The sequence below is a fragment of the Triticum urartu genome, chromosome 3A (assembly GCF_056163025.1).
Source record: "Triticum urartu cultivar PI428250 chromosome 3A, HENAU_Tu73, whole genome shotgun sequence".
Lineage (NCBI taxonomy): Eukaryota > Viridiplantae > Streptophyta > Magnoliopsida > Poales > Poaceae > Triticum > Triticum urartu.
Genome location: NC_141875.1, coordinates 19,885,064 through 20,026,894, shown reverse-complemented (window position 1 = coordinate 20,026,894; position 141,831 = coordinate 19,885,064). Strand labels below are relative to the sequence as shown.

The 141,831-nt window shown below is 46.2% G+C and overlaps 11 protein-coding genes, 1 long non-coding RNA gene and 7 pseudogenes across 12 annotated transcripts in view; 11 read left to right on the top strand and 8 right to left on the bottom strand.

The window, feature by feature from the left end:
• LOC147977972 (uncharacterized) overlaps positions 1-8,299 on the bottom strand; it is an 11,604-nt gene extending 3,305 nt beyond the window's left edge. The window contains exon 1 of the long non-coding RNA XR_015618005.1: positions 8,185-8,299. This is a non-coding gene — a long non-coding RNA (uncharacterized LOC147977972). The remainder of the gene's footprint in view (positions 1-8,184) is intronic.
• Positions 8,300-9,000: 701 nt separating this feature from the next.
• LOC147977971 (germin-like protein 1-3) lies at positions 9,001-10,046 on the top strand. The gene is made up of 2 exons (XM_087546061.1): positions 9,001-9,245; positions 9,337-10,046. Exons 1-2 carry the CDS (start codon positions 9,110-9,112, stop codon positions 9,876-9,878), a joined length of 678 nt encoding a protein of 225 aa, XP_087402187.1. The 5' UTR covers positions 9,001-9,109; the 3' UTR covers positions 9,879-10,046.
• A 33,898-nt stretch (positions 10,047-43,944) lies between these two features.
• LOC125542432 (chitinase CLP pseudogene) lies at positions 43,945-45,164 on the bottom strand (annotated as a pseudogene).
• A 7,321-nt stretch (positions 45,165-52,485) lies between these two features.
• LOC125542431 (chitinase CLP pseudogene) lies at positions 52,486-53,785 on the top strand (annotated as a pseudogene).
• Positions 53,786-59,655: 5,870 nt separating this feature from the next.
• On the top strand, positions 59,656-65,240 carry LOC125542429 (disease resistance protein RGA2-like). Its single transcript, XM_087546056.1, has 3 exons — positions 59,656-64,016; positions 64,096-64,436; positions 64,563-65,240. The coding sequence occupies exons 1-3, from the start codon at positions 60,165-60,167 to the stop codon at positions 64,576-64,578; spliced, it is 4,209 nt and encodes a 1,402-aa protein (XP_087402182.1). The 5' UTR covers positions 59,656-60,164; the 3' UTR covers positions 64,579-65,240.
• A 708-nt stretch (positions 65,241-65,948) lies between these two features.
• Positions 65,949-66,265, bottom strand: LOC147977970 (Bowman-Birk type wound-induced proteinase inhibitor WIP1 pseudogene; annotated as a pseudogene).
• Positions 66,266-73,189: 6,924 nt separating this feature from the next.
• LOC125542427 (wall-associated receptor kinase 1-like) lies at positions 73,190-76,501 on the top strand. The gene is made up of 2 exons (XM_087546058.1): positions 73,190-73,833; positions 75,154-76,501. Exons 1-2 carry the CDS (start codon positions 73,197-73,199, stop codon positions 76,080-76,082), a joined length of 1,566 nt encoding a protein of 521 aa, XP_087402184.1. The 5' UTR covers positions 73,190-73,196; the 3' UTR covers positions 76,083-76,501.
• Positions 76,502-77,995: 1,494 nt separating this feature from the next.
• Positions 77,996-78,685, bottom strand: LOC125542428 (polyubiquitin 11-like). The gene has a single exon (XM_048705471.2). The coding sequence runs from the start codon at positions 78,683-78,685 to the stop codon at positions 77,996-77,998; it is 690 nt and encodes a 229-aa protein (XP_048561428.1).
• Positions 78,686-79,048: 363 nt separating this feature from the next.
• On the top strand, positions 79,049-80,278 carry LOC147977969 (uncharacterized). Its single transcript, XM_087514607.1, has one exon. The coding sequence runs from the start codon at positions 79,049-79,051 to the stop codon at positions 80,276-80,278; it is 1,230 nt and encodes a 409-aa protein (XP_087370733.1).
• Positions 80,279-84,948: 4,670 nt separating this feature from the next.
• LOC147977968 (polyubiquitin 11-like) lies at positions 84,949-86,792 on the bottom strand (annotated as a pseudogene).
• Positions 86,793-88,283: 1,491 nt separating this feature from the next.
• Positions 88,284-89,157, top strand: LOC147977967 (uncharacterized). The gene is made up of 3 exons (XM_087514606.1): positions 88,284-88,570; positions 88,628-88,707; positions 88,739-89,157. Exons 1-3 carry the CDS (start codon positions 88,284-88,286, stop codon positions 89,155-89,157), a joined length of 786 nt encoding a protein of 261 aa, XP_087370732.1.
• Positions 89,158-93,086: 3,929 nt separating this feature from the next.
• LOC147977966 (polyubiquitin 11-like) lies at positions 93,087-93,819 on the bottom strand (annotated as a pseudogene).
• On the top strand, positions 93,818-95,529 carry LOC147977965 (uncharacterized). Its single transcript, XM_087514605.1, has 3 exons — positions 93,818-93,878; positions 94,064-94,827; positions 94,996-95,529. Exons 1-3 carry the CDS (start codon positions 93,818-93,820, stop codon positions 95,527-95,529), a joined length of 1,359 nt encoding a protein of 452 aa, XP_087370731.1.
• A 2,621-nt stretch (positions 95,530-98,150) lies between these two features.
• LOC147977964 (uncharacterized) lies at positions 98,151-98,706 on the bottom strand. The gene is made up of 2 exons (XM_087514604.1): positions 98,698-98,706; positions 98,151-98,456 (listed from the first exon to the last, which is right to left on the bottom strand). The coding sequence occupies exons 1-2, from the start codon at positions 98,704-98,706 to the stop codon at positions 98,151-98,153; spliced, it is 315 nt and encodes a 104-aa protein (XP_087370730.1).
• Positions 98,707-98,779: 73 nt separating this feature from the next.
• LOC147977963 (uncharacterized) lies at positions 98,780-100,093 on the top strand (annotated as a pseudogene).
• Positions 100,094-104,496: 4,403 nt separating this feature from the next.
• Positions 104,497-105,765, top strand: LOC147977962 (uncharacterized). The gene has a single exon (XM_087546059.1). It carries the CDS (start codon positions 104,497-104,499, stop codon positions 105,763-105,765), a length of 1,269 nt encoding a protein of 422 aa, XP_087402185.1.
• Positions 105,766-121,304: 15,539 nt separating this feature from the next.
• On the top strand, positions 121,305-122,275 carry LOC147977961 (uncharacterized; annotated as a pseudogene).
• A 3,503-nt stretch (positions 122,276-125,778) lies between these two features.
• On the top strand, positions 125,779-128,550 carry LOC125542426 (chloroplastic import inner membrane translocase subunit HP30-2). The gene is made up of 6 exons (XM_048705470.2): positions 125,779-126,136; positions 126,452-126,567; positions 126,828-126,954; positions 127,752-127,906; positions 128,001-128,063; positions 128,157-128,550. Exons 1-6 carry the CDS (start codon positions 125,840-125,842, stop codon positions 128,182-128,184), a joined length of 786 nt encoding a protein of 261 aa, XP_048561427.1. The 5' UTR covers positions 125,779-125,839; the 3' UTR covers positions 128,185-128,550.
• Positions 128,551-131,533: 2,983 nt separating this feature from the next.
• Positions 131,534-135,260, bottom strand: LOC147977960 (uncharacterized). Its single transcript, XM_087514603.1, has 5 exons — positions 134,433-135,260; positions 133,031-133,150; positions 132,607-132,769; positions 132,360-132,543; positions 131,534-131,987 (listed from the first exon to the last, which is right to left on the bottom strand). Exons 1-5 carry the CDS (start codon positions 135,258-135,260, stop codon positions 131,534-131,536), a joined length of 1,749 nt encoding a protein of 582 aa, XP_087370729.1.
• Between the last annotated feature and the right edge of the window lie 6,571 nt (positions 135,261-141,831).

The window sequence follows — 141,831 nt, the reverse complement described above, 5'->3', positions numbered from 1 at the left end:
AAAAAACCTATCAGACATAGTAAGGAAATTAAACGGTTATTGGTTGGGCCAAACCACTCCTCCGCCTTGTTCATGCGTGATCGTAAAATAAGTAATACTGGTAGTAATCCTATTACGGACTCCAACGAACCATTTCTCCAACCCTTAATCGTTTAGTAAAGTTGCCTGTTGAAAATAGTAATCTTGTTACTGCCTTGTATCATACTAGTCCTGCATTGAATCGGTATGGTAATCCAGTTACCATGCTGACACACACAAAATAATTCATAGTAACACGTGTATTGAGTATAGTAATCTTGTTATTGGCTATCATCAAAAAGTGTCACGCACCAATTCGTCACACACAAAAGTAATGGGACAAACCAGTTTTACTACCAATACGATTTACTATCGTACTATGGGTCAATCCCTTGTAAAACACATCCGCTTTGGTTACGTTGATAGATGCTCATTACGGTTGATTCCTGGGACGTCTTGGCCTGGATGGATTAACTAACTAGCACGTCGGTTGAAAGATGGGTCGGAGCGTAGAATAAAGAAAATGCGCTCAGGCTCACTTTAGCAACCCTATATATATATATATATATATATATATATATATATATATATATATATATATATATATATATATCAAAGACAAACTCGCCAAGCTTTATTTATATCAAAATGTTCTGTGGTACAAAAATAAGATCACCAGGGTGACCAAGCCAGACATGGTGGCCAAACCCTAGAGATAAAGCATGCTTGGCGAGGTTGTGAGCCTCGATATTCGAGCTCCTAGACTCATAGACTATACTGCAAGAAGGAAACAATGCCGCGTGCTCCATGATTTCATGTGTTATTGCTCCATACGCTGCCGAAGAGCCTTGCTTAATTCCGTCCACTACTGCCTTGCAATCCGTCGCTATATGTATATTATGGATATACAAGTCATCTGCCAAAGATAGAGCTTCACGGATTGCCATTGCCTCGAGCGTCTCAGGGTCTGCAATATGCCTGAATGTTATACACGAAGCTCCCAAAAACATACCTCCCGAGTCACGGCTCACAACAGCCACCGCGCTGTAGCTCCCGTCTCTCCTTACTGCCGCGTCAGTGTTGAATTTCATATAATTTGCTGGGGGCGGCACCCATGCTGACGATCGTATACTCTGCCTTGTCAATTGAACCATCCTGGTATTTGCTATCATATACAATCAGCAATGAACAAACTAATGAAGCTATGGGTAGACAGCGGGCTCTGGAAGATATCTTCGTGGATTACTTTCCGCCTCGCCTTCCAAATAGCCCATAGAGTCACAACCATCCTTGTGAATTCACCCAATATGATGATGACAATCTTGATGTGGACGATGAGGGCTTTGTTGTCAAGGGAAGAAGTGGAAATTATACCATCGCGGAGGATGTGTTGATATGCACCGCTTGGAAGAAAATCTCTCAAGATGCAAGCGTTGGAAGCGACAAAACGGTGAACACCTATTGGCAATGCATCAAGGAGTACTTCGATGAGCGCAACACAAGTGGTCACTTCCGTTCGAGCGACTCCCTACGCCAACGTTGGTCCACCATCAACGCCGAATGCCAAAAGTGGGTCGGTTGCTTGTCAAACGTTGCTCGCATGAACCCAAGTGGTTGCGGTGATAGTGACTTGGTAAATATTTCCTCTTCGTGCGTGCTTTGTCAAATATTTTCTCTTTGTTCCACATGTTGATGATGATGTGTTGCTTGTTTTATTGTAGAAAATGATTGCACAAGGATTGTTTCGAGATAGGAACATGAAAGGCAAGAAGAAGAAAAGGAAAGGAAAAGCTTTCACTTTTCATCATTGCTACAAAGAGCTCAAGGATGAGGAGAAGTGGAAAACTAGAGAGACTTTTGAATCGTCGAAGAAGAAGAGTGCGGTGCTTGAGGATGAAGAAGATGTCGCCATTGAGTTCACCGCTTGTTGAGAACGTCGACAAAGGCGGTGGTGAAGATGATGATCGTACCACAGTTCACAACGCCGGTGGTGTTGATGACCCGCATGAGTAATATTCATGTGTATTTCAATTTCTAGGGCGAAAAACTTTGATTGAGACGATGCTCTTTTGGTAGAGGGATTTGATACTATGATGGTGATGCACTTTTGATTGAAACTATGATGATGATGCACTTTATTTTCAAATTTTTGATGCTATTTCAATGCAAAACCGCGGCTGAACAGTGGCTGGCAGCAGCCGCGCGACCGTTTTCAGATTTTTACATCTTTGGTTCGGACCATCTATTGGAGTTGCTCTTTTGGACCATCAATTTGGACCATCTGTTGGAGTTGAGCGTTTTTCGGAGCTCCAAAATGCAGTAAACCTCTACAAGACTAACTCGTTAATTAAAGATGGTTAAGTTTCCTAACCATAGACATGTGTTGTCATTTGATGAACGGGATCACATCATTAGGAGAATGATGTGATATGATGGACAAGACCCATCCGTTAGCTTAGCATATTGATCGTTCAGTTTTATTGCTATTGCTTTCTTCATGTCAAATACACATTCCTTCGACTATGAGATTATGCAACTCCCGGATACCGGTGGAATACCTTGTGTGCTATCAAACGTCACAACGTAACTGGGTGATTATAAATATGCTCTACAGGTATCTCCGAAGGTGTTTGTTGGGTTGGCATAGATCGAGATTAGGATTTGTCACTCCGAGTATCGGAGAGGTATCTCTGGGCCCTCTCGGTAATGCACATCATAAGAAGCCTTGCAAGCAATGTGACTAATGAGTTAGTTGCGGGATGATGTATTACAGAACGAGTAAAGAGAATTTCCAGTAACGAGATTTAACTAGGTATGAATATACCGACGATCGAATCTCGGGCAAGTAACATACCGATGACAATGGGAATAACGTATGTTGTCCGTACGGTTCGACCGATAAAGGTCTTCGTAGAATATGTAGGAGTCAATATGAGCATCCAGGTTCCACTGTTGGTTATTGACCGGAGAGGTGTCTCGGTCATGTGTACATAGTTCTCGAACCCGTAGGGTCCGCACGCTTAACATTCGATGACGATTTTGTATTGTATGAGTTATGTGATTGGTGACCGAATGTTGTTCGGAGTCCCGGATGAGACCACGGACATGACGAGAAGTCTCGAAATGACCAAGAGGTAAATATTGATATATAGGATGATAGTATCGAACACCGGAAGTGTTTCGGAGGGTACCAGTACATATCGGACTACCGGAGGAGTTACCGGAACCCTCGGGGAGGTTAATGGGCCACATGGGCCAAACGGGAAGGGGCACACCAGCCCACAAGGGGCTGGCGCACCCCTCCTAGGCCGCCGGCCAAGTAGGAGAAGGAAATGGGGGAGTCGGCCTCCCCCTTCCTTTCCTCTCCCCTCTCTTCCCTTTTTCCTCCCCCTGTAAAAGGAAAGGGGGGGGGGGGATTGGACTAGGGCCCCAAGTAGGAGGGAATCCTACTTGGGGCGCCCCAAGGATGCTCCCCGCCCCCTCCCACCTATATATACGTGGGGAGGGGGCGCCTAGAAGACACACCAACAATTGTTAGCCGTGCATGGCGCCCCCTCCATAGTTTACGACTCCGGTCATATTCTCATAGTGCTTAGGCAAAGCCTTGCGTGGATCACATCACCATCACTGTCATCACGCTGTCGTGCTGACGGAACTCATCTACTTCCTCGACACTTTGCTGGATCAAGAGTTCGAGGGACGTCATCGAGCTGAACGTGTGCAGAACTCGGAGGTGGCGTACGTTCGGTGCTTGATCGGTCGGAACGAGAAGAAGTTCGACTACATCAACCACGTTGTCAAACACTTCAGCTTTCGGTCTACGAGGGTACGTGGACACACTCTTCCCCTCTCGTTGCTATGCATCTCCTAGATAGATCTTGCGTGAGCGTAGTATTTTTTTTAAAATTGCATGCTACGTTTCCCTACAGTGCCCGCGCCCCGTGCAGCTCCGCCTACGCCACCTCGCACCACACTTCAACAGGGAGTTACCAAATGGTTAAATTATAAAGAAATTTCAAAATTTGGTCTATTTTCTTCTACAGGTGAACCCCACAATGTACAGGAGGCACTCCATGATCCCAAGTGGTGCCAAGCCATGGAGGAGGAGTACTTGGCCCTTTAGAAAAATAAGACATGGCATCTTGTTCCACGTCAACAAGGTACAAACTTAATTGATTACAAGTGGGTGTTTCGTACTAAAAGGAAAGGGTCGATAGATTGCTACAAGACATGTTTTGTAGAAAAGGTTTCAAGCAAAGACGTGGTATCGGTTATGAGGATACTTTCAGTCCTGTTGTTAAAGCTGCCACTATTCGTCTTGTGCTCTCTATTGCTATATCGCGAGAATGGAGTCTCCAACAACTAGATGTGCAGAACACATTTCTTCATGATGTTCTGGGAGAGGAAGTCTACATGAAGCAACCACCAGGGTTTGAGGACAAAGATGTACCTTTTCAACAGCAGACTTGCAATGGCAACCCAAGTATATTGAATTTGAATGTCCAGTACGCAATGTGCCAGATATCACTACATGAGAGCTGTCCTACCGTCAATCCTTTTTTTTCAACTTGGGCAGCACATATGGTCATTTATGCAAAATAGTTAGTGAAGATAATTTTTGTTTCAGTGTTGACTGGTTCATTATGGCCTGTAACTAATAGTAATAAATACACAAGAGAATGCATTCTCATAATTAACAGGTAAGGCATGTTACTCATTGACAAACTGCTGATTGTGAAAACATATTTGACTTAGATAAGAAATACTCCCTCCGTTTCTAAATATAAGTCGTTTTAGAGATTCCAATATGAACTACATACGGAGCAAAATGAATGAATCTACACTCTAAAGTATGTCTATACGTCCGTATGTAGTTCATGTTGAAATATCTAAAAAGACTTATATTTAGAAACGGAGGGAGTAGTTTGATTGCATTACTACCCCCATATCTTTTTCAGTTGACATTGTTAGTTACTCTCTCCGTAACAAAATTTAAGACCTTTTCTATGCCCTAGGCAAAACCAAAAAATGTCTTAAATTTTGGTACAAAGGTTGTATTTGCTCCATTTCACATTGAAGCTAGCAACTTAATTTGTTTTCTTTTATCAGGTCTTTGCCTTTGTGACAGTTGAGTATGAAACTGCGAAGAATTCCCTGAACCAGGTATGCCAATATTTGTAGTTAATCTTGGTCTACATTTATCTACTACTCCCTCCGTAAAGAAATATAAGAACATTCAGATCACTACTTTAGTGATCCAAACGCTCCTATATTTATTTACAGAGGGAGTACTATCTATATTGTTCAAGAACATATAACTGTCTGTAATTAAGCACTGCTTCAGTATGGATCATTCCTATTGTCATCTTGGGAGTGAGGGAGCTGCTTAAAATAAGAGCAATATTTTCGTGGGGTGCATTTTAATCATCACTCAGAATATCTGCCTTTCTTTTGCCAAGAAGTTCTTGAAAACACCATCGTGTTGTTTCCAATAAGAATACAGTAGGGGGTGGTCGAACAATGCTTATATTCATTTCATTACAATTGACAGGTTTCATTATGGGACAACATAATACCTGAGAAAGACCAGAAAAATACCTGAAGAAGAAGAGCAAGAGCAGCAGCATAGGAGGAGGAAGCAGCAACATCAAAGGAGGAAGACAAAGAGCAAGAGCAGCAACAGAGGAGGAAGCAACAACAGAAGAGGAAGAGAAGTTGATGAACTTCCCCATTCAGCCATTTGGCTCTTAATAATGTGTACTGCCATTTGATAGTAGTTAGGATGGATCGTAATCTGTTTCGTAGCTAGGAGTGAAACTGTTTAATCGTGAGTGGTAAGGTCATCACTAGTGAGAAGTGGTGATAGCACCTAATGCAGGTCGCAACCAAACAACTAGTCCTGTGTGAGCCTGATGCGATGCAACCAACCAAACGTCGGGCCAAAATTTATTCCCTCATGCAGCTAATGTATACGCAAGCAACCAAACTATAAGTAGATGATGGTTTATAGGCTGTCTTTGCTCAGGCAGGCCCGATAGAAAAGTGTATGCAAACACGCAAAAATCAATGCGAGCAAGCAAACACATCCATAATGATTATTCGTTCGCGGGAACAAGAAGTACAAATTGGCACATCGGTACGTGATGCATGCAGTCACTACACCTTGTACGGTCGATATGGATGCAATGCAAGAGATCAAGCATGCTGGCGACTAGAGTACTACTGCACGCACCGACGCATGGTTTTTTTTTGAATTTTCACCGGGGCGGGGGGGGGGGGGGATTTCCCCACCTGAATTTATCATTTATCAGGGACCGAACACCCAAGTAAAGCGCTGTGCACAAGTACATTTTACACAAACCTCAAGAAGGAGGAGGGAGGGGGAAGGGCAGCATTAGAGGGTACAACACTCCAGCCATGCATCCGCCACATGCTTAAGAGCGGTGGGTAGTCGAATGCGCTAGAGCACGACGTCCTCTCTACAAGATTGTAGTAGATGGGAGAGCGAGGGCGGCAGGCCCTAGAAGACGACCGTGTTGCGGTGCTTCCAAAGCTGCCAACAACAGAGGAGCAGGAAAGTCGCACCTGCCGGGGGGGGGCACTGAGCTTGGGGGAGGCATGAGGTGGAGCAGCTTGACGGAGGAGACTGCGGGCGTGACCCCCACCGAGGCCCAAAACTGCTGAGCAAACGGGCAGGCGAAGACGAGATGATCCACAGACTCCAGCAGGGACGGGTAGATGGGGCAGCCCGCTCCAGCTGGCTCTAGGATGTGCTCCCGCAGGAGGACATCCCTCGTGTGGACCCGAGCCTGAACCAGCAGCCAAGCAAAGAAACGGACCCAGTTGGGGGCGTAGTTGGCCCAGGCGAAGTCGACGAACGGCGCTCTTACACCATCGAAGTGGCAGAGCTGGTAGACCCCAGCAAATGAGAGCGAGGCACCTTTGGCGCAGCCACGGCGCAGGGTCCGCTCATCGGGAGCCGTCCTCAGAACCAGCGCCTGGATGATGGGGAGAAGGACTCCTCGCTCGCGGGCACCGGCGTGGTACAGGCGCGGAACAAGCCCCCTGTCCAGGCCGAGTTGGATCACATGAGCCACCGAGACGTCCGGAAGGGTGACATGGGAGAAAAGAGAGCTCATCTGGACAGAAAGCGCCCTGCCGAGCAGCCAGGAATCGAGCCAGAAGGCCATTGTGCGGCCATCCCCGACGAAGACCGTCGTGATCGCTCTGTACAGAGGCACGAGTTTCACTAGGGAGGCCCAATGGATCCTGGAGAGCGAGGTGGCCGAGGCCGGGGTGAGCAGTGAGCGGCCCAGCTCACTCCAGACCCAGCACGCCCACGGGAGTGAAGACGGTGGAGGAGCTTCAACAGGAGACACCGGTTCTGGACCGGCATCGCGCGCACCCCCAAGCCACCCTCATCCTTGGCACGGACGACACGGTCCCAAGCGATAAGGCACTGCGCTCCCGAAGCCTTGTCCGCTCCAGACCACAGGAAGGAGCGCCGCAGGGCGTTGATTGCCCGGAGGACGAAGGGGGGGACCTCCATAGCCGCCATGGCGTATGTGGGGAGCGCGTCCAGTACAACATTGAGCAGCACTAGACGCCCCCCAAAGGACAGCAGCTGAGCACACCGGCCAGAGAGGTAGCGCTCAGCCTTGGCGATGATGAGCGGGAGGAAGTCATCCATGATGAGCTTGCGGTTGGAGAGCGGGAGGCCGAGGTAGATTTGGGGGAAACTCCCCATGGGGAACCCCAAGACTTGCACCATCTCATGAAGATCGCTCTCCAGGACGTGGATGGGCGCGACGGTGCTCTTGTGAAAGTTGATGACGAGTCCCGTCGCGGCCGCGAAGTCATCCAAGATGCCTTTGAGGCGCCGCACGGCGTCCAGCTCCGCCCGGATGATGATGATAGTATGATCCGCGTACTGGAGGACGAGCGGAGGGGCATCATCGATGAGAGGGTGACGCATTCCCCCACCCCCCTTGATCATTTGCTGGAGCACGCGTTGTTTCATTACTCAATGCCTGCGTCTACTTTAACCAGCTAGTTTCCAGATCTCGCGCCCCAATTATTTTCCTCCTTACACGTGCAAAATGAACGCATCACAATTTTGTAACTACTATATCAAAAAAAAAATCACAATAGGTAAAGATCAGTTACCTGAACTTTGTCTTTGGGTCGGTCGATTTTGTTTTGACAAGGAAGAAGGAAGCGCCGAGGGAGAGGAAGAGGAAGTGGGAGACACCAAGGCCGCTGACGCCGGGGAAGAAGCAACCCCACTATCTATCGTTAGGGTGGTGGGTGCAGGTTCATCGAAAAAGCCACCCCACCATCTATAGTTAGGGTGGCGGGTGCAGGTTCGCCGGGGATTTTGGGTGGTCGCCAGGTTTAGACGGATGGACAGGGACAACGGAAAGACCAGCGGTGGGGGGAGGTTGAGGGGAGGGCTGTGCGGCGAGGCGATGGCGGGAGCACCGCTGGCCTCGGGCGGGGGAGGACGGCGGTTAGGTCAGTGGTACGTGGGGCGGTCGAGAGGAAGAAGATGAACAAGAGGTTGGGCTGGAGGTTGAAGAAGCTAATCCGGCCATCCATCTCACATCCAAAGGACTAAAACAATCTGACCCAAAATATTTTTAAGGCGACCGTCATCTTGCGAGACCCTAACTATATACAGTACTACCAGCTTTGATCTTTCCTCCTCCAGCTCAGACCCCTCTCCTCCTCCAGCTCAGACCCTAACTGTTGGATAGCATGACACAAATGGTATGGTGGTTGACAATTTGACATCGCTATCCAACCATATCTTCAAGCTAAAGTGTTAGAGCATGCATGGATGCATCGTCCTCATAAAACCGCACAAGTATAGATGGTATGGTGGTTGAGAAATAACTTTGTCACATGTCTACGGATAAACTACCGATCGATCACGTCCGCCTTACGCTACACTGCGCTATAAATACGTGCGCTGCATGCTTTGCCTTCTCATCCAGTCATCCTCAGCTACTTCACCACACGGGAAACGAACTATAGCTAGCACCACACCAACCAGCCAGTTGTCAATTAAGCAGCCACTTGAGTCTTGACCATGGGGCCCAAGCAGCTCCCCGCCGTCCTCCTCGCCTCCTGCGCCACCCTCCTGGCCCTTGCCACGCCATTGCTTGCCGGCGACCCCGACACGCTCCAGGACTTCTGCGTCGCCGACTACAAATCCCTCAAAGGCCGTAAGTTGTGCTATCTCTTCCATCCATTCCCTCGTTCGCACAAGTATAGATCATGCCAACAAAGAAGTAATGCGTAAATGTATGCTTGCAGCATTGCGGTTGAACGGGTTCCCGTGCAAGAGGCCGGAGAACGTGACGGCGGGCGAGTTCTTCTCGGCCGCGCTGGCATTCCCGGGCAACACCTGCAACCCGGTCGGCTCCGCGGTGACGGCGGCGAACGTGGAGAAGCTCCCGGGGCTCAACACGCTGGGCGTCTCCATGTCCCGCGTGGACTACGCTCCGTGGGGAATGAACCCGCCGCACACCCACCCACGTGCCACCGAGATCATCTACGTGCTAGAGGGCTCCCTCGACGTCGGCTTCGTCACCACCGCCGGCAAACTCTTCGCCCGCACCGTCTGCAAGGGTGAGCTTTTCGTCTTCCCCCGCGGCCTCGTCCACTACCAGAAGAACAACGGCGGCGCGCCGGCCGCCGCAATCTCGGCCTTCAACAGTCAGCTTCCCGGCACGCAGTCCCTCGGCCTAGCGTTGTTCGCAGCCTCACCGCCGGTGCCCACCGACGTGCTGGCCAGGGCGCTCCAGGTCGACGGCGGCCTGGTGGAGGCCATCAGGTCCAAATTCCTGCCAAAGTAACCAGCATGCATGCATGTTGGTTGGGTCAGCTGTACGTGCATACGTGCTGCTAATAATAAAGGACCACGTAAAAGTGCAGTTTTAATTCATTCGCTTGATAATATGTTTTGTAGTACTATATTCTGATTCTTTTGTGTCAGTTCAGTGAAGGGCCTCGTCGGTGATTGATTTGTACGTGTCCATTATTGGTGAATGAATCTACCTGATTGCTTGAATTGTCGTTATATTGTTAGCGATGAACAATATATAGTCTATCTCCCTCTCTTTGCAGATCCATACCCAAGACTTTAGGTAGACTTGTGTTAGCAGAAAATTATAGATTTTCGATTATGGAAATACTTTTCATGATTTTTGTAGTATTTTTATTATTTTGTGAGGGTTGTAGTATTTTGATTTTTCTACTCTAAATCATTTTATACTCTCATCGCTCATTTTTGTTAGTTGTACTCCTTCCGTTCCAAATTACTCGTCGTGGTTTTAGTTCAAAAAACCACGACGAGTAATTTGGAACGGAGGGAGTATTAGTTTTTTCAGAAGTTAAAATTGTACTCTCTCCGTTTCTTTTTAGTCTGCATATAAGATTTGATCAAAGTTAAACTTTGTAAAATTTGACCAATTTTATAGTAAAAAATATCAACATCTATAATACTAAAGTTATATGGTATAAAAATTAATTTCATGATGCATCTAACAATATTGATTTCATATTGTGAATCTCGAATTTTTTCTATAAACTTATCAAAACTAACAATATTGATTTCATATGGTTTACCGTTTTCCCCCTAAGCTCTCGCGGCTAGGGTTTTACTCCTCGGCGGCGATCCAGTCGCCCCGATCTTCCACTTCAGCCACCTACGTCCTCGCCGGGCTTCGTCGTGCGGTGCCCCGGTGACTACGACACAATGGCTTCTCCTGAGGACGCCATCTCATCCACGAGCGGCGGTGCCTCGGCGGCCGCTAAACCTAACCTGGAAGATTTTTTCGACCAGCTAGATCTCAATGAAGAAGAGTTCAATGATGTTGAAATCGACGAGGACGATCCAGTGATCAAGGGAAGTGTTCGGTGGCTTGCCCTCGCAAGGGTGCATACCGAGAAGAGCTTCTCTCCCTCCGCCTTCTACAAGGACATGAGGGCGGCTTGGAACCCTGCGCAACTGGTGAGATTCCGGCCCGTTGGCCCCAATAGATTTGTGGTTCAAGCATCCTGCTTGGGAGATTGGGAACGCATCATGACGCAAGGGCCATGGATCTTTCGTAACATGGCGGTGTTGTTATGCCCGTACGATGGATTCAGCAGGGCTGAGGATGTCGTGTTTGATTATATGCCAATCTGGCTACAGATACACAAATTGCCTGACCCTTTTTGCAAAGAAAACATTGTAGAGAAATTTCTCAAGGGGGCAGGGGAAATTCTGAAGATGTGTTTGAACGGGAATACCCGTGGAGATTACGTAAGGGTGAGGGTTAATCATGATATCCAAAAGCCCCTTACGAAGTTTGTGAGCATAGTCTGAGCCAAGGAGAGGCAGGTTTACTTGGTGCGCTACGAGAAATTGGCTCGTTTTTGCAAGGCTTGCGGTCTGATCGGCCATGATCATAAAGAGTGCGGTCTGGGAATTCATGATGTAAAGAAGCTCAAGTATGGGGATTGGCTGTATGCCGATGGTCCGAACAGGTCCAGGACGGATCTGAACAATGGCAATGCGTCTAATCCACGGCAACAGGGGAGGCCGAGTAGCCCGGTAGGCACCCCAAAACCTTCAACGAAAGAACAAGACCCAGATACTAGGGACACATCTACAAGTCCTTTAAAGGATCACGTGGCTAGGATGGAGGTGGACCGGGATGCTAGGAAGAAGCTGAACATGGAGGATGACACAGTTGAGGCAAACAGGTCTGCCGGTTCTCTGAAACAGGTCCTTGCTATCACTGATGGTAGTGGGACGGATTTGGGCACACCTGCTTCGCCGACGAGTAGCACGTCAAGCAGCAAACGTGCAAGACTCGCCAAGGAGAATGACACCAACGAGATATCGGCGGCCTCCCTCGAGGAGGACCGCTGAACGCAATGAATATCCTATCGTGGAACTGCCGGGGGGGGGACCGCTGGACAGTTCGTGAGGTGTTGGCCCTCTCAAAAGCCAATAACCCCAAACTAGTCTTCCTTTGCGAGACTAGACAGGAGTCGTCGAGGATTGAGAAGTTATGTTGGAGGCTAGGCCTCAAGGGTTTCCATGGTGTCAGTAGTGATGGAAGAAGTGGTGGCTTGGCTCTCTTTTGGGATGAGTCGCTTGCTGTAACAATTCTGGATTCATGCAGTAGATACATTGATGTGAGCATTACAGAGGGGGGTACCGGTTTTCCTTGGAGAGGCACCTTTGTCTATGGCAAACCGAGAGTGGAGAATAGATATCGTATGTGGGATCATCTCTGTAGGCTTCGGGCTACTTCTACGGGACTGTGGTTGGTTTGTGGTGACTACAATGTAGCCCTGTGGCAACATGAGCATCTGTCCCGGTCCATGCGCTTTGAATCCCAAATGGCGTCGTTCAGGGATTGTCTTCAGGTGTGTGAACTGGAGGATCTCGGTTTTTGCGGCATCCCCTTTACATACAACAATGGCCAGGCACTAGACCGAAACGTCCAAGTTCGTTTGGATTGGGCGTGTGCGGATGAAGCTTGGCGTGACTTGTTTCCGGCTGCGAGGGTGCTCCACCTTGCAACGTTGTGCTCGGTTCACAGCCCCCTCTTGATTCAACTGGAAGGGGTGCAGGATAAATGACATAGGGCGTCGATGATGCGTTATGAAATAATGTGGGAACGTGATCCCACTTTGCCGGACACGATTGTTGGGAGTTGGAATAAGCATCGTCCACTCGGCAATCTTGGCTCGGTAGCAAAATCGTTGAAGGAGATGATGAAGGATCTGAAACAGTGGAGTAAAACACATTTTGGCAATGTCCTAAAAGATATCGAGTCTCTTCGATCACAGCTGGCTGAATTTCAGTTGTCTGGGGCTGACCGTGCTCTTATTAGATCTAAAATGAACCAGCTGGACGAGTTACTCTATAGGAAGGAGATGATGTGGCTCCAACGATCACGTATAACCTGGTTGAAGGAGGGCGATCGCAACACAAAATACTTGCATCGCCGGGCAGTATGGCGAGCTCGACGAAACCTTATTCAGCGGCTACAAAAAAATGATGGATGCAGCGTCCCAACGGACATGGAGTGGATGGCGCTCTCATATTTCAAGGAGATTTTTACAAAGGATCCCACCCTATCACCAGGGGAGGTGCTTGAGTGTATAGTCCCCGAGGTGACGAACGAGATGAATGAGTCTCTTTGTAAACCCTACTATGATATGGAAATTTCAGATGCCTTCTTTCAAATTGGCCCTTTAAAGGCCCCGGGATGTGATGGTCTCCCGGGAAGATTTTACCAGCGGAATTGGGCGACGTTGAAGAATGATATTGTGGCTGCGGTACAGGACTTCTTTATTACAGGCATTATGCCCGATGGAGTTAATGACACGGCGATCATTCTAGTTCCGAAGATTCCCCATCCAAAGGAACTAAAAGACTTCAGACCGATTAGCCTATGTAACGTGGTGTATAAAGTTGTTTCTAAATTCATGGTGAACAGATTACGGCCTCTCCTAGCCGATCTTATCTCGGAAAATCAAAGCGCTTTTATTCCAGGGAGGCTCATATCTGATAATTCCATCATTGCCTTCGAGTGTATCCATCATATCCAGGAAGCAAACAATAATTCGCCCGCCTTATGTGCCTATAAGCTTGATCTATCCAAGGCCTATGATCAGGTGGATTGGGAGTTCTTGGAGAAGGCGCTAGCTAAATGGGGCTTTTCTCAGACCTGGATTTCACGCGTAATGGCATGTGTATCTTCGGTGAAGTACTCGGTAAATTTTAATGGCAAGTTATTGGAGGCGTTCACCCCCTCCGAGGGGCTCCGTCAAGGTGATCCGCTATCCCCCTTTCTCTTCCTTTTTGTAGCTGATGCCCTTTCTGCTCTCATACAAAAGGCTACGAGGGAGGATGATCTCCAGGGGGTCAAAATCAGTAGAAGTGCACCAGACATTTCTCATATTCTGTTTGCGGACGACTCTCTCCTGTTTTTCCAAGCGACAGAGCAGCAGACAACTTTGGTAAAAGGTTTGTTGAACACGTATGCATCGGCGACGTGACAACTTATTAATCCGTCGAAGTGTTTCATCCTCTTCTCGAATCACTGCCAGCCTAATGTGATACAGGAAGTAAAGACTGTATTGGAGATTACTCAGGAGGTTTTTGAACCAAAATACTTGGGCTTGCCAGTCCTGAAGGAAGAATGCATATGGGTAGTTTTGAACTACTCAAGATCACTTGCGAAAGAGGCTTGTTGATTGGAGTGAGCAATATATGTCCTCGGGCAATAAGGAGATTCTAATCAAGGCCATTGCCCAGGCCATTCCTACGTATGTGATGAGCATTTTCAAGCTCCCAGCGTCGGTATGTGACGAGCTCACACGTATGATTCGCCAATACTGATGGGGCGTTGAGAAGGGGAAGAGGAAGATGGCATGGATGAGCTGGGACAAGTTGAGGCTTCCCAAGTCCATGGGGGGTATGGGCTTCCGTGACATGATATCCTTTAATCAAGATCTATTAGCTAAACAAGCATGGAGGCTTCTGGACTCCCTCGATAGCCTGTGCTCAAGATTGCTAAAGGCTAAGTATTACCCACATGGCCAGTTATTGGACACTGTTTTCCCTAACAGTGGTTCGGAGGTGTGGAAGGGAATTTTCACGGTCTTGAACTGGTTAAGAAAGGGGTAATTTGGCGTGTGGGAAATGGCACTTCAATACGTACATGGAGGGATCCGTGGATCCCGAGACCTGACTCCTTCCGGCCAATTACTCCTAAAAGGAACTGCAGACTAAATCGAGTGTCGGACTTCTTGGATGAAAATGGTGCTTGGAGAGCAGACAGGCTGAATGAGTTTTTCTGGCCTATGGATGTGGTTCATATTCTAAAGATCAGAACTTCTCCTCGCCGACGAGGTGATTTTCTGTCTTGGGTCCCGAAAAAAGCGGCCTATTCACGGTCAAAAGTGCTTACAGGCTGGCTTCTCAGGAACACAACGCTGTCTTCACCAATGGATCATCTAGCACTAATCCGGACGGGGATCGCTCCTTGTGGAATCTCGTCTGGAAATCTGTTGCCCCACAAAAATGAAGATCACCGCTTGGAGGATTGTTACCGGTACCCTGGCCACACAAAAGTGCAAACAATATAGACATATATCAACGAGATCGACGTGCGCTCTTTGTGGTGTGGAGGAGGAGAGCACGTACCATGCGCTGGTAGCATGTACGCATGCGAGAATCCTGTGGGTGAACATGCGGCGTCGATGGCCATTACCGGCAGATGACATGCTCCTTGATTCTGGAAAAGAATGGCTTATCTCCTTACTAAGCAAGTGCACTACAGATGTGAGGGATATACTAATTATGCTGCTGTGGAGGATTTGGCAGATGCGGAATGACTTGATGCATGGGAAAGAGAGTACGCCAGTCCTCGCTAGTGTTGAGTTCCTAGACAGTTACTACAAGTCGATCAAACTGGCTGGGAGGTACTCAACAGATGAGATTTTAAAAGGCAAGATGATTGTCCTAGAGGCTACACCCTCCGCGAGCGTTGTCCGGCCGTCCACATCTCCATGGCCGGCGCCCGCTGCTGGGACGGTAGCTCTCTCGGTTGACGGATCCTTCCAAAAGGATGACGGTACGGCGGCTGCTGGTATGGTGCTAAGAAACTCAGAAGGTGCAATCTTTTTTGCATCCAATCGTTTTATTTTCCACTGCAATGACTCGCTGGAGGTGGAACTGCATGCGATAATGCAAGGTATGTCACTTGCTATACAACATTCGGACCTTCCGGTGGTGGTGCAGTCGGATTCTTCGGAAGCGTTATCTAGTCTGTCTAATAATGCATTTTGTAGATCAGCTTATGGCCACCTTGTGTTAGAGATCAAGGACTTGTTAGGTACTAGGGAGTTTTTTCCTTTGAAGATTCACCGTTCTCAGAATAGAATTGTCGATTGACTCGCCCACTATAGCCGCACGGGGCATACTACTGCTGTGTGGTTGGGCTCGGTACCACCGTGTATTTAGGATTTGTGGCCTCAAGACTGTAACTCTATAATTTTGCAATAAAACTCCCTTTACTCCCGCAAAAAACACTAACATGATTTGACTTTGACCAAATCTTATTAGTATCTCACATGCACGTACGTACGTCCATCTTTGTTAATGCAGCCTGCTTGCCAATCAATACGCATCACGAGCTAATTGTACTCCTACACAGAGTACAGGGCCGGTCGATTTATTTATTAGTCGTCGGAAATGGTGGCTGGGACTAGCCATTTTCAGCTATGCACATATGTCTGGAAAGTAACCCAAAGTGTATTTCCCATCGGTTCCTTCCTTTTCTAACTGCCCCAGAGCGAAAGGAGGCGACCCACGTTCCTTGGTTCCGTCGCCGGTCAGGCCTGTGGTTCCCTCCCTCTTTGGCGGCTGCTCCGGCGACGGGAGAGTGGGGAACCCCGGATCTGAGTCCTGGTGTGTAGATAGTGACAGGCTCTAGCTTACTGTCAGACAAGAACTCAAGGGAATTCCGAAACTTCTCACATTAATTTCAGAGAAATTGAACTAGGGTTCTTACAAGAAAAGGAAAGTAGGCCAACCACTCCAGTGGCGGATAGGGTTCAACCCCAATTTACATTCGATGCCTCTCCTCGTGGGATCTGAGGTCTTTTTAAAGGAGGAAAAGTTTACTAAAGGTAAAACTGCCTGACAGCGACATGAAAAGGTACAGTAAGTACACGCGTTACAGTGATTTGCTCACAGCCGACGGATGGAGATCGGACGATGCTCAGACGACGGCTTAAGTGACTACACTCCAGCAATGTGATGAGGATCTGACGGTCTATGGCTGTTGTTTGATGATGAACAGGTACAGGATATTCAGATAGCAGAGGAGGGCCTAACAAAACCCCCTTGAGAAGATCAGACTTGTCCTCAAGGCTGGAAATCAAGGAAGATCTTCTGGATGAACGCCGAGTCCTCCCAGGTGGCTTCTTCAGGAGGTAGGTTGACCCATTTGACCAACCGTCTGACCACAGGAATGGAAATATCACCTTGGGTTTTGGTACGAGTTTTCGTTCTAGCACTTCTTCTGGGTACATGAGTACTTGGCCTTGATCATCAACTAGTGGCAATTTCTTAGTGGGAATGACATGGGAGCCTATGTGTTGTTTTAGCTGGCTCGCATGGAATGTGTTGTGTAACTTACACCCTTCACGGAGTAGCAGCTGATAGGCATGGTTGCCCACTTTCTTCAGAATTCTAAATGGCCCATAGTACTTGGAGTGTAGCTTGATATGTCTGTGAAGACTGAGAGAAGTGTGTCTATAGGTTGGATTTTTAAGTAGACCATGTCTCCCTCTTGGAATACTCTCTCCTTTCTCTTCTTATCAGCAAAGTGTTTCATCCTCTCTTGAGCTTTTTGCAGATTCTGTTTGATCACCTATTGTGCCAAGTTCTTGTTGAGCATCAGGTCAGGGTTGTCTTCACTCAGGAAATCAGGCAAGTTGGATTCACCGATCATTGGAGGTTTGAACCCATACAAAGCCTAGAAGGGTGTCATTTTCAATGAGGTATGGAAGGTAGTATTGTACCACCATTCAGCTAATGATAGCCAGGAATGCCACTTAGTGGGCTGCTGAAATGCCATGCATCTTAAATAAATTTTCAGGCATTGGTTCACTCTCTCAGTCTGTCCATCAGACTTTGGGTGATAGGAGGTGCTCATGTGGAGTTTAATTCCCAAGGTTTTGAAGAGCTTTTGCCATAGAGAACCGGTGAAAATTTTGTCTCTATTAGTCACAATCACACCGGGAAGGCCATGCAGTTTAAAGATATTGTCCGAGAACTTCCTGGCCACTTACTGCATAGTTATAGGGTGTTTCATGGAGAGGAAGTGGGCATATTTAGTAAATCTATCCACTACCACTAAGATCAAGTTCTTGTTTTCCGATACTGACAATCCCTCTACAAAGTCCATGCTAATGTGGCACCAAGCAAAATCTGGTATTGGTAGAGGTTGCAGCAGCCCATGGTAAGGAGTATTTTTAGATTTATTAATTTGACAGACAGGACATGCTTTGACAAAGGTGATAACATCTTGCTGCAGTCCGGACCAGTGGAACAAGAGGTGAATTCTTTGATAGGTGGCTCTTTCCCTAGAATGCCCCCTAGTTCAGACTTGTGAAATGTTTGAATTAAATCCTGTCGAAGAGCAGTGTTATTGCCAATGTCATTCTGTTCTTGTATCTGAGGATGCCATGTTTAAAAGTGTAGTGGGGATGGGCTTGATCATCCACAGCTAGTTCAGCTATAATATCCTTGTATTTAGGATCCATGGAGTAGGATTTGACCACTTCCGTAATCCAGAGGGGAACAACAGAGGTAGCAGTTAAAGAGCCCACAAACTGCCTTACTCGGGAAAGTGCATCAGCTGCCTTGTTCTCCCTGCCCTTCTTGTACTCAATGGTGTAGTGGTAGCCCAGGAGTTTGACTAGCAACTTATGTTGTATGCCCTGTGTGAGTTTTTGTTCATGGATGTACTTCAAACTCTCCTGATCTGTTCGGATGATTAAAGAGGAGCCAGCAAAGTAGTGTTTCCACTTTTTCAGCGCTTCCAGAATCGCCATAGTTTCTTTGTCGTAAGTGCTCAGGGTTTGTGCTTTTGGCCCCAAGGATTTGCTCATATAAGCGATCGGTCTGCCCTCTTGCATGAGGACTGCACCAAGTCCATAGCCACTGGCATCAGCTTCAAGTACAAAGGGCTTGGTGTAGTTGGGAAGGGCCAGGACAGAGGCATCTGTCAGTCTTTGTTTGAGTTCCTGGAATGCTTGTTCTTGGGCAGAAGACCATAGGAACGAGTCTTTCTTAAGAGCATCAAAGAGAGGTCTGCCAACAATGCCATATTCTTGGATGAATCTTCCATAGTAACCAGCTAGTCCAAGGAAACCTCTGAGTTTCGTGATGTTAGAGGGGGCAGGCCAATTTGTTACTGCAGAAATTTTAGTGGGGTCGGTGGCCACTCCTTCAGCTTGGATTATGTGGCCCAAGTACTCTACTTTAGTCTGTCCAAATGAGCATTTGGCCAAGTTAACCGTGAGCTGGTTTTCTCTGAGTACTCTAAATACTTCTTTTCAGATGTTCTTTGTGCTCCACTAGTGTTTCACTGAATACAAGGATGTCATCAAAGAATACTACCACAAATTTTCTGTTGTACTTGGCAAATAGGTAGTTCATGAGAGACTGGAAGGTAGCAGGGGCATTAGTGAGACCAAAAGGCATCACAATGTATTCATAGTGTCCCACGTGAGTGGAAAAGGCCGTTTTTGCCATATCTTCCGGTTTCATCCTTATCTGCTGATAACCACTCTTCAGGTCAATCTTGGAGAAGTATTTTTCTCCATGGAGTTCATCCAAGAGGTCCTCGATGACAGGGAAAGTGTATTTATTTTTTATTGTCATGGCATTTAATTTTTTGTAATCGTTGCACAGCCTCCAAGTTACATCTTTTTGCTTTACCAGAATGGCAGGAGAAGAATATGGACTAGAACTGTGTTGGATGATGTGTCTCATCAATAGGTTGTTGATAATATCTTCTAGAGCATCCTTCTGGTGGTGTGGGAGTCTGTACGCTCTTTGGTTGACAATCTTGGCATCGGGAGCTAGAGGAATTGAGTGATCACAAAACCTTGCAGGAGGGAGAGTTGTTGGTTCTTTGAAGAGGTCTTCATTTTCCTGAATAATGGTCTGAATTTCAGGTGGGCAAACTGTTTCTGCTGCCGTATTTTCATCAGAAACAAGAGAGACTAATAACAGGGCTCCACACTCTGGTGGGTCGAGCAGTCTAGTGAAATTTAGAACTTCAGGTAGGTTGTCAACGGAGGGTAGTGTTTCATCTTTGAAGGTAAACAATTGTCCATCTTGGCCAGTGATTTTCATTACCATAGAGATGAAGTTCATCTGCACCGGGCTGTATTTCTTCAACTAGTCAGTGCCTGGAATTATGTCATAGCCTTTGAGTTATAGGATTTTGAAGTCATCAGCAAATTCTTGTCCTTGGATGGTATAGGGGCAACTTTTGCATGTAAATTGTGTCCAAAGGACATCTCCATTTTCCACCTGGACCTTGAGTTTCTTAGTGGTTGTAGTAGGCACACCAATTTTGTCAGCTAAGTCAGTGTTGGGGAACGCAGTAATTTCAAAAATTTTCCTACGCACACGCAAGATCATGGTGATGCATAGCAACGAGAGGGGAGAGTATTGTCTACGTACCCACGCAGACCGACTGCGGAAGCGTTGACGCAACGTAGAGGAAGTAGTCGTACGTCTTCCCGATCCGACCGATCCAAGCACCGTTACTCCGGCACCTCCGAGTTCTTAGCACACGTACAGCTCGGTGACGATCCCCGGGCTCCGATCCAGCAAAGCGTCGGGGAAGAGTTCCGTCACCACGACGGCGTGGTGACGATCTTGATGCTCTACTGTCGCAGGGCTTCGCCTAAGCACCGCTACAATATGATCGAGGTGGAATATGGTGGCAGGGGGCACCGCACACGGCTAAGGAACGATCTCAAGGATCAACTTGTGTGTCTAGAGGTGCCCCTGCCTCTGTATATAAAGGAGCCAAGGGGAGGGGGCCGGCCGGCCAAGGAGGACGCGCCAAGGGAGTCCTACTCCCTCTAGGAGTAGGATTCCTCCCCCCAATCCTAGTTGGAGTAGGATTCGCTGACGGGGAAAGAGAGAGAGGGGGGCCGGCCACCTCTCCTTGTCCTACTAGGACTAGGGGAGGGGGGAGGTGCGCGGCCCATCTTGGGCTGCCCCTTCTCCTTTCCACTAAAGCCCACTAAGGCCCATACAGCTCCCGGGGGGTTCCGGTAACCTCCCGATTCTCCAGTAAAATCCCGATTTCACCCGGAACACTTCCGATATCCAAACATAGGCTTCCAATATATCAATCTTTATGTCTCGACCATTTCGAGACTCCTCGTCATGTCCGTGATCACATCCGGGACTCCGAACTAACTTCGGTACATCAAAATGCATAAACTCATAATAACTGTCATCGTAATGTTAAGCGTGCGGACCCTACGGTTCGAGAATAATGCAGACATGACTGAGACACATCTCCGGTCAATAACCAATAGCGGGACCTGGATGCCCATATTGGCTCCTACATATTCCACGAAGATATTTATCAGTCAGACCGCATAACAACATACGTTGTTCCCTTTGTCATCGGTATGTTACTTGCCCGAGATTCGATCGTCGGTATCCAATACCTAGTTCAATCTCGTTACCGGCAAGTTTCTTTACTCGTTCTGTAATACATCATCCCGCAACTAACTCATTAGTTGCAATGCTTGCAAGGCTTATGTGATGTGCATTACCGAGAGGGCCCAGAGATACCTCTCCGACAATCGGAGTGACAACTCCTATTCTCGAAATACGCCAACCCAACATCTACCATTGGAGACACCTGTAGAGCTCCTTTATAATCACCCATTTACGTTGTGACGTTTGGTAGCACACAAAGTGTTCCTATGGCAAACGGGAGTTGCATAATCTCATAGTCATAGGAACATGTATAAGTCATGAAGAAAGCAATAGCAACATACTAAACGATCGGGTGCTAAGCTAATGGAATGGGTCATGTCAATCAGATCATTCAACTAATGATGTGACCTCGTTAATCAAATAACAACTCTTTGTTCATGGTTAGGAAACATAACCATCTTTGATTAACGAGCTAGTCAAGTAGAGGCATACTAGTGACACTCTGTTTGTCTATGTATTCACACATGTATTATGTTTCCGGTTAATACAATTCTAGCATGAATAATAAACATTTATCATGATATATGGAAATAAATAATAACTTTATTATTGCCTCTAGGGCATATTTCCTTCAGTCTCCCACTTGCACTAGAGTCAATAATGTAGATTACACTGTAATGATTCTAACACCCATGGAGTCTTGGTGCTGATCATGTTTTGCTCGTGGAAGAGGCTCAGTCAACGGGTCTGCAACATTCAGATCCGTATGTACCTTGCAAATCTCTATGTCTCCCACCTGGACTAGATCCCGGATGGAATTGAAGCGTCTCTTGATGTGCTTGGTCCTTTTGTGAAATCTGGATTCCTTTGCCAAGGCAATTGCACCATTATTGTCACAAAAGATTTTCATTGGACCCGATGCACTAGGTATGACACCTAGATCGGATATGAACTCCTTCATCCAGACTCCTTCGTTCGCTGCTTCCGAAGCAGCTATGTACTCCGCTTCACATGTAGATCCCGCTACGACGCTTTGTTTAGAACTGCACCAACTGACAGCTCCACCGTTTAATGTAAACACGTATCCGGTTTGCGATTTAGAATCGTCCGGATCAGTGTCAAAGCTTGCATCAACGTAACCTTTTACGGTGAGCTCTTTGTCACCTCCATATACGAGAAACATATCCTTAGTCCTTTTCAGGTATTTCAGGATGTTCTTGACCGCTGTCCAGTGATCCACTCCTAGATTACTTTGGTACCTCCCTGCTAAACTTATAGCAAGGCACACATCAGGTCTGGTACACAACATTGCATACATGATAGAGCCTATGGCTGAAGCATAGGGAACAACTTTCATTTTCTCTCTATCTTCTGCAGTGGTCGGGCATTGAGTCTGACTCAACTTCACACCTTGTAACACAGGCAAGAACCCTTTCTTTGCTTGATCCATTTTGAACTTCTTCAAAATCTTGTCAAGGTATGTGCTTTGTGAAAGTCCAATTAAGCGTCTTGATATATCTCTATAGATCTTTATGCCTAATATGTAAGCAGCTTCACCGAGGTCTTTCATTGAAAAACTCTTATTCAAGTATCCCTTTATGCTATCCAGAAATTCTATATCATTTCCAATCAGTAATATGTCATCCACATATAATATCAGAAATGCTACAGAGCTCCCACTCACTTTCTTGTAAATACAGGCTTCTCCGAAAGTCTGTATAAAACCAAATGCTTTGATCACACTATCAAAGCGTTTATTCCAACTCCGAGAGGCTTGCACCAGTCCATAAATGGATCGCTGGAGCTTGCACACTTTGTTAGCTCCCTTTGGATCGACAAAACCTTCCGGTTGCATCATATACAACTCTTCTTCCAGAAATCCATTCAGGACTGCAGTTTTGACATCCATCTGCCAAATTTCATAATCATAAAATGCGGCAATCGCTAACATGATTCGGACAGACTTAAGCATCGCTACGGGTGAGAAGGTCTCATCGTAGTCAACCCCTTGAACTTGTCGAAAACCTTTTGTGACAAGTCGAGCTTTGTAGACAGTAACATTACCGTCAGCGTCAGTCTTCTTCTTGAAGATCCATTTATTCTCAATTGCTTGCCGATCATCGGGCAAGTCAACCAAAGTCCATACTTTGTTCTCATACATGGATCTCATCTCAGATTTCATGGCTTCAAGCCACTTTGCGGAATCTGGGCTCACCATCGCTTCTTCATAGTTCGTAGGTTCATCATGATCTAGTAGCATGACTTCCAGAACTGGATTACCGTACCACTCTGGCGCGGATCTCACTCTGGTTGATCTACGAGGTTCAGTAGTATCTTGTTCTGAAGTTTCATGATCATTATCATTAACTTCCTCACTAATTGGTATAGGTGTCGCAGAAACAGTTTTCTGTGATGTACTACTTTCCAATAAGGGAGCAGGTACAGTTACCTCGTCAAGTTCTACTTTCCTCCCACTCACTTCTTTCGAGAGAAACTCCTTCTCTAGAAAGGATCCATTCTTAGCAACAAATATCTTGCCTTCGGATCTGTGATAGAAGGTGTACCCAACAGTCTCCTTTGGGTATCCTATGAAGACACATTTCTCCGATTTGGGTTCGAGCTTATCAGGTTGAAGATTTTTCACATAAGCATCGCAGCCCCAAACTTTAAGAAACGACAATTTTGGTTTCTTGCCAAACCACAGTTCATAAGGCGTCGTCTCAACGGATTTTGATGGTGCCCTATTTAACGTGAATGCGGCCGTCTCTAAAGCATAACCCCAAAACGATAGCGGTAAATCAGTAAGAGACATCATAGATCGCACCATATCTAATAAAGTACGATTACGACGTTCGGACACACCATTACGCTGTGGTGTTCCGGGTGGCGTGAGTTGCGAAACTATTCCATAATTTTTCAAATGTACACCAAACTCGTAACTCAAATATTCTCCTCCACGATCAGATCGTAGAAACTTTATTTTCTTGTTACGATGATTTTCAACTTCACTCTGAAATTCTTTGAACTTTTCAAATGTTTCAGACTTATGTTTCATCAAGTAGATATACCCATATCTGCTTAAGTCATCTGTGAAGGTGAGAAAATAACGATATCCGCCACGAGCCTCAATATTCATCGGACCACATACATCGGTATGTATGATTTCCAACAAATCTGTTGCTCTCTCCATAGTACCGGAGAACGGTGTTTTAGTCATCTTGCCCATGAGGCACGGTTCGCAAGTACCAAGTGATTCATAACCAAGTGGTTCCAAAAGTCCATCAGTATGGAGTTTCTTCATGCGCTTTACACCGATATGACCTAAACGACAGTGCCATAAATAAGTTGCACTTTCATTATCAACTCTGCATCTTTTGGCTTCAACATTATGAATATGTGTATCACTACTATTGAGATTCATCAAAAAATAGACCACTCTTCAAAGGTGCATGACCATAAAAGATATTACTCATATAAATAGAACAACCATTATTCTCTGATTTAAATGAATAACCGTTTCGCATCAAACAAGATCCAGATATAATGTTCATGCTCAACGCTGGCACCAAATAACAATTATTTAGGTCTAATATTAATCCCGAAGGTAGATGTAGAGGTAGCGTGCCGACCGCGATCACATCGACTTTGGAACCGTTTCCCACGCGCATCGTCACCTCGTCCTTCGCCAGTGTTCGCTTAATCCGTAGTCCCTGTTTCGAGTTGCAAATATTAGCAACAGAACCAGTATCAAATACCCAGGTGCTACTGCGAGCTCTAGTAAGGTACACATCAATAACATGTATATCACATATACCTTTGTTCACCTTGCCATCCTTCTTATCCGCCAAATACTTGGGGCAGTTCCGCTTTCAGTGACCAGTCTGCTTGCAGTAGAAGCACTCAGTTTCAGGCTTAGGTCCAGACTTGGGTTTCTTCTCCTGAGCAGCAACTTGCTTGCCGTTCTTCTTGAAGTTCCCCTTCTTCTTCCCTTTGCCCTTTTTCTTGAAACTAGTGGTCTTGTTAACCATCAACACTTGATGCTCCTTCTTGATTTCTACCTCCGCAGCTTTCAGCATTGCGAAGAGCTCGGGAATAGTCTTGTTCATCCCTTGCATATTATAGTTCATCACGAAGCTCTTGTAGCTTGGTGGCAGTGATTGGAGAATTCTGTCAATGACGCAATCATCTGGAAGATTAACTCCCATCTGAATCAAGTGATTATTATACCCAGACATTTTGAGTATATGCTCACTGACAGAACTGTTCTCCTCCATCTTGCAGCTATAGAACTTATTGGAGACTTCATATCTCTCAATCCGGGCATTTGCTTGAAATATTAACTTCAACTCCTGGAACATCTCATATGCTCCATGACGTTCAAAACGTCGTTGAAGTCCCGATTCTAAGCCGTAAAGCATGGCACACTGAACTATCGAGTAGTCATCAGCTTTGCTCTGCCAGACGTTCATAACATCTGGTGTTGCTCCAGCAGCAGGCCTGGCACCCAGCGGTGCTTCCAGGACGTAATTCTTCTGAGCAGCAATGAGGATAATCCTCAAGTTACGGACCCAGTCCGTGTAATTGCTACCATCATCTTTCAACTTTGCTTTCTCAAGGAACGCATTAAAATTCAATGGAACAACAGCACGAGCCATCTATCTACAATCAAACATAAACAAGCAAGATACTATCAGGTACTAAGTTCATGATAAGTTTAAGTTCAATTAATCAAATTACTTAAGAACTCCCACTTAGATAGACATCCCTCTAATCCTCTAAGTGATCACGTGATCCAAATCAACTAATCCATAACCGATCATCACGTGAGATGGAGTAGTTTTCAATGGTGAACATCGTTATGTTGATCATATCTACTATATGATTCACGCTCGACCTTTCGGTCTCCGTGTTCCGAGGCCATATCTGCATATGCTAGGCTCGTCAAGTTTAACCTGAGTATTCTGTGTGTGCAAAACTGGCTTGCACCCGTTGTAGATGGACGTAGAGCTTATCACACCCGATCATCACGTGGTGTCTGGGCACGACGAATTTTGGCAACGGTGCATACTCAGGGAGAACACTTCTTGATAATTTAGTGAAAGATCATCTTATAATGCTACCATCAATCAAAGCAAGATAAGATGCATAAAAAGATAAACATCACATGCAATCAATATAAGTGATATGATATGGCCATCATCATCTTGTGCTTGTGATCTCCATCTCCGAAGCACCGTCATGATCACCATCGTCACCGGCGCGACACCTTGATCTCCATCATAGCATCGTTGTCGTCTCGCCAATCTTATGCTTCCACGACTATCGCTACCGCTTAGTGATAAAGTAAAGCATTACATCGCGATTGCATTGCATAGAATAAAGCGACAACCATATGGCTCCTGCCAGTTGCCGATAACTTGGTTACAAAACATGATCATCTCATACAATAAAATTTAGCATCATGTCTGACCATATCACATCACAACATGCCCTGCAAAAACAAGTTAGACGTCCTCTACTTTGTTGTTGCAAGTTTTACGTGGCTGCTACGGGCTTAAGGAAGAACCAATCTCACCTACGCATCAAAACCACAATGATAGTTTGTCAAATAGACTCCGTTTTAACCTTCGCAAGGACCGGGCGTAGCCACACTCGGTTCAACTAAAGTTGGAGAGACAGTCGCCCGCAAGCCACCTATGTGCAAAGCACGTCGGGGAAACCGGTCTCGCGTAAGCGTACGCGTAATGTTGGTCCGGGTCGTCTCGTCCAACAATACCGTCGAACCAAAGTATGACATGCTGGTAGGCAGTATGACTTATATCGCCCACAACTCACTTGTGTTCTACTCGTGCATATAACATCAAACCATAAAACCTAGGCTCGGATGCCACTGTTGGGGAACGCAGTAATTTCAAAAAAATTTCTACGCACACGCAAGATCATGGTGATGCATAGCAACGAGAGGGGAGAGTATTGTCTATGTACCCACGCAGACCGACTGCGGAAGCGTTGACGCAATGTAGAGGAAGTAGTCATACGTCTTCCCAATCCGACCGATCCAAGCACCGTTACTCCGGCACCTCCGAGTTCTTAGCACACGTACAGCTCGATGACGATCCCCGGGCTCCGATCCAGCAAAGCGTCGGGGAAGAGTTCCCTCAGCACGACGGCGTGGTGACGATCTTGATGTTCTACCGTCGCAGGGCTTCGCCTAAGCACCGCTACAATATGATCGAGGTGGAATATGGTGGCAGGGGGCACCGCACACGGCTAAGGAACGATCTCAAGGATCAACTTGTGTGTCTAGAGGTGCCCCCCTGCCTCTGTATATAAAGGAGCCAAGGGGAGGGGGCCGGCCGGGCAAGGAGGACGCGCCAAGGGAGTCCTACTCCCTCTGGGAGTAGGATTCCTCCCCCCAATCCTAGTTGGAGTAGGATTCGCTGAGGGGGAAAGAGAGAGAGGGGGGCCGGCCACCTCTCCTTGTCCTAATAGGACTAGGGGAGGGGGGAGGCGCGCGGCCCATCTTGGGCTGCCCCTTCTCCTTTCCACTAAAGCCCACTAAGGCCCATACAGCTTCCGAGGGGTTCCGGTAACCTCCCGGTACTCCGGTAAAATCCCGATTTCACCCGGAACACTTCCGATATCCAAACATAGGCTTTCAATATATCAATATTTATGTCTCGACCATTTCGAGACTCCTCGTCATGTCCGTGATCACATCCGGGACTCCGAACTAACTTCGGTACATCAAAATGCATAAACTCATAATAACTGTCATCGTAACGTTAAGCGTGCGGACCCTACGGTTCGAGAATAATGCAGACATGACTGAGACACATCTCCGGTCAATAACCAATAGCGGGACCTGGATGCCCATATTGGCTCCTACATATTCCACGAAGATCTTTATCGGTAAGACCGCATAACAACATACGTTGTTCCCTTTGTCATCGGTATGTTACTTGCCCGAGATTCGATCGTCGGTATCCAATACCTAGTTCAATCTCGTTACCGGCAAGTCTCTTTACTCGTTCTGTAATACATCATCCCGCAACTAACTCATTAGTTGCAATGCTTGCAAGGCTTATGTGATGTGCATTACCGAGAGGGCCCAGAGATACCTCTCCGACAATCGGTGTGACAACTCCTATTCTCGAAATACGCCAACCCAACATCTACCATTGGAGACACCTGTAGAGCTCCTTTATAATCACCCATTTACGTTGTGACATTTGGTAGCACACAAAGTGTTCCTCTGGCAAACGGGAGTTGCATAATCTCATAGTCATAGGAACATGTATAAGTCATGAAGAAAGCAATAGCAACATACTAAATGATCGGGTGCTAAGCTAATGGAATGGGTCATGTCAATCAGATCATTCAACTAATGATGTGACCTCGTTAATCAAATAACAACTCTTTGTTCATGGTTAGGAAACATAACCATCTTTGATTAACGAGCTAGTCAAGTAGAGGCATACTAGTGACACTCTGTTTGTCTATGTATTCACACATGTATTATGTTTCCGGTTAATACAATTCTAGCATGAATAATAAACATTTATCATGATATAAGGAAATAAATAATAACTTTATTATTGCCTCTAGGGCATATTTCCTTCAGTCAGGTGACATGAAGGTGGATGTGCTGCCACTGTCAATCAGTGTAGTTGCATGAACATATCCAATCTTCAGGGTGACAGTGAAGGTGTTGCTAGTTGCAGCAATACCCATGAGGGCATGCATAGATATCTTGAGCTCCTCTTCTCCTTGCTATGCTTGGAACTTAGCCAGATCTTCATCACTCTCAATGATGTAGACAATTTCAGGTTGCTCTTCAGTTTGTGCCTGAAGCGCTTGCACCTGATTCTGACTTAGTTTGCAAATCTGCCTGTGGCAGGTACCCATGGTTCTTTACATCTGAAACAGATGCCTTTTGTCTTGCTTGTTGGATGAGGACCTGGTTGGGGGGAAGATTAAGTGCAGGGACAACTATTGTTTTTGGTATGCCGAAGTTAACTTGTCTTCTAATAGAGAGTGGTGTGAAGGCAGGTTTCTTGATATTAGCTGCTTGTTCCAACCTTCTGGTCATCCACATTGCATCTTGCAAGTCTTTGGGCTTGTTGCATTGCAGATGTGCTTGTATGTAATCAGACAGCCCAGCAATAAAACTATTAGTATAGTAGTCATCTGGAAGGCCTGGGTTGTCTCTTCTCATGAGATTGAGGGATCTTTCAAACTGTTCAATATACTGTCCCACAGTTCAACTTTGAGATAGTGCATGAAATTGTTTAACATTGTCACAAACTGAGCTTTCTACAAATCGATCTCCAATGTATCTGCAGAATCTATGCCAGGGGAGGGTATTAGCATGGAAACCAGTGCCTCTCCACCACTGAACATCCGTGCCCTTGAGGTACGAGACTGCAAATTCTGTTCTCTGTTCCACGGGTGTTCTTGATGTGTCAAAGTACTGTTCAATGGTCTGAATCCAGTGTTCAGTATCGTCTCCAGAGAATTCAAGTATATTCAGCTTGGCTGGTTTAACACTGACGAATCCTCTCCTTGCATCATGTGGACTGGTGCTTCCGTTTCTTATGTGTTTGGTCCCCTGTTCACCTCCTTCTTCCTCACTTAGGTACACCTGATTGTCCTGCTTCTGGGGATGCACCACCAATTGTTGTTGCTGGCCATAATGAGGGTGCCTATATGGGTGTCTGACAGTGTTATCTACTGGGTTGTTCTTGGTTGTGCGGCCAGGGACAACAGTGGTCAACAAGCCATGTACTTTCAGAGCTACTTGATTAATGCTGCCCTGTCCGGGGGAAATGCCCACCTCTTTGTTGGCTGGCAGAACTTCTGGAGTACCTGGAGGTCCTTCGGTCACCAAGTGCTTACCCAGATTTGGTTGTTCAGAGAAGAACCTATGCTCTCGAATCTTTGATCTTTCGATATGGTGGGCTTTGGTGGCCAGGGCGTGGTCACCGCAGCGATGGTGGTGACCCGTTGTTCGTTCTTTTGTCCCCTGTCTCTTTTTTCGTCGCAGCGAGATGTGCTCTGCTCTCATCATGCAGTGTCTCAGGGTCGTGCGGTGGTGCTCCGACGGTCTACGACGGCCGTTGTTGCTGCCCGTACAGGAGCTCATGGCATTCAGATCTATTGGAGACTTTGCCAGAGACGGCTATTTCATCGGGGTGTTGGTCCTCAACCTCAAGACCAATGTTCAGAGACTCCCCGTCTGCTACGGAGATTCACCGGTGATCATGCATAGAGACGACGGCAGCGGCGCGTTGTCGACCCATTCCGGTGGATGGGGTGGTTCTGCGGCCCCTCAGGGACTTCGTTGTAACTTTTATCTTTGTGGGGTGCTACTTGTATCACTGGGTTTATTAATGGGAAAACTTTGTTTTTGCTACTCTAGTTTTTGCCAACTTTGCTTATGTCACTCTAGAATTTGACATTTCACTTTTGCCACTCTTAGCTTTTGACAATACATCACAAATGCCATTCCGTGGCAAAAATGATAATTTTTCATTTCACTTTTGCCACTCTTAGCTTTTGACATGTATCACAATTGTCACTTCGGAAATTTTGCTTTTGCCATGGAATGGCAAAAGTGCTATATTGTCGAAAGCTAAGAGTGGCGAAAGTGAAATGTCAAATTCTAGAGTGGCATAAATAAAGTGGGCAAAAACTAGAGTGGCAAAAACAAAGCTTTCCCTTTATTAATAGATCCGTGGCAGGATATATATAGCTTATTATTGATCAAGCAGTGAATATCACTTGGGTTGGACATCGTTGCACCGTAGAGGGGTGTGTTGGAGGTGTCGTGCCTGCTGCAACACTGCATGGTGCCCGGGGTTGTCCTGTGGGCTTATGTCACTCTGCCTGGCTTCACGCGGAGGCGATTCACATGTTATTATCAGCTTATAGGTAATATATTTACACCATAGATTTGCTTGCTCATTTTCAACTTAACTGTCGGATAAGTTGGGCATGGTGGAGAGCCCTGCCGGGGTGTATTTGTGCATGCCAAGTGGATAGGTAGCTCGATACGTAGTGTATTCTGGGCAAATCTACGACAGAGCAAGGATACAGTGAAGTTGTGAGATCTGGTTATCTGCCTGACACGGACTTCAAAGATCAGGTGAAATGAAATTGGCCAGTGGTCGGTCGCCTGCCTAGTTTCTTGGTGCCACAGTGCCTAGTTTCTTGATGCCACAGTGGTCAAGTGAACCGAAAAATGCAACATCCAGGGTTTTATCTCAGTTCGCAGCATCAAAGGATATGACATCGACCACTGGCATTCTACATAGACTTTTTTTTGGCACCAAAGAAATGCCATTTCCTCTAGCCACGGCTGCAATTGCGAAGATCCCCATGATCAGGATGGCCTAGAAAACCACGATCACCATCGGCTTGGTACTGCTCTTTTTTACATCGTTTACTAGTTGGCTAATTAAGAACCCAGGAGGCTCATTAGTCTAACTATCATCACACTTATTATGAAAACTGAACTTAGCTAGCTCTTGTGCTACATAATTTGCATCACGAAAACAATGCTTGAAGATGACCTTTCCTACCAACGTTGCCAAATCTATGCATTCCGCAAATATCGCCGCTGCTACATCCTGCTCTTCATTGTTGCTAGCAGCTACTAGTCTCTACGAGTCCCTAATTTGAATGTGCGTCAAGCAGTTGTCCCTCTCACAGTAGAGCAGCCAGTCGCCCGTTCTTCTCTTCATCTTTTCTTTGCACATAAGAGTCATTGCTCTTTGTCACAACTGTCCTCTGCATGAGCGGTCCCTTATGTATCCTTTCAGCGGATAGAGAACACTCTTGGCGACACTTGGAGAACAATGCAACTGCCACGCCTAGGAAGAAAACTCTAGAAGCAGGTAACGTGTCATTAACAGGCTCGAGTATTGACACGTACACCAGAGCATTAGCAGTGCACTGCCAAGCAAAGATGTATTCTTCCAAAAGGCCATGTAACATTAACTTGAACTCGATTCCCGCAACACGATGCACGCATGGTAGCGATAATAATTTTTTGATGAGCCTAGTTCATAATAAATTAAATGAGGTAGCCAATGATGAGCATAGTTGTATCACACATGTGAAGAAGGTCATTGTTGCATAAACCTAGGAGAATCAAAGAAGGTAAACGTTTACTGACGGCTGACCGGCCAAGTCTTTCGGCCGGTCACGCGTGACACGTTGGATCGAGGCAATCAAACGTTCCTAGCTTGCCCACTATCTGCTAAACTGCTTCACATGTGACGTGTTAGGATGGTGGGTCCCAGCCACCGATTCCCCCTCTCCTTTTCCTTCTCAACCGCCCAGCCTTATCCTTTCATCCTCTTCCTTTTCTTTCTCGTCTACCATGGACGGCATCTTAGCTCGCACCCTTTCCTCCTTGCGCGGTTCTTCAACCACAAATGATGTGGGCTGCAACGGGCGGTGCGGCGAGCTAAAAAGTAACCGCTGGATGCTCCAGAGGTGGCCGTGGTTTTTGCTGGACCGCGTCTGACGAGCTGCCATGGTCATTGCAGCGGTGACTTTTCTGCTGCAACCGGGCATCCAAGCGCTGGAACCGGTGCACCCCGCTGCTTCAACCGGTAAAAGGTCTTCGCACCGTGGGAGGTGAGCTACGGGCGTTTTTTTTCTGCAACCGGCCATCAATTTGCTGGAACCGACATCCGTTTTTGCTGCCATCGGCCAGCGATTTGCTGGAACCGACATCCGTTTTTGCTGCCATCGGCCAGCGATTTGCTGGAACCAGACGTGCCCTCACAACCGATGCGCGAATTTTGCTGGAACTAGCTTTCCTTTTTGCTACAATCTCTTTTTTGTTTGCTACAAGAGAACCAATTCGAGTCTCCCTGCCGAGTTATTTTGCTGGAATCAGTGGTTTTTTTGTTGGAACTAGCAACTTTTTTTTGCTACAATCAACCACTGAAGTTCTCTCTGTTGAGGTTAATTTTGCTAGAACTGATGTTTTTTTGCTGGAACCTTATAATGATTTTGCTTCAACCGACCACTGAAGATTTTTGTTATTTTTTTAGATTTTTTTGCTGGGCACAATGGTGCACGCCGACGACCATGGCGAGCAGAAGGACCGCAGCGAGACGGAGGTGGGGCTACGCTGGGGGTGCTGCAATCATGGCGCCTGCGAGCTGGATCTGGCTTTTTAGAGCTTCATCCTTGATGAATTGCGCCTGGAATCAATGGCGGCGGTTATGTAATCCCGGCGGCCATGGAGCTGGACCTCGCCAGAGCTCGTCGGGCACGGCTAGAACGGCAACGAGGAGGGGTGGTGGTGGTGTGCCCGTGGTGTGTGTGTGTGTGATCCCCTTGTTTTTCTATCGAGCAGTGGAAGAAAGAAGACGACACAGAGGGGCCAAATCCAACAGTTACAGATGAATTGATCGGGTGGCTGTGCGTTGACCGGCCCAAATTTGGGCCGGTCGACTGGCGCCCATCACTGCCCATCAAAGAAGGTTGAGGATGCCTTCGTTGGGCCACCTCTAAGGCTGCCCAGCTCACCATCATCTTCCTCCATAGATAGTTTCATATGCTAGGACGATTGGTAGCGCCCCGCGACCCTGGGCATTTGCCCGGGCTCGCTGGCTCCAAACAGCAGCAATCGACAGATTAAATAAAGGGTAAAACCGATTGCTAACTTGATTTACCTGGGCAAAAAAAGGTTGGGCCTTCGTTTCTCAGAGACTCACAGCCCAACTACGTAGTCAGTACTCTGCAGCCTGGACCGAAACCAAAAAAAGTAAACAGCGCGTGGGAATCGATCGCTGCAACCTGCAACTCCCTCCTGTCTCTTCGTTTCTGATAAGCGAGCGCAGGGACTGGGCGGGGCTGATGGATGGCCTTGAAACTGATCCCTAGATGGCTAGACGCATGGCCGGCGGCGAGCGGATGCGAGGCTCCGAGGCTCGTCTGGTGGTCCAATCAGCTCCTCCTTCCTCCGTTCCGGCTTCGGCTTCGGCTTCCTTCAGTTAGAAATCTCTGTCAAAATTAGGGATAGGGATTCCTCATCTCTAAAGCCTGAAACTCTCAGGCCTCCTTTGGTTTGGAGGAATCTTGTAAGAGTTCTAAAGGATAGGATTTTTGTAGGAAAAATTCCTATGAAGCCCTTTGGTTTGTAGGAATAAATTCCTATTCATATGTAGGATAGGAATCAATCCTTCACATTTCAAAGGGAAAAAACATTAGCCTAGACTCAGTGGAAAAAATCCTATCCTATGAATCAAGTGACATCTCTTTCCCTATAGGAAGTGAGATGCATGCCACCTCACTTCCTATGATTTTCCTATTCCTATGATATTCCTACCCTATGAACCAAAGGAGGCCTCAATAATTGGTCTAGGCCAGGAAGGTAGGGGTTGATTAGTTGATGGCTTGATGCGAGCAGTACTGGATGGGAGGAACGGATCGAGGTACATACACACCCCGCTAATTATACATTGCAGTGTATAGTATGAGACTTCAAGGCCAGGCTTAGGGGATAGGGCTGAAATTTGGGGAAAATCGTTGGGGGTGATCATGAATTCATGACTAAAGAAAAATTGTATGACCTTGTAGTTGATGCAAAATTGATGCAGTAGTTCTGTAATATGCAAAGTTGATGCAAGCAGTCCTGTAGTGTGCAAAATTGATGCAAGTAGTTGATGAAAAATTGTATGACTGAATATTTGATAATATGATACATGTAGTTGATGCAAGTAGTTATGTACTATAAACTTGTTACTTGTTGTAGCTCATTTTCTTACTTAATTATTTGTGTAACAACTAACTTCAAATTTATCATTAAATTTCAGAGATGAGGAGGTTTTTAGTTAGTAGAGTAAACACTGAAAATATCAATGGTGTGCAACCGAAAATAGAAGTTGAGGCACAACTACCGCCTACCATTGCCAATGAATTTAACCCAAATAAGATTGAGCGTGATCCAAGAAAGAGGAAACAAATTTGTTAGTAACCTCCTAATATTCAAGACCTAGTGAGAAGGGATATGTATTGAGTGGGAGTTATTCAAGCCAGTTGATGATAAAGATATAATTCGATATTTACTGCAATGAAGTCTCGGAAAGGGCATTTGCCTCATGATTTTCAAACTGTCGGTATGTTCCATCTGACCATCTCTATTATTACGAGTTTTATAATTTAATATATTCACATCCACAACTAAATTTCTTTTAATTATAAATCCATTTTTTATCTTGTAGTGCCTTATAGGAGTTTGCCAACATGGCGAGTTTGCCTCTATTCAAGGCTAGTTATACGTCTTTTTGGAAAAAAATGAACAAGTGAGAGATGCTTTTGGCTATGGTGGAAGAAATTGCACAATGACATCCGGTGACATCTGGTATGGATAGCTTTACTTTTGTTGTCATGTCCCAATTTTATCTGGTCTATGAAATTGATATTGGTATATTATATATTAGTTCACTTTCAAATTACATTTTGTGTGACTTTTATGTTTATGTTTCACTTAATTATTATTATGTATTTGTGGTTCGGAACTTTGGTGCTATATTATATGTTGTTTATCCGAATACCTGAATTTTGATTATTAGATTATACACTTAGGCTCAATTTTCCCAGGCTCCACAAAAGTTCTGGCTCCGCATCTGATTGGTGGCAATGAGGTACGAACGCACTTTGATTGAAAGAATTATATCATTGAGAAGTGGCCGCGGGCGAGCTGGGCAAAACATTCTTTGTATGCGAGAACTGGACGCGACCGCTCATATTTGAGGCCGCAACCGACGCGCTGCTTAAATTTTTTGAGGAGTTAAATTGGTTGAGGGTTCAGCTAGGTTCAGTTTAACTATCAAAAGGAGATTTTTTTTCCAGTATTTATACCCTTTTGAGGGTTCGTCTAGAGTTGCCGTAAGGGTGCTCTCCATGGGTAAAAAAAGGCTGACCTCCCAGTGCCACTTGTCCATACATGCCAAAATTCGTTTTGAACTTAAGATTATCCTAAGACTGGGGGCCACCAACAAGCGACAACATAAGAGAAAATTGCACGACAAATTACTACTCCCTTCGTCCCAAAACAAGTGCCTCGACTTTATAATAATTTCAGTATAAAGTTGTATTAGAGTCGAGACACTTATTTTGGAACGGAGGTAGTTGAAACTTTATACGCTTGGATGTGAGGACAAAGTATCAATTGACACTTTATACATTCTGGAAATATCTATTTTGTTACACCCTATACTTCGTAGTCGTAGACTCCATATATCTTATGAAGTTATTAGCATCCATACCAAGTATACAAACACATTGGTGGCACCTACCCCGGAAAAATGTTATATAGAAACACATTATAAGATATCAGGGAAATGATGTAAAAAGTATTTGTTTGTTCATATTTATGTTGAAACCCATGTAACAAAAGATTTTTTACCTATATTCCCCAAAGTAAAAAAGATATTGATAAATTTTAAATAAAATATTGGTGTAACTCACACTAGAATTGTATTTGCAATGACAAAGGGAACTATATGAAAACATTGTTCCTTCGAGTTTTTGAGCCGTTAATATTTTTAGCTACATCAAAAAATAGTGATCCATATGATATGTTGAATAATGTACACCGAAAAAATAACATACATAAACAACTAGTTTAGGTGTAGTGAGATAAAGAAGTTTAGTATAAATAAACATAAGAGATATGTGAAGAAACTCCTAGTGATATATACTAAATTATTGTATGAACTAAAGTTGTGAACTGGTAGTTGTTGCCGCCACCGGCTACTTGTTCACAACTATTTAAGGAAAGGCTACCCACGGTTATGAAGCGACAAGGCTGTTCAAATAAGCATAGGATCGGACTGTAATAATGCTAATGCACGATCCCAATTTTCTTCGTCAACATACACTTCTATGCATTTCCCATACCAACCCACGCTCGCCATCACAGGATTGTTCTTTCAAGCTTCAAAGAAATGGCATCGTCTCTTCCAAAGTGTCCACCAGTAGCTGATTTTTTCTGGAATCTCTGTCTAGTTTCAGGTTTAGTTCTCCTGCATCATAATGCTCGTTTTCTACCTCATCACTCTGTTCTTCTTTTGGATGAGGAATCTAAAACTTATTTCTCGAAAAGCATGAAGTGCCAAGTATATGTAATCTCAAAAAGTGGTCAACATTACCATATAAATGGAAACGAGTTTTGTAGTGTAGGACATCTATCATATGCTTCTACATCCAATAAAATCACCTCACCCAAGTCCTTCTCCTCAATCTATAATCGACAGTTTATCAGTTGTAGACATAGGAGTACTGATATACTTGCAATTAACCATATTGACACGCTCAAGAATCTCACGTGAATACCTTTCGTGAGGGAGTGCAGGTCCTGAATGTTTGACCTCTATCCGAAGAAAGTAGTGAAGACTGCCATGGTCTTTAAAAGTAAAATTATTCTCAAGACTCTGTAGAAGTTCTGGCATAGCATCCTTCAGGGTCTTGGCCGTGTCGATAAACGAATACACACATGGTTCAACACAGGGCATGGTAAAAAATCAAAGTAAAAGTTTGCTCTTATTCTTACAACAAGGTTTGATAATTTAAAGGAAAAGGTTCACTTTACTCCCTCAAACAATTCACTTTGTCTATTTTACACCCAAACAAAATCATGGCTCAGTTTACTACCCCAAACAATTCAAGATGGTGCAATATAAACATGAATGAAATATTAACAATTTGACAATAACTAGGCACTACAACAGTGGAAATGCATCGTGCCCACCAACGCATCAATTAGAAACAAACACATTCATGGTGGCGATCATAGATTCCACTGAAGGTTCGAGCAATTGTTGGCACCGTTTATAGTACCCATTTTTTTTGGAAATATGTCCTAGAGGCAATAATATAATATTATTATATTTCCATTTTCATAATTAAGAGTTTATATTTCATTCTATAACTACCATGATCCTGGAATATGCGATTCAGTGGAAAACTTATATGCATGTGTGGAATAATAAACGATAAAGAATAGGTTCCTAGTCTTTGCCCTTCAGTTTTTGTAAAGTAACATGAAGCGAAGGGAACATCTCATAATGACCAAAAATTCACTTGAATGTCATTCGTATAATCATAGGGATCGATATAGACATCTACGGCTCTGCTATCGGTTATTGAACGAAGGTGTTTCTTCCATGTCTATGTTTTACCGAACCAATGGGGTCACAAGATTAAGGTAACCACGATATGTTGAGTGTTAGTAGGATGAGAGTATCGATGATTTATTTGTGGAATTTTTTCGTCAATATTCGAAATAGTTTCGAGGGGAACCGAAAGCGTTTCGAGGTCATCGAAAGGGTTTCAAAGTTTATTGGGAAATACTGGGTATTCCCAGTAAATAATATATAGGTGGAAAATGTTTCTGGTGATGATAAATTAATATTAAAAGGCTTTAGTAATTGTTAGGAGACTTTTATATTTAATTTAATATCAATAGGCCTTAAAAGGCTAAGAGGTGAAAAGAGAATTGGGCCACATAGGCCCATGCAGGGGAGGCGCCCCCTTTCCCACTATGCGGAGGCCGAATTGGAAAGGGGGGATCCTCCTTCCCCTAGGGTCGGCGCAAGGGGAGAGGGTTCCTTGCCCTTGTGTGGCGCCCCTCCTTCCACTTGGGCACTATTGTTCTTGGGTGATCGTAGGACAATTTTTTTCCTACTATGTCGTCAAACAATTTTATGTGCCAATAACAACCTTATTCTCATCATAATTGTGTGTTATTAACTCTAACCTTGACTATTTCCACATGTAGTGTCGTTTGAGTGCTATGTTGCAGAAACAAGTGAAAATGTGACACAAAAGGCTCATTTAGCAGAAGGATGAAACCCAAATTCCAATACAAGAGAGGCCAGCAATAGGCCCATGGCACTTAGAAGATTCTCTAGATGTCATGAAGCCCAACATGCAAACCATATATGTCTAAGGCTTTCTAGAAGGTTTATCTAGAAGGGAGGTTCTATTCGTGCAGTCCAAAAACAAAACTTCATTGCAACGCATTTTCGGAGTTTGAGACGGTCTCAAATTAGAAAGGGGGTCTAGGTTATTACCTATAACCTTGACGATTTCCACATTTAGTGTCGTTTGAGTGCTATGTTGCACAAATAGGTGAAAATACGACACAAAGGCTCATTTATCAGAAAGACGGATATGAAACCTGATTCAAATAAAAGAGATGCCACCAATAGGCCCTTGTTACTTAGAAGATTCTCTGGACGTCCATGAAGCCCAACATGCAAGCCCAATATGTCTAAGGCTTTCTAGAAGGTTTATCCTGAAGGGAAGTTCTATTCGCGTAGTCCAAAAACAAAACTTCATTGCAACACATTTTCGAAGTGTAAGGCGGTCTCAAATGAGAAAGGTCAGGCTACAAAAGTTGCAGACTCATCAAGAGCTTTCCGGAACATATATGGATGACCCCAATAGGACTCCAGAGCTAGGAGAAAAGGGCCACACAAGGGGTACCGCATAGAGGAGTCCGGATTTTGATAGATCTATGTTGAGTCATCCGACAAGTTGGACTACACGGATGAAACAATGATGATGTAGGCTGGCCTTGCAGATGCGGAGCATGCGGACGAGCATGTTCTAAATTTTAAGTTATCGATCAAGGGTATCGAGTGCTCAATTGGAATAGTTCACAGGGCCACTAGACGCTGATGGACAACTACATTGCCCCTAATGTCCTCTTTGCTAACAATTTTTGCCGGCGCTTTCACATGCAAAAAAAATATCTTCGATCGCCTCTATCATGGCATCTGGTGCTTTGATGACTACTTCATCTTGAAGAAGGATGTTGTAGGAAGGATTGGATTCTCTGGTTACCAGAAGTGTAGGACCGTATTGCGGATGCTTGCATATGGCATGGCCGCAGATTCGTGGGACGAACACCTTCAGATGTGTGAGAGCACATGCGGAGACGCCACGGTCAGATTTTCTACTACTGTGGTCGAGGTGTTTGGACCTCAGTACTTGAGAGAACCAACTACCGCAGACACCGAGAGGCTCTTGGCAATGTTCGAAGCAAGAGGCTGGCCAGGTTTGCTCGAATCTCTTAACTGCATGCACTGGAGATGGAAGAACTGTCCAAAAGCTCAACAAGGGCAATATCAAAGCCATGTGAAGAAGATAGCCATCATTCTTGAAGCAGTTGCATCACATGATCTCTGGATTTGGCACGCTTTCATTGGCATGCCCGGGTCTCATAATGACAATAATGTGCTGCAGCGTTCTCCATTGTTTGCTAGGCTGATTTAGGGGAAAGCTCCTCCTTGCAACAATAAAGTGCTGCAACTTTTGTCTAGCAACATATACTGTCAATGAGCATGAATAGAACATGAGCTACTATCTAGTTGACGACATATATTTTCCAGGGTTACATTTGTCAAGACCATCTCTGAGCCAATTGGCCAGACAAGGTCTCACTTTACCCAAAGACGAGAAGGCACTAGTAGAAAAGGGGGCAAAGGTCCAGGCCGGGTCAGCCCATTAGTCCCGGTTCAGTCACGAACCGGGACTAATGTGAGCATTGGTCCCGGTTCGTGCGACTAAGGCATTAGTCCCGATTCACCTGAGCCCTTTAGTCCCGGTTTGAGGCACGAACCGAGACTAAAGGGTGCGATGCCCTTTAGTCCCGGTTTGTGTCTCAAACCGGGACTAAAAATTAGACCTTTAGTCCTGGTTTGAGACACAAACTGGGACTAAAGGATGCAATGCTCTTTAGTCCCGGTTTGTGTCTCAAACCGGGACTAAAGATCCCATTTTCAAACTCTACCCCCCCCCCCCCCCCCGCGTGGATTGCCTTTTTTGTTTCAAAAAAATCAAAAGAAAATGATAAAAACTTCAAAAAATAAAATCGTTCGAGAGGTAGTTATATTACTACATCTACTAGTTAGGAAAATTTAAAAACTTAAATTTGGACATGTTTTGCAAAAAATGTAGGGAAAATGTAAAACGGCTATAACTTTTGCATACGATGTCGGAAAAAACGTATAATATATCAAAATGTTCAGAACGAAAATCCGCTCCCGATTTTCATCGCCTACGGCCTGTTTGCAAATTTTTAGAATCCTCAAATTCTAAAAGGAAAAAAAGTTATGCTCAAATTTTAGTTTTTTTTTGAATTTTTGTTAAATCTGGTTAAACTATGGTCAAACTACTTATTCAAGAAGTATTAGTGTTACTAAATAATTATTCAATAATATTAGTGTTACTAAATAATTATTTCAGTTTTTTTGAATGTTGGTCAAATATGGTCAAACTATGGTCAAACAATGGTCAAACTACTTATTCAAGAAATATTAGTGTTACTAAATAATTATTTTAGTTTTTTTTGAATTTTGGTCAAATCTGGTCAAACTATGGTCAAACTGTGGTCAAACTGTGGTCAAACTACTTATTCAAGAAATATTAGTTTTACTAAATAATTATTGTTTTTTAGAACAATAGTTTCAAACTCAAACAGTGAAATGTGTGACTTCATGGTCAAGCTAAATTCCTGAGAGTTAATAGGATTGACATTTTACTATTGTCAGGAAAACAACAAGTGCAGACTTGGAAACGAGGGAGAATAGAACCCGAAAGTTAAGCGTGCTCAGGCTGGAGTAGTGAGAGGATGGGTGACCGTTCGGGAAGTTAGATGATTTGGAATGATGAGGGGTGATTAGAGATTAAAGGTTAAATTGAGCAGTGATGAGGGGTGATTAGAGATTAGAGCTAGGTTAAAATAATTCAGAAATTTGAAAATAAAAAATTTGAATAAATAAATAAATCATAAAATTTCCTTTAGTACCGGTTGGTGTTACCAACCGGGACTAAAGGTGGACCTCCAGGCAGCGGCCACGTGGAGGGCCTTTAGTCCCGGTTCGTATAGGAACCGGGACTAAAGGGGGAGGCTTTAGTACCCTTTAGTCCCGGTTTATGAATCGGGACAAAAGGCCCTTTTTCTACTAGTGAGGATCTAGAAATGATATGGAGAGGGCATTTGGAGTGCTCCAGACCCGTTTTGTAATTCTTCAAGGAACTACTAAATAATGGGATCCAGAAACCTTGTGGGAGGTGATGACATGTTGCGTGATCATGCACAATATGGTCATGAAGGATGAGGATGAAGATGCTGCCACAACTCTTGAATTTGAGAAGATGGACGATCCTATCCAACTGCCAGATCAGAATCCCACTACGTTTGATGAATTTGTTTAAATGCATCAATAAATTCGGCATTGAGCAACTCATGAACAACTCAAGGAAGAATGATTGAGCATTTGTGGACGGTTAAAGAGGACAACTACAACATATGTGCTAGTTGAATTCAAGTTTGAACTACTTTAATTTAAAAACTTTGTTGAATCGTAATGTTTAAATTAGAACTACTTTTGTATTTGAACATTTTGAATCATCAATGATTTGACATGTGGTTATTTTGAGCTTGCGGACTTGAAGAAAAAAAGAGACGAAAGTTTGGGCGACGGGGATGGATGGCTGGCTCCCAAATCACTATCGATGGTCTGGTCTCACCAATCCACTGACAGATATGATGTCTGATTTTTTTGGGCAACACATGCTTTATTACTAAGAGAGACACCACGGTTACAGAGACGAAGTTAAGATTGCCAGGTAGCCCTAGCCAGACATGGGGCCTTCCCCAGCGCTAATGCATGTTTCGCAAGACGATGTTGTCTGATGCCCTGAGGCCCACAAGAAAGACTCAAAAGAGTTATAGCTAGCTAAAAGCCCATTTCGTCCGGATGCGTTGTTTCTAAGCATAAAGTTTGCCACTTATTAACTTAAAAAAAGGTACATTTCCCCTTGACACTGAAATAAAGAAGCTACATTTTCCTTCTGCCGAAAAAAACAGACACTGGCACATGAGTATAATCGCCAGCACATTTATCTCCACCTGTTTTGGTCTGCTTACAGTGTTTACAGCAAGATTGCGAGTCATAGCCGCCTTCGGTGACCGGTGAGTGGCCACATGCGATGGAATGACCGAAACCACCACCGGTAAACATCGCCAAACAAGAATGTACGCACTCACGTGCTGCAGTCAAATGAGTTGACTTCCGAGTTTGAACATGAGACTATCACGCGATTCTTCCCACATCAGTATCGCCCGGAGAAGGTATCAGTACAGTCATATTAAGTCTCAGTCGACTAAAACTTAAAGTAGTCTCAGTCGATATTATATCCATAAGATTTTACATTGAGATTTATGTAAATTTTTTCTTCAGTTTTTTTTCTCTATTGCATGTTATGTCATTTGACTGGAACTTAGTTAAATCTCAATCGACTGAGACCTAATTACACCCATATCAATATCGTTCGTGCTCTAGTATCTCGCTTTCGAGCTCAGTTTTGTCGCCGCCAACCTGAAAACTGAGCGCAAGTTACCCCGGATCGATCAGGCGGAGGTGTCAGTGTCACTTGTCAGCCTAACTAATTACCGTGGCGTCGTGCTCTAATACTATATGGGCATCTTCCACTCATTTTCAAGAGAGATCGGTCCGTGTCAGTCAGTCACACTCATGGTTGATGGACAGAATATATTTTTCGAAAAAACAAAAACTTACACTTCTGGTCCAGCGTGATATCGGAGGTGATTAATTAATATTCCACCGATTTTATTTATTTCATTTCAACACTCCGAGCTATCATGGAAGTTCTTACACGCACGCACACCATGGAACCATGCACCGATGTGGAATTGTCGATCACTAGCCCGCCCTGGTGAAGTTGAAGTTGCTGCAGGAGAACCCCCTGGCTGGGAGGTACGGGGTGAAGCTGAGCGTCTGCTTGTCGTTGTCGAGCACCACCAGCTTGTTCTCCATCTGGAACCCCCCGATCACCACCGCCGGCGTCGCGCCCCCAGTGCCGCCTCCGGCCTGCACGAACGCGAAGCACGCCGTGCCGCTGTTCACCTGCGCCATGGAGTTGCCGCCCACCACCGTGAAGTTCGTCCCGCCCTCCAGCATCACGTCCACCTGCGGGACGGAGTAGCCCGACAGCGTCGGCGACAGCTTGGACGAGTCGTAGCACAGCTCGAACGGCGCCACGGCCGCCACCTTCGCGCTCGAGCCCATGGCGCGGTCGAAGGCCGTGATGAAGGGGCGGTACACGTCGCTGCGGAGTTGCGCGTAGGGGATCGTGGTGGAGAGGCCGACGATGAGCGCGCCGGAGCCGGAGACGGCCACGCGCGTCCCGTCGATGGCGATGCCGTTGGTGGCTGAGACGAAGTAGCCGGGGTTCCCGGAGAAGGGCTGGCGGAGCGGGACCCCGTCGGAGAGGAGCGTCGTGATGGCCGGCCGGTCCGCCGGGGGAGCTAGGAAGAATGGACCGCCGCCGAAGATGGCCGCGCCCACGCCGCTGCTCGGGAGGCAGAGCGCGAACGAGTTGGCCACCTTCTGCGTGCTCGCTACCTGGGCCGGGAACGATGCGCTGGAGCGTGCGAGCCCCGCCACGCCGACGGCGCCGGACGGGGCCGCCGCGCATGTCGCGGTGGCAGCGAAGGAGACCGGGGATATCGGGTTGCTGCCGTCGGTAGAGTTGGCGGAGAGTGTCACGGTCGTCGTCTGGCCGCTGCACGGCGTCGTGATGGCCGGAGCGGAGAGGTCGAGGACCAGCGGGCGGCCGGCGCTGAGCGGCGCCGTGTAGAGCGCGGTGGACGTTACGCCCTTGGTGACCTTCGTGAGCAGCGGCTTGCCGACGGTCGCCGCCGTGGAGACGGCGAGCAGGAGGAGGACCAGGACTGGCTTGGACTGCCACATTTTCGGCTCGTGCTGTGTTGTGTTGGAATCGATGCTGTGAAGGATGGCACGTACGTGCGTCCTATATATACCCTCGATCAGGAATCAGATTCACCAACGCATGCCTAGTCAACATTTGTCGCCATCAATGTTGCTTAACGAACTAGAGTTTCAATTTTCTACGGTATCGATCACATCCACAGATGATTCTCGCTCGTTCAAAGTCCATTCGAGATTATCCAAGATCTTGCACGCGTGCATTAACTGGTAGCTAGACTTTACATGCATGCATGCATGCGTTTCAGAGTATTTTTGTGTGTGTTTACATTCTTGATACTTCTAGTCGAGTTCTGGTGTGTTTAATTCTCTTTTGCTAACTAAGAGTATCTCCAACGGCTGCATAAAAATTTGGCGCCCAATAAAAGTTATAGCGTGTCACTTTAGCATTTTTAGTGCGCTGAGACCAACATCGTTTTTGCAGACGCCCAAAAACGCGCGCACAAAAAGCACACGATGCAAATTGTGAAGCGCGCGCAATCCGAAGCCCAAAATATGCTGCGCGCAATAGCGTTTTTCAGCACGCGCCTAAAAACTTTTAGCGCTGTAGCGCATCTGCTGAAGCTGTGCGGCGCCTAAAAAAAATATTTAGTGCGTGGATCTTTTTTTGAGCGCCTGTTGGAGATGCTCTAACCACTGATATGTTTACATTCTCATGTCAGAATATATCAGTCGATCTCTTAGGTTGATGAGTTGTACCGGAACGGAGCCGAGTCGAGTTCTGGTGTGTTTAATTCTCTTTTGCTAACTAAGAGTCTCTCCAACGGCCGCATAAAAATTTGGCGCCCAATAAAAGTTATAGCGTGTCACTTTAGCATTTTTAGTGCGCTGAGACCAACATCGTTTTTGCAGACGCCCAAAAACGCGCGCACAAAAAGCACACGATGCAAATTGTGAAGCGCGCGCAATCCGAAGCCCAAAATATGCTGCGCGCAATAGCGTTTTTCAGCACGCGCCTAAAAACTTTTAGCGCTGTAGCGCATCTGCTGAAGCTGTGCGGCGCCTAAAAAAAATATTTAGTGCGTGGATCTTTTTTTGAGCGCCTGTTGGAGATGCTCTAACCACTGATATGTTTACATTCTCATGTCAGAATATATCAGTCGATCTCTTAGGTTGATGAGTTGTACCGGAACGGAGCCGAGTCGAGTTCTGGTGTGTTTAATTCTCTTTTGCTAACTAAGAGTCTCTCCAACGGCCGCATAAAAATTTGGCGCCCAATAAAAGTTATAGCGTGTCACTTTAGCATTTTTAGTGCGCTGAGACCAACATCGTTTTTGCAGACGCCCAAAAACGCGCGCACAAAAAGCACACGATGCAAATTGTGAAGCGCGCGCAATCCGAAGCCCAAAATATGCTGCGCGCAATAGCGTTTTTCAGCACGCGCCTAAAAACTTTTAGCGCTACAGCGCATCTGCTGAAGCTGTGCGGCGCCTAAAAAAAATATTTAGTGCGTGGATCTTTTTTTGAGCGCCTGTTGGAGATGCTCTAACCACTGATATGTTTACATTCTCATGTCAGAATATATCAGTCGATCTCTTAGGTTGATGAGTTGTACCGGAACGGAGCCGAGTCGAGTTCTGGTGTGTTTAATTCTCTTTTGCTAACTAAGAGTCTCTCCAACGGCCGCATAAAAATTTGGCGCCCAATAAAAGTTATAGCGTGTCACTTTAGCATTTTTAGTGCGCTGAGACCAACATCGTTTTTGCAGACGCCCAAAAACGAGCGCACAAAAAGCACACAATGCAAATTGTGAAGCGCGCGCAATCCGAAGCCCAAAATATGCTGCGCGCAATAGCGTTTTTCAGCACGCGCCTAAAAACTTTTAGCGCTACAGCGCATCTGCTGAAGCTGTGCGGCGCCTAAAAAAAATATTTAGTGCGTGGATCTTTTTTTGAGCGCCTGTTGGAGATGCTCTAACCACTGATATGTTTACATTCTCATGTCAGAATATATCAGTCGATCTCTTAGGTTGATGAGTTGTACCGGAACGGAGCCGAGTCGAGTTCTGGTGTGTTTAATTCTCTTTTGCTAACTAAGAGTCTCTCCAACGGCCGCATAAAAATTTGGCGCCCAATAAAAGTTATAGCGTGTCACTTTAGCATTTTTAGTGCGCTGAGACCAACATCGTTTTTGCAGACGCCCAAAAACGAGCGCACAAAAAGCACACAATGCAAATTGTGAAGCGCGCGCAATCCGAAGCCCAAAATATGCTGCGCGCAATAGCGTTTTTCAGCACGCGCCTAAAAACTTTTAGCGCTACAGCGCATCTGCTGAAGCTGTGCGGCGCCTAAAAAAAATATTTAGTGCGTGGATCTTTTTTTGAGCGCCTGTTGGAGATGCTCTAACCACTGATATGTTTACATTCTCATGTCAGAATATATCAGTCGATCTCTTAGGTTGATGAGTTGTACCGGAACGGAGCCGAGTCGAGTTCTGGTGTGTTTAATTCTCTTTTGCTAACTAAGAGTCTCTCCAACGGCCGCATAAAAATTTGGCGCCCAATAAAAGTTATAGCGTGTCACTTTAGCATTTTTAGTGCGCTGAGACCAACATCGTTTTTGCAGACGCCCAAAAACGAGCGCACAAAAAGCACACAATGCAAATTGTGAAGCGCGCGCAATCCGAAGCCCAAAATATGCTGCGCGCAATAGCGTTTTTCAGCACGCGCCTAAAAACTTTTAGCGCTACAGCGCATCTGCTGAAGCTGTGCGGCGCCTAAAAAAAATATTTAGTGCGTGGATCTTTTTTTGAGCGCCTGTTGGAGATGCTCTAACCACTGATATGTTTACATTCTCATGTCAGAATATATCAGTCGATCTCTTAGGTTGATGAGTTGTACCGGAACGGAGCCGAGTCGAGTTCTGGTGTGTTTAATTCTCTTTTGCTAACTAAGAGTCTCTCCAACGGCCGCATAAAAATTTGGCGCCCAATAAAAGTTATAGCGTGTCACTTTAGCATTTTTAGTGCGCTGAGACCAACATCGTTTTTGCAGACGCCCAAAAACGAGCGCACAAAAAGCACACAATGCAAATTGTGAAGCGCGCGCAATCCGAAGCCCAAAATATGCTGCGCGCAATAGCGTTTTTCAGCACGCGCCTAAAAACTTTTAGCGCTACAGCGCATCTGCTGAAGCTGTGCGGCGCCTAAAAAAAATATTTAGTGCGTGGATCTTTTTTTGAGCGCCTGTTGGAGATGCTCTAACCACTGATATGTTTACATTCTCATGTCAGAATATATCAGTCGATCTCTTAGGTTGATGAGTTGTACCGGAACGGAGCCGAGTCGAGTTCTGGTGTGTTTAATTCTCTTTTGCTAACTAAGAGTCTCTCCAACGGCCGCATAAAAATTTGGCGCCCAATAAAAGTTATAGCGTGTCACTTTAGCATTTTTAGTGCGCTGAGACCAACATCGTTTTTGCAGACGCCCAAAAACGAGCGCACAAAAAGCACACAATGCAAATTGTGAAGCGCGCGCAATCCGAAGCCCAAAATATGCTGCGCGCAATAGCGTTTTTCAGCACGCGCCTAAAAACTTTTAGCGCTACAGCGCATCTGCTGAAGCTGTGCGGCGCCTAAAAAAAATATTTAGTGCGTGGATCTTTTTTTGAGCGCCTGTTGGAGATGCTCTAACCACTGATATGTTTACATTCTCATGTCAGAATATATCAGTCGATCTCTTAGGTTGATGAGTTGTACCGGAACGGAGCCGAGTCGAGTCAGCCCAACTCACTGTACCCTGAGAGGGAGTTTCGTGAAGCAGCGCTGAGAGCGCACAACCGAATCCCCCAGTTGCAGGCTTGGATCACACGATCGATGCACCGCACCGCACCGGCCAGGGAACCTCCGTGTCGTCGCGCCATAATAGCAGAACAGGCCAACTCTCTCGAGGAAATTGAGCCGCCATCGCTTGCATGGACCACGCTCTTATCGGACTCAGATGGCGACTGCTCTGCCGTGCGATTTAACGCGAGGGTGGAGGAACCTACTACGTGCATGGCACGTTGCCACTGTCGCGGTCTAGCTCCGGCATGCCGCGCCGACGCTGTAGCTCGTTCATAATGGCTTGGCGCGATTGACGCATGGATCTCGCGTTCCTGCCAAACCGGGAGAGATCTAGTCAAACCATCTGACTGACGGACACAAACAGGTGTAGTGTAACTACACACGCATAATATACAATACAGTATAAACTTGTATGCTCTGTGTGAACACTACCCGGAACACAACCCTGCTGGGTAGGCAGAAACAGAGGGACCCTCCTTCAATGCCTCCTTCAACAATTGCATGGTGTGCGGTTCAGCAGCTGCCAAGCCGACGTACGTTTTCGAGTCTTCGAGTTCCATATGTACACTGCAATAGTGCAATGTACAGGGACGTGGAGCCAAGCCTTCAATGCCTCGTAAAACAATTGCATGCTGTGTGGTTCAGTAGGAATGGAGCCAAGCCGACGTACGTTTTCGAGTCTTCGAGTTCCACATGTACACTGCAATGCAATGGGACGTGGCACGTACAACTCACATCGACACCGACACCGACATCGAGTGATACATATCGGGCCACCTCCTGCATCCTATCTTAACGACTTAACCCATGCTGCATGTCATGTGATTGAACATATTCGTAGTAGTTATAGTGCACCCACACGCAAGATTATTATGTCATGACACTGTGCATGGAGCTTAGGCTTTGAATGCGACTTTCCACGCAAATCAAGGCCGGATGATAACATGGAAAAGGGGGAGAACATTCAGAGTCTTCATTCCTCAAGCAACATCACAACAGTGATCACCCGAATACACATCGGTCCAGCTCATGAAGTCGGGCACAGTTTGCCATGCTACAACTGAATCATACAATAGCACGTATACTTAGAACATCTATAGCTGGATATGTTTAGTATGATCCTCAAATGCTCGCGACGCGCCCGCGGAAAATGACCCGACACGTCTTAAATTTTACTTGTTGTATCCAGACATTTCATATTAGATTCTTAAATCCATACAAAGACATGCAAACGAAATAAGCTACGTAGTAAGTCGATCACCTAGCTACTCACCATCGGAGATGTCCACGATCCCCGTGCCTGGCTCCGGCAGCATTGGCGACAGCTGCAGCTCTGGCTCATTCGGCGCCTCCGACTACTCCGCACCGGTCTCCTCCACCTCTATCTCCACATCCAGTTCGGCGAAGAGCGCGTTGAACGCCGCCTGCTTCTGTTGGAGGAACGTCTGGTTGGCCTCCATATAGACCTCATCCTGAATGGACTCCAGGAATCCAGGATGGCCTGCTGCTCCGCCATCTCGTCGGACTAGGCGCCGGCTAACTCCGTCTCCACCTGCTCCATGTTGAAGCCCGGCAGCTGCTGCTCTGGCTGCTTCGCCTCCTCCATCTCCATCAGAGCCAGCTCCTCCTCCTCCTCTTCCCCTGAACACCCGAACACACATGCATCGATCTGATCGCCACATCGGTCCAACTCTGAAAGGCGGGCACAGTTTGCTATGCTACAACTGAATCATACTATAGCATGTACTTAGAGCCAGGCTCGTCCAAGGGCATGTGCGGGTTGTGCGACCGCACAGGGCCCCAAATTCAAGGGCTCCCCTGTTTTCGGCCAATGTTTGTATATTATTTGTTTTGGGCCTTTTTTTCGCAGCTAGTCGCGGGCTCCCTCAAACTGGGCCGGGCCTGCTTCAATATGTCCTGAACCGAGCCCTAGTCCCAATCTACACAGCTTACCGATCCATCGATCAATCTACCATGTTTCCCGAGACGAACTGACAGATCTGCGCCGCCGCCGCAGGGAGACCTAGGCTAGTGGTGTTGTCTCATTTTTGATTGCTTCGTTTCCTTTGTTTTTTTGCTTTAGTGATTGCTTCATTTCCTGCCCGGAGACACAGCTCAGTTCATAGCCCTTCTTGTATCAAGAACTAGCCGCCGGTCGCTCGGAAAGTTGCGGCAAATCAAAACACACAAGTTGAAGCAGCGGGTGGCCAAGACCAAAGGTGAGGGCATCACCGATATGTCTAACAGGTGCGCTCAAATTGAATCCATTAAATTTAGACTATATTGTGTGCTGCTGAATAATTATATTAGTCAGTATATTGTGCGCATATGCATCAATTCATCAATCAACTTTTTTTAGGGGATATGTGAAGTAGGTTAGTTAATCAAATTGACACACACCAAGATTTCCAAGATAGTTGATCATTTAACATTCAGGTCGTTTATTTTTGTTATATTATCTTGACTAGCCTATAATTCAGGTCGTTTATTTTTGTTATATTATCTTGACACACACCAAGAATTTAGGGGATATATGAAGTAGCCGTTGGCGGCTGGTGGAGGACCGTCCAAGTCGTCGGACAAGGAGTCGTTGTCGTCGTCAGAGGAAACGATGATGAGGCCCTTGAAGCGCCGGACGGCCTGGTCCTGTTATCGCTTGAGCTGAGCGAGGAGGAGACGATGATGAGGCCCTTGAGGCGCTGGATGGCATGGTCTTGTTACCGCTTGAGCTGAGCCGCCTCTGTCATCTTCTCCTTAGCCTTGCGCTCGAACTGCTCGATAGATACCCTTGAGAGCCTTCACATACTTTTGGCGGAGCCGCCGAGCGTCTATCTCCACGGTCGTAAGCGACCGGTGGTACATCCATGCAAGGAGCGGCTCGTCCTCGTTAGGCTCCGCAGGTAACCAGCGGCAGCGGCCGCTCGCCACATGTACACTGCAATGTAATGGGACGTGGCACGTACACTCACACCGACACCGACATCGAGTGATACATATCGTATCGGGTGCATCCTATCTTAACGACTTGTGCATGTCATGTGATGGAACATATTCGTAGTTATAGTGCACGCACACGCAAGATTGTTAGGCATGTCATGACACTGTGCATGGAGCTTAGACTTTGAATGCGACTTTAAACACGAATCATGGCCGGATAACATAGACAAAGGAGAGAAAATTCAGAGTCCTCATTCCTCAAGCAACATGGCAACATTCCTCACCCGAACACGCATGCATCGATCTGATCTCCACATCGGCCGAACTCAGGAAGGCGGGAAGTTTGCACTTTGCAATGCTATAGCTGAATCATACTAGAAGAATTTGACCCGAATAAGAACACATATGTAAACACAGGAAAAAACGCATGCTACCAATTAGTGCGCGCATGCAAAATCTTGGATTAGAGGAGAATCATCTGTGACTGTGATGATTGTGATCGATAATGTAGAAAAATGCAATTCTGATACGCCAAGCAACTCTGATCGCCCCAAACGTTGACCAGACATGCATTGGCCAAACTGATTATTCTCGAGATCGAGGGTATATATAGGGCGCACCTATGCCTTCCATCACAGCATCCATCCTCCCGAGCTTGAGCTGCGCCCAAGGCGACATCACCGGCCAAAATGTGGCAGTCCAAGCCAGTCCTGATGCTCCTCCTGCTCGCCGTCTCCACAGTGGCGACCAGCGGCAAGCCGCTGCTCACGAAGATCACCAAGGGCGCGTCCACGGCGCTCTACACCGCGCCTCTCAGCGCCGGCCGGCCGCTGGTCCTCGACCTCTCCGCCCCGGCCATCACGACGCCGTGCAGCGGGCAGACGACGACCGTCACGCTCTCCGCCAACTCCACCAACGGCAGCAACCCTCTGTCCCCAGTCTCCTTCGCCGCCACCGCCACCTGCGCGGCGGCCCCGTCCGGCGCCGTCGGCGTGGCGGGGCTCGCGCGCTCCAGCGCCTCGTTCCCGGCGCAGGTTGCCAGTACGCAGAAGGTGGCCAACTCGTTCGCGCTCTGCCTCCCGAGCGACGGCAGGACCGGGTTCAGCGGCAACGGCGTGGGCGCGGCCATCTTCGGCGGCGGTCCGTTCTTCCTCGCGCCCCCGGCGGACCGGCCGTCCATCACGACGCTCCTCTCCGACGGCATCCCACTCCGCCAGCCCTTCGCCGGGAACCCTGGTTACTTCGTCTCAGCCACCAACGGCATCGCCATAGACGGTACGCGCGTGGCCGTGTCCGGCTCCGGCGCGCTCGTGGTCGGCCTCTCCACCACGATCCCCTACGCGCAGCTCCGGAGCGACGTGTACCGCCCCTTCATCGCGGCCTTCGACCGCGCCATGGGTGCCAGCGCCAAGGTGGCGGCGGTGGCGCCATTCGAGCTGTGCTACGACTCGTCGAAGCTGGCGCCGACGCGGTTCGGGTACCTGGTGCCGAACGTGGACGTGATGCTGGAGGGCGGGACGAACTGGACGGTGGTAGGCGGCAACTCCATGGCGCAGGTGAATAGCGGCACGGCGTGCTTCGCGTTCGTCCGGTCGGGAGGCAGCACGGGGAGCGCGACGCCGGCGGTTGTGATCGGAGGGTTCCAGATGGAGAACAAGCTGGTGGTGCTGGACAACAGCAAGAAGACGCTCAGCTTCACCCAGAACCTCCCGGGCATGGGCTTCTCCTGCAGCAACTTCAATTTCACCAAGGCCGCCTAGTGATCCACATCGTTTGTTGCATGCTGTGCTTACCAGGGCTCTATGTTGAAACAATAAATAAAAGATATAAATACTAAATCCAGTTGAAGTGACACTTTGTTTACGCTGTTAATATTAGTCAAGATATGAATTGTATGGAAGCACTATGGCAAATTTGTTTACACTTTTGTTTACGCGATGATAACAAATTTAGTTTGCAAGCACGCTAGTTTTTTTGACAAAAAAAAGACGAAGAACCGTGACGGAGTTTGCCATGCTAGACAACTAAACTTGTCATCCTCGAAGAACATATTTTGCCATGAAACCGTTTGATTTACGATGGTAAAAGAATCTCATGTATGATTTGTAGTGGAGTCCTAATTGTATTGCAATTAATATCAGGTACGATATAGATTGTGTGCTAATATTATGTAGGATATAATTAGTTAGTTAGGGATGTGGAGTATCTTCTTCTGAGCTCAAATGCTCCCTAATGAGCAGAAAAATAGAAAAAAAAATAGTGAAAAACTTTAAATTCAAACAAATTATGATAAAATTTGACAAACTTTTTGTATGCTTGCAAAATGTCAACATGAAATGCATTCGTGAAAGTCGTGGCAAAAAAAATTGATGCTAAAAAAATGCTAGTTTTGAAAATTTGATAAACTTTTTGTATGCTTGCAAAATGTCAACATTAAATGCATTCGTGGAAGTCGTGGCAAAAAAAATTTGATGCTCCAAAATGCTAGTTTTGAAAATATTTTGGGGTGCTGGTTTTGTTTTTTCTGCCACAACTTCCATGAATTTCATTTCATGCTGAAATTTGTGAAGCGCACAAAACATTTGTCAAAGTTTACCAAAAAAATATGAAGATTTTTTTAATTATTTTACTATTATTTCAATTTTGCTGTTCATCAGGGTGCATTTGAGTTTGGGATCAAAATAATACTTTCACTTAGTTAGTGGCGACATTGATATTAAGCTTGATATTAATTAATGGAAGGTGATAAACATGTTTAATGCTAAGCTCCGGAGTGACGTATATCATTGTTTTTTTTAGAAAAACATGGAGTGATCCCCGGTTTCATTAACCAGAATGAAACCACATTGTAGCCTGCTGAGCCAGCTTTTGCAAAGTTGCAAAAAAAAAACGATTACAAAGCATTGCATTTTGACACGATAGATTGATCTTGTGCAGTTGTGCGCGTCGCATTCAGCGGAGGTGACGATACCTGCTCGGGGGCCAAGTGCTCTGTAGGACGGACGCATCACATTGCACCTTCATGTTCTTTGTTTTGGAGATCCAAGCTGGGGCCCCTCTGGTTGCCATTGCTCAAACCGAGAGTTGGGATTCAGAAGCAGCTTGTATAGCCACTTGTTTCTGTTCTCGCTCAGCCAGTTAGGCCCTATTTGGTTGGGCTACGGATTCCCAAGAATCACTTTACCTGTGGATTCCTGAAAAATCAGTTGTGGCTGTGGATTCTGAAAAATCAAAAGCTGGCTATTTGTTTGCTGCACTACTAGACATCTGTAGGAACCTTAAATGTTGTAAAATGTCTATAATGCCTCTCAACGTGGAGTTTGCGAATGAACAAATAGATCTTTTTATGCTACTGGCCAAATACTGAATCTCTTGGGGCCCATCCGCCAGTTGAACTTGGGGCAGTCCCGCTAGACCTCCAACGCTGCACATGTGGAGGTGATGCAGCCCAGCTGGACCTTCCATGCGGCGCAGAGGGAAATCAAAAAGGGCGGCGCAGTCGAAGCTTAGGAGGAGCGGGTTATGACCTAGAGAAAGTTTTGGAATTATGTGTCTTGCAACTATATTCAAATGACTAGAAATTACTAATATTCAAAATACCTCATTATGAAATTATACATGTATTTATGCATGAAATTACATTACATGATTATCATGGAATTATCACTTGTTGAAACGTGTACTTAAGTTATATATACATCCAGTGTCGGCGTCAATGTCAGTTGGACGTGTCACATTGCAGATGCCAAACTCCAAGACTCGAAAACGCACGTTCGCTTCATCGGTTGGCAGCCGCCGAAGTGCCCATCAGACCACAACCTGTTAATTAAGACAAGAATCAGCGCAATCGAAACCCAAAGCATCCTGCAAATTTATTCAAGTTGGCTTCTTAGGCCTTTTTTGGTTTAGAGGAATTTTGTAGAAATTCCATAAGATAGGATATCTGTTGAAAAGAAATTTCAGAGCTTTTTGGTTTGTAAAAATAGAATCCTATTTCTGTGGAGAATTTTTTTTATCCTGCATACTTCATAGGAGAATAAACATTAGCCTAGATTTAATAAAAAAAGTCTTATGATGTGAACCAAAGAATATCTCTTTTTTCTTTTGTATTCATAAAATTTGAGATGCATGTCATCTCGTTCTCTATTCCTATAATTTTCTTATCCTATAAATCAAAGAAATCTTAACATTCATGGCTCGAATAACGCAGGTAGCTAGTAGTTATGGAAGTGGCCAAGTTTATCTTTATATCTACAAGTACATATACTTCCCGACGAGACCATGCCGTGGCAGCTGCGTTCGTACGTACGGATCGATTGGGTGTCCACTGCTTACAGCGTCACGAGTTCTTTCCGACAGAGGCACGCACGTAGCATGCATGCAGATCGATCCAGCCGGCCGGGCACACACGTAGCACACACCTACGTACACAGCTTGTGCATCCTCTCGTAAGTACGTATCGATCGCTTAATCTCTCCAGGGCCAACTTGCTGATGTCCATAAAAATACGTGAGCATATTTATGTTGATGCTACTTGCTACCCAGTTCAGCAGCCTTCCCAAGGAAGATGGTGCAACACTGGTGCAACCTTGGAGGCTTATCGTCGTTGTATCATACTTCTTTAGTCCCAAAATAATTGTCTTAATTTCAGTACAACTTTGTATTAAAGTTAGCACAAAGTTGAGAAACTTATTTTAGGATGGAGAGAGTATGATTTGGTATTCGGGAAGGTGCGCCTATAGTCAATGCCCTAAGAATATAGCCATGTTCGATGAACCTTGTTAACACATCTTGGTGTTGTTTGCTCATGCCATGTGATTGTTTGTTCTCGACGGATCCACGGTGGCATTGGACTATTCTGATCGTGAGTTACCTTACATTTTGATTAGAAGTTTGGTAAGTAAATTAAAATTGAATTGTTTCAGAACGTAAGTAAATTAAGGTGATTGATTATCATATGCATGGAAGGTTGGACGAAGGGGTGGTGGAAAGAAAGGTGACATGGGAACCTTACGTTCTTTCTAGGTAGTAGAGATAGTAGAAATACATTCATTTTGATCCATTTCTATGACAAGTAATTCCAGACGATTGAGTATTGCTTATCCAAATTATAGTAGTATTTCGGTTTGTTTCATTATGTAATACAAAACGCAAAAACGAAGTATTATTTTTAAGTGGATGCTAAATTTTCCACGAATGAAGTGCAAAAGAATCTTTAGGGAAATTCTCATATAGGATTTCCTAAAAATCAAACAATCCATAAAGGAATAGAAAAACATCCTAAGTTTTCCGATCCTCTACTTTTATATAAAAATAATTTAAATAAAGAGCCCTTCATAAATAATTAACCCAAATAAAAAGGTCATCTTTCATTTACCAAGAGTCAGCGGCTCAGTCGGCGGAGACCAGCAACTCCATTTTCCATTAGGCTAGTGATAAGCACCGGCGCGCCGGCCCATTTGGGCCGCGCCTTATCCATTCGATTCCGTTCAGCTGGGCCATGAGATCCTTATTCACAAATCACTTCATCCCTTGCCGCATGCGTCCCTCCCTCTTCGTTGTCTTCCTCTCGTCACCACACAGCTCCGCCCACCTTCCAGACAGTTGTTCCTTGCCGGTCGCCTCCCGCCGACTTGCCTCGTCATCGTCAGTAGCCGCCGTCGCCGATCGCCTTTTTAAGCAGCCGGTAGCAGCCCGCCCCCCTCTTCCTCCTCGACCTTTGCAGTCGTGGGTAGCCATCACCGGCTACGGCACCGCTGCTCACCGGTGACGGCACTCCACCGGTGGGGCCCCCCGGTTGCAACGTTGATGGAGGCGACGAAGTAACTCGCGAAAACCACTATATATGGTTCCAACAAAAAAATGGCTAGTTGAACAAAATTTCTCGCCGACTGCACCAAAAATCGCGATCCCAGCAAAAAAGAAAAAAATGCTTTTGTACTCGCATCTATGGAAATCACTAGTTCCAGCAAAGATGCTTGATGCTTCCAGCAAAAACAATGGTTCGTTGAAACAAACTCTCTCGCCGGCCGCACCAAAAATTGCAATCCCAGAAAAAGAAAAAAAAGAGGTAATATCATCGGGAGTCATAGAACTTGCGCTCAATGTTCGGTTTGGTGCTAAAACATTGAAAATACAGATTTGTGGTTATCCAACTTGCGTTATCGTGCAAATACGGTCACTTCGCTTGTATCTAGCCGTATGGCCTGCCCACGTGGCGCGCCAGCCTGACGGAGTCCCACCTGTCAGTGACTAGGAGTGCAAGGCGTTGGGTGACCCTAGCACGCCGTTTTTCATTTCAGAAAATCCCTACGTAATTTATTTAATGACGATAAAAGACGTCAAATATAATGAAAAAAAGATGGGGTAGATAGGGTTCGAACCAACAACCTGTTAATTAAACAATCATCCATCCCACCAATGCTGCTTGATGTTGTACATGCACAACTAAAATCTATTTGATTACACACAAAAGCACGTCAAGTTATTCTCAAAAAGAAAAACATGTCAAGTTTGTCCAGGTTAATCAGATAAATAGACACACATGTCTAACTGGTAATTTAAGGGTGGGGCCACTAGTCAGTGTGATACTAACAACAGGTCAGCCTAACCAGGTCACTAGACTAATCTACACAGTGCCCACCTGTCAGTGCGTCAACACAAAATTTGTAACTTGGGCGCATGGATAATTCCGCAGGGAAAAAAGGGGCCCGATGGATTCCATTCGTCGACCTCAAGTGTGAAACCGCAGGAGCTAACCACTACACCAAGTACCTATAATTGTCTAAAAGATAAACAATAAATTTTATATTTGGCAATGAAAACTACTCGTATTCAGGTTTTTTCTCCCGGACCGAATTTCTGATAACAGATTGGTTACCAGAAATTTTTGTGGTCCCCGGAAAAATATGTTATTGCCTGAATTTTTTAATTTAAATGACAGAAACCATGTCAAATAGATATCTCTCGTATGCATACAATATCAGAACGACAATGAATTGAACTTGCGATTTTTCAAATTTGAATTTTATTTGAAATTTTTTGGCCAAAAAGGTGAGATTTTTTGGAACCGGTTTTCTGGCTGAACGTGGGGAAAAATGGAATCTAAAAAGAATCTGCGTCTATATTAAAGAAGGCACATCTCTTTACAGTCACGAGTATGTAGCTAGTGCATGTGTGTATACGATGTCTAGAGTTCAAATCCCCTCAAATCTTTTTTTATTATTCTCTTTGCGATTAAGTTGTACACACATGTGTATGTATTATTGAGGGGCTGCTACTTAATTAAATACAGAAAGGGGGGTGTTTCTGTAAAATAAAAACATGCGTGCCTCCTTCAAGCTGTTCCCAGTCATTGACAGTGGGCATAGCCACCCTGACATGCCACATCAGCGCAGGATACGTCTGAATACAAGCAAAGTGACCGTATGTGCACAAGGACGCAAGTTAGATGACCACAAATTCGTATTTTTAAAGTTTTAGCACCAAACTGAACATTGAGCGTAAGTTGTATGACTGTAGGTGATATTACCTCGAAAAAAAAATGCTTGTGTACGCATTCATGGAAATCCCTGGTTCCAACAAAAATGTTTAATGGTTTCAGCAAAAACAATGGCTAGTTGAAGAAAAAAAAACCCTGCTGGTTCCAACATTTTGCTGCCACGATTGTAGCACCTCCTGTCGCCGGTTCTAGCAAAAAGGCTGGTCGGTTCCAGCACCGTCGGCGTCGTCGCAGCACCTTCAATGCCCCCGGTTGCAGCACGCCACGACGCGGTCCCAGTTTCCATCGACGTTTGTTGCAGCACATCTCACCGTGGTTCACATCTTCTCCGGTGACCGGTCGCCGCTCGTAGCTCAGCCTCGTCGGAGGGTGTAGCGCAACACCGGAGGACAAAGGACGCATGGGTGGTGCACGGCCAGGCCGTCGCCTCGGGCGTGCGCGGGGCTGCCCGTCGTGGCCGGTTGCAGCACATAGGCTCAGCCGTCTTCGACGCCGACGACCTCGCCTGCCGGCATGGATAGAAGAGACGGTGTGGCGGAGGGCTCTCACCGGCTGTCCAGATTAATGAAGGAAGGGAGCAGGAGGTGATGGGATTAAACAGAGGAAGGAGATGCACTGCGTTTGGATAAAAAGAACGCGGTGCCGTTCCTTGAAATTTTCAGTTTTTCACCCAGTACCTCACACAGTCAGACCAGACGGCGAATTCGGCTACTGCTACTGATAAGCTCTGGTGCTGAAGCTCTGCACGCCATCCCTACATCCTCGGATCTCTCTCGTCCGCCGCCGCCGCCGCGCCCATGGATGTCGTGGGCGCAGCGTCCTGGCTAGTCCAGGTCGTCCTGGAGAAGCTCGTCAGCGACGGCATCGACGCCGCTTGGGCCGTCGCGCGCTCCGCCGGCCCCGGTCCGGATCCCGGAGGCGACGTCCACCGCCTCCGCTCCCGCCTGCAAAGCCTCCATCTCGTCCTCTCCGCGGCTCAGGAGCGCGTGCCCAGGGCGCGCAGCGAGGCCCTGCTCGGCTCCCTCCGCCGTCTCCGCCGACTCGCCTGCGACGCAGACAACCTGCTCGACGAAATGCTCTACCACCAGATCCACCGCCAGCTCCATCCGGACGAGGCTAATGGCACTTCCTCCTCGCTCTCCGCCGTCCAGTCAGTGGTCTCCAAGATTCGTGGCGCTAAGAGGGCGCGACTTGGTGGAGATGAGGATGCTACCGTCCGAATTGATGACATCTTGAAGCGGATGTGTGAAGCTGGAGACGATGTCCGTGAGGCAATCAAGATGGAGAGGTTGGACGCTGCTGTCACTTGCAGTGGCCAGGCTGCTGGTATGGATCGCCGTGGCTGGACAACAGCTTACGTTACCGAGCCAAAGATATTTGGGAGAGACGCTGTAAAGGAGCACATTGTGCAGACGCTCGTCAGCGCTGAGGCTTGTGGTGTCAACTTGTCAGTCCTTCCAATTGTGGGTAATGGCGGTGTTGGGAAAACTACTCTGGCGCAGCTCGTTTATAGCGATGCAAGAGTGCAAGGTTGCTTCAGCAAGCGGATATGGATCTCGGTGTCTGCCGACTTTGATGAAGTAAGGCTCACTCGTGAGATGCTGGACTGCCTATCAACTGGTGCAAGCAAGCATGAAGGAATCACAAACCTGAATAAACTCCAAGAGATTCTTGACGAGGATTTGAAGTCGAAGCGGCTACTCCTTGTTTTGGATGATATGTGGGAAGACAGTGATAAAAGCCGCTGGGACAAGCTGTTAGCACCACTAAGATGTTCGATGAATGGCAATGTCATCCTGGTCACAACAAGAAATCACTCGGTTGTAAAAATGATTTCTACTATGGACCCTATCCATTTAGATGGCCTGAAAGATGACGACTTTTGGCTTATGTTCAAATCATGTGCATTTGGTGATGAGAAATATGAAGGACATCCGAGCTTACAGGTTATTGGGAAGAGGATAGCCAACAAGTTGAGAAGAGACCTTGATGGTGGCCACTGGATGTCAATTTTGCAAAGTGATGAATGGAAGCTACAGCAAGGGCCGGATGATATCATCCCAGCATTGAAACTTAGTTTCACACACTTGCCTTTCCGTCTCCAAAGGTGTTTTTCTTATTGTGCACTATTTCCCAAGGGTCACATGTTTGATGGGTTGGACTTGGTTCGCATTTGGATATCACAAGGTTTTATTTCTTCTGGAAGTAAGATAATGGAGGAGACTGCTTATCATTACCTGAATGATTTAGTGGACCGAGGCTTTTTCCAAAAAAGTACATACTATTCTATGCATGATCTGATTCATGACCTGGCACATATAGTTTCTTTAGAAGAATGCCATATGATGGACAATTTTGATTCAGGAAGTGGAACAGGTCACGCAGCTATTCGACACCTATCTATCAATACAAGATCTGCCTATAAGTGGAACCCACATGCCTGCAATTTTTCTCCCAGTGATAACTTTCAGAGAAAGCTGGCTTACATTGGTGAAAAAGTGCAGACCAAAAATTTGAGCACCTTAATGCTATTTGGAAAGTATGACAAAGAGTTTTCTGAAACTTTTTCCAAGGTATTCAAAGAAGTGCGGTATCTTCGCGTTTTGAGGTTGCCCACACTAAGTTATAGCATAGACTCTCTCATCTGTAACTTCAGCAAGTTAATCCATCTTCGCTACCTCGAACTAATATCCAGTGTTCCCGGTGCACCCTTGCCAGAGGTTATATGCCAACTTTATCACCTCCAGGTTCTTGATGTAGAATACTGGGTGCACCTTTCTACTTTACCACATGGGATGAGTAATCTTGTAAATCTGAGGCATTTTGTTGCTCGAGGTGAATTGCATGCAAAGATTGCTGGAGTTGGGAGGCTAAAGTTGCTCCAAGAGCTGAAGGAATTCCGAGTGGGAAAGACTAAAGACTTTCAGATTGAACAGTTAAACGGGTTAAGACAATTGGGAGGATCACTTGCAATTTACAATCTGGAGAATGTGGGAAGCAGGGAGGAGTCTATGAATGCTGGATTAAGAGACAAAATATACATCCATGATTTGCTGCTATCATGGTGTAAGAACCGGTTTGATGTGAGTTCTATAACTGAGGCACAGGTGCTTGAGGGTCTTCATCCACATTGCGGGCTTAAGCGCCTTCATATAACTAGTTATGGAGGTATTTATTCCCCAACATGGCTGAGCTCCAATTTTCCGCTCACCAGCTTAGAGTCTATCTATCTGGAGAATTGCACAAAATGGGAGCTACTTCCGCCATTTGGGCAATTTCCGCTCCTTAAAACACTGCATTTGGTTCAGTTGTCTGCTTCAACAGAAGTACCAATTATGTCCTGCGATGGTTGGGCTGAATCTGAAAAGCATGTCCTTTTTCCATGTCTAGAAGAACTTGTAGTAAGAGATTGCCCTAAACTAAGGTCATTTGCATCACCACAATCTTCTTCCAGTGGCAAAGGCTTTCATTTCGGTTGTCTCCGTCGTGTCAACATCTACAATTGTCCTCAGCTTATTCACTTACCTCAGTTTGGTGAGATGAAATCTCTATTCACAATGTCTATTGAGGGAGTAGGAGCATTTCCTCACATCAGATTGCTTGTGCGAGCATTGCATATCAAGGGGGGTGCTAGTGTGAGAACCTTGGATGAGGTATTAGTATTAGTTTTGACTGGCTGCAGACTTAATGCTCTTGAGAAATTAACAATTTCAAGCTTCCTGGATTTTGAATATCTGCCATGGGAAATTTTCTGTCAGCTTCTCTCCTTAGAAATGCTGGTAATTATGGACTGCCCAAGGTTTTTCCTGCCTGTATATCCGTATGGCCAACAAGGTGAAAATATCTTCTCACCATTGCTCAAGAAGCTTGTCATCCAAGCATGTGGTATCACTGGGAAGCAGTTATCTGACTTGCTGTTGCAATTGCCCCTCCTTTATTTCTTGACTATTAGAAAGTGTCCAAAAATAGCATCCTTGGCAATTGGTGGTCTGATTGCTGGGAATGTGAGCTCCACAACATCTGACAACCACCACTGGACAACTGATGGCTTGTTGCAAATCCCATCTGCTCTCTTAAATGGACTTCAGTATTTGTGCATAGAGGACTTCCCAGATCTGGTTCTCCGGGGCAGTGAAAGTTTTTTTGGATTTATGTCACTCAAAACACTACACATAACAGGATGCCCTGAGTTTTTCATCTCCATAATGACAGAAAAGGAGAAATCTAGTGGCAGCTGCCCCCTCCTACCACCATCGCTACAAGACCTTCTGGTTACTCACATGGATAACAAGTTGCTGACCTCCATGCTTTCTAATCTCACCTCGTTGTCCATCTTGTCGGTATCACGGAGTCCAGAGCTAACATCTGTTGCTCTTCATCCTTGCACATCTTTAGAAACATTGATTGTCGAGAAATGTTCTAGGTTATCTGCTCTGGACGGTACGGGGTCCCTCTGCAGTATCAAGCACATGCGGATATTTGAATGCCCTAGTTTGGCCATAAATTGCGGCCCTACTTCATCACATGGGCAGGACCAGGATCTGTACTTTTTACTGCATCTGGAAAAGCTTGAGATCGGTAACACTTCATTCTTTAACACGGCAATTTGCAAGAGCCTCCCCTCTCTCCAACATGTAGTGTTTTTCATGGTAATAACGAATAATATTTGCATTGATGTTTCAAACCTACTCAATATGCAATGGTTTCTCATGCCCTCATTCTCTGCAGGCAAAGAATGTGAGATGCTTCACAGAAGAACAAGACAAAGCACTTTGTCACCTAACATCTCTTCATACTCTTGATTTTTGCTATTGCACTGATCTCCTATCGCTGCCTAAGGAGCTGCATCTTCTTTCCTCCATCAAGAGATTATCGATTAAGGCTTGTCCAGGAATTCTCTCATTACCAGAAAAGGGCCTGCCAGGTTCCCTACAGGAGTTGTATGTGAGCAACTGCAGTACAGACCTAAAGGAACAATGCAGGAAGACGAAAAACGTTAGATGTGTTTATGTTGATAGACATGCAGGAAAATTCATAAGTATACGCCAGATGTTACGGCTGTATTTTAGGTACTATTTCCTAATTTTATTTATTTATTTACTGTATTTATACACGCAGAATCTTATTGTTACTGAATAACCAGTAATAATGCTGACCCAAGTTTATTTTTTTTTGCTGGCTTAATTCATTCACAGGAACCAGAAAAGATGAGGGTCCATTCTGATGGAAATTACAATTTTTCGAGCTACTAAATCCATGTGGTGATTTGTTGTTTGTTTCATGCAAGTGGCAGAAACATCTCTCTGATGAAAGTCCGGAAGTGAAGGTGGTTTCATGAGGACCCTGTCCAGATTCGGCAATACTCATGGGAGGCCTGCATCAGGCTTCTAAAAGATTTCTCTTCTAAAAGATCAGGCTAAAAGGGAACCAGAAACCTGCTTTCTCATAGCAGACAGGGTTCTAATCAGTATCTATTTCTGTTGGCCATGTCCGCCAGACGATGAGGCGTTGCAAAGGTTAAATTCTTTCCCTGCGTGCACACGGGTAGGTGGTCACCAAACTAGACTGTTTCCTTGAGAATCCCAAGCTAGGTTATTGGAGATGTCACCAAGTCATGATCCAGAGCTAAGTATAGATAGTGTCGGTTGTGGAAATTGCACTGAAGAAAAAAAATGCAAGGGAAGTAATCTTAGAGTTACTGATGAGTTGGGCATGTCCATAGCAGAGAAAGCAAACCTTCTGTGCTCACTTTGCTATTTAGAGATGTCAATACTTTATCTTGATAAGTTTATCTTTAACGTCATTTCTAGCCATTTTATACAGCTTGTCCATATTATTTTCTTTGTTCAAGAGGTTGGCATGTTCCAGTATTGCTCGTGCTGCTGCCAGTAAAATGTGTCTACAAAGATCAAGTCACAACAGTAGATGTGGTTGCTCTTTGCTTTGCAAAGAAGAGTTGCCATGTTGACTCTGCTCATTGACTTGCGCGTGAAACATGGACACAATTTTTCTTTGCTGCACAAACAGACAGGTTCCCTTTGTTAACTTTGCTACGTTTAGGAGGTTTGGCTTGAAGCTAGTGTGTGTGCAATGGTTCAGTGAAGTTGGTAATGGTACATAATTATCTGAAATCTTGGATGATTCGGCAAACTATCCTTGCCTGGCTTCAAAAGTTGTAAGCTAACTTTAGTGTTAAACATGCTTTGTCCCGAACATGATCAAACATTTCTACACATTTGGATGTTACCCTTGAAAAGTTATTCAGGCTAAACATTTGGCTGAGCTCTTGTTGTTTCTTGCCAGTATGCCAGGCATGTCACCGCTACCGGTCTAAAAGCATTGTCTATCTGTCTGTGGCTTGTATAACTGTTTGCTCACCTTTTGTTTTACAGTTTTAGCCAAATATCTTGACACTTACCAAGATGATCCTGCAAAATTTGGAACTTGTAACAAAAGTATCAACAGATGTAATTACAAATAAGCAGCAGAGGATGCAGTATAAGAGGCTCAGTCAGCCAGTTTGTTCCTTCTGTCCTAGTAATACAGTGTATTCACCAGCATATATGACAAATCATAGTGCATCAGTTCTTGCACGGTCGGTCGCAAGTGCCGAGGAAGTGTCGGTGCACCTGAACTCATCGTCTCATCGACATCATCGTAGCTCTTGTAGATGGGTTCACACTTCTTCACGACATCGTCGCAGGTGTAAAGGCCCGAGAAGGAGGAGTTGTAGTAGGTGCAGCATGGCAGCTTGCCCGGGTTGATGTCGATTGCCTCGCCCTCACTACCGGATGTTGCACGCAGGCACATCCCCGTTGCACATGCCCGGGAAGACGAAGATCCCCATGACCAGAGCGGCCTGGAGGACCATGATCAGCGCCAGCGTGCTGCCCTGCATGGCTACTATCTAACGGCTTAAGTATAACTGATCTGCTATGTGCTCCTGGATCTGCGCCTTGACAATGTATATGGTGTCTGATGGGTCGACCTTGAGGGAAATCGTCTTGCTGGCGAGAGCCTTCACCAAAATCTGCATTCTCGACTCACCGGACTAGCTGCACCTACTCGGGAAGGCTTTGGGAACGTGTGCTCGGTCAAAGAGTAGGCCTGACTCCGAGCTGGACCCTCTAAAGCTTTGGTCTGTTTCGTAGATGTCTCTGCTTTTGATAGCGAAGGCGCAATGGAGCAGTTCTGGGTATCTATATGTAGGTGTTTTTTTTTTGAAACGAGGCAAAAGATTTGCCATTTTCATTGATTAAGCAATTTTCATTGATTAAGCAGAAGAGAGTTGCCTGGTTAATTAGAGAAAAACCGGGCGAAAACCTAGATTACAACCCCCACAGGGCACACACAGACGACCTGACCACAAACGCCAAACAATCGACCGAAGCGTCGAGGACTTGACAGCTCCGATTTTGCTGAAGAGCATCACATGAGAAAGTTGCACGCCTCACACCGACCTAGTCCAATGCAACATCCGGAGAGCACTGCCCGCTGAAAACCACTCTCATGGAGTCATCGTTGCCGCAATGGCATCGCCGGCCGCAGCTCCGACTTCTTTGTCACAGCACGAAACCAGCATAGGCGCACCCATTAGCGCACTGGACCGTCGACATCAGAAGGACAAGCCGCGACCCAGCTTCGCTTGCCACCATCGTCGTCGCCACATGAGTCGCAACGCCGAACCGCCTACATCACCAGACGGACACTAGCTGACCGCAACGTTGTGCACGTCCAGCCTGCCGGAAGCACCAAAGGAACCAAGATCTTCAAGACGGCGTCCTAAAGAGGGAAAACGACGCTGAAGACGCCGCCACCGCCCGACCCTGCAGTAGAATCTTGGCTTCCGCCTGAAGATCTTGATCCGGGAGATGAGGATGCGCAGATCTCCTCGACGACGCCTCCAAGGAGGATAGCGGCGCCCACAGACGCCGTCGCTGCCGGCCGGCAAGCACCGGCCTGGCTTTCACCCGGCGTAGCACAACCACCACTCCCACGCAGTACCTCCACTGGTCCATGCACCCCAACGCAGCGAGCACGCCAACGCTGCACAGGGCCACCTCCTTCCTCGTCGCCGACAAACGCAGGCGAGCCAGAACAGACCAATCCTAGTCAGATCTGGCACCCACACCCGCTGCACCGCCGTGAGCCGCCCACAGCCACCGCAAATCACCTGAGCCGGAGGGGAGGGCTGCCACCCCGCCCTTGATCCGCCAGGCCGAGCCGCCGAACGGCTGCTCGAAGCCCTCCATATCGAGGCACCGACGCAGAAGAGCCGGATCCAGCCGCAGCTGGCCAGATCCATAGGCCACCACCTCCAGCGCATGCAACAAGTTGAGACGGCAGGAGCTGAGCATCGTCAAGGAGCGCGTGAAGCCGACGCGACTCGACGCCCAGGCAGACCACGTCAGCGCCAAAGCAGCCACGCAACGCAACAGAGAGGAGCCGAGCCTCCCCGCCGTGAGACCCCATAACCAGGCAGAGAGAAGCCCTGCCGCCGCCGTCCGCCACGCGGGCTTAGCCCGACGGCGTCCTCCGGCGACGGCAAGGTGAGGGAAGGAGGCGGGGAGGGGTCCGGTGACGCTGGATTGGGGATTCCGCCCTAGCCGCCTGAGAGGCGACCGGGGGGGGGGGGGGAGGAAGAGTGTTTTAACCAACTCTCTATATGTAGGTGTTGAGATCACCTACAGTAGCGTTGCCGGTGCTCCGCCTGCGCCCTTAACATGGGGGTGCGTCGCCTGAGCCGTTGGTGGCGCAGTGGAGATTGGGGGAGGGCTTGACGGGGAGCCCTCCACCGGCCATCGCACTGATCCATGGTGGGTTGCCACGGCCGCCTGGGGAGAGGGAAACGAGAGGTAAGTTTTTTTTAAAGGGGGTAAAGATGATTTTTTTAGGGCTAAAAATGAGATGTGAGTTTTTTTTTGAGGGGTAAATGAGATGTGAGTTGAGCATCGCCACTGGGCTTGCTCGATCTGAGCCTCATCGTTGGCTGCGACGGCCTTGTGCCATTTCTGTCTGGGTGCCCAGGACATGACGTGGATCGTATTTCTCGCACATGTCGACGGGTAGTCAGGTAACGTGGGAATATCCTATTCACCGCACTTTGCGGCAAACTGTGAGGTTTCGCAAAGGGAGATCGAGGGATCGTTCCAGCTGGGCCAGCCCGTTTAAGTGTTTCACCGTCACCGGGTTTGGGAACCTTCTAGAGGTCCCAGCCGGTTTTTTCTGGTTTTGGGAAACTTCTAGAAGGTTCCTAATTCGTTTTTTTTCTTATTCTGTTTTTTCTTTCTCTTCTCTCCTTTCTTCAAATTTCTGTTTATTTTTCTTTTGCTTTAATTTCGTTTTTTCACTTTCCTTTCTGTTTAATTTTTCATTTTAAATTTTTTTCTTCAATTTTTCAAAAATCCTTGTGTTTTATTGTTTTGTTCATAAATACGAAAACCTTCCAGGATTTTTAATTTTTCATACTTTTCAATAAATGTCCTGAATTTTAAAAATTGTTCCCATTATAAGAAATTGTCCACAAATTTAGAAAAATGTTCATGTTTCAAAAATTGTCTTCAAAATCTTCATTTCTCAGGAGTTAAAAAATTGTTCACGTTTTAAAAAATGTTCGCAATTTTTCAAAAATTGTTGGCGCTTTAGAAAATATGTTTGTGTTTTGGAAATTTGTTCATTATTTTAAAAATGTTCGCAATTTTTTTAAAAAGTTCAAAGTATCAAAAATTGTTCGTGTTTTAGATTTTTTTTTGAATTTTTTGAAAAATGATTCCATTTACATTTTTTTCATATATATACAAAAAATGTTCATATTTTCAAAATTGTTCGGGATATTCAAACTGCACCCAGTTTCATAATTTTGGTTATGTATTCATCAACAAAACACTGTAGCCGTACTATCTAGCATGGTTAGTGCAGTATAACTGGAGATCCATGGTTCGAATCCTACCTCGCGGGCGCCGTTGTTTTTTTGCGCATTTTCCGGTTTGACGGCCAGGTCCTGTTCTGCCCCAACGGGCCGGCCCAGTCGGGCGCTTCCTGTGCGAAGGGTCGTCCTTTTGCCGCAGAATGCGGCAAATAGGAGCTCCCAGTAATGTGTACCCCTCTGTGCCTCGCTAGGTAAGATTGGGCCAGAACCTTCCTAGACCGTTTTTCGGTGGTTCTATCGTTTTTTTCTCTTTTAGTTTAGCTAGTTTAGCATTTTCTTTTCTTTTTCTTTTTTCTTTTGTTCCCTTATTTATTTTCAAATTCATGAATACTTTTTTCAATTTGATGATCATTTTCTAACGCACGAATATATTTTGAATTTGACATTTTTTATCATTAAAAATTCAATTTCATGGACAAGTTCTCAAATTCATCAACATTTTTTATTTTGCGAACATTTTTTGTATTGGCAAAGAGCAAAGTTATGCCTATGCGGACGAAAAGAAAGGAAAATCGAAGCTATCAAAATAGTGATAAAAACTATAGGAATGACTATATCTACACAAACCATTTCTTAACATCACAAGAAATGTTCTCCAATAACAACGCCTTCAGAAAAGAAACACTGCTGAAGCAACGCCTTTAGAAAAGAAACACTGCTCAAGCGTTGCCATCTCTTGATCCAACCACCGAAGGCCAGATCCTAGGTTTTCACCCTAAAGATTATGTCGAAGCAAATTCGAGCAATGACGATGCAAGAATATCATCATTGTCAGATATAACCAACTAGGATCTGACATAGAGTTTTCACCCCGGAGCTCAAGACCAGGTATTCGAGAAGGAAATCAAATCAAAGTCAACATGTATTGTCACCGAAAAAGGGTTGCCCCTCAGTTTATATTATAAAGCACCATCACCAAGCATCCGACAACAACAAGGTTCGAAAATAAGAAGGGAAGAAAGCACAAGTCATAGCAAGGGGAACAGGGAAGGTCTTGCTGGGGGCACAACAGAACAAGCCCCAAAACAGTCTAAGGAAACAGCTACTACTCCGGCTCCGGAGGAGGAGGTGGGGGCGGTGGAGCCATCGCAGCTGCAGTGGAGCGAAGACCCGTGATGATGGCGTCAACGTTGACCAGGTCGCACCGCTTGCTAAGCGGTCTCCATCGCTGAAAGAATCCACACAATTTGAAGACGGCGTCAGTCACACGACAGGGGATAATGTGCTCTATGACTAGCTTGTTGCGCATGTTCCAGAGGGTCCAGGCAAGGGCACCCATGGCGACCCAAAGGGAGGGTCGCCTACTACACGGGAAACTAAGGATTTCCCGGAAAGTGTCCGGGAGGTTATCATGGCACCAAGTCCCTCCCACAACTTCCTGGAAGCAAGTCCATAGGAATCTCGCTGCCGGGCATCGGAAGAAGATGTGGTTGGTGTCTTCCGGGATTCCACATAGAGGGCATAAGCCATCACCCGGGCCATTACGTTTAAGAACCTCAGTGCCCGAGGGCAGTCGACCACACATCCATTGCCACAAGAAGATATGGATCTTCAATGAAAGTTTAATATCCCAAAGCACCATGAGCTCGGTAGGGCCCGGGGTAGCTACCATGGCGTGGTATAGAGATTTCGTGGTAAATACGCCGCGTGGGTCGAGGTGCCACGCAATGGAATCCGGTTGAAGGGAGGGAGTGTGCAAGGCTATGCACTCTAGCAACTCCTCCCATTGCTCCTGTTCACGCGCCCCGAAGGTGCCGCGGAAAGAAATAGCGCCCAAATTATCCAAAGCAGCGCTCACCGTAAGGTGAGAGTGAGTGCAAATCGAAAATAGCGCAAAGAACCGCTCGGCGAACGGTCTTGCTCCGGACCATCGATCCACCCAAAATAGAGTGTTGTTACCGGATCCCATGGTAATCGATGTTCCAATCCGAAGGACCGGCATCAACTGGGTTATGGACTACAAAAACTGGGATCCTCCCACTCTAGTAGCGAACACCAGCGGTTGCCCACGAAGATATTTCACATGAATGATACTAGCCATAGCCATTTCGCAAGGAGCGAGATGTTCATCCGTTTGGAGGAGATTACCCCAAGGCCCCTTGGTCCTTGGGTTTGCAGATTTCAAACCACTTGACCATGTGGTATTTCTGCTTACCATCTTCTCCAGCCCAGAAGAACCGGGATAGGTATTTCGTGATCTTCTGATGAAGGGATTCATGCAAACTATAGAATCTCATGAGGTACATCAGTAAACTGATAAGGGGAGTTCATAAGAACCACCCTGGCCGCCTTGGAGAGCCACCGCCCCTGCGGAGGCTCCACCATGTGCTGGAGCTTGGAAACTACGGGACGGAGATCCTTCACTTGAAGGCGGACATCACTAATCGGCATGCCGAGGTAGGTCGTTGGGAGGATCCCAAACGACAATTTAGACGGTGAGCTATGAGGTGGGCCTCCTCTGCGGAATATCCAATTACCATGACCTCACTTTTAGCAAAGTTAATAGTGAGACCGGACATCTCCCGGAAGCAGAGGAGGAGAAACTTCAGATTCCTAATTTCCTCTTCGAAGCCCTCCACCATCAAAATAGTGTCATCAACGTACTGAAGGTGGGTCAGGCCTCCCTCTCCAAGGAGATGGGAGCAGATGCACATCACGGTCTTGACGTCACATGCCATGCAAGTGAAGACCGTGCACGCATAAGCAGACAGTCAAACCGTGACAAGAGCCGGTTGCTGCCGAACACTTTGAATAATGAAGTCGTCGTCGCACACGGATGGAGATTGATGAGGGAGGAAGCTCACTGGCACCTAACTGGATATATAGACGACAAATACAGCTGCAGAAAATTCGAAACACGGGGAGCAGCTTTGAATGCATGCTTGAGACTTAGAACGTTCAGTGAATCAGGAAGTCGGGCTGAGCAGGTTTTGGAGCCAAGTGTTGTCACCATTCCTCCACTCGTCTCTTTGTCTCCAGCTGAAGATATTATGCTATCTGCTACCGTTTGGAGAACAACTCGCAACGCAACTAGCCAACTAGTTGAAGCCAACTAGTTGAGACTAAGCAGCCAGGAAGCCTGGCGGAGCAAGCTATACATGTCCACGATGCGTGAGTACTAACCCTAAATATATGTGCAACAAACGCAGGAGACTAGGGAGTCATGCGCAGCTAGATTAGAGGCCAAATCAGTGGCGTTAGAAGGCTAGCTAACCCGTAGGGACTGAGTCATGTACACAATTATCTTGGACAGAAACACTGCAGATTTGTTTGAATAATAATGATGACTACACACAACTCGGAAATGACCAGAGTAACGGTTTTGCTATTTCTTAGGTACTTGAAATTTTATGTTGCATCAGTCGCTTCTTCCTTCCTTCTTCCTTCTTCCCAACCTCGCCGGACAAGAACAGCCCAACTATCTATTTCAAAGAGGAGTCATGGCCTCACTATCTATCTTAGGGGGAAGACACAACCACATTATCTATCTTAGAGGGTGGGGGAGGGGGTGCAAGGGATATCAAGAGGTTTTCACTGGTGGTGTGGGGCTTAGAGGGATGGGCGCAGCGATGGGCAGCAAAGGCGGTAGGGGGAGGTTGAGGGGAGGGCGGGGCGGCGACGCGGTGCACGGTTAGGTGCAGATAGACAAACGGGAAGCAAAGTGACTGGCAAAATGTTATTTTTTGTTAAATAGACGGTCCGGCAGAGTAATATCCAATTTCCCGTTATATCTATGCAGAATTGTTACGCATAGACTTGTATATGTCCTCCTCGGTTGAACAGTAGCGATATCTGGTTCAACGAATGAAAAAGGAGGAACACTATCTCTACTCTCTGGTCCTGATTTTGTGAACTAAACAGACAAGCCGCGTCTGGACAGACCAGAGAGGAGGCCAAGGTGATGCTGCCGATGGCATACCAGTGCTACAACCTCAAAGGTGAACCCACCAAGAAGCACGAAGGTGACGTGGACTTCAACAAGGCCGGTGTCTACCGCATCTCCAACACTCGGAACGAGCTCTTCGTCCTTGGCTGCAACACCCTCAGCATGACCAACAGCGGCCCGGGAGGCCGTCACCAGTTCAGCTACTACGCCGGATGTGTCGCCTATGCCAACGACTCCATGGACCTCCATGACGGCGCCTGCGCCGGAGTCGGCTGCTGCCACATCGACATTCCGCCGGACCTGACGGACAACACGATGCGGTTCGCCAACGATGGCAATTGGTTGCACGCCAACCAGGAGTTCTGCCCCTGCGACTACGCTTTCATCGTGGAGAAAGGCTACTACACCTTCCATGTGGCGGACCTCAATATGATGCTTAGCAACAAATGGCCGCTGCTGCTAGACTGGGCCATCCGTGACAGCGGCGGCAGTCCCTTGTCGTGCGCCGAGGCGGCCAGCAACATGCCGGGGCATAAGTACACCTGCGTCAGCAACCACAGCGAGTGCGTCGACTCCGCCAATGGCCCCGGATATTTCTGCAACTGCACTCTAGGCTACGAGGGAAACCCGTATCTTGCCAATGGATGCACAAGTAAGTTTTTTTTTCTGAGAACAAGTAAGATTCTCTTTCTGCTTGTGGCGCGTTTGGAAAGCGATTGCTTAATTCGTTCTGCTTTTGGGTGTTATAAATGTGATTGTTTAATTTATGAATGTGATATTTTTTTTCTATAATTTCGGTCCTTTACAAAGTTCGACTTAAGACAAAGCTTATATGCGGAGGGAGTACCCTTTAGAACAAAAAATGCACACAAAAGTGGTATCATTTAAAATTACTTTCAAATATAATCACCATATGTTCTTATAACATACTAGTTTCCGCTAATAATTGGTCAAATTTGAACATTCATTAGCTTATAGTTGATTCGCTTATTAATGTTGCAGATATAGATGAATGTGCACGTCAATTTCCGTGCAATGGTGTATGCGATTCGATTCCGTGCAGATATAGATGAATATTCAATTCCCATTCTCTCTGCTACAGCAACAGAAGCATCTTCCCATGGCGAATGACGGCAACCTCGGGGAAGGAGAGACGAGGATGCATACGACGGGGCCGATTGCTTATTCGGATTTTGACCAAGGATGTCCTTGTAAAATTGCAGGGACCGTTTCATGAATTCTTACAAATCTCCTGTCTAACTTCTCCTGTCTAACGACGTCTAGCTTGAACAGTTATGCCACGTCATCATTCACGGGACCCACCTATCATAATCATGCTTAAAACGGTCTAAGCCGCGAACTAGTGTTATCTGTAAAAAATTAGGCGTGGTTTTTGGCACAAAACTGTAGAAGTGTGGTTCCTACAACCCTAGTCTTCAATGTCGATATTTTCTATAATTCACTCCTACATAGATGGCATATAAATTCTGTTAAAGGGTTAACTATTTCTAAGTTTGACCGGCTGCATGCATCGTCCTGATGGAGGCCGGGGGTGTCCTCCTTTTCGAAAAAAAAATCTATGTTTGACCAAATATACAGAAGAAACTATTGGCAACTACCATACTAAATAAATACATTATGAAAACATATCTAATGGTGTGTATATGAATATTGATTTGGTATTGTTTATCTTCATAATTTTGTCGAACTTAGAAAGCCTTGACTTTTTGACTCAGTTATACGCTATCTATTTAGAGACGGAGGGAGTATGGCTGTAATATGCTAAAATGGAGAGGGATCTTTCGTGAGAAAACATTGTGCCCCGGTTGTCATGCCCGGGCTGATTTTCGGTGAAAATGAACCCAAAACACAAGTTGCTGAGAAACAGTTCATGTACCGCAACAGTTCATGTACTCCTAGTGCAATTAACTCTACAAAATTTCTACAAGTAACTCTAGATGATCTATTGCAGGCATCGGCTTGGGTGTGTTCTTCTTGGTTGTTGGGCTACTCTTGGTATACATAATGCACCAGAAGAAGAAACTTGCTGAAAATTTTGAAATGAACGGGGGCAACATACTTAAAAGGGTCACAGACCTGACCATTTTCACAGAGAAGGACCTAAATAAAATCACAAAGAATTATTCGAAGTGTTTGGGTAATGGATTCTTTGGTAAAGTGTACAAAGGAACTCTACCTGATGCAAGTGAAACGGTGGTGGCAGTTAAATCTTTTATCAAGGTAGATGAAGAGAGAATAGAGGAATTTACTGAAGAAGTGATGATCCAATTGAAAATGAACCACCCTAATGTTCTGAAGCTCATGGGTTGTTGCCTCCAGTTGGATGTTCCAATGTTGGTGTATGAGTTTGCTGCCAATGGGAGCCTAAGAGACATACTCCACATCAACAAAAGGCAAAAACTCTCAACGGAGTCACGATTGGACATTGCAATTGGGTCTGCCAAAGGATTAAGGTATATGCATTCTCAGGACATACGGCATGGTGATGTGAAACCAGACAACATACTTCTCAATGACAAGTTAATACCAAAAATTTCAGATTTTGGGCTATCTAAATTGCTTAAATTAGGGGAAAAAATTGCTCAGAAGGTGGTTTGGTGCGAGGGTTACATGGACCCGGTGTTCAGGAACACGGGCCTATTAACACCAAAGAGTGATGTCTATAGCTTTGGAGTTGTTCTCCTAGAACTCATATCGAGGAAACAATTAGTATATGGTCAAAGTGGCAGCCTCGTCATCGAGTTCCGCCATATATATGAGACAAAACAGAGTGGAAGGTCAATGTTTGATGAAGAGATTGTAACAGAAGAAAACATCCTGATCTTGGAAGAAATTGGCAAGCTAGCAATGAAGTGTCTAAAAGAACATCAAGATGGCTGACCTGAGATGGCAGAAGTAGCAGAGCAACTTGTCAAGCTTAGAAAGAATACTGTAGATTGGAACGACTTGTCTAAAAGAGTACTTAGAAAGAGTGCTGCCAACAAGGCGACAACAACAATACTAAGATGATCGGAGCTACTGGTGCAATATTGTTTGTGACAGGCAGTCCGATATCAGAGATTTGTAAGCTAATCCAGAGTCAACAAATGCGCCAGAGTGGTATAAGAAGGTGGATTTTGTTGGATAGTACCTTGCATTGAAGCCGTCGGTGTTATCATAGTGTTTGGTTGATGCTTTGTGTGTAAGCGTCCACTATACATGCACTATATAATTCTCTGTATGTATGCTAAAGAAAATATGCCTGTCTAAAGAGTTAATACGTGGAACAGCTAAGGAACTTGTTAATTAGCATAAACAGCTAAGGAACTTGCAGAACGATCTGTGTTTGATATGCAGACAATATTTCATACTCTGACTTGTGACAGATTAATACTAGCTCTCTAAAATAATGCAAAATGTTGTCGTGGGAGAAAAGATGCTTTTTGCAGTCAGTACTGGTTGCAGTCACAAGAAATGATCGACCTAGCGTGGCAAAAGAAACATTTCAGAGATTCAGCACATCAACTAACTTCCACAACATTGTGACTCAAGCCTAAAGGAATTAGACAATTATCCCACCAGTATTTAAAACCAAAATTGCGGAGATTGACGTGATATGGGTGCACTTTTATTGTGTCTTTATAACCAACCAGCAGCATCTAAAACCACTTTTATCGTGTCAACACACACGTGAACAACGACTTACTGTTTCGCCCGTAACATCGATCTACATCATCCAATTCCAATCCTTGCAAACATGTGAACTGTGCACAGTAGCACATATCAAATCACACAGTGGCAGCTAGGGTGCCGCTTCTTAGCTGCTTTCATCTAGTGGTTCTTGCACGGTCGGTCACATATGTCGCAGGTGTAAAGGCCCAAGAAGGAGGAGTTGTTGCTGGTGCAGCATCGCAGTTTGCCGGGGTTGATGTGGATTGCCTGGCCCTCACCACCGGACGTTGCATGCACATCACAATAGCACATATCGGGAGGATGAAGATCCCCATGACCACAACGGCTTGGAGGACCATGATCACCATCAGCTGCTGCTCTTCATGACTAGCTACTTCCAACGATTTATAAGTACATAATCTGCTTTGTATAGATGCCTCTGCTTTTGTTGGCGAAAGCGCACCACAGCAGCTTCATGTATATATAGGAGTGCGTTGAGATCTCGAGACATAGAATTTTTGCAACTCCTAGATGGAAATGGAACTATTTTTATTGCTTTTCTTGTTTGAATGCTTGTTGGATAAGTCTATGAGTCATGGCCGGGGATAGAGGTGCGGAATGGTCTTTGTTCTCTTTCATGTATTGCCATGTGATTTGTCGCACTATTGTATTGTTATATTGTCCGATCGAGCTATCGTATGCTCGTGCGTCATAAATTAGCTCGGATTGAAAGTAAGCTAATCACCCGCAAAAAAGAAAAGGACTAAGCTGATCGCAATCAAGACAGCTACCACAACGAAATGCGTAGTCTAATAAACTGGCATCATGCACACGCGTCACTGCACACAGGCATATATTATTGGTTATCAACAATGCCAAGTGATAGACCAGTTCTTCGTGGCCAGCACATAAAATGAAACTGAAAAGCATTAACCTAACAATTTAAATTACTATATATAGGGAACTTCCAAAGAGTGCTTCAGCAAATACTCGCCAGGGCACAGCTTCAATTACTAAGTGGCATGTAATATATGACAAGACAGTCTACAAGATTGACAAAATATTCAGATCACACAAGCCTGTACTGTACGAAGAAGACCACGGCAGTGCACCCCATGGTGCAAAAATGATGCCATGAATATTCAACCACGTAGGTTGAGCACAAAATAGAGAACTTCATACATCTGGATATTATAGTGTGCCAAGGTACGGTCATCCTTCATTTTCTTGCCGTCAAATATGAGGCTCTGCTGGCACGGGGGAATGCCTTCCGCAGCCCAAATCTTCTCCTTGACATTATAAACGGTATCTGTGCTCCTCACCTCAAGATTATAGAAATTTTGCCGTAGCGTCTTGACGTAGATCTTCATCATCCCTCTCGGACACCGGCTGTGTAGGACGAGGAGGAGGGTGGCGTCGTTGCGGATGTTGAGGCCCGCCAGGGTCCTGCCTTCTTCTTCGTCGTCGTCGAGCTGTCTGTTGGCGAAGATGAGGCACTGTTGATCCTTGGGAAAACCGTGCCACTTGTGAATCTTGGCCTTGACATTGTCGACTGTATCTGAGGTCGTGACTGCAAGGTTCATGGCCCTGCCAGTCAGTGTCTCGACCACATGGATTTGCATCTTCTCATGGAGCGGATGGAGATGGAGGCCAAGAGTGGATCCGTCACGGACGCCGTAGTCGGCCAGCGTGCGGCCGTCGTCCAGCTGCTCCCCCTTGAAGGTAAGGTGCTGCTTGTCCTTGATCTTCGCCTTGACGATGTAGATGGTGTCTGATGGATCGACCTTGAGGGAGATCGTCTCGCCGGCGACAGTGTCCACGAGAATCTGCATCCTTTATTCGCCGGACTAGTTTGGCTCAGGAAAGCTATATGAAAACCTGCGATCTTCCTGAATCAGGAACACACGAGAGCATGAGGGTATCGGCCGCTTATATTGATGCAATAAGAGAACGTGGGTAGGTCTGATTCCGAGCTGGACTCTCTGAAACAACCTGTCCCGAGTACAACTAAAACACGCCCTAATAATAATTCTTCTTGTAAATTAATTAAATGGGCCGTGTCGTGCTGTCTAGCCGGCCCATATTTTGCTACCGTCATCGCCGCAACTAAAAAAAAAACCCTCATCGCCGATTCGGGATCGATTCCAATCGCCGCTGCTGCCCGCCGGCTCGCCTTCTGTCCCCGTCCCGCCGCCATGTCGGACCAGCTCAGGCGCTGTGCCCGTCGCCCATGGGTGCTCACCGACTCAAAATGCCACATCGGCGACCGTGACAACGCGACCACCGCCCACGGCGTCACGAGTCAAGGGCGCGGCATCAAGGTGACCTTCGAGCTCGCGAACCCGCCGGCCGTCTCTCGCTGCTTTGTCCACTGCCCCGACATGGCGGAGAGCCGCTACGGCGGAGATCCCGTGGTTGTGAGCTCCGCGGACGCGTTCGTCCTTCTCGTCGTCCCGTTCACCGACCGCTACGGGTGCAGGGAGCACAAGGATTTATTTGTCTACAGGGCAGGCCCGGGGGCTCCATCTCTCCGCCTTCTCCGCGGCACCGCCCACTGCCGCTGCCCCGAATACATCATGCTGGCCGGCGTTGTGCCCCTTGGCGGCGCCGATCTCGATAGCAAAGACTACGTTGTGGTCTTCCCGCGTTGCAACAGCTACTATACCAGCCTCGATGTGTATCGCTCCGATATCTCTGGGTGGCCGTGGCGCAACCAGGTGGTCAGCATCGCCGAGCACACGACCAAGTACCACAATCACGAGGTAATAATGCGGCACCAAGGCACCCGCGTGATCTTCGCCGGAAGGGGAACACTCGGCTGGGTCAATCATTGGCATGGCATTCTTTTGTGCAACGTGTTAGACCACCGTCCGGTCATGCATTTCATCCAATGGCCTGTTCCGGTCCCTTGCAATCTGGTGTCGCGGTTTGGCAAGGGAGTTGAGAATATCTCCGAACGGTCGTTTCGTGACGTTGTTATAAGCAATGGCCTTATCAGGTTCGTCGAGCTGAAATCTTCTTGGCGTAGTGATAGCCGCAATGAGAAAGGGGTCATTGGCCAATGCTGGACGGCGACCACATGGAACAGGGAGATTTGCTCAAAGAAGTGGCACAAGAGGTTCATTGCCAAGGCTGATGACATGCCTGTCACAGGTTCAAGTTACCCTAGCTTATCAGGTGGCAAGAGGTTGAGCTGGGATAAGGTGGTTCACTGTGCGCCCACTCTTAGCTTGTGTGACGACGATGTTGTCTACATCATGGCTAGACTGGATATCCGCCCCGCGGTTGCATGGATGCTTGCCATTAACATTAGAGAGGGAACACTGAAAGCGGTCAAGAAGTATTCTGCTGAAAAGATGCCCAGTCTTGAACCGACATATGTTCGGTGTGCCTTGTCCGACTACCTCAAGCAACGGAGAAGGTGATGGGAAAGGCGACCTTGCGGAGAAGTCAGTTCTAAATACTTATATCCGCAATCTTGATGATTTATAGCTTCCCTACATATTAGCAACTTTATAGCATATGCTTCTTACTGAGTTTTATTGGGATGAAACAACAAGTTTATTCCTCAACAATGATAGGGTTGCATGTGCTTCTTATCTTTCTTTATGACTTGAGATGAGTTACCAGAAATTAACATAACATGAATATCAAAACTCCTGACTCTTATTGGCTTGGCGTTATTATCATTACACAAGTACACTAGTAGAAAACAGGGCTTTGGTCCAGGCCGGGTCAGCCCATTAGTCCCGGTTTAGTCCAGAACCGGGACCAATGGGGGCATTGGTCCCGGTTCGTGAGCCCAGGGGGCCGGCCGGGCCACGTGGGCCATTGGTCCCGGTTCATCTGGATCTTTTGGTCCCGGTTGGTGGGATGAACCGGGACCAATGGGCCTCGCTCCTGGCCCACAACCATTGGTCCCGGTTCGTGCCTCAAACCGGGACTAAAGATTAGACCTTTAGTCCCGGTTTGAGGCACGAACCGGGACTAATGGGGTTGAGACCTTTAGTCCCGGTTCGTGCCACGAACCGGTACTAAAGGTCCCGTTTTCAAACTCTACCCACCCACCCCCTGATCGCCTTTTCAATTTTTAAAAAAATAAAAGAAAATGATGGAAATGTCAAAAAAAATAAAAGAAAATAAATTTCCCATGTGATATGTGGTCTAGTTGTTGGGAAAATTTGCAAATGTGAATTTTGACTTTATTTGCAAAATCTCTCTGAAATTTGTAAAAATGGGCATAACTTTTGCATACTAACTCGGATGAAAAAGTTTTTTATATGAAAAATCATCTATTCGAAAATTTCGGCCGGCCGCGCCTTATCCATTCGATTCCGTTCAACTGGGCCATGAGATCCTTATCCACAAATCACTTCATCCCCTGCTGCATGCGTCCCTCCCTCTTCGTTGTCTTCCTCTCGTCACCACACAGCTCCGCCCACCTTCCAGACAGTCGTTCCTCGCCGGTCGCCTCCCACCGACTTGCCTCGTCATCGTCAGTAGCCGCCGTCGCTGATCGCCTTTTTAAGCTGCCGGTAGCAGCCCCCCCTTCCTCCTCGACCTTTGCAGTCGTGGGTAGCCATCACCGGCTACGGCACCGCTGCTCACCGGTGACGGCACTCCACCGGTGGCGCCCCCCGGTTGCAACGTTGATGGAGGCGATGAAGTAACTCGCGAAAACCACTATATATGGTTCCAACAAAAAAAATGGCTAGTTGAACAAAATTTCTCGCCGGCCGCACCAAAAATCGCGATCCCAGCAAAAAAGAAAAAAAATGCTTTTGTACTCGCATCTATGGAAATCACTAGTTCCAGCAAAGATGCTTGATGCTTCCAGCAAAAACAATGGTTCGTTGAAACAAACTTTCTCGCCGGCCGCACCAAAAATTGCGATCCCAGAAAAAGAAAAAAAGAGGTAATATCATCGGGAGTCATAGAACTTGCGCTCAATGTTCAGTTTGGTGCTAAACATTGAAAACACGGATTTCTGGTTATCCAACTTGCGTTATCGTGCAAATACGGTCACTTCGCTTGTATCTAGCCGTATGGCCTGCCCACATGGCGCGCCAGCCTGACGGAGTCCCACCTGCCAGTGACTAGGAGTGCAAGGCATTGGGTGACCCTAGCACGCCGTTTTTCATTTCAGAAAATCCCTACGTAATTTATTTAATGACGTTAAAAGACGTCAAATATAATGAAAAAAAGATGGGGTAGATAGGGTTCGAACCAACAACCTGTTAATTAAACAATCATCCATCCCACCAGTGCTGCTTGATGTTGTACATGCACAACTAAAATCTATTTGATTACACACAAAAGCACGTCAAGTTATTCTCAAAAAGAAAAACATGTCAAGTTTGTCCAGGTTAATCAGATAAATAGACACACATGTCTAACTGGTAATTTAAGGGTGGGGCCACTAGTCAGTGTGATACTAACAACAGGCTAGCCTAACCAGGTCACTAGACTAATCTACACAGTGCCCACCTGTCAGTGCGTCAACACAAAATTTGTAACTTGGGCGCATGGATAATTCCGCAGGGAAAAAAGGGGCCCGATGGATTCCATTCGTCGACCTCAAGTGTGAAACCGCAGGAGCTAACCACTACACCAAGTACCTATAATTGTCTAAAAGATAAACAATAAATTTTATATTTGGCAATGAAAATTACTCGTATTCAGGTTTTTTCTCCCGGACCGAATTTCTGATAACAGATTGGTTACCAGAAATTTTTGTGGTCCCCGGAAAAATATGTTATTGCCTGAATTTTTTAATTTAAATGACAGAAACCATGTCAAATAGATATCTCTCGTATGCATACAATATCAGAACGACAATGAATTGAACTTGCGATTTTTCAAATTTGAATTTCATTTGAAATTTTTTGGCCAAAAAGGTGAGATTTTTTGGAACCGGTTTTCTGGCTGAACGTGGGGGAAAAATGGAATCTAAAAAGAATCTGCGTCTATATTAAAGAAGGCACATCTCTTTACAGTCACGAGTATGTAGCTAGTGCATGTGTGTATACGATGTCTAGAGTTCAAATCCCCTCAAATCTTTTTTTATTATTCTCTTTGCGATTAAGTTGTACACACATGTGTATGTATTATTGAGGGGCTGCTACTTAATTAAATACAGAAAGGGGGGTGTTTCTGTAAAATAGAAACATGCGTGCCTCCTTCAAGCTGTTCCCAATCATTGACAGTGGGCATAGCCACCCTGACATGCCACATCTGTGCAGGATACGTCTGACTACAAGCAAAGTGACCGTATGTGTTTATGTTGATAGACACGCAGCAAATTCATATGCAAGATGTTTCGGCTGAATGTTAGGTATTATTCCCTAATTTTATTTATTTATTTTATTTATACATGTAGAATCTTATTTGTTACTGTCTTACTGAATAGCCAGTAATAATGCTGACCCTTTTTTTGCTGGCTTAACTCATTCATAGGAACCAGAAAAGATGAGGGTCCATTCTGACGGAAATTACAATTTTTCGAGCTACTAAATCCATGTGGTGATTTGTTGTTTGTTCCATGCCAGGTGGCAGAAACATCTCTCTGATAAAAGTCCGGAAGTGAAGGTGGTTTCAAGAGGACCCTGTCTAGATTCCTCTTTTTGTGGCGTTGTAAATACTCATGGGAGGCATGCATCAGGCTGCTAAAAGATTTCTCGTTTGGAGGTATTGATTTTTGGTTGGTTGGCTTGCAGGCCATCAAATCTGGCTAGAAGGGAACCAGAACTGCAAAAGATGAGGTGTTGCAAAGGTTAAATTCTTTCCCTGCGTGCACATGGGTAGGTGGTGACCAAACCAGATTGTTTCCTTGAGAATCCCAAGCTAAGGTTATTGGAGACGTCACCAAGTCATCATCCAGAGCTGAGTATAGATGGTGTCGGTTGTGGAAATCGCATTGAAGAAAAAAAATGCATGGCAAGTAATCCTAAGTTACTGATAAGGTTGGCTTGTCCATAGCAGAGGAAAAAAAAAACCTTCTGTGCGCCCTCTGTTATATAGACATGGCAATACTTTATATAGTGGTTTATCCTTAACATCATTTTTAGCCCTTTTATATAGCTTGTCCATATTATTTTCTTTGTTCAAGTTGTTTCCATGTTGTAGTGTTGCTCAAGCTGCTACAGTAAAATATGTGGAGAAAGATTATGCAACATAGATGTGGCCACTATCTATGCGTTGCATACAAGAGTTGCCATGTTGACTCTAGCCAATACGCCGATAGGCCAAACGTAATAAAGGTTCTACAAATTGCACTTTCGAAGAGACAATTATGAGAAGATTAAAAAAAATCCCCTCCGGGCCCCGCGTCGCTGCCTCCCCTGGGCGACACGGGTGGCGGCAGCGCCCCCGGCCTCCCACCCCTCTCCCTCCACTGCCTCCCTTGTTGTCGCCGGCGTTTTCCTCTGGGCAAAGCCCGGCCAGAGCTGGCGGCGGCGGGACTTTGTTCTCTCACCTCTGGTGGTGGCCTGCTTGTGGATCGGGGAGTCCGTTGCGGGGGTTGGCAGGGTCGCGACGGGGTGCTGCGGCGGCTGCGCCCGGGCGGCGGTCTTCCTTTGCGACGGGGGAGCTAAGCAAGGGGGCGGCGTCCCCTGCGGCGGCTGGGCATGGTGTTATTTAAACCTCCTCTTTATTTCTTTATAATGAGTGTTTCATCAGTTACATTTTGAGATGTGATCAAAGCAGAAAGTTCACCATCCAAACACTAGAATCACAAAACTTTTGCATGCTTGCTCGGAATTAACTAGATTATAGATGAAATTTAATTAGGAAAATATTATTAATTTGATCTCTTGTTTGAATGTTTGTTAGGTCAATTCATAGTAATCATCATACAAAAAGATACTAAAAATAATTAACCCATCAATTTGAATTATATTGAGAACTTCCAAGGAGTTCTTCTAAAAGTACTCCCACAACACATTAACGAGCAATACTCCCATTGACAATTTCAATTACTAAGTGGCATGTAGTAAATCACAAGAGTCTACAAGAATGACAAAATATCCAGATTGCACGTGCCTGTATTGTCTGAAGACCATGTGAGTACACCACATGCATAGTGCAGTAACCATATTCAACCACGTAGGTGGAGCCCAAAATAGGGAACTAAATACATCTGGATATTTTAGTGTGCCAAGGGACGGCCATCCTTCATTATCTTGAGATTAAATATGGAGCATTGCAGGTACGGGTGAATGCCTTCCGTATCCCGGATCTTCTCCTTGACATTATAGATGCTCCTGACCTCAAGATTATAGAATTTTCCTTGTAACCTTTTCACGTAGATATTCAACCTCCCACTCGGACACCGGCCGTGGAGGACAAGGAGGAGGGTGGCATCGGTGCGGATGTTGACGCTCACTAGGGTGCTGTTGCCTTCACTGTTATCAAGTTGTCTGTTGCCATAGATGAGGCATTGCTGGTTCGTGGGAAAGCCGTGCTCGTGCTAAATCTTTGCCTTGACATTGTTGACAATATCTGAGCTTGTGATCGCAAGGTTCATAACCCTCCCCGTTAGTGTCTCTACCACATGGATCTTCATCTTCTCATGGAGCGGGTGAAGGCGGAGATCGAGAGTGGATCCACTGTACATGCCGTAATCAGCCAGCGTGCGGCCGTCGTCTAGCAGCTCCTATTGAAGGTGAGGCGCTGCTGATTCTGGATCTTCGCCCTGACAATGTATCCCTCCTTCCAGCAGATACTTTAAATGCAGCTTCCTTACAGCATGTTCTAGAGACCTACTGTCAGAGTTCGGGACAATTGGTGAGTTTGTCGAAATCTAGTGTCTTTTTCAGTCCAAACACTCCTGTCGTATCTAGGACTGAAATTTGCCAACAGTTAAACATTGATACTGAAGCTTTATCTAACAAGTATCTCGGGCTTCCGATGATGGTGGGAGCAGATAGAAGTGACTGTTTTAGGCACTTTTGTGAAAGAATTAAAGAAAGGTTGCGAGGATGGATGGAGAAACAATTGTCCACTGGTGGCAAGGAAATTCTTATTAAATCTGTAGCTCAAGCAATCCCAGTTTTTGCCATGTCAGTCTTTAGTATACCTAAAGGGATTTGCAAAGAGATCACTGATTTGATTGCTCAGTTTTGGTGGGGGGATGATGAGGAACACAAAAGGATGCATTGGTACACTTGGTGGAAACTTTGTTATCCAAAAAATGAAGGTGGGATGGGCTTTAGGGACCTCCACTCTTTCAATTTGGCAATGCTCTCGAGACAATGTTGGCGACTTATCACCAACCCAGATTCTCTTCGTGCTCGAGTTTTGAAAGCAAAATATTATCCAAATGTAAATTTACTCCAAGCAACACTGAAAAGCGGAGCATCATTTACATGGCAAAGTATTATGAAGGGGTTAGAAACTTTTAAGTTGGGATATATATGGCGCATCGGAACTGGAGAGAATGTGAATATATGGAGTGATCCTTGGGTGCCAGCCAGTCCGGATAGGAAGGTTATCTCAAACCGAGGTCAAACTATTCTCTCGGTCGTCAGTGATCTCATTGACCCTCATACGGGAGCATGGGACGAGCCCCTGATCCGTTCTATTTTTAATCCTGTCGACGCCAGAAGGATTATGCAAATCCCAATTAATCATAATGCATTTGATGATTTTATTGCCTGGAACCCAGATCGAAGGGGTATTTTTTCAGTTCGTTCGGCGTACCGCTTACAATGGATTCAATCTTTTCAGGCGCATGCAAATGTATTGGCACGCCCAGCTGGATCAAACTTACTGGAAGTATGGCCTACACTGTGGAAACTGCAGGTTCCACGTAAGATTCAGATTTTTTGCTGGCATGCACTTCATGGAATTATCCCCCTAAGATCCATACTCACTAATAGACATGTGGGTACCAATGGCTCATGTCCGATTTGTCACCAGGACGCAGAAGATGTACGCCATCTGCTTTTTGACTGTACACATGCAAAGAAATTGTGGCTTCGACTGGGTATACTGGATATTGTTGAAGAAGCGAAGTTAATTGATCGCTCTGGTTCAATCATACTCGAACACCTGATCCTAGCAGACTCCAGACCGATCCCTATAAAGCCTAATTTGGATGTAAAGCAGGTGATAGCGGTTGGGGCTTGGTACTTATGGTGGGTGCGCCGTGAGCTCACCCATGATGGATCACCGCCACCTCCCTCGAGATGGCCTATTTCGGTCCTGGCAATTGCAAATAATTTTCATCAAGCCAACTTAAAAATTCGCGTTGTACATGAACATAAATGGAGCAAGCCGGAACCCAAGTTTGTGAAGCTAAACGTGGATGCCTCTTTCCATATGGATGAGGGTGCAGGAGCCATTGCAGCTGTTCTTAGAGATAGTAATGGTAATTTTTTGGCGGCACAATGTCGGTTTATACCTTACGCAGCAGATGTGGTGACAACGGAGGCTATGACTATGCGTGATGGACTAATCTTTGCAAATTCTCTGAGGTTCCCTCGAGTGGAAGCTGAGTCTGACTCCTTGACGGTAATTGATTATTGTACTGGACAGACAAGATGGTGGGATGCTGCGGCGGCGATCTTTGCGGAATGTGTGGACGTGTCTTCGTCAATCGGGAAGGTCAAATTTAAACATTGTTATCGTTCTTCTAATCAAGCGGCGCATGTGCTAGCTAATCATGGTTTTTGTAATAAGATTTCTAGTTGTTGGATGGGGGAGCCTCCGGGCTGCCTAGTTCCAAACCTTGTGGATGATGTAATCCCTGTTTAATTTTTAGTAAAGCTAGCCATGATGGCCTTCCCTCAAAAAAAAATGTATCCCTCCTTCCCTTTTTGGTTTTTGTTGCCCAACTTTGACTATGTTTATCATGTATCATATGTCTATAAAATTAATATACATAAATATAAAAAAAGTTGTTTTGCAAGACAAATATTAAGATATCATTTATACATGTTTCATCTATATACTTTGATATATATTAGTGGTTAAAGTTGTGTATCAAAGACCATAAAAAGTCAATTGTGCCTTATATTTTGGAAAGGAGGAAGTACATGGTATCTGATGGATGACCTTAAGGAAGATCGCCTTGCCGGTGAGAGTGCTTACAAAAATCTGTATCCTGGAGACATAACTCGCCGGACAAGCTTCACACTTAAGGAAGGGTACGAGAACTTCGGTCGACCTGAATCACGCACACACGAGAACGAGGAACTTGCAGACGCAGTACGAGTCCCGACTCGGAACATGACTCACTACAATAACCTATTCCGATTACAACTAAAACATGACAAGGAAGCAGACCGGAGTCGACTTCACCACACGTACACGTCGCCCCAAACTATACCAGCCGTAGGGTCGGCGGACGATACCATCAATTGTAACGAACCAAACGCATCGCCGCTATCAATATCGCCCGCCTTACGTGATTACGTCTCGCGCAGCGCCATGTCAGATCTCGCCGCCGCATCCAGGCGCTCGGGCCGTCGCCAGTGGGTGCTCACCGATGCCAAGTGCCACATCGGCGACCGTGACAACGCGACCACCGCCCACGCCGCTACCAGCGAAGGGAGCGACATCAAGGTGACCTTCGAGCTCGCGGACCCGCCCAGCGTCTCTAGCTGCTTCGTCCACTGCCCCGGCCTCGCGGAGAGCTGCTACGGGGGAGATCCCGTGGTTCTGAGCTCGGCAGACGCGTTCGTCCTTCTCGTCGTCCCCTTCACCGATGGCTACAGGCCAGGTCCAGGGGCACCATCTCTACGGCGGAGATCCTGTGGTCCTCAGTTGGGCAGACGTGGGGAGTACAACGATTTCTTTGTCTACAGGGCAGGTCCAGGGGCACCATCTCTCTGCCTTCTCCCCGGCAGTCGAGGTGTCCAAGGACCACAACCACGAGGTAATAATGCGGCACGAAGGCACCCGCGTGATCTTCGCCGGAAGGGGAACACTCGGCTGGGTCAATCATTGGCATGGCATTCTTCTATGCAACGTGCTCGACCAGAATATAGTCATGCATTTGTTCGAATGGCCTGTTCCTACCCCTTGCAATCGGGTGTCGCGGTTCGGCATGGGAGTCGACAATATCTACGCACGGCCGTTCTGTGACATTGCTATAAGCAATGGGGTGATCAGCTTTGTCGAGTTGAAATCTTGTCTGCGTAGCGATACCCGTAATGATAAAGGTGTCATTGGCCAAGGATGGTCCATCCTTGGAACAGGGGTATCTGCTCAAACAAGTGGCACAAGAAGTTCATGGTCGAGGCTGATAGCGTGCCTGTCACAGGTTCAAGTTACCCTAAGGTATCGGGTGGCAAGAGGTTGAGCTGGGACAAGGTGGTTCATGGAGGGCCCATCATGAGCTTGTGTGGCGATGATGTTGTCTACATCATGGCTCGACTGGACATCCGCCCTCCCGGTTGCATGGATGCTTGCCATCAGGGGCGGAGACAGGCCCCAGGCCCCCAGGGCCTGGGCCCGGGGCGTGAGGCCCAACTCCTTTGGTGAATGTACTGCTACCTAATACGTGAGGCCCAAATCCAGGAGAAATGCTTGAAGGCGGCCCGCGGCACGCGGCCAGCCTGGCTCCGCCCCTGCTTGCCATTAACATCAGAGAGGGAACATTGGAAGCGGTTTGGCAGTGTTCTGCGGAAAAGATGCTCGGTCTTGAATCGACTTACGTTCAGTGTGCCTTGTCCGACTACCTCAAGCAGTAGAGAAGGTGATAAGGAAGGGGAGACTGGAGTAGACACTTATCTGTCTATTGTTGTTGTAAATCATTTTATATGCCTGAACATGTCAGGTTGTTTTCCTTACTCTGAATATTCTCAATAATGGCCAGAGGCACGCTGTGTTCACGCAGCGGCAGAATAGGTCTAGGGTTTTACCTTTTTCTGTTTATTAGTTTTTTTCCTGGCCACAATTAGTCCGTGGGATGGCGCGATCAACGGATCATTGGCAGCCAGTTGTTATTCGTGTATAAACGGAAGAAAGCAAAAATGACGTTGGTTGAACACGTCGCAAAAATCCTACTGTGTCCTTCCTCGAGTGTGTTTCGTGTTGACTCTGCTCACCGACCATAGCCAATATGCCCATAGGCCAAAGGTATGTAAACTGGATGTATTGTTGCTGATAAATCGGACACCTATTATGCTGCTGGATGAAGAAAACTATTACACAATAACCTTTCATGGCCTTGTTGGGTTGTAGGTTTGCAAGTGTATAGATTTTTTTCTTTCAAAAAGGGGGTTTACCCCAGCCTCTGCAAATGCAAGTGTATAGATATTAAAGAAAAAGATGTGCTTAAACTCATTTGGTTTGAGGAGTGGATATGCAAGCCTACTTACTAGTTGGGTCAAGTGATTATGGACATTAATTTGGATTCCAATTTATGCTGCAAGGCTTTCTCTTCTACTAGTACCGTCTTTGTAAAACATATCAAAGAATGTTTTCTAGAGCTATTAACTTACCCTACAAATGTGGACAGAATTTTTCTTTGCTGGACAGACAAAGAGATTTCTCACAGGAATGAATACATTGAGATGCCCTTTGTTAACTTTGCTATGTTTAGAGCATTCCAACAGGCGCCCAAAAAGAGCTCTGCGCGCTAAAAAATTATTTTTTTAGGCGCCGAACAGCTCCAACAGATGCTGTAAAATATTGCGGGCGCTAAAAAGTTTTGGGCACGCGCTGAAAAACACTATCGCGTGCAGCATATTTTGGGCTCCCGATTGCATGTGCTTCACAATTTGCACTACGTACTTTTTTGGGCGCGCGTTTTTGTGCGTCTGCTAAGACTACCCACAGTGGGAGTAACATAGATAGTAACATCAGACATATCTAGATAAAATAGATAATGTGACAAGCAATACATGAAGAAAGAAAGAAAAATGGTAACATAGCTAGTTACTACTAGTATGAGTAACATCACACATATCAAGGCAAGATGAGTCTATAGCCTAATAAATAAAGTGTTGCATGTTACCACACGTATGTTACTCCCCACTGTAGAGGTAGTAACATAGACAAGTAATATATGCATGTTACTAGTCTATGTTACTACCCATTGTGGCTAGTCTAAAGCAATGTTGGTCTCGGCGCATTAAAAGTGCTACAGTGACGCGCTATAATTTTTATTGGGTAGAAAATTTTTGTACGGCTGTTGGAGATGCTCTTAGGAGGTTTCGCTTGAAGCTAGATCTCCTATCGCTGCCTAAGGAGCTGCATCTTCTTTCCTCTGTCAAGAGATTATCGATCAAGGCTTGTCCAGGCATTCTATCATTGCCAGAAAATGGTCTGCCAGCTTCCGTACAGGAGTTGCATGTGAGCAAGTGCAGTTACAGAACTAAAGGAACAATGCAAGAAGTCAAAAAACATTAGATGTGTTTATGTTGATAGACATGCGGGCAAATTCATAAGTATTCATGAGTACTATTTCCTAATTTTATTTATTTATTTATTGTATTTATTCATATAGAATCTTTGTTACTGTTTTACTAATAGCCCGTAATAATGCTGACCCAAATTTGTTTTTTGTTTGCTGGCTTAATTCAATCAGAAAAGATGAGGGTCCATTCTGATGGAAATGACAAATTTTCGAGCTACTAAATCCATGTGGTGATTTGTTGTTTGTTTCATGCAAAGTGCAGAAACATCTCTCTGATGAAAGTCCGGAAGTGAAGGTGGTTTCAAGAGGACCCTGTCAAGATTCCTGTTTTGTGGCGTTGGAAACACTCATGGGAGGCATGCATCACGCTGCTAAAAGATTTCTCTTTTGGAGGTAGTGATTTTTGGTTGGTTGGCTTGCAGGCCATCAAATCTGGCTAGAAGGGAACCAGAACTGCAAAAGAAGAGGTGTTGCAAAGGTTAAATTCTTTCCCTGCGTGCACATGGGTAGGTGGTCACCAAACCAGATTGTTTCCTTGAGAATCCCAAGCTAAGGTTATTGGAGACGTCACCAAGTCATCATCCAGAGCTGAGTATAGATTGTGTCGGTTGTGGAAATCTTGAAGATTTTTTTTCCAAGGCAAGTAAATCTCAGAGTTACTGATAAGTTGGGCTTGTCCATAGCAGAGAAAGCCAACCTTCTGCACACTCTGTTATATAGAGATGGCAATGCTTTATATAATGGTTTATCTTTTAACATCATTTCTAGCTCTTTTATATAGCTTGTCCATACTATTTTCTTTGTTGAAGAGGCTTGCATGTTGTAGTATTGCTCAAGCTGCTACAGTAAAATATGTCGAGAAAGATTAAGCAGCAGCAGTAGATGTGGCTGCTATGTATGCCTTGCATACAAGAGTTGCCATGTTGACTGTAGCCAATATGCCAATAGGCCAAAGATAACTAAAGTGGATGCATTATTGCTGCTAAAATCGAACACATATTGTGCTGCTGATGACGAGGACACAAATTTTTTCGCTGCACATTTAGATGCCCTTTGTTAACTTTGCTACGTTTAGGAGGATTGGCTTGAAGCTTGCGTGTATGTAATGGTTCAGTGAACTTGGTAGTGGTACATAACTATCTTAAATCTTGTTTGATTCGGCAAACTATCCTTGCCTGGCTTCAAAGGTTCTACACATTTGGATGTTACCCTTCAAAAGTTGATAAACTAATGTGAACCGCGTGCTCTACCCCGCCAGTGTTATTCAGCCTAAACGTTTTGGCTGAGCTTGTGTTATTTCTTGCCAGTATGTCAGGCATGTCACCGCTATCGGCCGGCCTAAAAGCTTTGTCTATCTGTCCGTGACTTTTTTTTGACACTTAAACTTCCTCTTTATTTATTTATAATGTAAGTGCTTCATCAGTTACAGGAAGAGGAGTGATCTAAGCAGGAACTTCATCGGTCCAAACACTAGAATCACAAAACTTTTGCAGGCTTGCTCAGAATTAACCCAACCATTTAAACTACTTGATTTGATCTCTTGGTTGAATGCTTGTTAGGCAAGTATATGACTCATGGCTGGCTGAGATCGAGCCATGGAAAAGATATTGAAAATAATTAACCCAACAATTTAAATTAACTTCCAAGGAGTGCTTCAGCAAGTACTCCCACAACACATTAATGAGCAATACTCCCATCAAACAATTTCAGTTACTAAGTGGCATGTAATACAACACAAGAGAGTCTATAAGAATGACAAATATCCAGATCGCACATGCATGTATTGCATGAAGACCATGTCAGTACCCCACATGCATAGTGCAGTAAGCCAGTAACCATATCATGCATATTCAACCCGTAGGTTGAGCTCAAAATAGAGAACTTCGTCCATCCTCCATTATCTTGTGATTAAATATGACGCGCTGCAAGTCTGGGTGAATGCCTTCCGTAGCCCAGATCTTCTCCTTGACATTATAGATGATATCTGCGATCCCGACCTCAAGATTATAGAATTTTCCTTGCAACGTCTTCACGTAGATGTTCATCCTCCCTCTCGGAGGAGGAGGAGGGTGACATCATTGCGGATGTTGACATCATCAGGGTGCTGCTGCCTTCATTGTCGCCGAGCTGTCTGTTGGCAAAGATGAGGCATTGCTGGTCCTTGGGAAAGCCGTGCTCGTGCTGAATCGTTGCCTTAACATTGTCGACAGTATCTAAGCTCGTGATCGCAAGGTTCATAGCCCTCCCCGTTAGTGTATTGACCACATAGATCTGCATCTTCTCATGGAGCGGGTGAAGGCGGAGATCAAGAGTGGATCGACTGTGGATGCCGTATCGGCCAGCATGCGGCCGTCGTCCAGCTGCTCCCATTGAAGGTGAGGCGCTACTGATCTTGGATCTTCGCCTTGACAATGTAGATGGTATCTGATGGATCGGCCTTAAGGGAAATCGTCTTGCCGGTGAGGGTGCTTACAAAAATCGTCTTGCCGGTGATGGACACCTAAGGAAGAGTCGACCTGAATCACGCACACATGGGGACGAGGGACTATGCTCGTAACCGACTCCGAACATGACTCGCTAAAATAACACGATTCCGAACATGATTCCGAGTACAACTAATAAAACACGACAAGGAAACAGACCAGAGTCAATCGCACCAGGTAAGGTCCTTCAAGAACAGCATTGCGGTCGCAACGGGGCTCTGGGTGAACACACGTCGCCCTAAAATATAGCTAGCTAGGATAGGCGGACGATACCATCAATTGTCACGAATCAAACGCATTGTCGCTATCAACCCCCAATTCCAATCGCCGTCCTGCCGCCACCGCCCGCCCGCCATTTCCAGGCGCACTGCCATGTCGGGCCTCCCTGCCGCCGCCGCTTCCAGGCGCTCGGGCCGACGCCAAGTGCCACATCGGCGACCGCGACAACGCGACCACTGCACACGGTGTCACCAGCGAAGGGAGCGACATCAAGGTGACCTTCGAACTGGCGGACCCGCCTGGCGTCTCTCGCTGCTTCGTCCACTGCCCCAGCCTTGCGAAGAGCCGCCACTGCGGAGATCCCGTGGTTCTGAGCTCAGCGGACGCGTTTGTCCTTCCCGTCGTCCCCTTCACCCGCGGCTCTAGGCCAGGTCCAGGGGCTCCATCTCTACGGCGGAGATCCCGTGGTTCTCAATTCGGCGGACCCGGCGAGTACAACGATTTCTTCGTCTACAGGGTAGGTCCAGGGGCTCCGTCTCTCCATCTTCTCCCCGCCACCTACCTCTGCCCCGACTACATCACGATGGTTGGCGTCATGCCCCTCGGCGGCGCCGATACCAATAACAAAGACTACGCCGTGGTCTTCCCCTCGCGATCAAAATCGTTGCGATACGCCAACGACTCTAGCAACATGTTGTACAACCTCAATGTGTATCGATCGGATACCTCCAAGTGGCAGTGGCACAGCCTCCAGGTGTCCAAGGACCACAATCACGAGGTAATAATGCAGCACGAAGGCACCCTCGTGATCTTCGCCGGAGGGGAAACACTCGGCTGGGTTAATCATTGGCATGGCATTCTTCTATGCAAAGTACTTGACCAGCATCCGAAAACGCGTTTGATACAATGGCCTGTTCCATAGTTTTAAATAGCCGGCTATAGCCCCGCTATAGCTCCGCTATAGCTGTTTGAGGGTGTTGCGCTAAATGATTTCATGTACAATTTGCCGCTATAGCCCAGCTATAGCTGTTTTTAAGGGTCGCCGCTAAATGCCATAGCCCGCTATTTAAAACATTGGCCTGTTCCGATACCTTGCGATCTGGTGTCGTGGTTCGGCATGGGAGTTGACAATATCTACGCACGGCCGTTCCGCGACGTCGCTATAAGCAATGGCGTGATTAGGTTTGTTGAGCTGAAATCTTGTCGGCGTAGCGAGACCTGCAATGAGAAAGGAGTCATTGGTCAAGGCTGGACAGTCACCACATGGAACAGGGGGATCTACCCAGACAAGTGGCACAAGAGGTTCACTGTCAAGGCTGAAAACGTGCCTGTCACGGGTTCAAGTTACCCTAAGGTATCGGGTGGCAAGAAGTTGAGCTGGGATAAGGTGGTTCATGGTGGGCCCACTCTGAGCTTGTGTGACGACGATGTTGTCTACATCATGGCTAGACTGGACATCCGGCCTGTGGTTTCATGGATGCTTGCCATTAACATCAGAGAGGGAACACTAGAAGCAGTCAAGCAGTGTTCTGTTGAAAAGATGCTCGGTCTTGAACCGACTTATGTTCAGTGTGCCTTGTCCAACTACGTCAAGCAGTGGAGAAGGTGATGAGGAAGGGGAGCTTGCAGGAAAACTATGGAGAAGTCAGTTATAAATACTTGTATTAGCAATCTTGATGATTTATAGCTTGTCTACAGATTATCAACTTTATAGCATGTGGTTGCCTACAGAGAAGTTTCTTTATAGTATGTTGTTTTCGTATGATAAATTTCTGTGAGAACTGAACATTTTGTTAAAAGTAAACACGCAGTTATCACATCTACAAAACTTTTGCCAACAACGACATTGTTCATTTTCGACATTGCCAGAAAAGGGCCTGCCAGCTTCCCTACAGGAGCTGTATCTGAGCAACTGCAGTACATAAGTAAAGGAACAATGCAAGAAGACAGAAAACGTTAGATGTGCTTATTTTTATAGACACGCAGGCAAATTCGTAAGTATATGCAAGATGTTACCGCTGTATTTTATGTACTATTTCCTAATTTTATTTATTTATTATATTTATACATGTAGAATCTCATTTGTTACTGTGTTACTGAATAGCCAGTAATAATGCTGACACAAATTTGTTTTCTTTGCTGGCTTAATTCATTCACAGGAACCAGAAAAGCTGAGGGTCCATTCTGATGGAAATTACAAATTTTAGAGCTACTAAATCCATGTGGAAATTTTAGAGCTACTAAATCCAAGTGGCAGAAACATCTCTCTGATGGAAGTCCGAAAGTGAAGGTGGTTTCAAGAGGACCCTGTCAAGATTCCCGTTTTGGGGCGTTGGAAATACTCATGGGAGGCATGCATCATGCTGCTAAAAGATTTCTCTTTTGGAGGTAGTGGTTTTTGGTTGGTTGGCTTGCAGGCCACCAGATCAGGCTAAAAGGGAACCAGAAACCGCTTTGTCACAGCTGATACGGTTCTAAACAGCAACTATTTCTGTTGGCCATGTCCGCTTGCAGAGGTTAAATTCTTTCCCTGCGTGTATACGGGCAGCTGGTCACCAAACTAGACTGTTTCCTTGAGAATCCCAAGCTAGGTTATTAGAGATGTCACCAAGTCATGATCCAGAGTTGAGTATATGTAGTGTCACTTGTGGAAATCGCATTGAAGGAAAAAATGCATGGCAAGTAATCTCAGAGTTATTGATATGGTTGGCTTCTCCATAGCAGAGAAAAAAAACCTTCTTTACGCCCTCTGTTATATAGAGATGGCAATACTTTATATAATGGTTTATCTTTAACATCATCTCTAGCCCTTTTATATAGCGTGTCCATATTATTTTCTTTGTTCAAGATGTTTCCATGTTGTAGTGTTGCTCAAGCTGCTACAGTAAAATATATGGAGAAAGATTATGCAACAACAGTAGATGTGGCCGCTATATATGCCTTGCATATAAAGTTGCCATGTTGACTCTCAGCCAATACGCTGATAGGCGAAAGATAAAAAGGGTTCTACAAATTGCACTTTCAAAGAGACAATTATGAGAAGATTAAAAAAATCCCCTCCGGGCCCCCGCGTCACTGCCTCCCGTGGGTGACACGGTTGGCGTCAGCGCCCCCGGCCTCCCACCCCTCTCCCTCCACTGCCTCCCTTGCCGTTGCCGGCATTCTCCTCCGGGCAAAGCCCGGCCAGAGTTGGCGGCGGCAGGCCCTTGTTCTCTCGCCTCTGGTGGCGGCCCGCTTGTGGATCAGGGAGTGCTTGTGGATCGGGGAGTCCGCGGCGGAGGTTGGCAGTGTCGCGACAGGGTGCAGCGGCGGTTGCGCCGGGGCGGTGGTGGTCTTCCTCTATGACGGGGGAGCTAGGCAAGGGGGCAGCGTCCCCGCGGTGGCTGGGCTTAGTGTTATTTTAACCTCCTCTTTATTTATTTATAATAAGTGTTTTATCAGTTACATTTAGAGGTGTGATCAAAGTAGAAACTTCATCCGTCCAACATTAGAATCACAAAACTTATGAATGCTTGCTTGGAATTAACTAGGTTATAGATGAAATTTAATCAGGAAAATATGATTAATTTGATCACTTTGTTTGAATGTTTGTTAGGTCAATTCATAGTAACCATCATACAAAAAGATATTGAAAATAATTAACCCAACAATTTGAATTACTATATATTGAGAACTTCCAAGGAGTTCTTCAGAAAGTACTCCTACAACACATTGACGAGCAAATACTCCCGTCGACAATTTCAATTACTAAGTGGCATGTAGTAAATCACAAGAGAGTCTACAAGAATGACAATGTATCCAGATCGGACGTGCCTGTATTGTATGGAGACCATGTTAGTACACCATATGCATAGTGCAGGAACCATGTCATGCATATTCAACCACGTAGCTAGGTTGAGCCCAAAATAGGGAACTTCATTCATCTGGATATTTTACTGTGTAAGGAACGGCCATCCTCCATTATCTTGTGATTAAATATGGAGGGCTGCAGGTCCGGTGAATGCCTTCCGTAGCCCATATTTTCTCCTTTGACATTATTATATAGATGGCTCCCGACCTCAAGATTACAGAATTTTCCTTGTAACGTCTTCATGTAGATGTTCATCCTCCCACTCGGACACCCTCTGTGGAGGAGGAGGAGGATGAGGGTGGCATCGCTGCGGAAGTTGAGGCTCGCCAAGGTGCCGCTGCCTTCATTGTTGTCGAGCTGTCTTTGGCAAAGATGAGGCATTACTGTTCCTTGGGAAAGCCGTGCTTGTGCTGAATCTTTGCCTTGACATTGTCGACAGTACTGAGCTCGTGACTGCAACGTTCATACATCCTGCCTGTTAGTGTCTCTACCATATGGATCTGCATCTTCTCATGGAGCGGGTGAAGGCCGAGATCGACAGTGGATCCACTGTAGCCGTCGTACAGCTGCTCCCCAGTGAAGGTGAGGCGCTGCTGATCCTGGATCTTCACCTTGACAACGTAGATGGTATCTGATGGATGGACCTTAAGGGAGATCGTCTTGCCGGTGAGAGTGCTTACAAAAATCTGTATCGTGGAGAATTAACTCGCTGGACAAACTTCACACCTAAGGAGGGCTACGAGAACTTGCGGTCTGGTAGTTATATTCTTGCATGCAGATGCAGTACGATTCAACCGACTCCGAACATGACTCACTGAAATAACCTATTCCGATTACAACTAAAACACGACAAGGAATCGATCGCACCACACGTACTCGCCCTAAAATATAGCTAGCCGGCGGACGAGACCATCAATTGTCACGAACCAAACCCATCGTCGCTATCAATCCCCAATTCCAATCGGCAATCGCCGCTGCCGCCCGCCCGCCTTACGTCTCGCACGGCGCCATGTCAAACCTCCCTGCCGCCGCCGCTTCCAGGCGCTCGGGCCGTCGCCCCTGGGTGCTCACCGAAGCCAAGTGCCACATCGGCGACCGCGACAACGCGACCACCGCCCACGCCGTCACCAGCCAAGGGAGCGACATCAAGGTGACCTTCGAGCTTGCGGACCCGCCCGGCGTCTCTCGCTGCTTCGTCCACTGCCCCGGCCTCACGGGGAGCCGCTACGGGGGAGATCCCGTGGTTCTGAGCTCTGCAGACGCCTTCGTCCTTCTCGTTGTCACCTTCAAGCACGGCTCCAGGCCAGGTCCAGGGGCTCCATCTGTACGGCGGAGATCCCGTGGTTCTCAGTTGGGCGGACGCGGGGAGCACAACGATTTCTTCGTCTACAGGGCAGGTCCAGGTGCTCCATCTCTCCACCTTATCCCCGGCGTCGGCCCCTACTGCTGTCCCGACGTAGTGACGCTGGCCGGCGTCATGCCCCTTGGCGGCGCCGATCTCAACAACAAAGACTATGCCATGATTTTCCCCTGGCTATTAAAACCTTGGTCACGAGACACCACCGACTCAATAAAGTACTACCTCAACGTGTATCAATCGGATACCTCTAAGTGGGAGTGGCGCAACCTCAAGGTGTCCAAAGACCAGAATAACGAGGTAATAATGCAGCACGAAGGCACCCGCGTGATCTTCGCTGGAAGGGGAACACTCAGCTGGGTCAATCATTGGCATGGCATTCTTCTATGCAACGTGCTCGACCGGAATCCGGTCATGCGTTTGATCCAATGGCCTGTTCCGATACCTTGCGATCTGGTGTCGCGGTTCGGCATGGAGGTCGACAGTATCTACACATGGTCGTTCCATGACGTCGCTATAAGCAATGGCGTGATAAGGTTTGTCGAGCTGAAATCTTGTCAGTGTAGCGATACCCGCAATGAGAAAGGGGTCATTGGCCAAGGCTGGACGGTCACCACATGGAACAGGGGGATCTACTCAAACAAGTGGGACAAGAAGTTCACTGTCAAGGCTGATAACGTGCCTGTCACGGGTTCAAGTTACCCTAAGGTATCGGATGGCAAGAGGTTGAGTTGGGATAAGCTGGTTCACGGTGGGCCCACTCTGAGCTTGTGTGACGATGATGTTGTCTACATCGTGGCTAGACTGGACATGCGGTCCGCGGTTGCATGGATGCTTGCCATTAACATTAGAAAGGGAACACTGGAAGCGGTCCAGCAGTGTTCTGCGGATAAGATACTCGCTCTTGAACCGACTTATGTTCAGTGTGCCTTGTCCAACTACGTCAAGCAGTAGAGAAGGTCATGAGGAAGTGGAGCTTGCAGGAAAACTATGTAGATGTCAGTTATAAATACTTGTATTAGCAATCTTGATGATTTATAACTTGCCTACAGATTATCAACTTTATAGCATGTGCTTGCCTACAGAGAAGTTTCTTTAGCCAAGTATGTTGTTTTCGTATGATAAATTTGTGCGAGAACTGAACATTCTGCTAAAAGTAAACACGCGGTTTATCACATCTACAAAACTTTTGCCAACAATGACATTGTTCATTTTCGGCATATCCACTAAGCACTGCGACAAAGTTATATAATCTGTTTGCAACTTCTATTGTGGACATTGCTCAAGGTTGCCCATAAAATACTCATGACATTTGTTGTTGTTTATTGAATTTCTTGTACATTTGATATATAAAGGGAAATGTGTTCCTTTTTCAGTACATTTGATATATATATATATATATATATATATATATATATATATATATATATATATATAATGGCCTCATTGATGCTTAGTGTTGTTTTACTCTTCCAAAAAAAAATCTGACTAGTTCTTTCTAAAAAATAATGTGAATGTTGTGTTCTACTGTTTCCAATTATTACTCTCCAAAATTTGGAAGTTCAGTATCCTTCTTTTCTCCAATAATGGGATACAGTATAGTATTTGTATTCTGGTCGTGAGAGAGCTAGTTGCCTATGATGTGCAATCATAGCAATACTTGGTTGAGAGTATCCCTAGGTTCCATATTAAGTGCCATTTGGTAGATACTAAGCTGCCTTGTTTTTAAAGATTTCAGTTTTTTTTGTCCGGTTTTTACATATTTGACAATCAGACTTCTTATTGTCCAGGAAAAATTTGCTATATTAGTATGGTTGAAAACTCAGAGTATGGAAGGCGGTGGATATGAACCCTCTTAAGCAGTAGTTGCACTGAACCGATGACTATTTCTTTGTTTCAAAGTCATGTAGCGACTGCCATCCTTGTTTTTCTCAACTCGAAATAAGAACAGAGGCATGGTCTTGTTGTTTTTTTTTCCACATTGAGCCCATTTAATTATATAAATTTGCACACGCAATCCCTGTTTCTTCAGTTTCTATTGTCCCAGCGTACGATGTTGTGCATTTCGAATAGCTATCATGAAGTATATTTGGCATATGGAGGAGACCAAGATGGGTTATTGGAGGAAATTACAACATTAAACGTAATATGGACAAAATTCAATTAGATTTCTTCAGATGATTTTTCTGAATAGTTCTTCAGAAGATATTGAAAAGGGGGGGGGGCTTCCTGGCCATGGGAGGGGGGGGGGGTCTAGGGAGGTCTGTTGGGTGTCGGGGAAAGGGCCAAACGTGCTGCAAAGGAAGGCGACGGTGATGGCTCATGGGTAGCACAGTGTCGTGGTCTTGGCCGCACTCGGATAGGGGCCTGGGCGGTGGGGGCGGCGTTGGTGGTGCTGGTGCGGGTGAGGCTGCACGTGGCTGCTGGTGAGGCTAGGCGCGCCAGTGACGGGAGGTAGCGACGAGGCTGGCTGGTCAGTGGCGGGCCGACAGAGCACGCTTTTGGCATGCCTGCCTCATGGTCACCATGGCACTGAGGGTCTGGGGTCTTTTGACCGCTCTCACTGTGTCTAGTAGCTTAGGCATGTAGTTTACTAGATGAAGCGTGCTGTGTCAAAACTCCTACTCGCAGGTAGGAGTTTTTTTTGTACCAGGGAGAAGTGGCACGGGGGCTGATTTTTGGTGTGTTGTGCCTACGTACTAGGATGAGTGTTTTATACCAAGTTTCAGCAAGTTTGAGTAAATGTAAATGGTACTTTGTGTAAACCAGAAGTTGGGGCACAAACTTCTTTGTGGACGGTGTGCTCACTTGGGAAACTTCTAGCTACTGTTTGTGGCATTTTTAGGGTTTAGCTGACCTCTAGAAATTATGAGAATTGTACGAGATTTTTGGAGTGGCGGAAATACATGTTGCTTCATAACGCATGTGCTTGCGGGTATATTCTTTCATAGAAAAAGAATATATTGAGAAAGAAATTGTGGATGGGCTTGGCTAGAAATGTTAGTGAAATCTTGTGATGTGTGTGAGGCTTGGGTGCACTTGGATGGATAAAATAATTCATATTCCTAATCCTTAAGTCCAAAGATCAATCAAATAAAGATCCAGATAAACTCCATATGAATCCAAGTTATTTTGGAAAAAAAAGGGAAAGGGTCAAAATCCAGGGTGTTAAAGAGATGATATAATCCTTAAGGCCGAGGGGTCTACCAAAGCTTCCTAGGAATGGAGCCTCCTGATATCCATGATGTGGTTTCTGCATTTGTGGACCCACATGTCAGGGATTGGACATGATTCCTATTTTTCCTTTGTGTGAGTTTCTTAAACAAAATTTTAAGTAATTTATCTTGCTAATTTAAAAATATTTGTTATCCACTCCTAACTTAACATTTTATTTAAATTTTACATCTTATTTTCTATCTCAAAGAAAAATACGAAATATAGTAGACAAGACCTATTACACTATTGGCTCAGAGCTTACTTGGCAGGAGAAGAATTATCTTATCTCCTTTGTTAATGATGTTGAGTTGTGCAAGGGCACTTACAGAGTTGGTCCAAATACTACACCATACGTGCCACTAGTCCACAAATTGAGCAATACCAATATTCATAAAAAAATGCATGGTATGATTTTGTACTATTGTTGTGTCACTAGTCATCTTAAAGAAACTACACTACTTACTATGTTAGTATGATGTTCTTCAACAGAAGCTCCCAAGAGTTGTTGTGCCTGCAGCGATGGATGCGAAAGGTGAGATGACAATTATTTGCCATCAGAAGACCAATTTCAAAGGCACATACTCGACTGCAGACCCACACAATGGATGCCTCAACATTGATGAATGACGACAAATATTCTATGAGTGCAAACCAGAAATTGAAGATCGGCGGATCTCCATGCTCTGTCCATGCTCCATGGAGCATGGAGATGCAGTTTTTTATTCTTTTCAATTTAACCTAAAATAGAGGAGTAGCTCCTAGTACTTTGTCATGATCATGACTAATTAAGTAGTGAATGTTTGTACCGTCAATCATGTTTTGCCTACTATGTCATGGCTGCTAGCTAGCAAGGAATATTTAGTTGGGGCACTTGTAGTCATGATTTACACAATTAGAGCTACTGGTTAATGTATGCATTAATATTTTGTTGTCTCTTATCGAAATCAATGTATTCTTGTATGGTTGTAAAATGTAGTTGTGGCAGCATCAATGTTGCCGTGGCTGCGAAATTTTTAATTCGCGTGACTGGCATTCAGTGGTCGGTGCTACAAGTAACCCGCCACAGCTGCCACACCCACCAGTGGCGAGTATCTTGGCACGCCTGCCGCTGCAGAGTCTCTACCAATGGTGGGCGTGCACCCGCACCTATGCCATGTTAGAAGTTGCGGAGGCCCCTGGGAGCCTCGCCCGTCATTGTTGGGCTTTTTCCAGCCCACCACTGCTGGTCTTTTCCCGCCCGCCACTGCTAGGCATTCTTGCATTAGTGTCAGAGCTACATGGTGGCGACTCCCGTGTTGCAACTGCCACGACAAACGACCAACGAGCGATCGGGACAGCGAGAGGAGATGCTGGAGATAGAGGCAACCTCTCTGATGACGACCATCGAGGGCAAGATGCTACAACCGGCATTCGTAATGCTACAGTGGGCACCACCGGAAGCTGGAACCATTGTTTCCCGGTGCTGGAACCACGGCAACATTTTTTGCATTTGCTACCACCGTTTTTTGGTTTTCTAACCAACAACGGCAATTTTTGCTATAACCGCCTTTTCTATTTTACTGGAACTAACGCTCAATTTTGTGTTTTTGCTACCACAAGAGTTTTTGCTTGCTGGAACAAGCTACAATATTTGCTACCATCACGGTTTCTGTTTGTTGGAACAGCGCCCGATTTTCTAATTTTGCTACCAACGTTATTCGCTTTTTGCTGGAACCGTCATGAATTTTTGTTGCGGGCAACAAATTGAGGGCGAGGTACAGCGCGAGCTCGGCGACGAGTGCTGCGATCTGCGGCTGTCGCCACCGAAGTTGCAACCGCAGATAGTGCACCGTGCACGTTGTTGCATGCGTGGAGCCGGCGAGGCGGTGGCCGCTGATTTGTGTTTTCCCTCTGCTAGTGTTTTTCCTGATTTGGCGGCCAGATGCGATCAAATTGGACGCCTGCGCAGTGACCGGCCGATCTGGGAGTGCCCCAGCTGTGGCCTGATCGCTAACGTGACCCTAAAATTCTTATAAATTAATTAAATGGGCCGTGTCGTGACTTCTCACCGGCCATATAGTAGCTATAGGGTTGCTTAGCCTCGTCGGCCGACGATACAATTCCCCAGTTCCAATCGCCGCTGCCGCCCGCCGCCTGACGTCCTGCGTGCGGCCATGCCAGACCCCCTTGCCGCCGCCACTTTCAGGCGCTGCGGGCGTCTCCCCTGGGTGCTCACCGACTCAAAGTGCCACATCGGCGACCGCGACAACGCAACCACCGCCCGCGGCGTCACGAGCCAAAGCGGCGACATCAAGGTGACCTTCGAGCTCGCGGACCCGCCCGATGTCTCTCGCTGCTTCGTCCACTGCCCCGGCCTGGCGGAGGGCCGCTACGGAGGAGATCCCGTGGTTGTGAGTTCGGCGGACGCCTTCGTCCTTCTCGTCGTCCCGTTCAACGACGGCTCCGGCGGCAGGGGGTACAATGATTTCTTCGTCTACAGGGCAGGTCCAGAGGCCCCATCTCTCCACCTTCTCCCCAGACCCTACCGCTACCCCGACTACATCACGCTGGCCGGCATCGTGCCCCGCGCCCATCACAACGACAAAGACTACGCTGTGGTCTTCCCATTGGGATCAAAATTTTGCTCGCGATACACCAACGACTCTACCAGCAAGAGATACGACTTCCACGTGTATCGCTCCGATATATCCAAGTGGCCTTGGCGCACCGAGGTGGCCAACATCGCCATGATGGACACCAAGTACAGCACTCACGAGGTAATTATGCGGCACGAAGGCACCCGCGTGATCTTCGCTGGAAGAGAAACACTTGGCTGGGTCAATCATTGGCATGGCATTATTCTATGCAACGTGCTTGACAACAATGCGGTCATGCGTTTGATCCAGTGGCCTGTTTCGATCCCTTGCGATCCAGTGTCACGGTTCGGCATGGGAGTCGACAATATCTACGCACGGCCGTTCTGCGACGTCGCTATAAGCAACGGCGTGATCAGGTTCGTCGAGCTGAAACCTTGTCAGCGTAGCGATACCTGCAATGATAAAGGGGTCATTGGCCAAGGCTGGACGGTCACCACATGGACCAGGGCGATCCGCTCAAACAAGTGGGATAAGAGGTTCATTGTCAAGGCTGATAATGTGCCTAACACAGGTTTAAGTTACCCTAAGGTATCGGGTGGCAAGAGGCTATGTTGGGACAAGGTGGTTCATGGTGGGCCCACTTTAAGCTTGTGTGACGACGATGTTGTCTATATTATGGCTAGACTGGACATCCGGCACGCGATTGCATGGATGCTTGCCATTAACATTAGAGAGGGAATATTGGAAGCCGTCAAGCAGTGTTCTGCTGAAAAGATGCTTGGACTTGAACCGACTTATGTTCGGTGTGCCTTGTCAAACTACCTAAAGCAGTGGAGAAGGTCTTGAGGAAAGGGAGCTTGCAGAAAAACTACGGAGAGTTCAGTTATGAGGTACTAAGCACCGCGACAAACAACCTCTATTGTGTATACTGCTTAAGGATGCTGATAAAAGACTCGTGAAGTTTGTTGTTGTTTATTGAATTTCTTGTATATTTGATATATAGAGGTAAAAGTGTTCCTTTTTCTATACATTTGATATATAACGGCCTCATTGATGTTTAGTGTTGTCTCACTCTTCCAAAAACAATCTGACTAGTTCTTTCTAGAAAATAATTTAAATTTTGTGTTTTACCTTTTCCAGTTGTTACTCTCTAAAATTTGCAAGTTTAATATCCTTCTTTTCTCCAATAATGACAGATATTTGTATTTCTTGTCGTGAGAGAGCTAGTTGCTGGTGATAGGTAATCATAGCAATACTTGGTTGAGTGTATTAGGTGCCATTTGGTAGATACTGATCAGCTGCCTTCTTTTTAAAGAGTGTTAGGTTCTTTTTGGTAATCAGACTACTTGCTTTCCAGGAAAAATTTGCTCGCATGATACAGGAAAAGCTGGACATGAGAAGGTAGAATTTGAACACGTCCCTGGTGGTCAGTCTACTTGCCATTTAGTATGGATGAAAACTCAATAGTACAGAAGGCGGTGGATATGATTCCTCTTAAGCGGTAGTTGGACTGAACAGATGACTATTATCTTTGTTTCAAAATCATGTAACGACTGTCATTCTTGTATTTCTCAACTCGAAATAAGAACAGAGGCATGGTCTTGTTGTTGTTTTTTCCACATTGAGCCCATTTAATTATATAAATTTGTACACGCAATCCCTGTTTCTTCAGTTTCTATTGTCCCAGCGTACGATGTTGTGCATTTCGAATAGCTATCATGAAGTATATTTGGCATATGGAGACCAAGATGGGTTATTGGAGGGAATTACAACGTTAAACGTAATATGGACAAAATTCAATTAGATTTCTTCAGATGATTTTTCTGAATAGTTCTTCAGAAGATATTGAAAAGGGGGGGGGGGCTTCCTGGCCATGGGAGGGGCGCGGGGGGGGGGGGGGGGGGGGGTCTGGGGAGGTCAGTTGGGTGTCGGGGAAAGGGCCAAGCGTGCTGCAAAGGAAGGCGACGGTGATGGCTCATGGGTAGCACAGTATCGTGGTCTTGGCCGCACTCAGATAGGGGCCTGGGCGGTGGGGGCGGCGCTGGTGGTGCTGGTGCGGGTGAGGCTGCACGTGGCTGCTGATGAGGCTAGGCGCGCCAGTGATGGGAGGTAGCGACGAGGCTGGCTGGTCAGTGGCGGGCCGACATGCAGAGCACAATTTTGGCATGCCTGCCTCATGGTCACCATGGCACTGAGGGTCTCGGGTCTTTTGACCGCTCTCACCGTGTCTAGCAGCTTAGGCATGTAGTTTACTAGATGAAGCGTGCTGTGTCAAAACTCCTACTCGCATGTAGGAGTTTTTGTTGTACCAGGGAGAAGTGGCACGGGGGCTGATTTTTGGTGTGTTGTGCCTACGTACTAGGATGAGTGTTTTATACCAAGTTTGAGTCAATGTAAATGGTACTCTGTGTAAACCAGAAGTTGGGGCAGAAACTTCTTTGTGGACGCTGTGCTCACTTGGGAAACTTCTAGCTAGTGTTTGTGGCATTTTTAGGGTTTAGCTGACCTCTAGAAATTATGAGAATTGTATGAGATTTTTTTTTACGGGGTAAAAGGAGATTGTATTAATCTAGGGAGGCACACTATCGTTCATACAAAGAGTAACAATCTTCTCCGTACCTGAGCCTAACCACACCGCGGTTCGAGGCAAACTACGCCCATAAGCTACTAAGGCATGACTCACTATATTCTGGGAGCGGCTAATAAGCTTGATCTCCATCTCTCTGCCATTCTCCATGAGCGCCTTAATATCCCTAATACATGCCATGTTGCTAGAGCGATCCTGAGACACGGACTAGAGCATGGAGACGGCCTCTGCACAATCCATTTCAATGATGATAGGACAGCTTGTACGCTCAAGGGCCAACGCAACCCCCTCGCGGCAGGCCGCAAGTTCTGCTTGTAATGCATTATCACATGTGAAGGAGCCACGACATGCAGTGAAGATAATGCTGCCTGTATCATCTCGCAGCACCATACCGGACCCTGCTGATCCGTCCGCCGCCACGAACGCGCCATCCGTGTTGAGTTTCGCCCAGCCTGCGGGAGGCCTAGCCCAACTCTGCTCTTCATTGTTCCCTTTCGCCGGTTGCTTTTCAAAGTCTGCAGATTGAGGCACACCAGAAATATGCATTGACATCTTCCCTTTGGCGATATCATTGTGAGGATAGTGCTCAGTGAAACGACTACAGAGAGACAGACGGGGGAATCAATCGCTAGGGTTGCTCACTTGCTCGCCGCCGCTGCCGTAGCACTCCGCCTACCCAGGCGTCGTTCACAGCATGCCACCGCTCCCCTCTGCTCCTCCCTTCCCTCCTATCCTTCCTCCCCAAGCCCATGCGTCGGCGCGAGCTTTGCATCGCGGCCTCCAGCGCGACTGTGTACTGTTGGAATTTTGCTAGTAGGCCTTTGGCCCAATGCCCAACTGAAATTCCGAAATTCTCTTGGCCCATTCATGCACACATGTGAGTGGAGTGAGTGAGGCTAAAGTTTAGTCCCACCTCATAAGTTGAGAGAGAGTTGCACCTCTTTATAAGGTGAGCTCTTCTACCACTTGTATGAGCATGAGAAGAGGAGACCTACACGCGCGCTCCTCCTCCTCGCTCGCCTCGTCACGCCACGCCTCGTCACGACGCGCCGCGGGTTGCGGGATTGTGCCGAGCCTAGGACAGAGCTATGCACGTTGTCTATATTTTTGCTGCTCCGGAAAAAATTAATGAGTCATTAATTAATAATTAACGGACGCGTTAATTACTGAACCGTTTCCGATTCTTTTGGATCGTGACGACTCGGACGTGGGGTTTACTCCCACAACCTACCCGGCCCGCACTATATAGTCAGGCAGACGACTACCCTAGCCGCCCCCGCTTCATATGGTTTCTCATCATCGTTCCAGATCATTGCGCCGCCAAACAAGTCTTCTCCATCCCCCCTTTCGGCGTGCACCGGGAGAAGGGACAGCAGGCCTCCGGAACCCCGCCTCTCGTGATCCTGTACGGGAGAGGGGCGATCGGGTTTTTGGGGAGCGCACTCACGCGACTGCTGGCAGCGACGACTTCGCGAATGACGACTTCTTCCACGATCTCAGCAACCTCATCCTCGACGACATTGGTGACAACGTCAACGCCGGCGGTGCTGCTCCCGCTGCACCGTATGTGATTCTATCCTTCCTGTTCGAGATCATGGTAGAATTCATGTTTCTAGTATGTGCCCTAGATGTGATCTGTTCATCTACTATGCTAGTTCGCATGATTAGTTTAATCTCTGCTATTGCTGTCATGATCTATTTCCTATTTATTCGGATTAAATCTCGTAGTAATTTGCTCATATTTCCAACAATCCAAAAACCTGATTATAGGCAATTTACTCCAAGTGGTTTTGCTGCGCATCTGAAGCCGTCTGCCTTTAAGGGGGCACAATATAAGAGGTGGCGCACGAGAGCAGTCTACTGGTTTCAGACCATGGGCTGCTATGACACCACCAAGGGCAAGCCTGAGGGCGATCTTAATCCAGCACAGCTGGAAGCTTTTGAGAAGATCGATACCCTCTTTAAAGGCGCTCTTCTGAGTGTTCTTGATGACTCCATTGTGGATTCGTATATGTCGTTTGACAACGGCAAGGACATGTGGGTTGCGCTCGAGGCCAAGTTTGGTGCCTCGGACGCCGGCAGCGAGTTGTACGTCATGGAGCAATTCTATGACTACAAGATGACTGATGAGCGCCCTGTTGTACAGCAGGCTCATGAGATACAGTCGCTCGCAAAAGAACTTGAGTACTTCAAGTGTGTGTTGCCGGACAAATTTGTTGCCGGAGGCATCATTGCCAAGCTTCCACCTTCTTGGAACAATTTTGCTACTTCCTTAAAACACAAGAGACAGGAGTTTTCCGTTGTGGATCTCATTGGTACTCTTGATGTTGAAGAGAAGGTGAGAACAAAAGACACACGTGCTCGAGTTGTTGAGGGAGGTTCTAGTGCCCACATGGCACAGAATAAGAACTTCCAGCCCAACAAGTTCAAAAATAACAAGAACAAAACTCAGGGCAAAGGCAAGTTTGATACAAAGAACAAGCCATCACATTCTACCAACTTCAAGAAGAATTCTCATAAGAAGGGAAAGGGACTTTGCCATGTCTGCGGTGATCCTAATCACTGGGCTCTGAAGTGTCCTAACCGCTTTGAGGAGCGCAAACATGAGAAGAGCGGCAAGTCCGCTAATGTTGTCATCGGTGATACTGATATGAAGGAATCAGGGTACGGTATTTTTCCTACCATCCTTTCAGTATTCCAATCTCCTGATTGGTTAATTGATACCGGTGCCAATGTACATGTTTGTGCTGATGCCTCCATGTTTTCTTCTTACCAGGCAACAGGGACGTCACCCGTGCTGATGGGGAATAGGTCACATGCCATCGTTCGAGGTGTTGGTACGGTCGATCTGAAGTTTACTTCGGGGAAGACTGTGCGTCTGAAGAACGTTCATCATGTGCCGTCCATCCATAAAAATCTCGTTAGCGGTTCCTGTTTATGTCGAGATGGTTTTAAGTTGGTTTTCGAATCCAATAAAGTTGTAATCTCTAAGTGTGGACAATTTGTTGGAAAAGGCTATGAGTGCAGAGGCTTGTTCCGCCTGTCTTTGTCGGATATTTGCACTAAAGTTATTAATAATGTTTGCCACAACAATGAGTCTGATATTTGGCATTCATGACTTTGTCACATTAACTTTGGTTGCATGACGCGGCTACCCAATATGAATTTAATTCCGAAAATCTCTACTGTCGAAGGCTCTAAGTGCCAAGTATGTGTGCAAGCTAAGCAATCTCGCAAGTCCCATAAGACTGCAGAGGCAAGAGACTTGGCGCCACTAGAGCTTATACATTCTGATCTTTGTGAGATGAATGGCGTGTTGACAAAAGGTGAAAAGAGATACTTCATGACGTTGATTGATGACTCCACTAGATATTGTTACGTGTATCTTCTGAAATCAAAAGATGAGGCTTTGACTTTCTTCAAAAACTATAAAGCTGAGGCAGAGAACCAACTTGATCGAAAAATTAAACAGCTTAGGTCTGATCGTGGTGGAGAGTATTTTTCCAATGAATTTGATCTGTTTTGTGCGGAACATGGTAAAGTCCATGAGAGGACGCCTCCCTACTCACCCCAGTCAAATGGGGTAGCCGAAAGAAAGAACCGAACTCTAACTGATATGGTTAACACCATGTTAGACACTTCGGGTCTATCCAAGGAATGGTGGGGGGAGGCGCTAATGACTGTGTGTCATGTCCTAAACCGAGTTCCCACAAAGCATAATACCATGACTCCATTTGAGGAATGGGAAAGGAAAGGTTGAAACTCTCTTACCTACGTACTTGGGGTTGTTTGGCGAAAGTCAATATACCAATTCCCAAGAAGCGCAAGCTTGGACCAAAAACCGTGGATTGTGTTCTTCTGGGCTATGCCTTTCATAGCATCAGCTATAGATTTTTGATAATAAAATCTGAGGTATCCGACATGCATGTTGGTACGATTATGGAGTCGAATGATGCAACTTTCTTTGAGGACATATTTCCTATGAAGGATATGTCGAGTTCATCAAATCAGGAGATACCTACTCCATCTAGTGAGGAATTCGCTGTAATTCCTGAACCCACCATTGCGATGGAACGCATTGAGAATCCTGTTGAGGGTGACAATGGAAATCCTGTGAGGAGTAAGAGACAGAGGACTGCAAAGTCCTTTGGTGATGATTTCATTGTGTACCTCGTGGATGACACACCCAGGACTATTTCAGAAGCCTATGCATCTCCTGATGCTGACTACTGGAAGGAAGCTGTGCGTAGCGAGATGGATTCCATCTTAGCTAACGGTACCTGGGAGATTACTGACCGTCCTTATAGGTGCAAACCTATAGGATGTAAGTGGGTGTTCAAGAAGAAGCCTAGACCTGATGGTACGATTGAAAAGTACAAGGCACGGCTTGTGGCTAAGGGTTATACCCAGAAAGAAGGTGAATACTTCTTTGATACTTACTCACCTGTGGCTAGACTGACCACAATTCGGGTACTACTATCACTGGCTGCCTCACATGGTCTTCTCGTTCATCAAATGGACGTTAAGACGACTTTCCTCAATGGAGAGTTGAAGGAGGAAATTTATATGGATCAGCCAGATGGTTTTGTAGTACCTGGTCAGGAAGGAAAGGTGTGCAAGTTATTAAAGTCTTTATATGGCCTTAAACAAGCTCCTAAGGAGTGGCATGAGAAATTCGAAAGAACATTAACTGCTGCCGGCTTTGTAGTAAACGATGGTGACAAGTGTGTGTACTATCGCTATGGTGGGGGTGAAGGAGTTATTCTTTGTCTGTATGTCGACGACATATTGATCTTTGGAACCAAACTTGATTTAATCAAGGAGTTTAAGGACATCTTATCTCGCTGTTTTGAGATGAAGGATCTAGGAGTAGCTAATGTTATCTTAAACATCAAGCTGCTGAGAGATGAGAATGGTGGGATCACACTGCTTCAGTCTCACTATGTGAAAAAGGTCTTGAGTCGTTTTGGGTATAGCGACTGCACGCCTTCTCCAACTCCATATGATGCTAGTGTGTTGCTTCAAAAGAATCGACGGATTGCTAGAGATCAACTGAGGTATTCTTAGATTATTGGCTCGCTTATGTATTTGGCAAGTGCCACGAGGCCTGACATCTCTTTTGCTGTGAGCAAGCTGAGTCGGTTTGTGTCAAAACCAGGAGATGATCATTGGCGTGCCCTTGAGAGAGTTCTGCGCTATTTGAAAGGCACCGCGAGCTATGGGATTCACTACACCGGGTATCCAAGGGTACTGGAGGGTTATAGTGACTCAAACTGGATATCTGATGCTGATGAGATTAAAGCCACCAGTGGTTATGTTTTTACACTTGGTGGTGGCGCTGTTTCTTGGAAGTCTTGCAAGCAGACCATCTTAACGAGGTCAACTATGGAAGCAGAACTCACAGCATTAGACACTGCCACTGTTGAAGCAAAGTGGCTTCGTGAACTCTTGATGGACTTACCTATGGTTGAAAAACCAATACCCCCTATCCTGATGAACTGTAATAATCAAGCTGTGATCATCAAGATAAACAGTTCAAAGGACAATATGAAGTCCTCAAGACATGTGAAGAGGAGACTAAAATCTATCAGAAAATTAAGGAACTCCGGAGTTATTACGTTGGATTATATCCAAACGTCGAAAAACTTGGCAGATCCCTTCACAAAGGGTCTATCACGTAATGTGATAGATAATGCATCGATGGAGATGGGTTTGAGACCCACCGCATGAGTTGTCCATAGTGGTAACCCACTCTATGTGATCGGAGATCCCGTGAAGTAGAAGTGGGAGACAAGCTGTTGGTCAGCTGGGACGAGAGTATCCCTATATTAACTATCCCACTCCGTGAAGATGCAATACTCTCCTGATCTGCATGGCAGGTTGATATTTATCTTAATGTGTTTCAAGTGGCTTATTCGGGTAAGCAGAGATGTTGTCCTGCAGAACATCTTCTGAGGAACACACCTATATGAATTTGACTGTTAACGTCGCAGCCTGTGAGAATTGGGTGTTCTTAATAAATTCATGAAAAGGCCCTGGAGTACGACGTATACGCTCCACCCGCGGGGAAGCCTTGCGGCAACCCAGTATCGGTCAAGAATTTGTGTGAAACTAGTCTCGCAGAAAATTTGTAGTTCAAGGCATAGTCCACTATTCAAGTTGTGATCTAGTGTAGCATAAACCTCTAAGTGGAAGTTCAACTTCACAGTCTCCAGTAAGCACCGGTATATAGACAATGTTTTGGAACTAAATGATGAGATGTGCCAATGAGACTTTGTGGGGGATTGTTGGAATTTTGCTAGTAGGCCTTTGGCCCAAAGCCCAACTAAAATTCTGAAATTCTCTTGGCCCATTCATGCACACGTGTGAGTGGAGTGAGTGAGGCTAAAGTTTAGTCCCACCTCATAAGTTGAGAGAGAGTTGCACCACTTTATAAGGTGGGCTCTTCTACCACTTGTATGAGCATGAGAAGAGGATACCTACACGCGCGCTCCTCCTCCTTGCTCGCCTCGCCACGCCACGCCTCGTCACGACGCGTCGCGTCGCGGGTTGCGGGATTGAGCCGAGCCGAGGACAGAGCTATACACGTTGTCTATATTTTTGCTGCTTGGGAAAAAATTAATGAGTCATTAATTAATAATTAACGGACGCGTTAATTACTGAACCGTTTCCGATTCTTTTGGATCGTGACGACTCGAACATGGGGTTTACTCCCACGACCTATCCGGCCCGCACTATATAGTCAGGCAGACGACTACCCTAGCTGCCCCGCTTCGTATGGTTTCTCACCACCGTTCCAGATCATTGCGCCGCCAAACAAGTCTTCTCCATCCCTCTTTCGGCGTGCACCGGGAGAAGGGACAGCAGGCCTCCGGAACCCCGCCTCTCGTGATCCTGTACGGGAGAGGGGCGATCAGGTTTTTGGGGAGCGCACTCGCGCGACTGCTGGCAGCAACGACTTCGCGAACGACGACTTCTTCCCCGACCTCGGCAACCTCATCCTCGACGACATGGGTGACAACGTCAACGCCGGCGGTGCTGCTCCCGCTGCACCGTATGTGATTCTATCCTTCCTGTTCGAGATCGTGGTAGAATTCATGTTTCTAGTATGTGCCCTAGATGTGATTTTTTCATCTACTATGCTAGTTCGCATGATTAGTTTAATCTCTGCTATTGCTGTCATGATCTATTTCCTATTTATTCGGATTAAATCTCGTAGTAATTTGCTCATATTTCCAACATGTACCCGTAGACGAACCACCAGGCCGAGGCCAGGCTCGCCGGTGTTCTCTTCCTGCTCGCCGCCGCGGCCGTTGTAGTTGACGACTTGCTCGCTCCCCTCGTCGTGCTGGCAAGTTCCTCACGCCCCACGGCCGCCGGAAACGGAGATGACCACCTCAAGCTCCCATGGCCGAGCAAGGCGGCGAGAATCCACTCGCTCCCCCAGTGGCGAACGAACACGACCTGCAGCGCCATCCCGGTGCCCGCACGCTTCCGGGTGCCATCCTCCACTGCCGTTCCTGGGCGCTCCAGATGGTGGCCCCACATGGCAGCGACCAGTTGCTGTTAGGCTTGCCAAGCCTCCTGAGCTGCACCGAGCGAGAGGCAAGCTTGGGCCAAGCCCCAATCTCTAGCTCGTCTGACCACTGGGCTCGGTTCGGCTTGGCTCGAGAAGAGGTGAGCTAAGGCAGGCTCGGGGCGAGCCCGGCTTGGCTCGGCTCACGTCCAGGTATAGTGGTGCGGGTAAGCCTGCACGTGGCTGCTGGTGAGGCTAGGCGCGCCAGGGACGGGAGGTAGCGACGAGACTGGCTGGTCAGTTGCGGGCCGACGTGCAGAGCACGCTTTTGGCATGTCTGCCTCATGGTCACCATGGCACTGAGGGTCTGGGGTCTTTTGACCGCTCTCACCGTGTCTAGTAGCTTAGGCATGTAGTTTACTAGATGAAGCGTGCTGTGTCAAAACTCCTACTCGCAAGTAGGGGTTTTTGTTGTACGTACTAGGGAGAAGTGGCATGTGGCTGATTTTTGGTGTGTTGTGCCTACGTACTAGGATGAGTGTTTTATAGAGTTTTTTACCCAAAATCGCCACATTTGAGACTAGGGTAACAGGTCAGTACCAGATTTAAGCCAGGTCACAAAAACCACTAGTTCTGAGCCTAACCTGTAACACGCAGGACTGACGGGATGATTTGGCTGTGAAAACAGCGAAACCGACAGGTTGGGCCCAGTCGGGCTGACATGGCATGCCTATGTGAACAAATACGTCGAGGTGTACATGGGACCCACATGTCATTGACTCAGTGCCTCCTTTTTCATTTTTCTTTTTATTTACACCTCCTTTTTCGTATGGGCATTTCGTCAAACAGGTTCTGGACGGTGCTTGTCTCCTGGCAGAACCAGCGACGCGATGGAGAAGCTCTGTGCCGGTCAACCGGAGTCGCCGGCCGCGGCGGCGCGCCGTTCAAGGTCAGTTGTGCCCGTCAACGTGGTCCTCCCCCCTCCGCTGCAGCGACCTCGTTGCGGTCACCATCCTGCCACCGGCCACCATCGTGCGCCCACGTGCCCGAGCTTCGGGAGGTGTGGTGTCGGGGGTCATGGGGAGCGGCGGAAGCTCGTCCACCTCCTCATGGAGCACCGGTGGGGCCGGCGTGGAGCAGCCATGGAGCGACGACGGGGTGGGCACTCTTGCGCCGGGATAGGAGGAGGCCCGCGGATCCACCGGTGATGGCAATGACGACGCGAGGTCACCGGCGGCCAGAGCGAGCTCGCCGTCGGGATGCTTGCCTCCGTATGGTCCACCGCAGCGACCTTGCCGCGGTCAACGCCGTGCCACCGGCCATTGTTATGAGCCCGCACGCCCGAGCTCAGGGAGGTAGCGTCGGGGGATCATCGGGGCAGCCGCAGCTTGTCTGCCTCTCCATGGAGTGCCGACGAGGAAGGGGGAAATAGGTGGCCGCCACCGCTAGGGCCAGGAGAGAGAGAGGGGGGAAGGAGGACGGCGGCGTGCTCGCCGGAGCAAAGGGAGATGTGGCGTGGAAGAGAAAGCCAGAGACGAGGAATAAAAAAGAAAAGGGGAAAATATGTGACGCTGACAGGTGGGTCCCCCATCCACGTCAGATTTTTTGTACACATAGGCATGCCAACTCAGCCTGACAGGTGGGCCCAACCTGTCAGTTTTGCTGTTTTCTCGAGCAAATCAGACAATTAGTGCTCTCTGTTACAGAACAGGCACAATTTCGGTGGTTTTTTGTGACCTGGCTCAAATCTGGTACTAACCTGTTACCCTAGCCCCAAGTGTGGTGGTTTGGGGTAAATAACTCTGTTTTATACCAGGTTTGAGTAAATGTAAATGGTACTTTGTGCAAACCAGAAGTTGGGGCAGAAACTTCTTTGTGGACGCTGTGTTCACTTGGGAAACTTCTAGCTAGTGTTTGTGGCATTTTTAGGGTTTAGCTGACCTCTAGAAATTATGAGAATTGTATGAGATTCTTTTTTGCGGGGTAAAAGGAGATTGTGTTAATCTAGGGAGGCATAATATCGTTCATACAAAGAGTAACAATCTCCTCCGTACCTGAGCCTAACCATACCGCGGTTCGAGGCAAACTACGCCCATAAGCTGCTAAGGCATGACTCACTATATTCTGGGAGCGGCTAATAAGCTTGATCTCCATCTCTATGCCATTCTCCATGAGCGCCTTAATATCCCTAATACATGCCATGTTGCTAGAGCGATCCTAAGACACCGATTGGAGCATGGAGACGGCCTCTACACAATCCATTTCAATGATGATAGGACAGCTTGTACGCTCAAGGGCCAACGCAACCCCCTCGCGGCAGGCCGCAAGTTCTGCTTGTAATGCATTATCACATGTGAAGGAGCCACGACATGCAGTGAAGATAATGCCGCCTATATCATCTCGCAGCACCATACCGGACCCTGCTGATCCGTCCGCCGCCACGAACGCGCCATCCGTGTTGAGTTTCGCCCAGCCTGCGGGAGGCCTAGCCCAACTCTGCTCTTCATTGTTCCCTTTCGCCGGTTGCTTTTCAAAGTCTGCAGATTGAGGCACACCAGAAATATGCATTGGCATCTTCCCTTTGGTGATATCATTGTGAGGATAGTGCTGGATGCAAAGCAACGAGTTCATGTATCCCTGCAAAAATCGGCGCGACACCTCCGTGGGAGGTGGTTCCTTCTGGTGGGTGATCTCATTCCGCACATGCCACGATTGCTAGAGGGTCATGAGAAGCGCCGTTCTGGAGGTTTCAGTCAGGGGCTCCAAAACACCAAGAAGCCATTCCGGCCCCGTATTTCCACTGTTGCCACGTCCGGCATAGGCCAGTCAATGGCCATAGCGCGCCATAATGAAACCGCCCTGGGGCACCTACAGAATGCGTGGAAACAGTCCTCTCGTTCCGTTCCGCACGAAGGGCATATGTCAGATACCTCCAGGCCACGAGAGAATTTATTCGCCCATGTAGCCAGTGAATTTGTTGCTAGTCGCCAAGCGAAGAAGCGTACCTTCGGGGGAGCAGGGCACCCCCATATGGTCTTCTAGATGGCGCGACGACCATCCGGTGCCCTGCTCGAAGCGCTGGCCAATGGACGCTCGCGCTCGTCCATGGCAAAGTGGTATGCCGACCGGACTGTGAAGATTTTGGTTTTCTCCGGTGCCCATGCAAGAACATCATCCGGGGCCTGTGGAGAGAGCTTGATGCGCGTGATGGTGTCGATGTCGACCGGCAGGAAGTACTGTCGAAGGAGTTCCATTCGCCAAGCTCCTCTGTCGTCAATGAGTTCGGAGACCCGGCGTAGCCTGCATGTACCTTGCGGAGTAATGAGTTTCCCGGAGTATTCCCGCGGGATCCACCTATCTCGCCATATACGGATATGTTCGCCATTACCCACGCGCCATATAAGACCTTTCTTCAAGAGCTCCAAATCATACTGGATGGCTTGCCATGTGGATGACGCATTGCCGGAGAAGACTGTATCCTCGAGGCGTCTGTCAGGATAGTAGCGAGCTTTGAGGACCTGCGCACACAAGCTGTCAGGTTTAGTAAGAAGACGCCAAGCCTGTCGTGCAAGCAGAGCTTGATTGAAAACTCTGAAGTCACGGAATCCAATGCCCCCTCTCATCTTAGGAGCTAATATGCTTGGCCAAGACTTCCAGTGTGTTTTCCGCCGACCTTGAGAGGAGCCCCACCAAAAGTTCCGAACCAACCGGTTTAAGTCATCACACATAGACATAGGTAGCTTAAAAACTCCCATCATGTACGTTGGAATGGCTTGGCCGACTGCCTTGATCATTACCTCTTTCCCTGCTTGGGACAAGGTGTCGCCCCATTGTACGAGATTTTTGGAGTGGCAGAAATACATGTTGCTTTATAAACCATGTGCTTGCGGGTATATTCTTTCATAGAAAAAGAATATATTGAGAAAGAAATTGTCGATGGGCTTGGCTAGAAATGTTAGTGAAATCTTGTGATGTGTGTGAGGCTTGGATGCACTTGGAGGCAGGAGAAAATAATTCATATTCCTAAGTCTTAAGTCCAAAGCTTCATTCAAATAAAGATCCAGATAAACTCCATATAAATCCAAGTTATTTTGGAAAAAAAAAGGAAAGGGTCAAAATCCAGGGTGTTAAAGAGATGATATAAGCCTTAAGGCCGAGGGGTCTACCAAAGCTTCATAGGAATGGAGCCTCCTGATATCCATGATGTGGTTTCTGCATTTGTGGTCCCACATGTCAGGGACTGGACATGATTCCTAGTTTTCCTTTGAGTGAGTTTCTTAAACAAATTTGTTAAGTAATTTATCTTGCTAATTATAAATATTTGTTATCCACTCCTAACTTAACATTTTATTTAAAATTTACAGCTTATTTTCTATCTCGAAGAAAAATACGAAATATAGACAAGACCTATTACACTATTGGCTCAGAGCTTACTTGGGAGGAGAAGAATTATCTTGTCTCCTTTCTTAATAATGTTGAGTCGTTTAAGGGCACTTACAGAGTTGGTCCAGATACTACACCATACGTGCCACTAGTCCACAAGTTGAGCAATACAAATATTCATAAAAAATGCATGGTACGATTTTGTACTATTATTGGGTCACTAGTCATCTTAAAGGAACTACACTACTTACGTATGTTACTATGATGTTCTTCAACAGAAGCTCCCAAGAGTTGTTGTGCCTGCAGCGATGGATGTGAAAGGTGAGATGACAATTATTTGCCATCAGAAGACCAATTTCAAAGGCACATACTCGACTGCAGACCCATGAGATGGACGCCTCAAAATTGATGAATGACGGCAAATATTGAATGAGTGCAAACCAGAAATTGAAAATCGGCAAGCATGGAGATGCATTTTTTTATTCTTTTCAATTTAACCTAAAACAGAGGAGTAGGTTCTAGTACTTTGTCATGATCATGACTAATTAACTAGTGAATGTTTGTACCGTCAATCGTGCTTTGCCTACTATGTGATGGCTGCTAGCTAGGAAGGAATATTTAGTTGGGGCACTTCTAGTCATGATTTACACAATTAGAGCTACTTGTTAATGTATGCATTAATATTTTGTAGTCGCTTATCGAAATCAATGTATTCTTGTATGGTTTTAAACATAGTCGTGGCAGCATCAATGTTGTCGTGGCTGTGAAATTTTTAATTTGCGTGACTGACATTCAGTGGTCGGCGCTACAAGCAACCTGCCACAGCTGCCACGCCCACCAGCGTGGCGAGTATCTTGGCACGTCCGCCGCTGCAGAGTCTCTACCAATGGCGGACGCGCACCTGCCCCTATGCCATGTTAGCAGTGGCGGAGGCCCCTGGGAGCCTCGCCCGTCATTGTTGGGCTTTCCCAGCCCACCACTGCTGGTCTTTTTTCCGCCCGCCACTGCTAGGCATTCTTGCATTAGTGCCAGAGCTACATGGTGGCGACTTCCGTGTTGCAACTGCCACGACAAACGACCAACGAGCGACCGGGACAGCGAGAGGAGATGCTGGAGATAGAGGCAACCTCTCTTATGGCGACCATCGAGGGCAAGATGCTACAACCGGAATTCATAATGCCATTGTTTCCCGGTGCTGGAACCACGGCAGCATTTTTTGCATTTGCTACCACCGTTTTTTGGTTTTCTAACCAACAACGTCAATTTTTTCTATGAACGCCTTTTCTATTTTGCTGCAACTAACGCTCAATTTTGTGTTTTTGCTATCACAAGCGTTTTTGCTTGCTGGTACAAGCTACAATATTTGCTACCATCACGGTTTTTGTTTGTTGGAACAGTGCCTGATTTTCTAATTTTGCTACCAACGTTATTCGCTTTTTGCTGGAACCGTCATGAATTTTTGTTGCGGCCAACAAATTGAGGGCGAGGTACAGCGTGAGCCGGGCAACGAGTGTTGCGATCGGCGGCCGTCGCCATCGGAATTGCAACCGCGGACAGTGCACCGAGCACGTTGTTGCATGCGTGGAGCCGGCGAGGGGGTGGCCGCTGATTTGTGTTTTCCCTCTGCTAGTGTTGGGTGTGATTTTCTCTTGGAAGAAACCGATTCGGGCCCTGATTTGGCGGCCAGATGCGATCAAATTGGACGCCTGCGGCGGTGACCGGCCGATCTGGAGTGCCCCAGCCGTGGCCTGATCGCTAACGTGACCCTAAAATTCTTAAAAATTAATTAAATGGGCCGTGTCGTGCCTTCTCACCGGCCCGTGTCGGTGGATGATACGAATACGATTCCCCAGTTCCAATCGCCGCTGCCGCCCGCCGCCTGACGTCCTGCGCGCGGCCATGCCAGACCCCCTTGCCGCCGCCACTTTCAGGCGCTGTGGCCGTCTCCCCTGGGTGCTCACCGACTCAAAGTGCCACATCGGCGACCGCGACAACGCGACCACCGCCCGCGGCGTCACGAGCCAGAGCGGCGACATCAAGGTGACCTTCGAGCTCGCGGACCCGCCCGATGTCTCTCGCTGCTTCGTCCACTGCCCCTGATTGGCGGAGGGCCGCTACGGCGGAGATCCCGTGGTTGTGAGTTCTGCGGACGCGTTAGTCCTTCTCGCCGTCCCGTTCACCGGCGACTCCGGCCGCCGCAGGGAGTACAACGATTTCTTCGTCTACAGGGCAGGTCCAGGGGCCCCATCCCTCCACCTTATCCCCAGCACCTACCACTGCCCCGACTACATCACGCTGGCCGGCGTCGTGCCCTGTGGCGATCTCAACAACAAAGACTACGCCGTGGTCTTCCCCTTGGGATCAAAATTTCGCTCGCTATACAACTCTACCAGCAAGATATGCGACTTCCTCGTGTATCACTCTGACATCTCCAAGTGGCCGTGGCGTGCCAAGACGGCCATCATTACCATGCACACCAAGTACCACAATCACGAGGTAATTATGCGGCACGAAGGCACCCACGTGATCTTCGCCGGAAGGGAAACACTTGGCTGGGTCAATCATTGGCATGGCATTATTCTATGCAATGTGCTTGACAACAATGCGGTCATGTGTTTGATCCAATGACCTGTTTCGATCCCTTGCAATATAGTGTCGTGGTTCGGCATGGGAGTCGACAATATCTACGCTCGGCCGTTTTGCGACGTCGCTATAAGCAACGGCATGATCAGGTTCGTCGAGTTGAAACCTTGTCAGCGTAGCGATACCTGCAATGATAAAGGGGTCATTGGCCAAGGCTGGACGGTCACCACATGAAACAGGGGGATCCGCTCAAACAAGTGGGACAAGAGGTTCACTGTCAAGGCTGATAATGTGCCTAACACAGGTTTAAGTTACCCTAAGGTATCTGGTGGCAAGAGGCTAAGCTGGGACAAGGTGGTTCATGGTGGGCCCACTCTAAGCTTGTGTGACGACGATGTTGTCTATATTATGTCTAGACTAGACATCCGGCCTGCGATTGCATGGACGATGCTTGCCATTAATATCAAAGAGGGAACACTAGAAGCGGTCAAGCAGTGTTCTGCTGAAAAGATGCTTGGTCTTGAACCGACTTATGTTCGGTGTGCCTTGTCCAACTACCTTAAGCAGTGGAGAAGGTCTTGAGGAAAGGGAGCTTGAGCACTCCAACAAAGTTATATCATTTGTTAGTAACCTCTATTTGTGGACACTGCATAAGGTTGCCCATAAAAGACTAATGAAATTTGTTGTTGTTTGAATTTCTTGTACATTTGATGTATAAAGGGAAATGTGTTCCTTTTTCTGTATATATATATATATATATATATATATATATATATATACAGAAAATCTGATTAGGTCTTTCTAGAAAATAATGTAAATGTTGTGTTCTACTGTTTCCAGTTACTCCCTCCGTCTCAAAATAAGTGTCTTGAACTTAGTACAAATTTGTACTAGAGCTAGTACAAAGTTAAGACACTTATTTTAGGACGGAGGGAGTATTATTCTCTAAAATTTGGAAGTTGAATATCCTTCTATTTTCCAATAATGACAGATATTTATATTTCTTGTCGTGAGAGAGCTAGTTGCTGGTGATAGGAAATGATAGCAATATTTGGTTGAGAGTATTAGATGCCATTTGGTAGATACTGTACTGAGCTGCTGCCTTGTTTTTAAAGAGTGTTCAGTTCTTTTTGCTCATCAGACTACTTACTTTCCAGGAAAAATTTGCTCAGATGATACAGGAAGCTGGACATGAGAAGGTTTGAATATGAACATCTGGTGGTCAGTCTACTTGCCATTTAGTATGGATGAAAACTCATACGTAGTACAGAAGGCGGTGGATATGAATCCTCTTAAGCAGTAGTTGGACTGAACAGATGACAATTTTCTTTGTTTTTCAGAATCCTATAACGACTTTCATTCTTGTTTTTCTTAACTCGAAATAAGAACAGAGGCATGCATGGTCTTATTGTTTCTTTTCCACATTGAGCCCATTTAATTATATAGTAAATTTGTACATGCAATCCCTGTTTTTTCAGTTCCTGTTGTCCCAGCGTACGATGTTGTGCATTTCGACTAGCTATCATGAAGTAAATTTGACATCTGGAGGAGACCAAGATGGGTTATTGGAGGAAATTAGAACATTAAATGTAATATGGACAAAATTCAACTAGATTCTTCAGATGATTTTTCTGAATAGTTCTTCAGATGAAATTGAAAAAGGGGAGCTTATATATATTATCCTAGAAATAAATATCTTGTGCCAATCATACATTTGTTGCTAAATTTCATCTGCCAGGCATGCTAAATTACTCCTGTTGTGCGTCCTTGCAACTTGGCGAGACGCTTCAGCTGCGTGTCACAAGCGCAAACAGCTGCAGCTTCTTGGTCTTGCTTTTGCAATAGAAAATGACTGCGTTGGTATCTGTTGCTCAACTTCTTAAAGCATTGCATGTCAGCAGTCCTGCGATGCTCCCAACACCCATACGAGATACCAGCGATACCTTTTATAGTGGAACTGAATGGATTAGAAGCAGTAAAGGATGTTGAATGTTCTCCTATAAGAATATTACAGAGTTTGCCCATAATCGTTTGAACTTAAAAATCCTGCATTTGTTAATCTCCTCTTGGACTGATACTACTGGAATCCCTAACCGAGGGCTTGGGGGTAAAACGAAACAAAAGGGAAATGTTGCTAGCTGATGATGAACCTGAAGAATGGCCCATCCTGTGCCAGGAAGCTGGCAAACATGTCACAAACTTTAACACGCAGAAGTGAAAACAGAATGGACAGTGTTGCAGCAGATCCACTAAAAGGAGACAGAACATATGCTAGACATCTGCACAGCTCTTTTTTACGAAAATGATTAGATCTATCATAAAAATTCACCGGAAATACAAAGCACCTCAAATATAATAAAAATTACATTTTTCTCTGTATGCTAATACCCACTGAAAAAAATAGCGCGCTATAATGTCACTAATAGCATGCTATAGCGTATTGAGAATTGCCTCGCTAAATATATTGATGTACAACATCTCGCTAATAGCACGCTATAGCACACTAATAGCATATTTTGAGCTCGGCGCTATTTTGCTGTAGTGCGCTAATGAGACCCATTTTTTGCTGTGAAAAGAAAGTACGCCCGTTAAGAACAATAACTAGGACAGGGACTACTTTGCATATGCAAACTAACATATAATACATAGTTGATTTCATAACTGGCAAGCAGATGGAATTCACCCCGACAGAGTCATGCATGCCAGGTAAGTGAAGAATTCGAGGGGATAAAGAGTAGAATATCCTAAAAATCACGTGGGTGTTGCTCTGCTGGCGGGCTCAACCATTTAGGGCATGAAAAATGGTGGCATATGGATTTTTTCTCCCCATGAGAAAAAGTAGTTTAAGGTATCTACATTGAATTTTTCTTCCCAACGCGAGCTACAACTAGTGGACCTCATCAAGGAATAGAAAGTAGAGATTCTAGTACACATGCATCTCTACTTTCCACTCTAACTTTTTCAGCTTTTTACATCGAACCACACTTTTTCTCTCCAAGCACCCGTCTCCTGCAGAGGATCTCGTTTTCCCATCCGAACCTATTTCTCTTGACATTCGATCCTACAAGGCATGCGGGGCATCACCTTGGCGCTATGCATTGGCCATGCCCTTATCTCTTTCTCGTAGTGACGTCTTTCACCGCCGTTTTCTGCCTGATTTTTTTCTAGTTTCTCTTTTTGTTATTTCAGTTGCTCTTAGCTTGGTCTTCTCTTTATTTTCTCTAATATTTTTTTTCATATTTTTTATTTTCCCTCTTTTGATTTTTATTTCATTGTTCATTGGTCATTGTTCATTTTATCAATTTATCTTTCTTTTAACAATGAATGAACATTCCTTAAATCCGTGAAGTTTTTTTCTAAAATTGTGAACTTTTACTAATTGTGCAGCATCTAATAAAATGTGTGACCCTTTTTAAAATTCATTAATTTTTTTTAAAATAATGGAACATTATGATAAATTGAAGAACACTTCATAATAAATCCATGGCTTTTTTTAATTCGTGATCATTTTCCAAATTCATGAACGATTTTAATCCGTGTACATTCTTTTTAAAAAATCATGAACGTTTTCTTTACAATAAAGAAGTTATTTTAATGATCCTCAAAAAAAGTTCTATTAATCTGTGAATGCAGCAGGGATCAATCGAATTTATTTTTCCTATCGAACAGTACAGCTATTTTTTTCTGTTACTAAAAAAAACTATTTTTTTCTTCCGCGAAGAGAGCGCAATTTGCGCGGCCCATGTGCGCGACCTGGCAATTATCCTACGCTGCTGCGAAGAATAGGCTGGCCGTTTTCTAAGGCGCCGAGACGCGAGGGGAAGGCGAGAAGCAGAGGGGATTCGGTTGCGATGGCCTCCTCCTCGCCGTCGCCGTCGCCGTCGTCGCCGGCGCAGGCGCGCGGCGGCCGAAACCCGCTGGAGGAGTGGAGCGGGCGCGTGAGGGCGCTGGAGGCGGGGTTCCGCGCGTGGATGGCGAAGCAGCCCATCCATGTCGAGGCGGTGGTGACCACGGCGGCGGGGGCGGTCCAGGGCGGGGCGCTCGGGGGCCTGATGGGCTCCATCACTGCCGACGGGGGAGCGCCGTGGGTGCCGCCGCTCCCTCCCAACGCCAACCCGCAGGCCATGGCATCCTTCAAGCAGGCGCAGGTTGCGAACCCTATATACCCCACCCTCCTCTGCTTATTTATCTTATTATTTCCTGTTGATGAATTAATTGTCCGTGATAACCGATAACGATTATGTGTACGATTGGAACATGTTTTCTCATAGTTTATTTGTTATATTGGCTTGTGACCCGTCACTTATGATTCCTGATCTATCTATAGTCACAACATAGGTTAAGGCCTGCATTTTCACCTTGAGGACATAGTAGCAAATGTTGGCCAGACAGACAGATATCTCATGAATCCTAAGTTTTGAACTTTCACATGATGCTCACCAGCCTGCTTTCTTGCCTCGCAGGTTTTAGCTGCTGGACCGTTGGTGCAGGCGCGGAACTTTGCAGTCATGTCTGGTACAAACGCAGGCATATCATGTGTTATGAGAAGGATACGTGGAGTAGACGACATCCAGGGCAGGTGAGGCTTAGGTATTCCATTTTTATTTGGCAGATTTCAAGGACTATAGCTTATATCATCAGTGTGGTGTCCCATACATGCGTTTTATTTAATCTTGGCAATGCAAAGAGGCAATTGACCTTCCTTTTGGTAATTATTATCCAAAGGATGGTCCTTATTGCACAGCTTCAGGTTTCTTCTTGTTAATTCTTTAACTCCAATTAAGAAATCGATACTTGTCACTTTATGCATGACAGATATCCTATTTGTATTTTTTATAGCATGGCAGCCGCTTTTGGTTCCGGTGTTCTGTTCTCTCTAGTGAGTGGAATGGGAACTCCTAATCCGGTCGCAAATGCAATCTCATCCGGTGTTGGTTTTGCGGTATTTCAGGGTGGCTTTTTCATGGTAATGATCTAGTCATCTTTGTTGGTTATTACAATTTGGTTTCATTTTTCTGTGCAGTCCATCTTGCCAATAAATTTTCAATGTTGATGAAAGGTCAATTTGCTGTTCTGTTGCCTGCTTATGATCTTTTGTAGTTTGGATGGGTACATTAATAATTGAGTAAACGGATATTCTTTTGCCTTGCATGTGTTGATGACAGTTGCTTCTGTACATTAGACGAATCATGACCAACTTTAAAGTAGATACAGCATGTGCTTCACCAGAGCATTATGAACCAGCATTTAGCTTTTAAAATTCATAATTAATTTTATTCTGATGGTACTGTCTGCATGGAAATGTTTGGCATATAAAAAATATTCTGATGGCAAGTTTGCTTGAGCACTTCCATGCCTCCTTTTCTCCTTTCAGTATTATAAACCTCACTGAATTATCTCTAGAACATGGCCAGCAAGTAGGAAAAGCCTGGAGGCTGGGGCCTTGCAGGCCTTAGGTCTCCAGAAAACAGAAGAGAAGAACCTTGGGCATGGAAGAGCAACTTTTTGTTTCATGGCAGCTGGATGGAATTTTTTTAAGAAAAAATTTGCTTGACTTTTGCTAAATTGTGAGTGTAAACAGACGCACATATTATGCTGATGCCATTATGGTGAAATCGAAAGGGGTGCTTCTCCTTTTTTTTTTCCCAAATCTTCTTTGCTACGTATTTGGTTGCCTTGTCATCAACCCACAACTAGCTGATATATGATTGTCGGTCTGGCATTCATATTATGTAATAAATAATTCTGCTTATGGGTATGTAGATTGGGCAGAGGTTCTCAAAGCCACAGGGTGTGAGTGAACATAACTACTATGCCAGGACAAGTAGCATGTTACAAAATCTGGGCCTCGAGAAATATGAGAAGAATTTCAGGAAGGGTCACCTTACTGATCATACCTTGCCCCTCCTTACTGACAGGTAAGTTTATCTAGGTCCAGTTGTGTTCGATACCCTTTTTTTACTTATCCATGTAAGATGTATTCATTTACTCTACTTCATGTTGCGTTATTAGTGCTTTGAAAGATGTAAAGATCCCCCCTGGCCCCAGATTGATCATACTTGATCAAATTAAAAGGTTTGGGATCATTCCACAAGAATTTCATGGTTCTAGACGTATTTTTGCTTACTTGAATTAATTTATTTGATCTATTCTGTTTATATTTCCCAGGGATTCTGGGCTGGCCAAAGCACAGTGAAAACTTGCCGCTATCTGCTGGTGGTTCTTTTTTTAGTTTTATACAGATAGTATCATCCGGAGCTATGTCCATCTCTGTTTTGATGATAACCTGTCTGGGCACCACCACATAATCTGAAGGCGGAAGTAGTTTTGTTTGTCTAGTTATTATTAGACGGTGAGCGCTTTTGCAATTCCTTATTCGATTTCTGGTAATAATTTTTTCGTTGATAACTGATTTCTGGTAATAATTAGTTGCCTGCATCTTTGAGTTCTCCACCACTCATTCTACTCTGTAACTCAAGTAGCAAACTGTGATTTGTTGAATTTTGTAATAGATCACAGTTTTTGGGTAAAAATCTGCAATGAAGAATGAAATTTATGTGGAGGTGAATTTGTCAGCATTTGCTCCGGCAGCGGTCAAACGGCCTCTGTCACCACCGTGGGAGGCTCAATGCTCGCCTACTCCACCATATTCTCTCCTTCCCCTACCAAAGAACTACCTCTGTCGTTCTATAAAAACTGGAAGTGAATGGTGCCCTTCGCTGTGCCGTTGAGGCTTTTAGGGTTTTTCTTGTGGTTGTTTATTTATATCCTCTGGGGAGTTCTGATTTGTCACGTGTATGGAATGCTGAAATTTGTTCTATTTTTTCCCTTCGGTGGTTCGGTGGGGCTAGTTGGCAGTTTGGCCCTGGATCATCCTTTGAGAAGCTCATAGGTACTATCCACCCCCTCGTTGACAGGGGGCCTGAGTACTCAAAAGCGCGCTTTTTCATGCCATCTGGTTATTTTCGTAAATTCATGGAAACCAATCTTATATTTATTTTGCATTGGACTGAAGATCCGGATTACCAGTTTTAGAAGAAACAGAACATAGGTATTTAAATGGAAACCACAACCAAGTAAGTAACCTTTGCGCATAGAATATTGGCATGGATCATGAAAATGTAAATATTACTCGGGTAAATATGTACTTAAAAGATTTATGACACATTTCATAGCCAAAGTCCAAGAATAGCAGCAAACTTAGCGAGGCACGCCAAACCAGACATGGCGGCCAGGTCCAAGGTTAAAGCATGCCTCGCTAAGTTGTGAGCCTCAACGTTTGAGCTCCTAAATTCATGAAGTAAATTACAAGAAATAAAAGTAGATTGTTGTTGCTTTATTTCCTTGATGATTGCCCCGTAAGTAGCTCCACTTCCTCTCCGGGTTTCTTCAATGACTCCCTTGCAGTCTGAAGCGAGATGTATCTGCTGGATATGCAAATCTGTAGCTAGGTCCAGCCCCTCACGAATGGCCATCGCCTCCAGAGTGGCCGGCTCACCAATGTTGTAAACCATAACAGATGCTCCCAGAAAAAACCCCGCTCGGTCTCGACAGACAGTCCCCACAGCGCCAACATGTCCTTGACGATGTACTGCAGCATCTACGTTGATCTTTGAGAAATTTTCCGGTGGTGCAATCCATCCAGTTGGACACACACTTGTGCTAACTCTGCTCCCTCTGACTGGCATCGCAAATTTAATTTCATCCAGATAGGAATTTATGAAGCTGTGAACTGCATACGGACTTTTATGAATATCTTCATAGATAGCTTTCCGGCGGGCTCCCCATATGGCCCAAAGTGAGACCCCCAATCTGATAAACTCCTCACCAGATAGTGTTTTTTGTGATTCAAAGATCCACTTCCTTGCACACACTGACCTGTTTGAACTAAGATGATCCAAGATCGAGTCTGAAGACAAAGCCCAGGTGCTCCTATACATTGGGCAATCAAAGAGTGCATGGCGCCACGAGTCATGAATTCCACACAGATCACATGCGGCCGAGGTAGCCATGTTGCGCCGGTGCAGAAGCTCCCCCGATGGCATGGAGTGTCGGGCCAATCGCCATAAGAACACCTTCACTTTGGGCGGGATCTGAAGCTTCCATAAGGACTTCCATTCTTTCCATTCTGCCTCTGAACTTGAAGATCCCTTGCCCAGCCGGGTCTAGATTGGGCATGTTAAGCTCCTGCAGCCGACGCAGCGTAGAGCCGCCGATCCCAACATCCGTATCTCGCCAGCCCAGCCAGAGGCGACCCGCCGAAGGCCAGACCAACCCGCCTTGACCCAGGTCGGGCCCAAAAGGGCCCAGATCTGGGCCTGCAGGGCTCCGCCGGCCAACCCCCATCGCCAGCCGTCACCGCCGCCAAAGGGCCGCGCCGCCGCCGTACCTGCGCCCGATCTACACCGGAGCACCACCCGCCGAGGAGCACCGTCGTCGGAGACCGCCGCCCGAGCCACGGAACCGCGAAGGGAAGGGGAAGAGGGTTGCCACCGTCGGCCTTGCCACGGCGCCGCGCGGTCAACGCCCGGCCGCACCAGCCGGCGGCACTGACGGGAGGAGGGGTGGGAGGTGGGGGCTGGGCGCGAGGGGAGAGAGGGCTGCCCCGGTCGCCCTGCTCGGGGGGCGGGGGCGCCGGGGGGGGGGGGGGGGGGGGGGGGGGGGGGGCGGGGGGGTGCGGGGACGGGAAGCCTTGCTTCCGCCAAATGATCGGGTTAATGATTTTTAGTATCATTTTGTGTGATAGCTACAATGAATTGGCCTACAACTTGACATTGTTGATAACAAATAATATATGGTTGTGTTTGTCAGATGGAAGCGTTCCTACTCCCTCGTAAGGGAGCCGCATGGTTTATATTGATTGTGGGCAGGAATAGCCTTTGCCGTAGCTTACAAGTCTTCACCGATCGCTAGGATACGGTGGTTACAAAATCTCTAGGATAGATGCGTACTAGGGAAGGAGAAGGAGTTTATTGAGATTACAACAGAATTCTATCTCTAATTCTAACACCCTCCCTTAATCTCAACTATCCTACATTAAGATTCTTCTTGAATTCCTCAAATAACTTGACTGGCAAAGCTTTAGTGAAACCATCTGCTACTTGATCTCTGGAAGGAATAAACCGTATGTCCAGCTTCTTCTCTGCAACTCTTTCTCATACAAAATGAAAATCAATTTCTATGTGTTTGGTTCTACCATGAAACACTGGATTTGCAGATAGATATGTGGCTCCCAAATTGTCACACCACAAGCAGGACACACGATGTTGTTTAATCCCTAACTCATTGAGCAATGACTCTACCCAGATGATCTCAGCAGTAGCATTTGCTAGTGACTTGTATTCATCTTCTTTACTTGACCTGGACACTGTGGCTTGTTTTCTAGCACTCCAAGAAATAAGGTTAGCACCAAAGAAGACTACAAAAACTCTAGTTGATTTTCTATCATCACTACATCCTACCCAGTCAGCATCAGAAAATGCACTAACAAGGGTGGAGGTAGAACGCCTGAACTGAAGGCCTAAGTTCACAGTGTGCTTGATATATCATACAATTCTTTTAACAGCTGTCCAATGTACTGTAGTAGGTGCATGGAGATACTGACAAACCTTGTTAACAACAATGGATATATCTGGTCTTTTCAGTGTAAGGTATTGTAGGGATCCTACTGCACTTCTGTACCTTGTACTCTCTTCTTCCTTAAGTGGCTCACCTTCAAAAGCTGAAAGTTTCTCCGAAGAAGACAATGGTGTGGGTGAAGGCTTGCAGTCCTTCATCCCCATACGAGCTAGAAGTTCAGTGACATATTTCTCTTGATTTTGTATTATGCCATCTTGAACCTTCTTAACTTCAATGCCTAGGAAGAAGTGCAAATCACCAAGATCCTTCAAAGCAAACTCTGAACTTAGATCATGCAAAAGAGCATTAGTGGCACCTTGTGAAGAGCTTACAACTATAATATCATCAACATATATTAAAACAAATATAGTTGTATTTGCTCTGTTGTAGATAAAAAGAGATGTGTCAGCCTTGGATGCAACAAAGCCAAGGTGCCTTAACTGAGAACTCAACCTTGAGTACCATGCTCTTGGTGCTTGTTTCAAGCCATAAAGTGCCTTGTCAAGTTTACACACATAGTGAGGTGTCTTCTTGTTTGCATACCCATGTGGTTATCTCATGTAAACCTCCTCTTCCAGAACACCATGCAAAAACGCGTTCTGAACGTCTAGCTGTCTCAAGCTCCATCCCCTGGAAACAGCAATGGCTAACGCAAGCCTAATAGTTGCAGCCTTAACAACGGGTCTAAAGGTGTCTTTATAGTCTAAACCATAATGTTGTTTAAAACCTTTTGCAACTAAACGTGCTTTATACCTGTCAATTGTGCCATCTGCCCTTTTTTTAATTCTATAGACCCACTTGCAGTCAATAATGTTTTTACCTTGTTTTTCAGGTACAAGATGCCAAGTCTTATTCCTCATGAGAGATGAGTACTCCTCATCCATTGCATTTTTCCATCTTGGATCCCCTAATGCATCTTCCAACCTTGTTGGTTCTCCTGTGATACACAGCATACCATACGTTATAGTACCGTCAGTTCTAACCTTTGGGTTTCGTATACCTTTCTGAAGCCAACTTGTGACACGTGAAACCGTTGGTTGAGGCTGATTTCGTCGTGTAGCAATCTGCGGCACAGAGGTTGATGCAGTAGGACTTGCCGCAGAGGATCCTAGGGACATCTCAGATTCGCTTTCCACAGCAAATCCCGATCCGAACCGTGTAGCCTGCAGTGTGGGAGATCCGCTGGAAGCAGCTGCCGCAGAAGATCTCGCGCTGCCAGCCGGCACATGCGCGTGGGATCCCGATCCGGATCCTGTCGCTGTCGACGCGTCAGGCCCGCGTGTGGGACGCGGTGCGGGACGCGGCGTCTCATCTACATGGGGTGACGCGGCGTCGTCCAACTGGTGCAGACCCACGCGTGGGCTTCCGCATGGCGCGCGATCCGGTGCGAATCTGCGCGCCCGATCCGAGTCGACCTGACGCACAGGAGTTCCAGGTGACGCAGGATCTGCTTCGTGCTCCGCGCCTGCTCCATCTTCTTTTGGCACATGCAATACCAGATCATTTTCTACACCAATTTCCGCACCGATTTCTGCTGCATGATCCTGCATACGAAGAGGCACAGTTCCACTAGTATAATCATCAGTTGGGTCAGTACAATTATCGCCCCCATGATCAATGTTTTGGAGATGTGGTGGAAGAAGAAGTATCTCTTTCTTGAGAAGTGCTCTGGCATTAGGATGGAGTGATTCAAAGGGATAGACAGATTCATCAAAAACGACGTCTCGAGAGATATAGACCCTACCAGTGGAAACATCAAGACATTTAACTCCCTTGTGAATTGGACTATATCCAAGAAATACACACTTCTTGGATCGGAAAGCAAGGTTGCGTGTATTATATGGGCGAAGATTGGGCCAACAAGCACAACCAAATACATGAAGTGATTTGTAGTCATGACTAGTACCAAAAAGACGTGTGATGGGAGTCTCAAATTTGATGACTTTACTAGGAAGCAAATTGATGAGATATGTAGCAGTCAAAAATGCTTCATCCCAGAACTTTAGTGGCATGGATGCGTTTGCTAGTAGAGCTAACCCTACTTCAACAACATGGCGATGCTTTCTTCCAGCCGAGCCATTCTGTTGGTGTGCATGAGGGCATGACACATGGTGTGAGACGCCAAGCTCTTGAAAAAAGAGATTGAGTTTCTTGTATTCACCTCCCCAGTTGGTTTGCATGGCAATAATTTTAGTGTTTAGTTTTCGCTCAACAAGTTTCTGAAAGTTCTTGAAAACTTGAAACACTTCGGATCATTTCTTAAGAAGATAGATCCATGTAAATTTTCTATAGTCATCAATGAAGCTAACATAGTACGAGTGTTTACCAACAGAAGTAGGGGCTGGCCCCCAAACATCAGAAAACACAAGTTGCAAGGGTGCAGTGGAAATACCGAATGAAATAGGATATGGCAACTGATGACTTTTAGCTTGTTGGCATGGATCACAAACAGACTCAATACTAGAATCATGAGAGTGGGGAAGTTTATTCTTGCTAAGAATGAATTTAACAATAGCCGATGAAGGATGGCCTAATCTACTGTGCCACTTTGCTGAAGAAGGCTTGACAGCGACAAAGGCATATTTATTTGATGATGATGACGAAGATATAAGTGGGTAGAGACCTCCCACGCACTTGCCCCTAAGAAGCACTCTCCTCGTGTCCAAGTCCTTTACCAAAAAAATAAGGATAGAATTCAATAAGAACAAGATTATCACGAGTAAATCTATGAACTGAAAGAAGATTTTTTTTTGATGTTGTAGGGACATATAGGACTCGTTTTAGATGCAAATTTTTCATGGGGTTTTTGACAATTGAACTACCAACATGAGTGATTTTCATACTAGAACCACTTGCAGTATGCACTTGGTCATGTCCACGATACTTGTCTCTGATCGTCAGCTTGTCGAGCTCCCCTGTGATGTGGTTTGTGGCACCGATATCCGCATACCAGTTTGTGTCGACGCCGTAGGAGTCGGTGACCATGTTGGCCCCATTCTCCTCATGTTCATCTTCATCATCATAGCGATGCCAACAATCACGAGCACCTCCTGGATGATGCTTGTAACAAATTTGACACTCTGGGTAGTCTCGGACCTGCTGCTGACGTTGTTGTTGTGGGCAACCGCGGCCACCTCCGCCGCCGCCGTTTCCACCAGATGGATTTGGGGAGGGGCGCCTGCCTCGGCCGCGACCCCTGCTGTTGCTGCGCCCGCGGCCTCTGCTGTAGCCACGCCCGCGCCCCCTGTAAGCTAGGTTCACTGAGGTCTTGAAGCCTGTGTTAGGACCATCGCCGAGCATCTCTACGCGTTGATCAAACGCAGCAATCTGAGCGAATAGATTGTCCATTGAGATTTGGTTTTTGAATGCACCGATGGCTGCCACAACAGGGTCATAATCTCTGTCGAGGCCGGCAAACACGTAGTCCACCATCTCCGGGTCCGAGACGGGGCGACCTGCCGTGGCGAGCTCATCCCCCAGGTTCTTCATCCTGGAGATGTAGGCACTGCTGGACATAGATCCTTTCTTTGTGTTGGTGATGGCGATCTGTAGGTTGGTGATGCGCGACTGGGACTGCGAGGCGAACAGGGTGGTGATGGCAATCCAGAGATCGAACGTCGTCTCCTTGCTCGCAACTTGGGTGAGGATCTCCATTGACAGACAGTTCAGGAGGTGGCTTAGGACTTGCTGGTCCTTTGAAATCCACTGCGCATCCAGAGGATTAGGTTATGCGGCAGTAGTTTTGTCTGCCTGCTGCTGCTGCACCGTCTTCGGTGGCGCTGCGTCTGACCCGTTCAGGAGGCCGGTGACCTGCGCTCCTCGCAGGCCCGGCATGACCTGTGCCTTCCATCGGATGAAGTTGTTCTTGGTGAGCTTCTCAGATGGGAGAGCACCAAGGTTGAGGGAGACGGTGGATGAGGACGACATGGCGAGGGTGATGGCGAGGATGATCGAGGAAGGTGGCTGCTGGCTAGATCGATAGGAAGAGGACGGCTCTGTATACCATGTCAGATGGAAGCGTTCCTATTGAAGGAAATATGCCCTAGAGGCAATAATAAAGTTATTATTTATTTCCTTATATCATGATAAATGTTTATTATTCATGCTAGAATTGTATTAACCGGAAACATAATACATGTGTGAATACATAGACAAACTTAGTGTCACTAGTATGCCTCTACTTGACTAGCTCGTTAATCAAAGATGGTTATGTTTCCTAACCATGAACAAAGTGTTCTTATTTGATTAACAAGGTCACATCATTAGTTGAATGATCTGATTGACATGACCCATTCCATTAGCTTAGCACCCGATCGTTTAGTATGTTGCTATTGCTTTCATCATGACATATACATGTTCCTATGACTATGAGATTATGCAACTCCCGTTTGTCGGAGGAACACTTTGGGTGCTACCAAACGTCACAACGTAACTGGGTGATTATAAAGGAGCATTACAGGTGTCTCCAAAGGTAGATGTTGGGTTGGCGTATTTTGAGATTAGGATTTGTCACTCCGATTGTCGGAGAGGTATCTCTGGGCCCTCTCGGTAATGCACATCACTTAAGCCTTGCAAGCATTGCAACTAAATGAGTTAGTTGCGGGATGATGTATTACAGAATGAGTAAAGAGACTTGCCGTTAACGAGATTGAACTAGGTATAGGAATACCGACGATCGAATCTCGGGCAAGTAACATACCGATGACAAAGGGAACAATGTATGTTGTTATGCGGTCTGACCGATAAAGATCTTCATAGAATATGTAGGAGCCAATATGGGCATCCAGGTCCCGCTATTGGTTATTGACCGGAGACGTGTCTCGGTCATGTCTACATTGTTCTCGAACCCGTAGGGTCCGCACGCTTAAGGTTTCGATGACAGTTATATTATGAGTTTATGTGTTTTGATGTATCGAAGGAGTTAGGAGTCCCGGATGAGATCGGGGACATGACGAGGAGTCTCGAAATGGTCGAGACGTAAATATTGATATATTGGAAGCCTATATTTGGATATCGGAAGTGTTCCGGGTGAAATCGGGATTTTACCGGAGTACCGGGAAGGTTACCGGAACCCCCCGGGAGCTATATGGGCCTTAGTGGGCCTTAGTGGAAAAGAGAAGGGGCTGCCCTAGATGGGCTGCGCGCCACCCTCCCTCCCCTAGTCCTATTAGGACTAGGAGAGGTGGCCGGCCCCCTCCTTCTCTTTTCCCCCTCCGCGAATCCTATTCCAACTAGGATTGGAGGGGGAATCCTACTCCCAGAGGGAGTAGGACTCTCCTGGCGCACCCCTTGTGGCCGGCCAGCCTCCCCCCTCTAGTCCTTTATATACTGAGGTAGAGACACCCAAGAACACACAAGTTGATCCACGCGATCTATTCCTTAGCCGTGTGCGGTGCCCCCAGCCACCATATTCCTCGATAATACTGTAGCGGAGTTTAGGCGAAGCCCTGCTGCTGTAGTGCATCAAGATCGTCACCACGCCGTCGTGCTGACGGAACTCTTCCCCGACACTTTGCTGGATCGGAGTCCGGGGATCGTCATCGAGCTGAACGTGTGCTCGAACTCGGAGGTGTCATAGTTTTGGTACTTGATCGGTTGGATCGTGAAGACGTACGACTACTTCCTCTACGTTGCGTCAACGCTTCCGCAGTCGGTCTGCGTGGGTACGTAGACAACACACTCCCCCTCGTTGCTATGCATCACATGATCTTGCGTGCGCGTAGGAAATTTTTTGAAATTATTACGAATCCCAACAGCGGCATCCGAGCCTAGGTTATTTATGTTGATGTTATATGAACGAGTAGAACACAAGTGAGTTGTGGGCGATATAAGTCATACTGCCTACCAGCATGTCATACTTTGGTTCGGCGGCATTGTTGGACGAGACGACCCGGACCAACATTACGCGTACGCTTACGCGAGACCGGTTCCCCCGACGTGCTTTGCACATAGGTGGCTTGCGGGCGACTGTCTCTCCAACTTTAGTTGAACCAAGTATGGCTACGCCCGGTCCTTGCGAAGGTTAAAACGGAGTCTATTTGACAAACTATCGTTGTAGTTTTGATGCGTAGGTGAGATTGGTTCTTGCTTAAGCCCGTAGCAGCCACGTAAAACTTGCAACAACAAAGTAGAGGACGTCTAACTTGTTTTTGCAGGGCATGTTGTGATGTGATATGGTCAGGACATGATGCTGAATTTTATTGTATGAGATGATCATGTTTTGTAACCGAGTTATCGGCAACTGGCAGGAGCCATATGGTTGTCGTTTTATTGTATGCAATGCAATCGCGATGTAATGCTTTACTTTATTACTAAACGGTAGTGATAGTCGTGGAAGCATAAGATTGGCGAGACGACAACGATGCTACGATGGAGATCAAGGTGTCGCGCCGGTGACGATGGTGATCACGAGGGTGCTTCGGAGATGGAGATCACAGGCAACAAGATGATGATGGCCATATCATATCACTTATATTGATTGCATGTGATGTTTATCTTTTATGCATCTTATCTTGCTTTGATTGACGGTAGCATTATAAGATGATCTCTCACTAAATTATCAAGAAGTGTTCTCCCTGAGTATGCACTGTTGCGAAAGTTCTTCGTGCTCAGACACCACGTGATGATCGGGTGTGATAGGTTCTACGTTCAAATACAACGGGTGCAAAACAGTTGCACACGCGGAATACTCAGGTTATACTTGATGAGCCAAGCATATACAGATATGGCCTCGGAACACGGAGACCGAAAGGTCGAGCGTGAATCATATAGTAGATATGATCAACATAACGATGTTCACCGATGAAACTACTCCATCTCACGTGATGATCGGACATGGTTTAGTTGATTTGGATCACGTGATCACTTAGAGGATTAGAGGGATGTCTATCTAAGTGGGAGTTCTTAAGTAATATGATTAATTGAACTTAAATTTATCATGAACTTAGTACCTGATAGTATCTTGCTTGTTTATGTTGATTGTAGATAGATGGCTCGTGCTGTTGTTCCGTTGAATTTTAATGCGTTCCTTGAGAAAGCAAAGTTGAAAGATGATGGTAGCAATTACACAGACTGGGTCCGTAACTTGAGGATTATCCTCATTGCTGCACAGAAGAATTACGTCCTGGAAGCACCGCTGGGTGCCAGGCCTACTGCAGGAGCAACGCCGGATGTTATGAATGTCTGGCAGAGCAAAGCTGATGACTACTCGATAGTTCAGTGTGCCATGCTTTACGGCTTAGAATCGGGACTTCAACGACGTTTTGAACGTCATGGAGCATATGAGATGTTCCAGGAGTTGAAGTTGATATTTCAAGCAAATGCCCGGATTGAGAGATATGAAGTCTCCAATAAGTTCTATAGCTGCAAGATGGAGGAGAACAGTTCTGTCAGTGAGCATATACTCAAAATGTCTGGGTATAACAATCACTTGATTCAATTGGGAGTTAATCTTCCAGATGATTGCGTCATTGACAGAATTCTTCAATCACTGCCATCAAGCTACAAGAGCTTCGTGATGAACTATAATATGCAAGGGATGAACAAGACTATTCCCGAGCTCTTCGCGATGCTGAAAGCTGCGGAGGTAGAAATCAAGAAGGAGCATCAAGTGTTGATGGTCAACAAGACCACTAGTTTCAAGAAAAAGGGCAAAGGAAAGAAGAAGGGGAACTTCAAGAAGAACGGCAAGCCAGTTGCTGCTCAAGAGAAGAAACCCAAGTCTGGACCTAAGCCTGAAACTGAGTGCTTCTACTGCAAGCAGACTGGTCACTGGAAGCGGAACTGCACCAAGTATTTGGCGGATAAGAAGGATGGCAAGGTGAACAAAGGTATATGTGATATACATGTTATTGATGTCTACCTTACTAATGCTCGCAGTAGCACCTGGGTATTTGATACTGGTTCTGTTGCTAATATTTGCAACTCGAAACAGGGGCTACGGATTAAGCGAAAATTGGCTAAGGACGAGGTGACGATGCGCGTGGGAAACGGTTCCAAAGTCGATGTGATCGCGATCGGCACGCTACCTCTACATCTACCTTCGGGATTAATATTAGACCTAAATAATTGTTATTTGGTGCCAGCGTTGAGCATGAACATTATATCTGGATCTTATTTAATGCGAGATGGTTATTCATTTAAATCAAAGAATAATGGTTGTTCTATTTATATGAGTAATATCTTTTATGGTCATGCACCCTTGAAGAATGGTCTATTCTTATTGAATCTCGATAGTAGTAATACACATATTCATAATGTTGAAGCCAAAAGATGCAGAGTTGATAATGATAGTGCAACTTATTTGTGGCACTGCCGTTTAGGTCATATCGGTGTAAAGCGCATGAAGAAACTCCATACTGATGGACTTTTGGAACCACTTGATTATGAATCACTTGGTACTTGCGAACCGTGCCTCATGGGCAAGATGACCAAAACACCGTTCTCCGTTACTATGGAGAGAGCAACAGATTTGTTGGAAATCATACATATACAGATGTATGTGGTCCGATGAATATTGAGGCTCGTGGCGGATATCGTTATTTTCTCACCTTCACAGATGATTTAAGCAGATATGGGTATATCTACTTAATGAAACATAAGTCTGAAACATTTGAAAAGTTCAAGGAATTTCAGAGTGAAGTTGAAAATCATCGTAACAAGAAAATAAAGTTTCTACGATCTGATCGTGGAGGAGAATATTTGAGTTACGAGTTTGGTGTACATTTGAAAAATTGTGGAATAGTTTCGCAACTCACGCCACCCGGAACACCTCAGCGTAATGGTGTGTCCGAACGTCGTAATCGTACTTTACTGGATATGGTGCGATCTATGATGTCTCTTACTGATTTACCGCTATCGTTTTGGGAATACGCTCTAGAGACGGCCGCATTCACGTTAAATAGGGCACCATCAAAATCCGTTGAGACGACACCTCATGAACTATGGTTTGGCAAGAAACCAAAGTTGTCGTTTCTAAAAAATTTGGGGCTGCGATGCTTATGTGAAAAAGCTTCAACCTGATAAGCTCGAACCCAAATCGGAGAAATGTGTCTTCATAGGATATCCAAAGGAAACTATTGGATACACCTTCTATCACAGATCCGAAGGCAAGACTTTTGTTGCTAAATTCGGAAACTTTCTAGAGAAGGAGTTTCTCTCGAAAGAAGTGAGTGGGAGGAAAGTAGAACTTGACGAGGTAACTGTACCTGCTCCCTTATTGGAAAGTAGTACATCACAGAAAACTGTTCCTGTGACACCTACACCAGTTAGTGAGGAAGTTAATGATAATGATCATGAAACTTCAGAACAAGATACTACTGAACCTCGTAGATCAACCAGAGTAAGATCCGCGCCAGAGTGGTACGGTAATCCCGTTCTGGAAGTCATGATGCTAGATCATGATGAACCTACGAACTATGAGGAAGCGATGATGAGCCTAGATTCCGCAAAGTGGCTTGAAGCCATGAAATCTGAGATGGGATCCATATATGAGAACAAAGTATGGACTTTGGTTGACTTGCCCGATGATCGGCAAGCAATTGAGAATAAATGGATCTTCAAGAAGAAGACTGACGCTGATGGTAATGTTACTGTCTACAAAGCTCGACTTGTCGCAAAAGGTTTTCGACAAGTTCAAGGGATTGACTACGATGAGACCTTCTCACCCGTAGCGATGCTTAAGTCTGTCCGAATCATGTTAGCAATTGCCGCATTTTATGATTATGAAATTTGGCAGATGGATGTCAAAACTGCATTCCTGAATGGATTTCTGGAAGAAGAGTTGTATATGATGCAACCAGAAGGTTTTGTCGATCCAAAGGGAGCTAACAAAGTGTGCAAGCTCCAGCGATCCATTTATGGACTGGTGCAAGCCTCTCGGAGTTGGAATAAACGTTTTGATAGTGTGATCAAAGCATTTGGTTTTATACAGACTTTTGGAGAAGCCTGTATTTACAAGAAAGTGAGTGGGAGCTCTGTAGCATTTCTGATATTATATGTGGATGACATATTATTAATTGGAAATGATATAGAATTTCTAGATAGCATAAAGGGATACTTGAATAAGATTTTTTCAATGAAAGACCTCGGTGAAGCTGCTTACATATTAGGCATTAAGATCTATAGATATAGATCAAGACGCTTAATTGGACTTTCACAAACAACATACCTTGACAAAATTTTGAAGAAGTTCAAAATGGATCAAGCAAAGAAAGGATTCTTGCCT

Excerpts from the sequence above, each read along its gene's own strand:
- LOC147977971 (XM_087546061.1), top strand. The coding sequence starts at position 9,110 with ATGGGGCCCAAGCAGCTCCCCGCCGTCCTCCTCGCCTCCTGCGCCACC. Across the intron at positions 9,246-9,336 it reads CTACAAATCCCTCAAAGGCC|CATTGCGGTTGAACGGGTTC; the intron begins GTAAGTTGTGCT and ends GTATGCTTGCAG.
- LOC125542429 (XM_087546056.1), top strand. The coding sequence starts at position 60,165 with ATGGATGTCGTGGGCGCAGCGTCCTGGCTAGTCCAGGTCGTCCTGGAG. Across the intron at positions 64,017-64,095 it reads AACATGTAGTGTTTTTCATG|GCAAAGAATGTGAGATGCTT; the intron begins GTAATAACGAAT and ends CATTCTCTGCAG.
- LOC125542427 (XM_087546058.1), top strand. The coding sequence starts at position 73,197 with ATGCTGCCGATGGCATACCAGTGCTACAACCTCAAAGGTGAACCCACC. Across the intron at positions 73,834-75,153 it reads TCTTGCCAATGGATGCACAA|GCATCGGCTTGGGTGTGTTC; the intron begins GTAAGTTTTTTT and ends GATCTATTGCAG.
- LOC125542428 (XM_048705471.2), bottom strand. The coding sequence starts at position 78,685 with ATGCAGATTCTCGTGGACACTGTCGCCGGCGAGACGATCTCCCTCAAG.
- LOC147977969 (XM_087514607.1), top strand. The coding sequence starts at position 79,049 with ATGTCGGACCAGCTCAGGCGCTGTGCCCGTCGCCCATGGGTGCTCACC.
- LOC147977967 (XM_087514606.1), top strand. The coding sequence starts at position 88,284 with ATGTCAGATCTCGCCGCCGCATCCAGGCGCTCGGGCCGTCGCCAGTGG. Across the intron at positions 88,571-88,627 it reads CCCTTCACCGATGGCTACAG|ACGTGGGGAGTACAACGATT; the intron begins GCCAGGTCCAGG and ends TCAGTTGGGCAG. Across the intron at positions 88,708-88,738 it reads CCTTCTCCCCGGCAGTCGAG|TGCGGCACGAAGGCACCCGC; the intron begins GTGTCCAAGGAC and ends ACGAGGTAATAA.
- LOC147977965 (XM_087514605.1), top strand. The coding sequence starts at position 93,818 with ATGATTCCGAGTACAACTAATAAAACACGACAAGGAAACAGACCAGAG. Across the intron at positions 93,879-94,063 it reads ACCAGAGTCAATCGCACCAG|GCGCACTGCCATGTCGGGCC; the intron begins GTAAGGTCCTTC and ends CGCCATTTCCAG. Across the intron at positions 94,828-94,995 it reads CGAAAACGCGTTTGATACAA|TGGCCTGTTCCGATACCTTG; the intron begins TGGCCTGTTCCA and ends TATTTAAAACAT.
- LOC147977962 (XM_087546059.1), top strand. The coding sequence starts at position 104,497 with ATGCCAGACCCCCTTGCCGCCGCCACTTTCAGGCGCTGCGGGCGTCTC.
- LOC125542426 (XM_048705470.2), top strand. The coding sequence starts at position 125,840 with ATGGCCTCCTCCTCGCCGTCGCCGTCGCCGTCGTCGCCGGCGCAGGCG. Across the intron at positions 126,955-127,751 it reads TTCAGGGTGGCTTTTTCATG|ATTGGGCAGAGGTTCTCAAA; the intron begins GTAATGATCTAG and ends ATGGGTATGTAG. Across the intron at positions 128,064-128,156 it reads ATACTTGATCAAATTAAAAG|GGATTCTGGGCTGGCCAAAG; the intron begins GTTTGGGATCAT and ends TATATTTCCCAG.
- LOC147977960 (XM_087514603.1), bottom strand. The coding sequence starts at position 135,260 with ATGGAGATCCTCACCCAAGTTGCGAGCAAGGAGACGACGTTCGATCTC. Across the intron at positions 132,770-133,030 it reads CTGCGTCACCTGGAACTCCT|GCTACACGGTTCGGATCGGG; the intron begins GTGCGTCAGGTC and ends CCCACACTGCAG. Across the intron at positions 132,544-132,606 it reads CACAAGTTGGCTTCAGAAAG|GAGAACCAACAAGGTTGGAA; the intron begins GTATACGAAACC and ends TGTGTATCACAG.